Genomic DNA, 130,350 nt, shown 5'->3' on the forward strand with positions numbered 1-130,350 from the left:
AGCACATCGATGCAGAGCGCAAGGCCAACGCGAAGCGTTCGATCCTGCCGCTGCACAGCCACGAGCGGGCCAACTATGTGGATGTGGCACACGTCTGCAGTCGCACAGCGGAGGAGTCCCGCACGGTGATATATCATCTGTTGCAGCTGTCGCTGGAGGTGATCACCGCGGCACTGTTTCTGCTGCTCGATCACATGGTCGTCGGTCTGCTGCAGATCATTCGCCAGCGATCGCTGGTCACGTACCAACAGGAGGGCGAGCACGAGATTCGGTTTCATGTGAGCTTCGATTTAGTTATCTGATCTCTAATATATGATCCATATTTCTGCAGATAAATGGCACTGGCTTGATGGCTCGTCTGCTGCGCACCACCATGCGAAATTTCAACATGCACGAGCGCGTCTCCACGTCGCTGAGCAACGAGGAGTGTCTGCCCAATGCCCACATCCTGCCGGAGAGGTTCTACTACAGATTGATGCTCCTTTATTTGGCCATTGTGCTGCTGATCTACCAGAGCACCACCTTCCTGCGGCTGCGTCGCGTGATCTGCAGCTACTTCTACCACAAGCGCGAGAAGCAGCGCGTCCTCTTCCTCTACAACTCCCTGCTGCGCAATCGCCTCTCCGTCTTTGAGCTCCTGCGCCACAACGCCGAGCAGAACCTGGCCGCGCGTCATGTGCAGGACAATCTCAACCTCTTCCTGCGTTTGCGTCTCCTTTGTCCGAGTGTCTTTGGCTGCCTGCAGCACCTGAGCTGCGGCAAGCGGAATTGCATCATTTGCGATGCTCTCGAAGATCCGGACTTTGTCCTCTGCGCCGGCTGTGGCCTGCCCTACTGCCACGAGTGCAGTGTGATGCTGAAGAACGTTTGCATAAAGTGTGGCCTGGCCATAAGCTTCCAGCCATTCACCAAGGTCGATGAGGCCTGGTCCGATGGCAGCAGCGTGGTGTTGTATGACTTTCGAAAGGACAAATAGATGACTCGAGGCATGCAGGGAGTGTGTGTAAATGCCATTAACAAGTTTCGTTCTTATCCAGAAAGTTTCTTCTCTGACCCTTAATCCCAGTTGCTATTCGCAGGAAGGAGATTGAAGGGGTTGTCGATCCAATGAGTAACTCTAATGACATTTGGAAACTTTCTTATAAATTTACTAAAAGGAATCCCATTTGGGGAGTAATCATTTCCGTAGAACTTTCACCCCCAAATCCCCCAGAACTGGCGAGCATTTATGAGGAGTTCTTCTGTATGATAATCATATCTACAACATAATTGCCATTTTTCCAGTCTGTCAAACTTAATTCCCACAATTTCCCCAAACCCCTTTGACGACTACTTCCTTGGCCAGTGGCACTGTCTGTCTACCAGTTGTCTGCTGTAAGTTGGAAAACATTTCTTTGCAACAACAAACATCGCTCAATTAGTGTCCACCCTTTTGTCTGTGCCAGCACGCCCCACCCTCTGCCCCTCCTTGGGGGCCCAACATAATTATGCACATGTCTGGTATCGCTCCCCGGACTGGGACCCGGACACCCCCCGGAAGGAGGGAAAAGTTTTTTGTCTTTGGACAAACTTTACTCAAGCGGGTCTGATTCGATTATGCGATGGGCGGTGGGCGGTGGGCGGTGGCATTGGGGCGGCATTGGGGCTCGGGGATTGGCAAAAATTTCAGCACTACCCGTGGCGCCGTATGCGCCACACTATGCGGCAAGGATTAAGTTACAAAATTTTTAATTAAAAATAATAAAAACGCTAATTGAAGAAATGCCTACAGTGATGCTGCTGCGCTCCTCTTTTCAGAGAGAGAACAAAAGTTTTTCGGTTGGAAATTGTCTAGGCGGGTGGGGGGGGATTGAATGCTGCACGGGAGCTTTAGATGGAAATGCTTTGGGGCACTTGGGCTCTGTCTGGCTCTGGCTCTGGCCTGGCTCTGTCTCTGTGTCTCTGGCATGTTGAAACAGTTGCAACAATGACGACGACAAAGTCTTAGCCTGGCTTGGCTTGGCTTTTCTTTGCTCTTGTTTTAATATTCATAAGACATTTGGCCCCTTTGCACGAGTGTGTGTGGGCGTGGTCTTGCAATAAAATAATTATGCAAACGTACAATGGAGCGGGGTGTTGCGTGTTCCATTGAAAACTCACACTTTTCCATGAAATCGAAAGAAAATGAGAAACCAAAGGAAACGCGCAAAATTTTCCAACGAAAAACCAACAAAACCAACGAGAAGATGGGGAGTTCCATCCCCCATCCCCTCTAGGTCTAGGCTGGTCGGCATGCCGTGTGCAAAGGTGATTATTTGAGGTTCACACCTTGTTGCAGCGACTTGCAGCCCCCTTCCATCGCAAATCCCATTCAACGACGTGAATGGGATGGGCGAGGTCGTCGACGCTCGTCGGCGGTTGTTGTGATCAGGCCACAAAAGTGACAGGTGTGACACTCTCCCCGACAGCAGTGGGGGCCACGGGCGAGGCACCGAGAGCAGCAACTCCATCCTTGCGGCATGGTCGGGGACGGACTATGAAGACGCAACTAGACGAGACGAGACAGCGCTTTGAACAAAAAAACGAGCTGAAAAAAACAGAGAGAGAGAAACGGAGAGAATTATTTCCTAGAAAACTGCAGACGATGGATGAACGAGCAGTGTAAAGACCTGCAAGACAAAACATAAAAATGAGCGAAAACTGGAGCTAAAGCAGAAGCCACGACTAAGCAATACCCTTTGAAATAAAAGCACTTAAAGCGAATGAACAAACTAAAGGGATGAAGGAAATAGTGATATAATTAACTGCAGCCTAAGCCGCAAAAAGAGAGCATAATTCTCATAATTGCTGCTCTCCAACGGTTACCTGAAACACCTACAAAAAGAGTGCAGAAAATACTTAGCTGAAGAAAAAAGAATAGAAAGATGCTAAAGTGTTGAGAAATAATCGGTTTGTGTCGCTCAACTGCTTTTATCATCATGAGCTTCACTTGGCGACGATAACGATGGGATGGGATGGGATGGGACGGAGGAATGCTCGTTGTGGCTGGTCAGTTTTTTATATTCCGCTGTCCAGCGAGCACCCATTGCCCATTGCCCATGCCCATTGCCCATTTCCCAGTCTCCCTGTTCCAGAGTGAACTATTTAGCAAAAGGGGGTGAGATGGCGGGGATTAACTCCGCTGAGGAGCCAGGCAGGTAGCCAGCAGGTGGTAAAGCGTAGAGAAATATGGTGCGGAACATTTCAATTAGAAAAAGCGGCGGCGAAACGGCACTCTGAAGAAGAAACCGCGAAACGACGACGATGTCGACGACAGCCTGTCGTCGCCCCCAATCAGTTGCCCCTCTCGCTCTCTCTCCCTTCCGTTGTCTTCCGCCAAATGGTTGCTCTTTCTGTTCCGCCTTTGATGTTCGTTCGCCTCTCGCCTGACACTGACGAACCGCGCGAATCTCGTCTGGCTGCTGCCTCTCTCTACATCCCATTCACCCCCCTCGCTCTGTCACTGGTTCTGGGACTGCCACTACCTGCATAGCTTGCTATTATTTCAATAAAAATTCTTTAATATTATTTCAAGTTTGTTATGGCAGGTTAGTGTATTCTCGCTCTCTCTCTCCCTCTCAATATATTCTCGCGCTCTCCTCTTTCTGTCCGTGTTTAATCTTTATAATTAAAATTTTAGCAAAAACTGGAAGGGAAAAAATCTGTGGAGAGCTTGGGACAGAGGCGCCTTGGGTGTGAAGAAGCGCAAACGTGTTAAAAATTGATTAAAGTAATTGATTTGTATTACACCCAAAGAAAAATCATGTTTTATATTATCAATATACATATGTATGTACATATGGAAATATTAATAAATTTATTTTCTCCGAGATTGGAAATATATGTATTTACTAATTTACCATAAATATACTTTTATTTTGTTAAAATTCTTTGTTGGGTGTGTTTCTTTTTTTAATCTGACATTTTTCCTTGGGTGTATAAATATATTTTTGCGGATTATGCCTTTCCCCCTTTTGGGTTTTGCGACCGATTATAACTTGATTGATACAGTCAGACATGTTTAGCCAAGGAATTTAAATGAATTATTTTTAGAATGTGGATAAAGAATCATTCGAGGAGAGATCTGTAACCGCAGTGCAAATACCTAATTGGGGGCTCTGGCATGTGAATATTTCTCGCTTTCAAATACGTGTGCAAATCCCATAGAAACCGCTCTGAAATCTCAGCTTTGTCAAGTCAAACTTCAAACACCAGACCCAATTTTCTCACACAAAGAGACAGAGAAAGAGAACCGACCCCAAACCCACTGCACCACAAATCTTTCACTCGCTTTTTTCACCCACTTTTTGCCAGAAACAAAACCAAACACGAAACTCCAAAGAGGGGGCGGGCTACCACTCCGCCGCTCCCACTGTACCACTGTATCCCACTGTGCGTGCTGAACTCTCGGACTTTTCTGCCAAAGCATTTGTTGGTGCAGTGCGGGGAAGTCGGTGTCGGAGTCGGTTGTTAGCTGAATGCAATGCAAGCGACGGACGACGCCTTTTTGGTCTTTCACAGCCAAAGCGCGAAAGAGTTAAAAAGCGAAGCAGCCCAGAAAGCAGCAGAAAGCTGCATTTTCACCCTATTATTTCGAGCAATTTCATCAAAACTAGACTCTGGCCCGGCCCCGGCCTCTGCTCCAAATTGTAACCGCAAATCTTCTCAGTCCACTGCTGCCACATCCACGCTAGAGATGGTTCAGTGAGTCACGAAATGGAGTTTTTGTTTCAAATATATTTGAGGATATGTATTGGTCAGAAATATTAGGTGGAACTTTTGGGGAGCATTAAAGTTTTACGTCATGTAACTATCGTTACATTTCGTGAGTGCCGACTGCCATCGATGCACTTGCTCCCATTCCTAATGCGCTGTGGTTCTCTAGCTTCGTTTCGCCTCGTTTTTGTCCAGTTCTTCTTCCACTCACCTCCTGTTGTTGCTCTCAATAGGCGGCAAGGCAGGTAGGCAGGTAGGCAAGCAGACAGCAGCACCAGCAGCAGGTTTTTCGTTTTTCCCTCTTTTCAAATGGGCAACAAACGGACTGTGCTGCGGCTGTGTTTCTCCTATTTGGTTTCCACTTTTATGTAGATTGGTATTTATTTTCCACGCGAAAACTAGCGAAAAACGAACAGCAAGAGCAAAAGCAAAATAAGGCAAAGAATAAAAAACACGGAGAAGCAGCCGCAGCAGCAGTTCTCACACTATGGGGCTGGGGTTCCTTAACGCTCCTCATCGCTCTTATTATCGCGTCAGGCGGTATACACTCACCCAACAGTGCAACTATTTTGCGGTCTGCTGCCTGACAAATGGCAGCCAACGCCAGCGGAGCATTTAGCCAAAGTCCAAGCCAAGCCGCGCCACAGTCGTCTTGGCTGCTGTCGGAAGTGGCACAAAACAGCCAGCCTCTGGGGTGTAGGCTCAGGCTCGGTGTCGGTCTTAAGCTCATTCAGGAGGGAACTTTGCATGTTGCCTTTCTTCAAGAGGTATGTACATATGTTAATTTCGCCGATAACTTTCTAGAGCATGCAGCGAAAATTATGAATATAAAGTCTATATTTCACGCAGAGTAAAACGATGGAAAATTTAAGTTGCACTAAAATATTTATATTTATATCCAATAGATAAAAGATAGTGTTAAAGGATCTGGTTAAGTTCTTTGGCTGCGAGTTTACAAAAAACAAATTCTCTAATTAATAAGATTAAACACTCGAAGATACAAAACATTGCTAACAGCCGCGCAGAAAAATAGATTTCCAGACCAAACACAGATGTACCTATGTACTTATTTACTTACACATACATTTGTGGCAGAGAAAAAAGTGATTCTGAAGGAGAGCAACTAACCCTCAAATTCAAATTTGCGCCGCTCTCAAACTTTCAATTTTTCGTCGGGAAGAGAGCGGGGTAGAAGGCTTGGTTTCGCGAGCATTCATTTCTGTCCTCTGTTAGGTTCAATGTTCTCCTATGGTATGCTCAGCCTCTTCTCCCCCGTCCACCGTCCGCAAATGACAAGCCTGGAGCACAGAACTGTACCTCTCTCCCCCTTACGACAATGGATTACCAAGAGCTCATGCACTCATGCACTTTCGTTCTCTTCGTATAGGAGCCACTCTCTTTGCGTATGAGAGGGAATACAATAACGTCAAAGTCTAATGAGAGAGCAATTAGGACGCGCTTAAGAAGGAGAGCAGGAAATGTTCTAGAAACTAAGTCACCTACGCATTCAAATCTGCGCCGCTCTTACGTTTTCACTCTCAATTTTTCGGACGGGACAAGCGCGCGGTTTTAAGTCAGCTCCGCAATTTTGGTCGTGAACTTTGGGAAAGGCAGTATAGTGGAGCTAGAAGTGTATTATTAATTTAAAGTGTATTTATAAAACTATTATTTGCAAAAACTGAACAATTCGGAAGATTTGTCCCTATCCCACTCCATCATATAATTCGCCTGGTGACAAAGACGAGCAAAGCAAAAAGGAAGGAGCGCGATCTCAGCGCGTCGAGGCTACCATTGTAAGGTGAGTCATTCAAAATCTCGACAATCTGACTCTCTCTCTTTAGTGTGTTTGCTTGAAATTTAGGCCTGTTAAGAGTATCCTATTATTTTGATTTGTCTCTTATACTTATGTATGCATATTAAGCCTGGCCATCAAATAACGTCATGGTCAAATGTTAGACTTTTACAAGACTAGAGTTGCATTCTGCGCATTTGTACTTTTCATTATTATTATACTTTTCCTTGACCATAATTGTTTGGTAATAGGACGGTTTAGCGCCCCTGATTTTGACTCGTTAATTGTGAATAGCGCAAGTACTACTTACACAAACATAATTGAGTTTAAGTTTCCCATGCCTCTGTTGTGTCAGAGTCAGAGCAGGTTATGAAGTTGGTCTTGGCATTCCGCTTTAGTTTTGCTAAATTAGCGAGACCCACTCGGGTGATTCCCTCCCTGTGGCTGTGACTTTGACTCTGGCTCTGCTCTCCATTCTGGCGTGAAGAAGACAAATGCCTGGCATTCTTTTCTCAAGCCTTTTGGCTACGCTTTGGATATGCGACTTGCAGTTGGAGCCAGCAATTAATGTGGAAACAATTGTTGCGACTGCGATTCCCACGTCGAAACCATAGCACTTCTACGGTGACTAATAGCAGGAGGAATTTCGCCCAAATTATAATCATTAAAAGCTAATCGAAACGTAATTGAGGATCTTAATTCATTGCGAATACGCATCTCTGATGCCTGCCAACATAATGATCCCCATTATCCTTTTGTGGTAGTCATATCACTCTCTCTCTCTTCATCCGTTCTATGTTCATTCTGCATTTTACCTTCGTTCTACATATAATAAGGGCAAATTATTCGGTTCCCTTTTTGAGCCGGGAGTCGCTGCCGAATATTTAAAAGATGATGAAAACCTGTTGGGCCAAATCGCATTATGTCTGGTCCGCAAAATTTTTGTCAGAGGGTTGATTCATAAGCTTGCCTCAAGAAAGCCTCTGTTTTTATTAAAAATTCCATAATTAAAATAGTAATAAAAACTTTTTTCATTCGAAATTTTCCTCTCATTTGATTTATTTATTTGTATTTAGTCTTTGATGTTCTCTTTTAAAAAACTCCTTAGCCATACCTCGCTGTGATGACAAATCGTTTGAACAGAACCCAGAAAGTCTTTTGAAAATAAAACGAAATTCCCATTTGAAAATCAGCCGAAAGATACGATGCACTTTTGACCAACTTAATGGGGAATTCGATGGTAAAGGAAAAGAATAACCAGTTCCAGGAACTCTCAAATTATGCGATTTTCGATTTTATTAAAGTATCCTCCACTTGCTCTCTGGCCCAGCGATTTCATTTCCCCGGAATACAATAACAAAAAATTATCATTGTCTCCTACATCATCCGCTTAATGTGGGGATCCATCAATCTGTGTTCGTTCTCTTGTCCACTGTCCGTTGTCTGTTGTGTCCATCGGCGGCTGTCAAACACCGCCGAGAAGCTCTGAAACTCTGAGACTCTGAAGCCCAGACGAGACGATGGACCATCAATCGCATTAAGACCATAAAAGGATTGCTCATACGACTGACGATTCTGAACTGAACCATCGATGTCGTTGCCTGTTTCGGACCTCTTTTCCTCTTTGCATGCTTAGCCCTGTGAGGGGCGGAAAAAGGGGGACATGGCGATGGAGAGTGTTGAAAGAGAATTTTTAAGTCCATTGTATGGGTATCGTATCCGCCAAAAGTGCCCGAAAAAAGCAAAAGTCTTGAGTGCAGACCGGAGCAGACTGGAGCAGAGCGGAGCGGAGGAGCAAAAAGAGGACAAAATGTCACAAAAGCGTGACGATGTGTCGTAAAGTACTCAGACAACACTAACCTTAAAAAGGGGTCTCGTATGATAGGGAAAATGTCGCCTGGGTCTGATGGGAGGAGGCAGCCCCGAACCCTGAACTTGTCTTTGTGTTTGCTTGGCAGCTTTAGTTAGGTTTTAAATACCCTACAGAAGAGTCGCTATGTTCATAAATATTGGGGCATATGGCACATCCTTTACTTTGGAAATCGAACCACTGAATTCTTTAGAGTATTCTAAGCTTCGTTGTGGGGTTTCACACTCATTCAGCAGCTGTCAACAGTCAGTCAACCTTGGTTCAGAAATCTCTTCTCAAACAAGAGAAATATTTATATATAAGCAGAAACAGCGCGTTCCAATGCGGCTTAATCAGTTCAGTTCAAAAAGGTTGGCGGCTGAAAGCTTTGTTGCAAATGCTCCAGTACCAGGAGGAGCAGCTACAGACGAGTCAAAAGAAGAGTCCAGATACAGACACTGACACAGACACAGAAACAGATGCAGGGGCACTCATCTGCGACATTCCGAGGGAGCCGTCCGTTCGGTTTACCTTATGCACACAGCAGATACAAGATACACTCGTATATCTTTACAGTCGCTGCTGAAGCGTCTGTTGTTTGTAGCTCTTTGACTTTTTCATCTGTCCAATTAGTCATTTTCATTTCGAATTTTTAATGCAATTTTAACTGCTCCGCTGCTGCGCTGCCATAAAAATCATAAAGACTCGCGGTGGATATGGATATCGTTTCAGTTTAATGGCTGCCATATAGGCATAAATAGTTTCTTATAGGGGCAGGACTCTGATCTGATCCAGCTCAAGTCTAGACTTTGCTCCGGTCATATTATATTTTTGCTACATTTTTTAATTGCATGTCTTGTGCTCTTTACCAGAGGCCATTGTGGGTGCTGTCTTAAACCGTTTACTTTCGTGATTTGTTGGCTTTTAATTTACAGATTTAAGAGGCTCTTGGCCAACTAGTTGCAGCTCTTGGGAGCTATTTTGTCTGATTTTAAGGTATCCTTCCAACATACTACTTATTGGCATTTCAGCCAAAAACGTTTACCACGACAAACAAACTAAAAGTTACTTTAAAATACACATTTCCACATAATAGTCCAGAGACTTAAACAATTTGTTTATAATTATCATATAAATCGGAAAACTTCGTTTTTGCCAACATGAATATTCATATATGTATGTATGTGTCCCCACTTTAAACTATCTTTGTCTTCATCTGCACGTTAAATTCGCAGAGAAATTAACACAATTAACAGCTTAATTGCAAACTTCCGTTTGCGCCACTTTTACTCTCTTAGTTCTCTCCAAAGTTCCGGCGAACCAAGCGGCGCCGCGCCGCCTTATTTTTTCACTCCTCAACGGAATTGCATCTTGCTCGGGGATCTTTTTTTGTACCATATCACTTGGTTAGGGGAACGGAACGAGTGTGTGTCGGGGAGGAAACATACACAGCCTCTGCCCTCTGCTCTTCCTCGAATGGAAGCAATTAACACTTTAATGACACTTTGAAGAGTGTGAGAGACACAAAGTTTGTGTCTTTGGCTCCAGCTCCAGCCTGGACTCTGCAATTGAAAGCATGGAGCGAGGGTTGAATTTCCTCCTGCGGGTGAGCTCTACACTTGGCAAAAATATGGAACCAGTTTGGGAAGTTTTGTTGTTCAAATAAACCCACAAAAAGGTATTGCAGTGTCTTGCAGCTGCGAGCTCTGGTCTGCTGCTGCCTGGGACTGATTATGACATTTGCTCATTGGCAGAGAAAAACACACGCAAAATTGACCTGGCTCTGGCCACTCTGTGTCCTCATTGTTGCTGTTGCTGTCTGCTACCATTGGAATTGGCCAAACGGCAAATTGAGTCTGTCTTCTGGTTTGGATGCGCTCTAGGTTGCCTCTGGGCCTCCTGACTGGGAGTTATTATACGCTTTTCCTAATTAGAAATACAAATGAGAGAGTAGGGAAAAGTAGCAGGAAAATTGTGCACAATTTGTGCAGGAAATTGGCAAACGTTTCTGGGTTCTTTAAATCTGGTTTTCTTCCCTCTCCTCCTGCTCAAGAGTTGACACCTTTTCCAGCAGCGAAAGGCGAGCGAGGAAATTGTTGCCTGAGGTGGCAGACCAGAGCAGGTCTTTGATAGTTGCGGACGCTGATTGAGATTCGTTTCAATGAGTTGCAAGTCGCAGGAAGTGGCAAGAATTTTAAAGCCGAACAAGAGTGGGAATACAGTGGGTAAAGTGGGTTCCATAAAAGCTTTCTTTAAAAGTACTTGGAGTGTAGAATCATTCTCTGAACATTTCAGGACCCGTACACAGTTCGAAATTGGTTAAATTTTCTGATCCATGTGGAATCCACAGAAAACAAATAACAAAAAAAAGAATGAAGAAGCTCTGCCGAAAGTGCTTCAACTTGAATGGTGGTGAAAAGCCTTCCTTTCGTCTCCTTGTGCTAGGATAAACATCAAAAGGCGAACTCGGGACTCTTGTTTCCTTTCAGCAGGAAACTCGCCTGGCCCAACACGGCCCGACCCAGCCCGGTCCGCCCGCATTTTGTGTGAATGTGCTGTAGAAAAAACATCTTTCATTTAAAAGGCGGACAGGGCAGCCTTTGTTGCTACTACTCCGGGTGCTCCTGCTGCGGCTCCAGCTTCAGCTCCGGAGTGCTGCTGCATCTGCAACTCCTGCCTCGGCCTGGCTCGTCCTGTCAATGCAATAAGCGAGGCAGCCAAAGGAGCAATGGGCTCCAACCTCACTCCTTTCTCGTGTTTATGGCAAGTATTTCCAGTTCGAGGGAACCAGCAGACCCGCTGGCTGGACACGGTAAAAAATGTGGCTCGTCTTTTTCTATTTTTTTTTGTGTGTGTGTGTGTGCTGTTAGCTCCTCTTTTGCATACACTTTATATTCCCCAGGAGTTGGGTCATATGGTGGACTCTATATACATATATATTTTTATTTTCTGGTTCGTTTGGGCGGTGTGCAGGGGTTGGGGGGACACGCCCACTAGACGACCCGCCGTGCTGTAAGTAATTTGTGGTTTCAGGCAAATACTCTCGGAGATGATGTTTTTCTTAAATGTTTTTCTCGCTTTTCTCTCTCTCTCTCGGCACTCGGCACTCGGCTGCTGCTGCTGCTGCTGCTTGCCTCCTTCTGTATCGTTAAAAAATGCCCTTAAGGCATTTAATTTCTTTTGTTTATTGGTCTCTTCCCTTTTGCCTTTTACGGTTCAGACCCACAGGAACCCCCACCCGCAGACCAACAACCAAACAAATCGCTCTTCCATTTGGTCCTTAGTTCCTTCTTTTAACAATTTTCAATAGAAAATTAAAACGCTGCCGCAGTTTTGGCAAGAAAAATTGTTCTTTCGAATGTGTTGTCGGTGTGTGTGTGCCTAGGCTTGCTGGCTTGGGGGCTTGGCCATGTAAATAGGCGTTCCAATGGGGTGCCGAATGGATGAAGAGGGGAATACAAATTGCATGATGTTGTTTGCAATTCCGAAAGAGAAAAATTTGCTCTCTTCTGTAAGCTCATTGTTTGGGCAATGGAGTTTGTTGAACCTCTGGATATGGGAAATGAAGGAAAAAAGTAGCTTTTTTTCTGGTAAATGTTGGAAAACAGTGCGGTGGGGTGTCAGTAATACTCCAGTCTAAAACTGCTTAAAATTTGTAACTTTCTGTCATTTATGAAGGGATTTTCCATGGATTTTAAACATCTCAGTGAGCAAAATAGGTTCAGGTATTTCGTGTCGAATTTATTCCTAGATATTTCTGCACACCTAAGGTACACTTTTCTGTACCATTTTCTTCCCTTATTTACTTGCTGACTTTGTCAGAGTTTAAGTTCATTCAGTTTGAGCTGCTCTTGTCAATGGTTATTAATATTTGACTTGTACCCACCCCGCCACTCGAAACAGTTGCCAATCTTTGTCCAGCGACACCCCAGAGCGAATCTGGAAGCCGCACTATTAAAATCCCGCGCTGAGACGCAGCAGGAGGGGGTCTCAATATTCAGTTATTTGACTGAGTGGAGGACAATTTACGGGTTCAGCTTTGAGGGGAGCCATGGGGGGTCACGGAGGACACGCAGCGAAAAGCGCGAGAGACATTTTTGCACAATGTGCAAAACAGGAAGCGGGAAATGAGAGCCCGAAACTGAGTCCTGGGCCAGGGGCAAGCATTTTAATCGGCTATAAATTGCAACCCTTTTGTGAAGGAGGTTTTCGCACATACAAAAAGGATGGCAGAGGGGAGACGAAGCTGCAGGGGCGGGGACAGTGGAAGGTAGAAAATTACAGTTATTAATGCATGGGGTGTCAAATACGGTTGGAAAACCAACATCCCCCTCCAGCTAGATTTTTGCGCCATTTATTTCCTTTCTTTACTCTCCGGGCTACCCGTTTTTTATTGTGCAATGCGACAATATAATTTACTTTTGCCCGCTCTCCCCACACTCCACTGTTACTCCTTTTTCCGCAAAATATATGGCACCATTACGATTGCTGTTGCCATTGGTGTTGCCATGTCAAAATAATCCGACAGCTTAATTATACACGCGGACATCCATACCATGCCGCAGGAGCGGAGCGGCGTGCTCCCTCGAGCCATTCCTACGAGTAGACCATTTCGCATCGTTTAGCGATTCGTGGTTAAATCAATTTCGCACACTTGGTTCTTTTATAGATACCCTCCACCTCCTTCATCCTCCATTCCCCTCCCCTTCCCTTCCCCCATTCTTTCCTCTTTCTCTTCGCTCTGTTTGACAGTTTTGGGTCAGGCCTCGACTTGCTGCCTGCAATTCTGGTTCTGGTGAAAGGTGTTCGCCGTTTTTGGGCAAAGTCATTTCAGCCTTTTCTTATGGTTTTTCTTCTCTTTTTTTATTGTTTGTCCAGGGGGGTCACGATTTAATTTTCTGCTGGTTTCGGTCGTGGGGTGGGGTTTGGGTTTGAGTTCAGGGGCAGAAAGCAATTGATCTGAAAGGGAAAAGCTCTGCACATTGGACACTGGGATCGTTGGGATACTTATTCTATGATACCTTTTTTTGATGTAGTTAAGCAGCATTAAAATACAAATTTCAAAAATTATTTCTTTAGATAAAAGTGCCAAAAATGCATGCGAATATTTATTCTCAATTCAATTTGTGGGAAATATTTGTAATAAAAATATTCATTCTATGTGTGAAATAAATTTAAATTAAAACCTATTTCTTTCCACTCTGGGGTTAAACCCATTTGACATAATTCCTGTAAATTCTTGACTGGTCGATTGGAACCCCAGTGATTCTCTCTCTCTTCCTCGAAGCACTCTTTCAAATCTTCATTCGCTGCCTTCTGCTACTTCCGCTAACATTCAATCAAAATGGAGCAACGTCATCCACTTAAGAGGTCACCATTCAATGGCACCCATCATCGCAATCTGTCTGCCAGCAAAGACGACTCTCAATCCAATCCATCCTGTCAGTTTGAACCCCCCCAGAGGCATGTCTAATCTACATGGGGCCCCATATGGCCATTTAAAAGCTTTACGCTGTTGTTTCAGCACATCCTCCGCTCTGTAGTGCAGCACTCGCTTCCGCTTCCATTTGCAGCTCTAAAATTCGATACATCATTCATCAAAACGCGTGCCAGTGGATGGACGTACGGACCGGACCCACTCACCCATTATGTTTTGGATGGGATGGGATCGGACCGTACTCATAAGTTTTGAAGTTCCCTTGGACCATAATCCCTTTCTAATCGAATTACGCTGAAGTCCCCAGAGCTCTCTACTTTGTGTGGAGTGTGTGTGTGCGTTAAGGAAAATTCAAGCGTAAGAAACTAATTTCTGCACCAGTCCCAAAATCCGCGAGGTATCGTCAGGCTGCGGACTCTCGTGCATATGCGCTCATTCCCTAATTTAATAGAAATCTGTCTCATAAAAATGTTGCTGTGGCCATCAGATAGTTAGCAATTGATAAAAAGGAACAACCAACCAGCCAAAAATGCCAGCGAATCAGTGGAAAACCCATGAGAGGCAGATTAGCCACAAAGCAAAAAACTACCAGTAAAAAATGCACTGAGAGAAATTAATGCTGGGGGTATAAATGATGCTTTGAGCAGTTGTTTCCATTCATCCCAGTGTAGATCTCAGGTTGTGATGGCGCAGAAAACTTACCCCTAAGTGTGTGTGTCGTTGGCGGTGGGCTTTCGCTTTCCCACAGGACCAACAGAGCAACCACCGAAAATACCCAAAAACCGAACCAATCCACAGCCCGCCGTAGTCCCGGCCACCCTCTTTGATCACATTGTTTTCCCAAATCGGATTTTAGTTTTACACTAATTTCTTTGGTTTAAGACTCGTTCGTCTGGTGGTCCTGGAACTCGTCCTGCTGCTGCTGCTGCTGCCGTAGCTGGTGCCGGGGCTGGTCCTCATCGTTGTCTGGTATTATAAACGCTTCGCTGGACATTGCCAGCCCCTGGTTCTGCCCGTTCCCGCACTGATGAATCCCCTTTGATTGCACTAAACTGCAATCGAGACGAATGCTCAAAACGTGCAATGTCATGCGGCAGGCAGCTAGTGGGGGAGTGGGTGGGTGGCGGTTATCTTCTGCCCCTCGCTGCTCTGCCCTGCTGCTGTGTGTGATAAAAATTCATTCACTTGGCGGGCTGCGTCCCAGGCTTTTTATCGCTCGCCTCGGATCATGCCGCCCTCGCCCTTCGTCTTTGGTTTTAGTTTTACTCCGAAGAAGTCGCCTCAAACTCATCCTTATCCTTGGCAGGATTTGCCCAAGTCTTCCTCGCCGGATTGCTGCACAATTTTTATGGCGAAAACAATTTAATTGGCTTGCGACACACATTTTCCCTTCTGCAGGGGTAACTCCGACTTGGTTCCTTGGGTTCCTCGCTTACATTGTCTCTGAAAATGCTGGAAAAATGCTCTGATAACATTTGAATTCCGGATGAGTCATCCTTGGGATTGATTCCGTGGTGTAGGCGGAGCAATAAAATTGCTTCAAGTAACTAAAAAGTTGCAGCAACTATCCGGAAAAACGGAAATCGAAAAAGTTTCAAAGTAATCTCGATTGGATAATGAACAAAATAGTTGAACACAAATGGATAGATGAAGCTGCAATGAGATGAAGAATATTCTAAGAAACCTTCAAAAGCTTTCAACAAAATCTAAGAAATATTAAAATTATTAACCAATAAACAAGGCCGGCTAAAATAATAGTTTTAATCCTTTAAATTGTTTGAATGCTCAAAATGTACTTGTGTGTGGGGAAAATGATTTACTTTAATTTTGTTGAAACTTTGTTTCCATCTCCGTTGCAATTTCTGCATTAATCTGCTCTTTGTCCTCAACCCACTAGATGACTCAGTTGTCCATCGTTCTCCCCTTCTGTGGCTGGTTCCGAGGCGAACATCTTGACGTTGTCTCCGGCGTCGCTCCAATGGCACTTAAAATGCCAGAACTTATTTCCATTTGGTTGGGCAATTATAATATTTTGTGTGTCTCCTGCCAGCGAGGCAGGGTGCGGAGGGGAGGAGAAATGCGTTTACCTTTTTACTGCTGATTTGTGTGTTTTGCTTCATGAATTTTTTGCAACGGGTTGAAGCAGCGCCTCCAAGTTGGGGAGGACCAAGAGCCGAGACCCAACATTGCGACGTCTTAAATATAATATTGACATTTCTTTTGCAACGTTTTTTCGTTTGCGGGCAACGCTTCGTGTGGCTCTGTGGAGTGGGTGCTGGGTCGCTGGGTCCCAGCGGTCTGCAAACTTTGACTTTTACACAGTGCAAATAATTATAGACATTTTTTGGTCTCACTGGGGGAGTGCGCAAAAAAAAAAGGGTTAAGTGCTTACCCAAACGTTTTTTGGCCTGCACATTTCCACATTTCATCTTCTACTGGTTTGTACTTTGGTGTTTTCGTTTTTTTGCCGGCTCTTTGTGGGAACTGTCGCATAATTTGCTTTGAATTATTTAAGAGCTTCTCCTTGGTCCAGCCGGGCATGCCTAATTAAAAATTCCATGCGGCAAGGGCACTTTGGCCATGGGTTGAACTGGTTCCCATTCCCATTCAGCTGCTCTCTGTTACTCATTCAGTTCTGGGCAATCAATCAATTAGCAGATCTGGCCCACAGAAATGCGAAACCACAGAAAGGTAAGCCACACACACAGGATGACGCATCATCGGCGAACACTTTCTGTCAATAAGTCTGTCTCGGGGAACAGCTCTTCCTCCTCCTTTGTTATACTTTATTCAATCGACAATTAGCTGGACGCGAGCTCTTCAAATTTATGCGCAAGATTCAAAATGATTTTACTGCTTCCCCAGAAACTTGTCCCCAGCATCCAGCCGCAGGCCTCCACCGACTGCACTCAGGAGAGGTTTCTCTTCTCGCGCGATCTTGAATTATTGTTATGATAATTGTGCGACACTCGCCGGAGCTGCGTGAGTGTTAATTTAATAAGCACATTCATTTGGTTTATTTATTTCATATTTTCTGTGCAACGGAAATGCCTCGAAGTAGGTGGAATCTGAACCAAGGGTGATTCATAAAGGGAAAATGCAATCGGGCAAAGAATTAATCCAGAGAAAACTCTGGCTACACTCAACTGTAACTCTTTCTGTGTTTCATCAATTAAATTGAGTGAGTTTCAGGACTATCCAAGCAATTGTCCAGCTGTCCACCCACCGATCCGATTCTAAGCCATCAGCAGTCCACCAGCCCCTGGTGGGCCGTAGCTCCATTTCGATGCCAGCCTGCTTAGGTTGTTATCCCTGTCGTCTGCGACTTGTGTTGTGATTTTGACAAGCCTTCTCTGTCTCTTCTCTCTCTGAACTCGTTTGTCCATGGCTGCTCCTGTCAATGGTAGGATGGTAGGAGAGATACAGATACAGGCAGAGCCCAGCTAGAGCCCAGCCAAAGCCAAAGCCAATTGTCAGGATGACAGACATGTTTCTGCTGTTTGTTGGTTTGTTTGTTTCCTTGTTGGTTTGTTTGTTTGCTGGCTGTTGCTAATCCCTAAATGCAATATCCCTGCCCCAGCTCCCGCTCCCGATCCTTTGTTCAGGGGTGTCGTCATGTAGCAGATTGTGTTGGCCAGAAATTATTTACAAATATTTGTAAAAATTCTTTGATAAATTATGCGAATGTCCCCCAAACGAAGCATGAATGGGGAAAAATGATTGATTTATGGGGGTTTAGATGGGGGCACTGCGGGTTCCCCAGTTGATGTTCTCTAATGTCAGGCCAGAGAAGTCCAGTTTGGGTCCAGCACAGTGCCAGCTCCCGGTCCAGTCCAGATCAGACGCGCCTGAATGGATCCGGTTCCCAGTTTTGGTTCGATTCCAGGAGCTGCAGAGACCAGTTTGCTGTGCGAGTCCAGAACGACACTGACACTCTGTTGACAGCAATCGTATGTTTAAAAAGCATAATCCCAGACGAATGATGATGAATGGACCCGGTCTGGGTCCAGCTCCGGGCCGAACCTCCCAACCCACATTCAGCTCGGGGGAAAAGCAAACGCTCGACGTCGTTTAACTAAATCCTTGATGAATGATGTTGCCTCCATCCTACCCAGTTCCAATGCCAGTCCCAGAACTTCTATTCCCTTAACATCCTCTCTCTCCCCATCAGCCAGTTGTTTTCGCTTGCTGCGTTTTCATATTTGCACGGAAAACACCCAAAATGCCAGCGACATTATCCAGTGGGAGGTGCAGGGGAGGAAGCGTAAAGCTGGGAACGCAATTTTCATTTACGCTTCATTTTAATGATGTTAAGTGATTGTGCAGAAAACGACGAGCCTGAGACCAGAGCACCAGAACCAGAGCCAGAGCCAGATGCAGACCTATATGCTGGGGGTGGAGTTTCTGCTTTTGCATTTGCCAACCGAAAGTTTTGCGTAAATAGATTTCTGTCCCAGCTCCCAGCTCCCAGCTCCTGGCTGATGATGCTGATGGCTGACGAGCTGGCGTTGGCCACGATGAAAGCAGCTTGTAATCCATTTCAAATCATTTTTCACTTTTGTATTTGTGTCTGCACAGGGGGGGGACTGTTTCGGGTTCTCTGTTTAGCTATGGTTTTAGTTTTCCGTTCTGCGCGGCAGCGTTTTGATTTGTTTGGTTTGTTGATAAATGATGTCTGCACCGCAGCCTAGACAGGTCTGCAGTTGAACCCAGGGCACCCGGGGGCCTTGGCATAATTGCTTGGCGTTTGGCATCACAGGGTGTTGATGTCTCCAGAGGGGAGGGAGAACTTTAAAGCTCAAACGAGAGATGTGTAGAGATTTCTGGAAGAAATTTGTGATTTGAAAACCCTCCACTCCAAGGTAATGCCATGAATCACTCTCCGGAATCTTACAACCCATTCATTCCGAGTTTATCTCGGAAGGGAAAAGCCTCCTTAGATATCCCCCGGGGAACTCTGGAAATATTTCAATTTCCTGGCTTAGATTTTTGGTTGAGTTGACACCGTTTTGTTGTGCGAAATTACTTATCGAGTTAATGGGATTCTGTGCCGTAATGAATTTGCTGGAAATTAATTTCGAAGACACACACAGAACCCAAGCAGTGATCTGAGATCGTTCGGCTGCGATTGGAAACCGAAAGCAGTTATCGTGTTTTGGGTGCTATCAGACGTACGAGGAGTGTGGCTGCACAGTGGCCGATAAAAGTAATATCCTGTAAACGGCACGTGACCGGCAGCTACCCCCGCGCGAGCTGGCGTAGACAAGCTCAAACCCCTGGACAGACCCTGGACAGAAGCGCGATCCCAGAGTGAGAAATCATGATGGGCCTGTTCCTAGATCTAATTGCAGTTTGCATGTGTGAACTGCATCAGGGATAAGCGTTTCAGGTTCCGAAAAGAGCAGTCCTGTGGGGGTTGCTCTAATGGCAGCTACGTGAATTTATGAGCCATGGCTAAAAGTGCATTGCTTGATGGGTTGTCGCCCTCTCCCCTTATCCTCCTTTTTTTCATCAGTTTTTCCTTTACTTTTTGTGTTTGTTGGTTTCCACTTGTCACTGGACTGGTGCCCGGGTTTAGTCTATTGTCGCTAATTGTCTGATATATTGCCTTGTTTGTTGTGCATCGCTTCTGTTGTTATGGCGAGTAATTTGTTGTACAAACTTTGTCAGGGTGGTGCACTTGTCCTCTGCCTAGTAGGCCCTACAATCGCTTGGAGTCTTGCGAGTTTTCTGTTTATAACTCACTTGCCTAATGGGGCAGAGAGGCAGCAGACAGCAGGCAGCAGGTGTTGGAGCGAGCGGAGGGGGACGGTAAATTTATGATATGATTCAGGGCTAAACTTCGGGGGAGGCTCGAAAGGTTTCCTGGGTTAAAGTTATTTATCTTTTCTTAGCAGGAAATGGAAAACAATTGGAATTTTCTCTGGGTTTATTTGAATTTTCTTGGAATAATAATTATTAATTATAATTAATAATGATGAACAAAATCTTTATCTATCTATCTTCATTTTCCTTATTTTTCGCTTTTATCAAAATTATAAAAACAAATTTAATAATTATAGAAAATTAATTTCATAATCTTTCATTTTTTAATTTGAAGCCTCACGAGCCCAAGGACTTTATATTAAAAAACCAAAAGGAGAAGCACCTAGAAAATGTAAAATTAACTCAAGAAGCCCTCCGGTCATCTGCTTAGGAGGATCTTTCCTAGACTTCATCCATACACAGTTACCTAAACATTATTACCAAAGTTTTTGTGCCTCTCCACAGCCCAGCCCAGCCCAGCCCGGCCATTAGGGGGCCTCAAACTTTGCCTTTGACTTACATGACAAGTGCATGGCAGCAGCTCCTCAGGACCAGCCACTCAACCAATCAAATTAACTACTTATAAAGTAATTTCGTACAAGTTTGAGTGACTCCTCCACACAATGCCGATGCCTGCTCAGAGCTCATGAAAAATTCTATTAACACAGCCAGAGCGAGAGCCCCCTCCGGCTGCGGCCTGAGGTGCTCAGTCCCTGGCATACGAGGTGTACGGCTTGGTGTATGCATTTTTAAGCCAATCAAGCTCTGGCTCCGTGTTTGCTTACCAAACCCAAACCCAAACCCAAAGCCAATCCCAAAGCCAAAAGCCGAAAGCAAACCTTCTTCTCATCCTGCTGGTGCCTTGAGCTGGTGGCGTTGCTGCTGCTGCCTCCTGTCAAGTTTACATTTGACACACCTGCTTTCATTTGAAACTTGCCACGGGGCTATAATTGCAACGTCGGACTTGCCTCACACACACCCGCAACATCAGCCGCAGCAACAACAATAAACAAATGAACGGCGGCAAGTTGAAAACTTTCCCAGTTTTGGAAAAGGGAAGAGAAGGAATGGGAAGGGAGTCCAGGCCGAGTCCCAGTGCCAGTGCCAGTGCCAGGACCAGTCATAGGCGCAGTCCTAGTGCAGTTCATTGTGCAGAAGAAGCCGTCGACTGGGCCCTGATTGAGCCCACAAGCTGTTTGTGCAACGTGGGGTTAGGCAGGGACCTCTGAAGGCTGGGGTGGACATAGAAGGGAAGAAGGTGGAAGGAGCGTGCGCCTTAAATAAACAATTCACATTTAATTACGTCTAAATTTGGTTGCGCGAACAAACAGCGACGACAGCAGCAGCAGCGGCGGCGGCGGCGGCGGCGGAGTCCGGAGTGTGCGAATGCCAAAATCAAGCGATGGATACGTACACCACGTCCTAACCCCCGCCGCACCAGGTCCTGTTCGTCAATGAATGAATGTCGACAAATTGGCAACACACGCGATGAGGCTGACAGGCGACTGGCCGAGTGACGTCTAGGAATAATAAGCATGAATCGAGCGTAGTCCTAGGGGTTGGGAATTATTGCTTCTTTAAATTAGTTTATGCTTAAGGGAACCTTAAACACAGCCACACTTCCCATTTTGATACGCCACGGCCAGGGTTCATGTTCGACATCTTCTATTCGCCGGACTGTTTTTCTAGCTCCTGTTCTGTTACAAGATGATATCTGGTTAAATCTGTACACAAATGCCATAGACACTAGACTATTCTTGAAAGAAAACCCACATAATATTACAAAGTGTTTTACTCTTCTTAAAAATATTCTACAGGAAGATCAATAGGCATTATGAAACTTATTAGAATATGTTTGCATAACTTTTGCACCTCGGAAGGAAGTACTGATGGAAACCATGCAGCACAGTCATCTTTCGACTGAGTCAATCGGTAGTTAAAGTTTGGTTTTCATCCAAAAGTTTGCGGCATAAAAACGGCCAAGCACTCATTTATTCCATGAGATTTAACGTGAAAATTGTATTATATGATATTTTATAATTCAAAATAATCTTTACACATGGAACTTCCGCCATTCCTGCCTGTTTTAGGGTATTTGTAGCTTCTGCCTCTTCTATGATTTCTCACATGTTTCTCACTCTTTCTCTGAGAGTTTCCCTATGGCTGGTTCTCGGCTGTTGGCTCTTGGAGGCGAGAGCCAGTGGCGGCTGATTGCATGCAATTGAATGAGGAAAGTTTTGTTCGCAAAAGTCTCTGGGTGGTCCGGTTGGGTTTCGCTCCGTTCCGATAGTTGGCAAATGCACCCTCAAATCGATAGTAATGGCGGTCTGTTTGGGGACCGGACCACATCCCCTCTCCGGAATGGTGCTGAGCTGTGCCAAAGCACTAAATAATTGCCCATATGTGCCCCAGGAGCAGGAGCAGCAGAAAAAGCAGGAAAAACTCATACAACAGAGTGGGAACAGGAGAGACAGGAGCAGCCGCCGCCGCCACCCTTTTCATCAGTTACTTACCCTAGGGGTTGGCATGGCGTGGTCCAACTCTCTCTCCCTCTCTCTCTCTCTTTCACTGTCCTCCCTTGGCTTGTTTCATCGATATTTCTTTTTTCAATTTATGCTCATTTATTCTATCAATTTAACGAAACATTCACACACATGGAGATGGCGAAATCTTTTGGGACAAAAAAAGATTGCAACTCGTGCGTAAAGCTGAAACCAAATGCGACGTGGGTGTGGGGGAATGGGGTGGGGTGGGGGGGGGTGGTGCTGCCCAGGGTGGTTCTGCTTCTGGTTGTGTGTTTGGAGAGCAAATATTTTCTGACAAGTGGAAGTCAGATGTCATATGCGGGGGGGACGCGCGCTGCTTGTGGCGCACCCGAAATGCCAAATGCTCGTCTCAATTGCTACTTGACATGCACACACACACACACACACCACACTGGCACACTGGCACACACCGCTGGCAGCCAGTAAAGTTGTCAAAAAAAATAAGGAAGGAAGGAAGGAACCCCAGGGAGAGGGGAGTGCAGGGAGAATCTTTGACATTAGAGCGGGAACACAACTGACAATTATTGCTTGACAGCTGACAAGGTTGTCGGCTGCAGCGGGGCGGGGTGTGGGATCGTTTGACAGTTCATCGTACGAAATGGAGCTGCCAACCTGCTAAATGAGTGCAAAATGCTTCGAAAATTAGGCTAGAAAATACTACTTAGAGTCTAGTAACTGAAAGCTTTTGGTTTTCTAGGTTAAAGATCGATGAAGAATTCTTTAGAGAATTTTTAGAGATTCTTAATTTAAATTTTAATGCCTGCACACTGCTCCTCGAAATATTGCTACCCTCTCAGTTAGGGTAGAAGGTAAATCAGCTTCATTAGCTTTTCGAGCGAATTTACAGAATGAGCAGAGAGAGAGAGAGAGGGAGGGAGGGCGACGTTCAGTGTCACTGAGGAGGAATGCCAAGGTTGAGACGACTTATTATAAGATGTTTAATAATTTATGTATTTCCGATTTATGTCCGCGCATTTTTACGTTACACCACCCACCCACTTCCTGTTTACCTTCTCCCCTGTCTGCTGCTGCTGCTGCTGCTTACCCTCTCCTATTCCCATTCTCTGTCCCAGTTCTTGTGCCCTACCTAAGTCGAGTATTATTCTTGGGTCTTGAGCTCATTTGTATGCGTGCAGCGTTGCGCAGCGCACTTATTGCGACCATCCGGGCGGGGAGGAGTGGGACGCAGGAGGACACTTGGGTATTAAAAAATGCCAGGCTACAACCCACCCGAAACCAAGACCCAGCGGCCCACCTATTGGCACCAGTCAACGAAGCATTACTACTTTGACTCTCCTCCAGTCCAAAATTGTATTATGCACAAGTTGTTTCTGGCTTCCTTTCGGGTTTTCTTTGCGGGGGGTGGGTGAGTATGCTTATGCTTCAGCCCCATAGAGCAGCTTTTTATTAAGAAATCATCGTTGATTGTGTGGAAGGAAATAATGTTGATTTTACATTTTAGAACTGCGGCATAGGTTGGGCTCGTCCCATGCTCCCCCCAGAAAGGGGGTTGCTACCTCCACTCGTTGTGTCTTGTTGCGGTGGCAAGTTTATTATAATAATAGCAGGCACACTTTCGAGTACTTTGGGGAATACCACAAGGGTCTGTGGGGCAGGGGGCAGGGGGCACAGCCAGCAAGTACAGTCTATTAAATGTATGACTAATACATGATGTTCTCTCAATTTTAATGGAGTTTCGAATGTGGATGGGTATGGCATGATCATAGAGACAATCTTTTGTTTTGTGATTTTATAGCTGTAATTTTAATGAAATTTAAGCTTTATTTTAAGAGCAAAACAATTGCAGTTTTCTCTCTGAGATTTTTCAATATAAAATTAACATTTTAGGGCCGCTGAAAATGTATTCCATGAACTCTTGTTAATGTATGAAATGGCAGAACCTTTGCCCTCGTCAAGACCACTCTCACTCCACCATTCATCCTCCCACAAGCCGTGTCGAATGACCCCAGTCTAGCCACAAAGGTTCGCTGAAAGAGCTCCTTGAAGGATGAATGACTCGTCGAAAATGTCTATAAATCTTGTCCCAGACATTAGCGCAAAAACACTGAGCATGAAAAGTATTTTCCTCGCCAGGCACAACATTTGCTTTTTCGCCAGCACACAGAGAAATTAACACAAATTGTGTGCGGGGCAAATTACTCTGCTGTTGGTGTTTTTGTTGCTATTGTTGTTGCTGCTCTTGATGTGGGATGTTGTGGTGGGTGGGTGGGGGGAGTGTTGTGCATAATCGTTAATGAATTATAGTGGTATGACTTCTGGCAGTATTGCCTCCCCTCGCTCCTGGCGTGTGGCACATGTTTGTGGCCATATGACTCTGGCCTAGTTCTGTGCCTGGCAGCGGCTCCCCCCTTGCGCCCCTTGCGCCCCTTGATTCACTCTAATGAAATTTTCACGCTGCCTTTTGTTTTAATGCATTCCACACACCCAAGCACACATGCCGTTGCCTTTTGGGAGCAGGATGGTATGGGAGGGGGTCTACCGTGTTTGTGCATTAAGTTTGTCGTTTTTCTAATGTCCAACCCTCGAGAATTTGGGTTTTTGCCTGCCACTGCCTCGTCCATTAGTCACGCGCTTTATCAAGGTGCTGCCATCTTGTGTTCCCAATTTCCAAGCAGTGACCACACCCCAAAATGGAAGATCCTTAACCCCCCACCACAGGATCCCACGGCATTAATTGCTTTTTCATAACAATAATTTTTCTGTGTTTTTCTGTTCTTTTTTTTCTCTTTATTTTTTCTTGTGCCGAACGGACAAGAGTCCTGACTTCTGTTTCAGTTCAGCTTCTTTTAAGCCTTCTTCTTCCTTTTGCTGACTTTCTCAGGCGCATCATTCACACTTTGTTTGCTGTCCCCCTGCCCCCCTCCGCACTCTCCTTCCACAGTCTCCCCTTCGACATGCATAAAACATTTTTGCCTTCGTTTTTCATTCATTTGAATTGAAAAGCTTTTCGCAGCGATTTGTTATGCAAGCTTAGAAAACAAACAAAAAGTGAAAAATAAAACCAAAAAAAATAAAGCGAACTCTAGTTGCCAGTTTGATGCCCTTACAAAGAGATTCGAGCAGTTGATTGACTTTAGAAACAAACAAAAATAAAAGGACTGTCAAAGGATTGTCCCTCGATCGATCGTTGCTTCGGTTCGGCTCTGCAGTTGCTTTTTTCCCTGCAAGACAAACATCACGGGGATTTCATGGGACCTCCACTCTTAGGGTATTCTCTGCAAAAAGGGTAAAGAAGAGCCGAGAGAGAGAAAGACCGGCCCTGCTGTTGGTCGAAATGAAACCTGACGCTGGAAATTTGCTGAATGCCTTGCATTCCCCTTCCACTCTATCTCTTTCTCCTTCCCCCACTCCATCTCCCTCCCGCTTGGTGCTCAACCATTTGTTGGTTATCAACTTTGTTGCTGCAAAATGTAATTGCATATGCAGCCACGCTCCAAAGCGCACACACACCAAAAAACAAAGAGCAAAAAAGCGAAAAGCAAAAAAACAACCAAAAAGCAAAAAGCGACTAGGGAAGCGATTCTAGGGGCTGGCAAACATTTTTTAGCACTGGATATCCACCATCCACGCCCCCCCCAGCCTGTGCATCCTTCCTGCCGCGCGCCCCACGCATTTTTTTCTATGGCTCTCATGGAGGGGTTATTAGTATTTTTGATGGTGTTTTCCGTTTGAACAATTTCTGGTGTGAATTTCCCGCCAATGCAACAAGCGAGAATTGCTGCAAATAGAAGCGAGTTAGAGGCAGGAATGAGTTTCCGAGAACTAAAGAAGGATCACAGTGACAGCTTCCATTGGGTCTTAGATTAATCAGATTTGAAGCCCATCGATTCTCCCTCTGTGCCATCAAAATAAAAACTCTGAAGCGCATCAACAAGTAATGGACAAAAATCTACACCCAAAGCTCCTCCTATCAGAAACAAACCAACACAAAAAACGATATAAAAACTTGCCCAATTTGTTGTCAGTTTTGCTTGTTATTGCCATTCAGTTGTTGGCAGCAACTCCTGAGCCAAAAACTATTTTGGGAATACGTACAACACACACATTTATCTCTTTTTTCAGCTTTTGTTTTAATCCTTTGAATGTTTTATTGCTAGTGAGGGGCGAGGGAAACTGCAGGGATATCATTGCAAGTTTAATTTTTTATGTCGTCGTCGACTCCAAAAATAAACTATTTACACGACAGATACGATGTAATGCCCTCGCGCATTGTTTCAACAATGGAAAACAGACACAGAATGGAAATGGAAATCTCTAAATAATAAATTTGTTACGAGCGAAACAAATGTTCCAATGCATCGTTTAAAAACTTGTTCATTGTCATGTTCCATTTTTGTCTGCCTGCCCCTTGCTCCCACTGCAAGGATAATGATGGAGAGTTTAGCTCCTTAAATAAATTTATAAAATTGTTAAAGGCTAAAACTAAGTAAGGAAACAGTTCAACAAGTAGCCTGGGTGGCGTGGCATCAATTATGCTCAATCTGGCCTTCCAATCAGATCTTATCCACTCGCATATGCATATGCATACACTGACAGACAGTAATCCCCCCCGCCCGTACAGCAATCAATGTTCCAACTGTTCCGTTCATAAATTCCACTCGCGAGCGATGGCATTACACGATGTTATCCGCGGCATTTCATTCACGGGGCTTCTGGGGGTTTTTTCCCTGTCGATAATTAAGCTTAAAATATACTTGTCTATGGGATTATGTTTTTCATATTTCATGATTTTTAATGGCACACTTGTTTCCCGCTCAGCGTCCATTGTTGAATATTTAAGAGTGTGGCAATGCAGCGCACACGAAAATAAATCCAAACTGATTCGGAGTTCGTGTCAAAATATGAAAATCGACAAAATATCACCGGCAGTGGCAGTGGCAGTGGCAGCGGAGAGCGTGGAGTATTTTGAAATGCATTTCATTAATGCCAGCGGATGCAACGCGGGAAAATCCTTACAGCTTAAGTTATTCTCTCGGACCCAGTGATGGGAGTTTTTTTGTTGCCCTAGAGTGGAATAAAGCCATCAGATGGTATCACATTTTGGTTGGTTCCAACCCAAGGACCTTCCGTCATCTGTGGCCTGTCGTCGGCATGTCTTTCAGCCCAAAACATTCAGCCCCTTGGTAACGGGGTTCGCTGCTCTGTCAGTCCTAACTCATAATTAAATTCCTTGATAATAATTCCCCCACTTCGGTCAATCTTCGGTACATCACAACTCACTCAATTCTCGAGACGTTGTGACACAATTTCTTTGCCATCTCTGCCCTCCCCACAGATATTTTCTGTAAATTTTGTGTTTGTATCTCTGTTGTGTATAAATATAAATATAAATATTTGAAAAATTTATTTTTAATTGCACAAAGTCAAAAAGTTTCGGTAAGCCTTTTTGGAATAATTACCAGAACACAGGGGTTGGCAGGGGGAACACGCTGCCAATAATGGAGAGCAGGCAGGCAGGTCCTTTTGCCTGGTTCTCCTTTCAGCTTCTGCCAATTTCTGCTCCTGTGTTCCTTGACTGTTTCCTGTTACTGACAGCAACTCCTTGTGGTGACTGTTGTTGCATATTCAGCAGGCACAGGACAGGCATGAAGGGCCAGCCGATCCTTGTAGCAAAAATATTACATAATTATACGAGAAAGGAGCTGGCCGAGTCCTCCACCCAAGCAGTGTTCTTGGCGTGGTCTCTGTGAGGTTTTCGGGTGTTTGATGACCCTGTTTATGAATACGTTAGCATTAATTAACTTTGATTTAATTAAACGTGGGCAGGCAGCAGCAGCGGGCAGGACAGAAGCGGGTACCAGACCTTGGTCACTTTCCATGTCAGCCTTCAGCCTTGCCTTCACTTCACTTCACTTGCCTCCGACTCCATCGTCCCAGCGTCCCGCGATGACTTGACGGTGGCTGCTCCTTGGCTCCTTGTTTGTTAATCTCTTAACCCGATGTCGTGCCGGCTCCTTTTGCGGCTTGGCGCCAACAAGTTCGCACCAGCCCCACTCCCGCCAAGGCAGCCAACTGGAAGAGCAGCCTCAAAAGACAGGCCCTTGCCGGTGACCCCTTGCTGCTGCTCTTTTTCTGGCTGCAGCTTGGCACTCCTCAAGTGGAAAATCCTTTCTCGCCTATTTACGTGGCCTTAACAAGTCAACAAACACACTCGCACTCTCCCACCCACACACACAGTGGCCAGAGGTGAAGGATGTGGATTTGTCTTTGACTTTGGCTCAAAAGTGAAATGACTTCAGCAGCTAAGATGGCACTTTAATCGCTATGACGCCGTGTTATCTAAGCTGTAATTGCTAATTAAGGGTATAATCGATCGTAGGACTAGTCTAGGAGGAACCTTAAAGCACCTTCATGACTCTGAAAACCCTGGGTAACCATTGCATCACCATATCCTGGATATATTTGAGCCTATTTCTGTCTCTCCTTTATTTATGCCTTCCCCCAGAACCTTTTCCCTTCTTTTTCTGTTGGGCCCAACTCATTTCAAATGCGCTTTGATTTTGCGTTCCTTGCTGCCCTTCTTCCCTTCTCTTTTCTGCTTTCTTGTACTTTTGTTTATTTGCTTTAATAAATTAATTAATTGGCCTGCGGCTAGTCGACAACAGGGGCAGGGACGCAACCATTCTAAGAACCGAAATAAATAAGCAAAATATTTGCTTTAATTTGCAAGTACAGTAGCAGCAGTGGAGGACAGAGAGAGGCTGAGAGTGAGAGGAGGCAACAGAGGGGAGACCCCTGTGCTGTGCAAGTGCCATCCTTTTGTGGCCCGTTTTCGTTTCCATTTACAAATTGCATTAGATTAAAGCGCGATAAAGCGCGGGGCGCGTTCACTTGGCATGATTTCGACTTATTTGCACTTACAAAAAGGCCAAGCAAAGTGGCTTTGGCTTTGGCTTTGGCTCTGTGGCCAGGCCTGGCTGTGCTGTGTCTGTGCCCCTGCCTGTCCCTCTACCTCTCGTGTTTGGTTATATCTTCCACGCCTTGCACATTTTATAAAACTGGGAACCGGCAACTGGCGGCCATGTAGAACATGGTTAATTAACAATTAATGAAGCGATAATGAAGCCAAGATAAACGACAAACGCAGACAACTACAACGACGACGGGGACGAGGATGATGATGATGACAACGAGAGGATGCATGTGGCGGGATGAGGAGATTTTTAGCTTGATGGAGACTCTGGAGACCCAGTAGAGGCCTTCACATCAGCTCTGCTTTTATCTCTTACTTACTTGCACTCACCTCCCCCTCTTTTTTGCTCTCTCTCTCTCTCTCTCTCTCTCTTTGTGTGTGTTTGCTTTGGAACGGCCTTGACGAGAATGGGGATTAAGGATGTGGTCCCTGCTCTGCCCTGCCCCGCCCTGACGCTGTGGATGCTGCTGCTATTTCTCCAGGATGCGGATAAGCATGAATTGCCACTTGGCTTGCTATCTAGAGATGGTGAAACGGACTAGGTCACCTCTTTTACTAATCGCGATTTAAGGGGGAAGAGATTTACTGTACTTAACACGGAAACTAATTTTATGTATACAGTTGCAAAACTTTTTTATTTTGTATGCCTCTCAATTTAAAAGCATATAAAAAATATTATTTAGTGAACTCGACTATGGAAAATATATTTCAGGGTTAATTTAAATAATATTTGTTAGTGTAAGTAGTTTATAAAAAAATTGAATAAAAATTTAAAAATAAAAGAATTGAAAATTTAATTCTAGTAAATTTCAAAATTAAAATATCTTAAGCCTAAAAACGAAATTAACTTACAAATAGAACTAGAAGTTTAACTTGAGCTAATGCCCATTGTATTTAAGTTATTTTTTAAACCTATTTTTTTTTTTTTTTATTTTTTTTTATTTTTTTTTTTTTTTTTCTTAAGTAATGCAGTTTTTAATCGCTTTATTTTGCTTTATTTTTCATATCTACTTTTTTTAAATATGGTAAACATTTAAAGAAGATGTCCAACAGATGTCAACATTGCAGATTCTTGCATATCCATAATTAAAAAATTCGCTCCTTCGTTCATATATTATTAATGTTCATTCTACTCTTCCTATCGCCATCAATTCTTTGTCGCAAAATTGAGTTTATTTTTCATCTATGTAAAGATTAAAGTTCGCCTCATCATTCCGATCTAATCGGCTGTGTTCCCCATCTCTAGCTCTTCTGCCGGACATACTCGTACGTTTGTTTCTTATTTTTTTCCTGTGGTTCTTTTTCCCTGCTATTCTCCTTTAAATTAAAATTTTGTTTTTTCAGTTGTGTGTTGTTTTCTGCTTCGCCCTTCCTACCCTTTCTACCTTCACCAAGCACCGCGTTCAGGCTGATTTTCAAGCGCGCGAAATTGTATCATTTCCTTGGAAAAAACATCTTTTTTTTATTTTGTGTGTTTTAATTTTTTTGGTTGGTTTTATTTTAAGGCTAATTAGTTTGCCGGTGCTGCCGCTTGGCATGGAAGTTTCCTGTCACTTGCAGTGGCAAAAGGCGTTGCCAATTAGGTCTCGCTACTTCTGTGTGGCGTGGCAGACCGGACAGGACAGGGAAATGGACTGGTTCTTGACCTTGATGCCTGGCAATTGGCTTGGGGAATTACCCGTAAGCACCTCTGCATCTGTGTGTGTGTGTGTGGAGGGAGGAAGGGAGACTCCCAAATGAGATAGAAATTAAAAGTGTGCCGAACGAGAGGCAAGAACTTGGATGTGTGTGGCAGTTTGAGGCTGGTTTTGTGGCTACAGAAATTCCGTTTGAAATGTAGATAATATTGTGGGACTTTTAAAGTTTGAGTCAAAGTTCGTAAAAAGCTGAAAATTCTTCCTGGTTTTGCAGCTATCATTGCCGATACCTCAAAACATTTGCCTACCTAATGGTATGCCATTGATCAGCCTTTTCTCTCCCCCTCTGTACAATCTTTTTTACAAGCGGCAAGAAAAATCTGCTGGCAGTTTGCTGTTTGCTGCCTCTTCCTTATGACAGCATTACAACGGCAACAGCGATCTAATTGTCATGTTGTTTGATAGAAAAGTCTTGTATTGCATTCGATTCATGCCAAGAATTTATCACACAGCATCCAAGCATACCAAGAAGTTGCATCCACAATCTGGACTCCCTCAACATGGGATGTTGCTGCCGCTGCTGCCTCCGACACTCTTGCGGCTGCTGTTGCTGCTGCTGCTGCTGCCGTCGCCTGTTTAAATATTATCAAAAATTGTGTATCTCGAGGCTTGGAAGCTTCCTGAATCAGAGTCTGAGTCTGCTGTTGCTGTTGCTGCTGGGTCTGTTGGATCTGTTGCCTCGACTGGGCATAGCAAACATGCTCATAGTTGTTACCGCAGGGATGCTTGACTGGCGATCGCAACAACAAGCAGGGAAGACAAACCGCGAGAGTTCTGCTTCGAGTCGAGGCAACAAATACCCTGCCAGAGGGAGAGATATTGCTGAGTTCGCTGGCTGAAATGCGAGGGAGTACACTCTGCGCAGTGGCAAGTGTGTTTAGTGTATCTGCAACATCCACAACTGTTGCTCCTTGATGTTGCTGCTCCGTTGTTTGGGGCTGCTGTTGCTGTTGTTTGCCGCGGCTGTGGCGCTGTACGAGATTAAACAATGATTGCATTTTCATTTGCATTTTAAGTCACGGTGCAACGGCAAAGCAAAGCAAACTCGTAAGAAGTCAGGAGGGGTCGAGATCTCACTTGGCAGCAAGTGTTGTTGTTGTTGCCCCGTCCAGTGTCCAGTGTCCGCTGTCCGCTGTTTGCCGTCCGTTGCAGTGGCAGCTGCTGCTGTTGCTGTTTGCAGCTTCTCCTCCTACTCCTCCTCATCCTCCTGCCAGCAAACAGGTTTAGCTTTTTTTTCTTGTGCCGAAACTAAACACATGCCGCCGCCGCCGCCGCAACCGACAAGATTGAAATGCAAATCAGTTAATGTTGCTCCGTAAATGAAGAGGATGCTGTGGCATATTGGCGCTCCCTTAAGGCACTCTCAAGGGACTCTACTGAGTATCCCCACAGTCTATGCCCAAAACCATTTCCAATTCCGAACTGATGATGTACGTGTTTTGTTTCGTTCCCCTCTCGAGTCTGCTCTTCTTTCTTGCTGTTATTATATAATTGGCTAAGCTCGCGGCGCCAGGAGGCTCCTTGGCATCCCACCCGTCCACGTCCCCCTATCCATGTCCATAACTCAAAGCCAAGCAAATGCTGGAGCCCTTAATGCCGGGGCTCTCGGCTAATAAAAATGAAAATTTGTGCGACAGATTTTCTGCAAAGGGACTAATCTTGGACAACAGCTGCTCTGGGTCGTTCTCCCTCGCTTTCTCTCTGTGTCAGTGGTGTGTGTGTTTGTGTGTGTGTGTCCTGTGTCCTGTGTGTCCACTCATCTCGATTACGAGGTGTAAATTTACTGACGCACATAAAGCCATTTGGCAGTCCCGCTGCTCCCCGATTCCCCTCCCTTTCAGCCCAAATTCCAATTCATATATTTACCGTTTACCAAGGACTCCCCCGCCACCCCATTGGCATTATGAGCGTTAAGCTTTTTGGCCATTTTATGCTCGGGCTATGGTCTGAAGATATGTGGCAGGGGCACGGTCGAGCATCTGGCTGTGGATGGCTGCTCATTTGTGTCGGGTTTCGGTTCCGTGGCTCAACGTGTTGCTGCTTAATGTCGGGGATTTGGCTGGACTTTGCATTTGATATGTGTATTTGGGTCCTTCAAGCTAACTGCATCCACTTGCTGTGCACAAGGAGTTGTACGAGGTGGTACAAGATAGAGCGGGGATCCTGCTGCTACTCAGCGTTATAGTTCACTTTCTCTGGCATCTGCAATCATCTGCGAATGCTGCCATAAGCCACCCAAAGAGCCACTCTCCCAGCCACTCTATGGCTTTAAAACTGATTGCAACATTAACACTTACTGCACAGGGCCCCCATCCTGCACTCTCCCTCTCTCTCTCACTCTCTCTCCCTCTCTCTGCCTGGCAACCTTTGCCCCCGAGTGATGTGTGCCACTGCATCATCTCCTCCATCATCATCATCATCATTATCATCAACGCCTGGCAACGTCCCAGTCCCAGTCTGTTGTGGCCTTTATCAGTTCACCTTTTCGTGCTCCTACTCCTTGGTTCCTTCTGCCTGCTGCTGCTCCTCCTGCTCTTCTGGCTGTTTACATAACCATGGCGGCATGCCACTTTAGTGGGCGTGTCCCAAAGCATAACACACACACAAAAGAGAGGAACAAAACTTGTGCTAAAATTAATGCACGACCAGGAGATGGTCCCAGTCCCAGTCTCAGTCGCTGAGTCTCTTCCCGCCGACTAAGTAAACTGGCCTTTCATCAGGTTTTGGCCATATATTTCATACCAGCCTGAGCCAGCCTGAGCCACCAATGTCGATCATCAAGAGCCTCCCGATGCTGGTGTAGATTTTTCGAACCCATAATTACCAGCTCCAGTGTGTGCATGAGAGTGTATATAGAAAAATGTTCAGGGGGAAGAGATCTAGCCACGTTTTTCTTGCAGATTCCGAGCGTGATTCAAAGGGCAGACTGCGGTCCCCCATCCTCCTGTCTGTCTGTCTGTGGGTATTGTGTTGCTGGAAAGTGATTGTACTTTATAGATTGTAAAGCATTGTTGACTTGCAGTCGTCTGTCTGTTGCTGTTGTTGTTCGCTCGGGTTGTGCAACGTGTAAGGCACGGTTTACCCAAGAAGTTGTTGCAACTTTGGTGGCCGGCGCAGAGTGGGAGATGACGTCTTGGGCTCAGAGTGCATGACTGGAATGCGAGCAGCAGCGAGATCTTTGGGGTGCGGAATTTAAAATAAATACTTTGGCAGAGAAGAATTTATTTCCACATCTAATTCAACTTCATCGATGTCCTACCCCCATCTTAATTCCCCTGATAAATCGCACAGTTCTGGGCCTGGCATTACGATATATAATTACGCCATCATCACTATGGCTACCAGCAGAGCAAATCCCCCAGTGACCTGAACCATTAACAACGCCACAGAGAGAGCTGTCACCTACAGGAAGATCCACCCCTTAGTAAATCCAGCGCGCAGTTTAGATGCCCAACCGATTCATTGAAGAGTAAAATTGCAACAGAGACAAAGGAATGGAAAGAAGCTTCTAATGAATTCAAATGAGCCACCAAAGTTCATTAGTGCCGGCCCCAAAGGCTTTTTTCCACTTATGAAGATTGAGGATTTCGTACAATATTAATTAGGGGAACACTTACAGCGTTCCTGATGGTTGTTCCCCCAGTTAGAAATCAAAACAGCTGTGACGTAACAAATGGCAACAGCAGGGGGTGCAAGAGCCCGGCTGAACCATAAAATCAACCACTTGAAACTCTCTTTTTATGCAAGCCAGAATTGAGACATAAAACATTTTCGTGCGGGTACGCCGCTGCTCCCTCCTGGCCAACCCCTAATGAAGCCATCAACTCACGTAACTTGCCACAGTTGCCTGCCACCGAAAAGTTTCCTCGTTGTGTGTGTGCTTGACCATACAAGTACGAGGATAGCTGGAAAGAGCCTTTTGATGTTGCCTAAGCATTTGATCAAATATTTGTGGAAGAGCACCAATCCAAGGGGTGATTCCGAATCCGAAATTGAAAAAAGTTTAAAGGGCAGCGAAAAGACGCAGATTGGATGCGGGTTAGGTTACCCTTGGCTGTATCCTGATTTGTGATAATAAAAAAGCAACAGCCTAAACCCGAGAAAAAAAGACCAATGCACTTTATTCGAAGAGACCACAACAAATAATGTTAACGAGCTCGCGGTCCCACTTCCCGGGATTACAATCAGTGACAGAAGGCAAACCCAAGCCAAACCCAACCCCGAATACGATCTAATCTTTGCGACAGGGAGATTTGCAATGTCCATTCGCAGATTTCTCAGGGGCTACAACCACCATATGGACTACCAATCAAGGGAAATATATTCTTGTATACTGCGGCATATGCTGGGTCAAGTGCAGAGCTGGGGAAGGGTTTCTAGGGGTGGGAGCAGAGCTATTAACAGCTAATTGAGGACATTTACATTAAGCCAAAAACCACTTAAACATGTGTGCAAATGAATGCTATCAAGAGATTACCAAACGATCAAAGATCCCCGCCAAACATTTGATTTGGTAAACGGGTTTACACAACACAAGCAAACAATAAATTTACATAATCCAAAGAAACTTACTTTCAATTTTCGTGGTTCAAAGTCGAATGCAGCGAGCGATCGGTGTTGATAAAGTCTGCAACGACAGCAGTTTACCAACTGGCTCGTTGGTCTAGGGGTATGATTTCCGCTTAGGGTGCGGGAGGTCCCGGGTTCAAATCCCGGACGAGCCCAAGTCAAGTGAATCTTTTTTTCGATTTTTTCTTTAATTTTCGCTGTGAGTGCAAAACAATTAAGCTGCTACGATATATGATCGTTTCAATTTTAACAATTATCTGCCCAGGGGAAAACAAGTATGGATTACAATTACGGAAGATGGGCAGACAATGCAGCAGACAGATGGGAGACAGGAGACAAGAGCATTCAAGAGACTCTTTTGGACTCTCTGGTCTCTGGCTTTGGCTTTGGCTCTGGCTCTGGCTCTCCATTGAAAACTGACGCCCCGCCAGGCATGGGCATGGGCATGGAGCCCGGACTGACTGACACTCAACTCGAGACGCAGTCTAGACCGGGCCAATGAATTTTATGCATTGAAAATTAACACAACAAACTTTTCGGCTTGGCTGACCAAGCAGAGACCAGAGACCAGAGCCCGACATGGGCACAGCTTATGGCTGTCATTACCGTTTAACATGCAGAGACCGAAATCCATTTGGCTGCCCCAGGGGCCAGGGCAGGGCAGGGCAGATCTCTTTCGCATTGTAATAATACGGCACTCAACTCTTGCCCTCCTCCTCTTCTAGCACTCTGAACATGTATCCGATTGCAGTCCATAACAGCTGGAAGCACGTAAATCTCATTGTTTCGATGCGTTTTGCATGCGTTTGAAGTGTCTGGTTGTCGATTTCGATTTCAATGCCAGCCACACACACACAGCCTCAGTCCCAGCATCATCACCAACGTCTGGCAATGCCAATGCCACTGCCACTGCCTGCTTCTTCCTCGTCCGCTTGTGAGTAGGCTGTATTTGATAGCCACCTCCTGCCCATGTGTGTTTGGGGAGATACTTTCTGTAATGTATATTTTGATACCCATTAAACAGAAGCGTGAATTTTTAGCTTCGTTACGTGGTAAAGCATTCAAAAAACCAACAGTGGCCATTAGAAGCGAAGATATTTATCAGTTATGGTAAGAAATAGGGAGACGTCCGTTGAAATAAATATTTTTTAGAGGACTTTAAATTTTAAATGGGAAAATCGATAATATCGCTCATGAACTTTTCTCTATTTTGAAATAATTTATTTTACAAATTTAATTTTTTCTTGCATGAAACGTATTAATTTTCGATTTGGATAAGAAATTTATAAAATAGTGCCCCAAGTTTGGCATTACACGTTGACGTCATACCTTCTAGTATATATTTATACATTTGATGAGTTTTGCTTTAGGCCTTTTCACTGAAAGGTATTCTTTAGACGTTTCTTGTTACTGCACAGCTTATTCCTTATTTGATTTTTTTCGAACCTGACAAATACATCACGGCAGCTGGCAGGGGGTTAAGGCTTGTGGTTTCGGCACCACCACATCGCCGCATCGGCAAGGGCCAGAGGAGGAACAAGGGACACGCGCTCTCGGCCGCCTGCGGGCTCTGCAATTGACTTGAACTCGTGGCGCATCATTTGTATGGGTGTGTGTGTGCGTGTGTATCCACGTTGTGTGTGTGTCTGTGGGGCTGCGGTTTGTGTGATTTTTATGATGAGGCCCCCGGGCAACAGCGAGACACCGAGACACCACCAGCTTCAATTCGGTTTTGATTGCCCTGGCGGAAACGGTGCTCAGGTTACGATTTAGCAACGATTTAGCCAAGCATGAAATGGCAACACTGCAGCACTTAACCACATGGCAACCAACACAGCAACAGCAACAGCAGCAGCAACAACAAACCAATGACACCATCTTTTATCAAGCTTTTATCACCTTCTGTTTGTGTATGTGGTGTTTGGTGTGATGTGCTTCCTCTTTCTCCACCCACTCATACGATAGAATTTATTTAAATGTTTTGCTTATCTAATGCCCGAGTTCTATAAATAGAACGCTACGAGAACACTGAACACCATTGGCCGCTCTCGTCGCATGTGTCAGGATGGCCGAGCGGTCTAAGGCGCCAGACTCAAGAGCTATTCAAACTCTTACCCTTCGCAGAAGGGTGTGTGCAATGAGCGTTCTGGTCCTCTCTGAGGGCGTGGGTTCGAATCCCACTTCTGACAAACTTTTTTGTTGAAAGATAGTTTTTCTATTTGTATGTAGAGATTTATCTTTTTCTAGTTTTTATTTAAGTAAATACTATAAACAACAACTCTCTATATTTTTCTTCATAATGCAGCATATTTATTCATTTTTTTTTCATTTGTTCTTGCCTTTTAAGTTTTACTTTATGGAACATTATTTATTATACAAATCCTAAGAATTATCTGCTTGTTAGGTTCTATCTATTTTCACTATTTTATCACCGGATTTACTTCAGCTGTTGTGGGATATTTCACATTGACCTTGAATCTTATTCCGCACCCCCTAAGCCGCAAAGTTTCATTACTTTTCTCTCTCTGTTGCCCAACTAATTAGGTTTAGTTTGGAGTTTTCTCCATTTATTTTTCTTATTTCTTCATGGGTATTCCAACACGTGCTCGGGCATACCCCCGCAGTCCCATCGGATGTGCCACTCGAATGCACTTGTCAAAGTTCTGAGAGATGTCGCCTACATTGGGGTCTGCCACAGACAATGCCAAACACGAGAGGAGGATAGATGGATGCAGACCACTAAGACACGCGTGCCACAATAGGCATGCAACATGCCCCCCTCCCCCTCTCCAGCTTGCTGGCCCGCTTCCTCCCACACGTTGACGGCCAACTGGAAACTCAATTTAAATCCGGTGCATATGCAAAGTGTCACGTAATTTCAATTACATAGCTCGAAGAATAGAGGGAAAAAGAGCGAGAGGAAGACAGAGAGAAATTTCTCTCTCAATCTCTCTCTCTCTCCCTTGGCTGGTGAACAAGTTTTATAAACTAAGCCAAGCGACAACGGTGCGTGGCATGTCCCGTACGTAGCGTACCGCACCGCACCGCCTGTCCAGGAAAGTGGGCGCCGAACGCGTGTTGCATGTCAATCAGAGAATGCACTTGTTGTCCCACTTCCTCCCACACACCAGCACTCGACCAAGGAGGAGAAAGAGAGGAGAGAGAGAGGGAGAGGGAGAGAGTGTGGGATAGAGAAAAGTGACAAAGCCAAGGTCTGACAATGGCCACTAGTCGGCTTAGTGACCCATAATGCGGCGTTTGCCAAGAGACCAATTGAGTTAGCGCACTTCCTCTTGTCACTCTCCTCTCACTCTCTTTCTCCACTTTCTTCTGTTTCTCCGCTTTATATGCTCTCTTCTAGCACTCCGTTCGCCCCCTGCCACACTTTTAACCTTGTAATCTACATCTGAAGCGTCGTCCCCCACGCAATCTGTCGTTTCTTCACTTGATTTTCCTGTTCTGGCCATTGGCCCTGACACTATTGATGCCCTAACAAGGGGTATGACCGTTTCTCATGCAAGATGCACAATTTGGGAAAAACGCTGAATAGCCGTTTTATTTTATTTATTTTATTTTACTTCAATCAAACAATCATACGAAAAAGGAACCCTTCCATAGTTGCAATTTGATTAAAAAAGAAATGCTATAAAATATGCAGGTATACGGGAAAATATTCTGGAATAAATCATTAAAGCTAATTTTCTGGCAGAGTATTTCCAACTTCGTTCTCGTGCCTTAGTGGACTTTTCCTGCAGCTGCAGTCGGCTTTTCTTTCTCCTACTTCTATGTATGTATTTTCTTGTTCTCTGGCGTAACTAATTTGATGGCGGGACCAATCCGTTTTAAACGTTGTTGCTGTTTGGTTTACTGAGCAGGGAAATTGATTTTGTCTCGTTGCTGTGTTAAGTCGCTTGACATATGGACATCCATTGGGGGGAGCAACAACAGGTAGCTTTGGGCCACACCGACCGACCACAGGCCTTTTGTTCCGCTTCCATCGTCACACGTGTCCTCGAGAGATCCCCCGACAAGCACCTGCCTGCCTCATACTTCACATTGAGCCGAGTGTTGGGTCAGCGGAGTGGCGGGTTGCATTTCCCTGTTGCATTTCGAGCGTATTTAGCGGTTTTCACTGCATCATTAATTTTGATGCGCTGCCGTTGATGGACGAGTAGTAGCCAGAGGACTAGAACCGGAACTCCACTTCACTCTGACGCTGCCTCTGTTGTGGTTTTTGTGTTGTAGGATAGACTTGGGGATCCCTTTCATCTCTCTCAACAGGGAATATCCCTTAGACTTTAAGCCTTCCTACAAAATACTACCCCCAAAATGCTTTACAATTCCAACAGCTTACCAGACATGAATCGAGCATTCCATTAGCCATCAAACCGAAGCCTGAGACCCCCACCAAATGTCTCCACTCAATACTGAATTTTTGCTTTATCAGCCAATACAAAAGGCGGTTCTCTAATTAGCCACTGACTGAATGACTCCCTGGCTGCCTGGCATCCAGGAATCCGCCTGACTGAAGGGAGAGGAGTGGAGATGGAGATGGAGTGGAGGTGGAGCGGAGGTAGTGGGAAATGGGCAATGGGAAAGGCATGCAATTGGCATGACATTGCCGTGTTTGGACCCTGGACAAAGCCCCAAAACCGAAGCCAAAAATGATGGAAAAACGCGGGGGAAAAACAAACGGAACGGGGGGACGTTGGACGTTGGGCTGTGGGGAACGGGGTATGGGTATGGTATAGTCTAAGCCACTTGGTGTGGCATGTCGATGCGATGTTGATGGCGGCACGTAATGAGCGCATTACGCACCACGAAATGGGAGGACATGGACGAGTACCAGCAGCACCAGCAGCAGCAGCAGCAGCAGCACCAGCAGGACAAGACAGGAGTCTGGTTGATAACAAGCCTCCTGCTGCTGCTCCCCTGTCGGCGGGGCACTCCACGGTCCGAATGCCTCGTTATCCTTGTCGCATTATCGCCTTAGCCAAATACCTGGCGCATCTTGAGTGTGCCACATTGTTACAATCAAGTCCAAGTCGCCGTGTCTCCGTGTCACCCTCTCTGTCTACGTGTCTCTCTGCTCTGCTCTGCTCTGCTCTGCTCTGTCTCTGTCTCTGTGGTTTCTCTAGTTGCCGGTGCTGTTGTGCACGCTCCGCTTTGTTGCCTGCGGTGAGGCTAAGGACAATGCCTCCTCATCCACCTTCTGTTCCCCCTCCTCACCAACTATGTGCAACTGCATCAGCAGCAGCACAGGCAGCCGCCCTCGTTCCACTTACGCGTGTGTGTGCTCAAGTAGCGAAAGGCCCCAAGCAAGAAAATCAAGCGGCGCAACATTTGTTTTTCTCTCATTTTTTCTATGTTCTCAACAGCCTCAGATCCCCCGACTTACCCCCTTTGGATGCACTGAAATAAAATGTAATACCGAAAATAAACTCGGAAAAAAATAGTTTCAGTTCGATTTTTTTTTTAAATTTATAAATGAAAAATAAAAAATAAGTCGATTAGATTTTTTTGCTTAAAGAATATTTAATAATTAAAAAATTAATTTATTGTGTAAATAAATAGTAATTAATTAGGTTAACTAATTTATTTATTTTTCTTTCTAAAAAAATATAATAATTGAAAAATGATTTCATTTTATTTATATATGCATCAAAATAAAAAATACATTTTTGTATTATTTTTAAGGCAAAGATTACAAATAAATGTATTATTATTTATGTTGCTTATTATATTTTAATTTAATTTATGTTTTAATTTTATTATAAATAATTGTATTATAAATGATTTTTTTGCACCATTTTATTGGAATTGCTGTTTGTTTCAGTGTAGCTCAAGTTTGCTAGTTTGGCGCTATGCCAGCATCTGTCTCAGGAGTCGTGAAGGGTAGGATAGGGGTGAGGCGGGTGTCCCCGCAGTCGAAGGAAGCCAATGTGTTGCACTCATTTTAAGGCCACGACGCGACGCACAGCTGAGCGGACAGCATTTTGCAACATGTTTCGGTGCACCGAAATGCAATGCAATGCCATGCCCCATGCTGCATGCTTCATGCCCCATGTTCCCCGGCGATCTGGTTTCGGTTTTGCGGTCCATTCTGTCCGTTCGTCTGTCCGTCTGTTTGTGTGTCCGTGCCGCTGTGTGCTTGACTCTTGCAGGTGTGCTTCACACGACTTGTCAGTGTCAGCGCGCGAATTTTGTTCGTGTGCTTCTCAGTTGAGCTACACTTTTTGTGGCATAGACAAAGAGTGGCTACATTTTTTTGTGGAAATACTTTTTGGGTTAAATATTGAAAGAGCTTGGCAGGAATTTGCATGCAGCCAATTGGAGTGCCTCCAGATGTGGTTTTTGGATTGAAAACGGGGCAGAAGGCATCAAGAAGTGAAATAAAAAAGGTTAAAGTTGCTGGAAGATCTTGAAGAAACACGAAGAGGACTTTGGAGACTATACAGATCCCCTCAACGATCTTGCACTGCTCTGAAGTTACTCAAGTACACGGAAAGTCAAGTACTTTGAACCCATGAGGCCAGCGAACCCACTCACTGCTACCCTCAAGAAGTGTTGTTCCACACACGACATGGGATCGCGACTCGTGATCTGCATATGGGTTGAAGAGGCAGTCAACCAATTAACTAAACTGCGGCTAATTAAGAACTTAATCGAGCTTGAAACTGCAGTCTGCAGCTGCCTTAATTAGCCGGACTCTCACAGTCGTCGCTCTCTTTTGACTCACTCATAAATTTTCATAATTTGACAACAAAAATTGCAAATAATTTCTAATGCTTGATCAAAATCTTTGACATCAAAAGGAAAGACGACGCGACGCGCTTCCTCTCTCCGGTCTGGAGAGTGGCCCAGAGAGTCTATTAATTCGAAACGGCTTGAGATAAATTACTAAATGACTGCCGCTTACGTGTGATCCATCCATCAATGCCATCATTAAGCCAAAACATTTGACAGAGCAGCAAAGGCATCAGATTCGTTGGGGTTGGGAATCGAATCAGATGGGAGCCGAGCCATGCCGAGCCGCTCTCGCTATCTCTTTTCCAATACCCATTCGAACTGCAAAAATTCGCAATCCCAGTTCCAGTCCCAGTCCCAGCCCAAGCAACAACTCACTTCTGGTTTGGTTTGGTTTGTGTTTGGGTCTCAAAGAAGACCAGAGACCCCACAGTAGTCTCCACTCTTCTCTCTCTGTGTGTGACATGGCGACGACGGCCTCGTCTATGTCTTGGCTGTTGTCATCTTTGGCCTGCCTCATGGGTCTGATCTGCTCTGCTCTGGGCCTGGGTTTGGGCTCCTCTAGAGTTTCGCTTTTTGCTGGGCTTAGAGAAGGGTATATCAGGGAGAGAAATCAGAATAGAAGGGGTTTCTTAAGAGGTACTACAGCAGTCTCTACTCCCTTTGTGGCAAACCCTCGCGTAGGGTGCTGTCAATAGGTTTCCCTCAGCAGTTCGCAGGCGGCACAAAGGCGGACCGCCACGGCCAGTGACTGCACTCAGGCGTGTCCAGGTATTTGCTGTTGATTACGTTGATAAGTGGCCGCCACATATTTTCCAACTGCACTTGTAATAATTTGTTTGCCATTCCGCCGCGCTGCCCCTGAAGTGGCTCTCTTGTAATCAATGCCCTGTTGGGGGAGGCAGAGGCGGGAGAGAGAGAAGACAGAGGGAGGAAGGCACATGGAGACCCACACGAGAAGCGGCATTCCTTGGGACAAAAATGTTGCCTCTGTGGGAGCAATTTTTTTTCTGCTGCTGCTGGAGCTGCTGTCACCCCGACTTCCAGGAACCCCCAACCTTCCGCCTACTTCTGGGATCTACTTCTGTCGTGCCGGGTTTATCTTTTTGATTTCGTTTCGTTACTTTTGGTATTTTAATGAGTTTCAGCTTTAAAAAAAAGGTCTCCGCACATCAAAAAAGTTTATGAAAAGGTTGCTATTAGCAGCAATTTCGGTTGGTCTTTGATGTGAACGTGGAGCCTCAGCTCAACGCACGTGTGCACTGAGATTTGCCAATACATATCGCCTCGATATCTGTAGGTCTCTATTCCCTCCATTCAAGTCAAGTGGAGCAGCCGAAACAATGGCAAAATATATTCAGATATTCAGGTACATATGATAATGAAGCATAAGCAGTGGAAACTATATCCATGGATGACTGGAAAAGCATAAATTAAATCATGGAATGCAGTAGTTGAAAAGGGGGAACAGGGATCCCCAGTAAGATGATCCTATCTTCATTGAAAACTTTACCGAAGGTAAAGGTAAACTCTTGATCGAAAAACCTTTTGACGGGCAGATTCCGATAGTTTCCATTAACCTTTGCGATTCAATTATAAACTTTTGCCTGATTTTTCACAGTTTCCCCAGCTAGTCCTTTCCCATTTGCCTGGCACCTTCTAAACTAAAGCTCCACATTTCAAATTTCCATTGGCATTGAATGGCATTAAAAATTCGCCAAACCATCGACGGGCTGACCCACCCAGCGAAATGGAGCCGAGCCAGCCCCAAACTTTCGCCAAGGCCTAGATCGGGCGACATTCACCCAGGGAAAGGGCGGCGGCGGCACACAGACTTTGATTGCAATTATTTCGTGTACTTTTTCGGTCTTTCACTTTCTATTTTTGACTGAGCAAAAACCAAAAGACCAAAAGACCGAAAAACCGAACAAAATAAAAAAGAATTTCGCATAATTTAGTCGCTTTTGCCATTTAAATGGAGCACAAGTGTAACTAATCTCCAAGCGACGACGGGCCTGCACTTTTTGCCGGTGCCTTTCACAAAAAGCAAAAAACTAACAGAAAAGAAACCTGAATGCAGTACATGGATAAAAAGGCCACCAAAAAAAAGACAGGGGACAGGGACAGCGCCTATGTGACGGGGCTTTGGGCCTCCTTTTCTAGGTTAGCCGCAGAGTTCGAGCGAATGAGAGAGAGAGGGAATGAGCCATGCACCTGCCAGTTAGAAATATGCCAAAAGCGTTGACATTTCGTGCGGCTCCATTTGCAATTAGAACCTGTTAAAGGCATCATCCCAAGGAACTCTGAACCGAGACTGCGACTGTTGGTATGTCTCTGTCTGGGTCTGGGTCTGCAGGTAATTGATTGGCCATGTACATAGGTACATACAGAGGCAAATAAAAGCAGACCAAAATTGAATTAAATATTGGCACAGGCCCAGACCAAAGCGGCTATCAGGCTAGGCGAACATTTAAATTTCTTATAAACAAATCTTTTCCATTATCTCGCTGCAGAGAGCGGACGAGGACACGTGCAAGCACGTGCCTGCAGCGGGTCAGCTGAGGTCGAAGCGAGCTATCCATAAGGTTTGCGTGGGATGGGATGCGATGGGAGAGTGCATGCCAAACTATTAAAAACTTTGACCCAAATATAATAAAACATAAAATTTACTTAAGAAGAGCTTTCGCTTTTCCAGGCAAAACTAAATTGCAAGTTACTCAAAGTCGAAAGAGTTTTGCTGGGCAGCCAGGCTGACATTCTGTGTGTGTGAGGGCTCTTCCCCATATCTGTTAACAGCCACAGCACCCAGTCCCCACCCCCAGTCCCAACTATTCCCAACACTGCCAAAGTAGAGCAGAAAAAAGTTATGATTTAGAAATTAAAGTTTGCATAGTAGCAGCATTTTCCACAGCACTTTTTTGTTTTATTTCTGATAGTTTCACATGAGAAACTTTCCTCTGCATGGCACAGAGGGAGAGAGACAGGGCGAGAGCGATATGTTAGATGGTAGTTAGGATCCGTGTAAAGCTTCCATAAAAAAGAAGCTTGCTAATGACAAAAGTATAAAGATTGTCAGGTTGTTCCAGCTAATCCATATGGAATGCACACTCTCCACACCCAGAACGCACAAAAGTTTTCGGTGTACAAGTTTCTGGCATGGAGAACTTTTTTTTGGACAGCAGGTGGCAGGTTCCACTGCGGATGGAGCTGAAGCCATTGGAACAAAGCGAGTGGTGGGTTGCGTACGTACAGATGAATGTTGCTCCACAATTTAGGATACAAATTTAATAGTGTTGCAAAGAGATGGACGAAATTTAGATACGCTCAGAGAAAAATAAAACATGAACATATTTGAAATAAATATTTGGGGTTTTAAATGGTAAAAGAAATTAAATAGAATTTACATTGATTAGAGCATAAAAGGAATAGACAAGTCTCTTTCAATGCAGCAAATATTTCTATAGATAAAAGAGTGTAAAATATAGATGGCAAAAATATTTACACGAGTCTAAATATAAGTAATATTCATTTAAAATATGAATTATTTATAGTTAACCTAAATATATTTTCGTGTAAAAGTATTTTCTTTCTTTTCACACTTTCCACTCAAGTAAAAATGTACTGGATTCGATTTTTAAACCTAAGACTCATTGCTACTGTCTCAGGCCTTTATTACACCTTTATTTTGTACTATTTTTGCATTGAAATAAATTGTGAGGAAGTCGAGCTTTATTTAGAAATAAGCTTCCATCTGCTCTACTAATAAACATCCCAACTATTTATATATGTACTTTAGTTTTCCCCAACCTATTAATAATTGAAAAATCCCATTCGAGTGCCAGTGTTGGTCAAGCCCTCAACGTAATGGCACCGAAAGCCACTCGACATTAAAACAATTGCGAATGCATTTGGACTCCATTTCAATGCCAAAATTAATACGCTCCATAAACTACATACAGCGGTGGATGGGTCTGGAGAAGGGGCTGCTGTGGGGAGTAGTGTCCGCCCACACACGCCCAAAAGCCAGGCAGGGCAGGATCCATTCCAGCAGCAGCAGCAACCACAACTACGGGCATGTGCACGGCCAGGACGGAGAGAGAATATTCCCCAGGTGAAAGTATGTGAAAGCATGCCATAAATCGTTTGCCTTGTTGTGGGGGGCGTGGTGGGTTGTGTGTGGAGTCTGGGGGGGAGTGAGATAGCTCTGGTGAGTGTTGGACCATCGCTTGGTGGGGTCGTGGTGGAGGGGTGGTGGGGTCGTGCTGGTGGCTTCAGGCGATTAGAATTGATGTGGGTTACTAAGCAAACATGAAAGGCTATTACGTTAAGCGTTGCGTTACGTTATGTTTCGTTATGTTATGTTCGGTTTTACGTTGAAAGGGAAATAGTTTTGGCCAGTGCGCACCTCTGTCAGGGTTTAATTAAATAGTTTACCAGTTGACAGTTGAAGTTAAGCTGAGAATTTTGACTCGGAACAGAAGGGATTCCATGGGATTGGATTGATGGATTACCACTCGAAGTTTTGATTTAAAAATTCGTTTTGCCTGAAGAAAATCTAACCCTGAATCTGTAATGTCCAGTAATCTTTCAAACAAAAACCTCTCCCCTTTGAGCATTTTATTCGTACTGAATTTCCTGACATCCACTAAAGGAGGAGTACACGCCGGTCATATACAAATACACATATAGAACCCACAATCCCTGCTCGAAGCCCAAAAATATTAATTACACATTATTAATTTGCCAGCTCGGGGATACAGCGACAGCAGCAGAGATGCACACGAAGGATATGAAAAATGATTTGTTTCCTCCTGTTGTTGGCCAGCAAAGTGGTACAGATATTATTTAAATGAATTGTTTTTAGCCAACCAACAACAGGAACAACAAATGTTGATAAAAACATTCTTTTTTTTCGCTGCCGCTGCTGCTGCTGTGGCTGCTGCGTGTTGCGGGAAAAAAGTTCCGTTTTCTGCGTGGGCGAACAACATTTCGATGGGTTACACGGCTCCTCCACCAGCTTCCAGCTCTCCCTGATCGAACCGGAGGCCTATCTCGATTATTGTTTAATACGCTGTCATTAATCAATTTGTTTGCCATTGTTTGGGAGCGCTGCTTGCTTGTTCGTTCGTTTGTTTGTTTGTTTGTGTGCAGCCTCGTCGTTGTGCTTGGCCAAATTAATTATGGCCCCAAACCGACGTTCTCGGCTCTCGTTCGGTTCTGGCCTGATAAGCAGAGCACAGCAAAACAACAACAAAAGCCGAACAAGTGCAGAATAGTGACAAATTTTTTTGTATAGCCCGAGCCAGGGCATAATAAATGACTTTGTTTTGGGCCTGTCCACTGGAAAATAATGGATTATGCTATGCAGAAAACTAGTTTGAGTTGCGCTGAGGTGAGATGTGGAGCAGAAGATTTGGTTAGGGATTAGAGGGAATAAGACTAGATCTTAGGAGGGGATTCAGAAAGAAAGAGGTCAAGAGAAGGTGTGTGGTGGGTGTCAAGGATTTTATATTGGATGAGAGTTGATGGACCATCACTTAGTCAAACAATTTTTGCAAAGTTTAAAGCAATTTCACAAATATTTTATTCATAAATATGAACTGGTTTGTCCAATGTGTAGTTTCATTTACATCAATCGTAAAGGATTTACTTGTCCAAGCTCTCACGCAAAAACTAACTCAATTAAATGCGCTCTCATGGCAGTACATCACTTGCCCGAGAGAGTCCTTGAAAGAGCTTTGAGCTCTATTTTTTTGCCAGCATTTCATTTCATTTCGTTTACCTCAATTGCACTTGATCAAATGCAAATCAGCCACAAAATAGAACAGACAGAGAGACGTGGCAAAGCGAATGGAAGTACATGTCCATCAGATACGAGTGTCTGTACATACGAGTGTGCACAAGTACTCGTATCTATGAGGTTTGGTTTGGTTTGGGTTTTGTTTCTTTTGGCCATTTACAAATTGCTCAATGTCTAAGAGTAATAAATTATTTATGTATTATGAGCATGGGGAATGGGGCGGTGTTGTCAATAAAGACATAAGTGCGCACAATCAAAAGCGAAAACCCCCACCAAACAGATTGACACCGAGACGGGGGGATCAAATGGCTACAGGCGGAGCTGAACACGCAATTACCACAGCCACAATGGAACTCGACTCTCGATGGTCTCTCGGCCATAAAAGCGCAGCCCAAGTGCAGGCCATAAAAATGGATATAACAAAACAAAAAAAAAAGACCTCAAAACTCATTTGACACCGAAATCAAATTAACATACAAACTTACATTCCACATTACATTCGGCCAACAACGAAGCTTTTTGTATCCAACAAATTTAACAAAAAAAGAGCCTAGAAAAAAAACCAAATCACAGTTGGATGTCTGACAGACAGAGAGGCCTGTCATATAACACTTGTTCGGTTCGGTTCAGGCATTTTCTTGTGCATAGCAAAATATATACAGCACATAGCAATTTGTTTTTCTTGTTTTTTTCCCCTCATTTCTATATTCAGTTTTTTTCTCTCTTGTTTTTGGCATTTACAAAATTCTTGTAGCTGTCGCGTGTAGCGACAAATTGGCAGCCAGTATTTGTTGGGTGGGGGCGGATCGCAGCGAGGGCTTTCAAAGTGCATTCCAACAGGTGGCAGCGACTTGGCCGTCATTTACCAACACTGCAGGGGCCAGGGGCAGTTTTGGGTGTCGCTTTGTGTTAAGTCCATTAAATGTAAACATGTTCATACATATGTATGTATGTACATACATACATATGTATGTACATATGTACATAATTTATAGCCAGGCCCTTACAATGCTCAGAAAACAGAATTTTAAGGAATATTTTAATGTTTTAAATTAGATTAAAGAGAGCATAAAAAGAACATTTATTAAAGTTCAGACTTTTGAGTTGTATATATTTTTATGTATAATAAATACATATACACTTAATAGTTAAACTTTTTATTTTCATTTTGTGCTTAAATTAACATATTTCCTTTAAAATGTATTATTATTTTTATTTTTAAGTATTTAATGTATTCAAAATACTTTTTTGTATACTTTTTCCTTGATTGAATTTGATTTAATTCCACTGTGTTTTTATTTAACACCCCGAATGCTTGATTATAATATGGAAGTTCTGTTTCTACTATGTTATCCAATTTGATAAAATTCTTGTAATATCTGAGATAGCAGTAAAATCTAAGAGACTCTCCACACAATTTTATATGGGGTTTTAAAGCCTTCTGAGCTGTTCCAGTGCCACTCAAACTGCAATTAAAGCCAAAGCCTTTCTAATAACTCCTGAAAAACCTGAAAACAATGGCCTGCTTAAATCTTGAGCCTTGAGGCATATACTTTTTTGTACCCGAACATGGATAATAAATATGTCCCCGACACTTGAGGCAGCGTTTATGCTGCAGCACATACTCTGAGTCACACACACATGGGGTGCAAGCAGCATCCCCCCAGTGGCAACTCCTGTTCCGTGGCCCGGGCTGCACTCGAAACGTGTACGAATCCTGCCCTGCACTCTCAATTATGTCTTAATTCGTATCTAATGGATATTTTCTGTGAGAATTTCCATGATTAATCGCAGCCCTGAGGGTAGGAAGTCGACCATTTTGGGGGTGGCTTGTCACCAGCCCCCACACCCGCATCTGCAGACTGCAGTTGTTCACACATGTTCACAAAAAAAGAGTGTGTGCCCTGAGTGGGGGTTTCTGGGGGGCACTCATGGAACAATGGTGGAACCAGGAACCACCCGAGCAATAACTCAACTCCACCAAAAGGTTTTCAAGTCTCCTTCTGCTTTGTAAAATACTCTTGCCGAAGGGATTCTGATTTATGTTGGATGTTTGCTGCTTTCGCATGCTCCGCTTCTCTTCCTCCTCTTTTTTTTAATTCAAAACTCTATAGAAATCAGACTTGGAATATTTATAACCTTCATAAGAAGCTTTTACAGTCCCCTACAACTGTACCAAATTCGTAAAATTATGCCATTGACGATGGTTTTCCAAGGGTATCCAAACCTTCGGCTTTCCAGCCTGCTTTCTTTTGCTTCTTTTCTTCTAAAATTTTGCAATGGGGAAGCGGGTGGATGGTTTTGGTTAGGCTGAAATTTGCAATTGTTTGGGTGTGGCTGGTTCGCTTATGGGCGGCATATGCGTAGACGTGTTGCAACTTCCGGAGACGTCGATGGCGGAGGCAGCGACTGCGACTGCGAATCGACTGCGAATCGACTGCGGCTGCCGACTGCCGACGACATGGCACAAAAAGTGATTACGCGGCATTTGTGGCAGCAACCGGCAAACCGGCGACGCTTTTTGCAAACAACATTTCCAAGAATGCAGTCCGCAGTTGGAATACCCTCCCTCCCCACGGCACACAATCTTTCCCCTCCCCCAGAAAACCATCAGCCTCGACTACGACTCCGATGCATTTATTTTGTTCACGTCACAGCAGCGCCATCTGGCCGCATTTAGTGGAACTAGCTAAGCAAGAGAGAGAGAGAGAGAGAGAGAGCGAGAGCGCGGAGTTCTAGTTTGAATTTTTATCTGAGTGGAAAAACAGTGCCGGCAAAGTTTGCTCTGTCAGCTCGCTCTCTTGTTTTGCCATGTCTCTCTCCTCTCTCTCTCTGGCACTCTCTCACGTCTTGTGTTTTTCCTCTCTGTTTATCTTTTTCTATTGCATTTTCGTGCATTTTCGGCGTTTCTTCTGGGACCGCTCCCCAAAATATACCGATTTACTTTTGTGCGTTTTCTTTTTTTGTCTTTGTTTTACTTTGCAACCCATTCTGATTAGAAGTTTTGAACCTGATACATGAAATTGAGCTCTTATTGACAGTCCACCCAATTAAAATCAAGTAGTTATGGGAACAGCTAAAAGGAAATGTTATATTTTTATATTCAACAAAACATCAAACAATTCTCTAAATTTTCCGTCGATTACAACACAGTTTTTGAGTGATTGTGTGGTCCATAGTGGCATATTATTTGGCACAAAGAAGGTAAAAAAATGTGGCAAAATGATGTTCAAATATTTATCTACTGATCTTTTAAGGAATCCCAACAATCAGCACTCCTGTGTCCCAGTGCAGTGCCAATTCTTTGACCACTTAGTCGAGTTTCAAACCACCCAGTGCAATGCCTATCAGAAAAATCCGACTCAATGAGAGTCCAATTTGAGCAGTAAACAGCGCTGCCTTCGTAGCTTATTTATCTGACGCTCTCGCAGTTACTCTCCCTCTTTCGATTGCGCTCACAGTTGTGCATGTTTTAGCATGTTTGCTCTCTCTCCCCACTCACACAGCGAGAGCACGAGCACACAAACACAACAGCCGACAGCTGGCCGCTGCCTTCGTCGGATCCGTTATTATCCGCATTCGTGTTTCAAATTTTGCCGTGAGTGGTGTCGGAACGGAACAGTGTGTACCAAAAAACAGAAGACAGAGCAGTGCAGAGCATAGCCAAAACCACAATTCGCGCGCGTGCAAATTCTGTGCCTCTCACCCTTCCATCTCCTAGCCCGTTGGTGTAACATTGCTGTGGTGCGGCGAGAGAGGAACTTGTTTTCGGGGCGGGGCGCCACCACAGTCGTCCACAATAGTCAGCGGTCTGGTCCGGTCAGCGGTCTCCCGCGTGCGTGTGTGCAAAAAATTAATGAAATGTTTTCGCCCGCTTTATGAATGATTTGCACCCGCGAGCATTTCCCATAGAAAACATACCACAAAAATTATTATTACTGTGTGTCGTCTATTTTTGTTTGATTACTGTGCGTGCCAGCAGGTAGTACTAATACTATAGCTCCCCCTCGATCCGGCCAGATATTGCCAATACTTTCAGAGACGTAAGTTTTGACTAGCTTTAAGATCCCTCAAGTTTAAAGTCACGGAAAAACCGTGACACTAGCGTTTTTCGTTTGTTGGGGTTTCCTCTTTGCTTTGCAGATCAATCAATGAGCTGTATGAGTTTTCGTTGTGAAATATTTGTGGAATCATTAATTATGTGTGCTCTGGGTCCGGGGTCCATTTGGGTTCCATTCCCGAGAACAGGTTTCGTTGGAGCGAAATACTCCTCGTTGCTTAAGAAGTTTTCGACCGAGAGACGTTTGTGCTGTGCTGTGCGGAGCTGTGCCATTCCAAGAACTTGTCGTGTTTCGCCCCCCATCCACACTGCTCCTCCGATGGAGATGTGAATCTTTATGAATGAAAGAGGTGAGGCCTCGCGCCTGAGGCGGCTGGGCGGTCCGTCCTGCCCGTGTTGTAGGCTTTTCTCGTTGACACTTTTGAGGAATGTTCGGATGAGAAGCTGCCAACGGGAACGGGAATGGCCACGACGTGAGCTGGCATCAGTCCGAAGTCGGATTCGTGGCGGAGTTCTGAGGCTAAGTTCTAAGAATGCACGTAGTAGATGGAAGTTTGGAATGAAATTTCAGTAGAACCCCTTAATAAGCAGAAATTTTTGTAAATGCTAAAGGGTTATAAATATTACTATGGGGAAATCCGAGATTATATTTGTCCTAAAATTGTTTAGAATTAAATTCAGAATTCCCCTTTTTCCATGCTCTCCATTTTACAGCAGTGTTCTTAGTGTGTATGGGGATTTATTTCCATGGTGACTTATCACCCAATGACCATCTTCATTTCCGTTTGTAACTTCTGTTCTTTATCGCGCTGTGACCTTCATTATCTCATCCGAAAACAGTAACCTCGAAACGAAATCTTAAAGTAAACCCTAGAGGGGGTATATCTCTCTCTCCCACTCATTGCAGCAGTAACAGCTTAAAGCTTTTTCTGGTACTGCTGTTATCATACTCCCCAGGTGCCTCTTCAGCACCCATCCCCCTTCCAACCAACGCCACCCACTAGGCAAGGCCACATTTGAGAATTTTCCACCTGCATTAGCTAATCTAAGCCAGCAGACAGACAGGCCAGAGAGGGCTGAGTGAAGGGTAGGGGGAGCTGAAACAGAAAACTTTTTAATTACCAACAGGAAAAAAACATTTAAGATAGCAGAGGCTGTTGGGCAGGTGGGTGGGGGGAGGGGTTGGCCCTAAGAGGTTTCTCTCTCTCTCTCTCTCTCTCTGTGTCTGTCTCTTTTACATAAATTGAAAATATAGCAACTTTTTTATGTTTCGGATGTGTCTCTAACTGAACCTTTTTTCTCTCTCTCTTTGGTTTTTCCTTGGACCATGGGCAGGGGCTCTAAAAAGTATTTATGACTTTTCCAAATAACGAAAAACCCAGAGAAGACTCGAGTCTGAAGAGGCAACAGCAACAGCAGCAGCATCAGCAGCTTTTAGCCATCTTATGGCTACACATTTTACAGCTTAAATATTTTTTAGCCATTAGATAAACAAACAACAAAGAAGAGAGAGCCAAAACAGAGTTAGAAAGAGACACGAGGGGGAGGGACGGAGAGTGAGAGGTGAGCCGCAGAAAGATACCAAAATATCTTTCAAGTACAATGTTAGGTAAATATAAACAAAAGTTTACTTCTACTCCACGCACTCTCTCTCTCTCCCTTCCTCTCTATCTATTTCCACCTTCTCACACCTCCTACTCCTTTTACTTTTTACGAGCATGCTTTGGTTGTGGATGCTGCACTTTGCTGCTGGTTTTTTGTTGCTCTTGTACCCTGGATTTGTAAATGGGAGGGTATATGCTGTCTCTATCCATGAGAGTTATCCATGAAATATGAACAAAAATAGACAATTCCTGTGAGGCAAATTTGTAATTTGACTTTTTACTGACAGAAAAGAGTAACACGAGGTATCCTCTAGTCGATATATGGTCCATGTTATTGCTACCTTCAGCTACTCAGGGCTTTTAGAGGTAGCACCAGCATAAGATGCCTGAAGATGTAATATAAATTACATTAGCTAAGTGCCAGGCGGCAATTAAAAAAAAAAATGCCCAAGAAGTTTTCTGTTGTTGCTGCCTTTGTTGATAATGTTGTTAATGATGTTGCGGCTGCCACTGCCACTGGGGGCAGCATCAGCATCTACATCATCATCGGCATCATTAAGAACATCATTGCCACCATTAGCAGATTCATTAGAACGTCAACTTAATCAAGGTTAAAAAGCATGTGGCGTGCCCCTGTCTAAGTCAACGGGGGAGAGTTTTTCCACACATCACTCGCTCTCTCTTTGCTTTGTTTATTCCTGTATATATCTTCGATTCTGATTCTTTTGATGCTGTAATTATTGATGCCGCCTTGTCTGATATACATAAACAAACAAACATTCGTATGACGAAATTTTAGAGATTTCTTTCGGTTTAATGCGATTAGAAAATGTTGTGCAAGGATTGGGCAAAATGTTGTGGGGTTGTGTAATGGGTATGGGCAGATGGGGAAACTAAAATCAGAGCATGGAAAATTTAATTAAAATCAAATGGAGTGGAATTAAAAGTCTTGCGGAATGTTGTGGTAGAGTAAAAATCCATGAGCAGCAAATAAAACAAAAGGGAGAACCTTTGGACATCAGTCTCGTGTGGAAACTGAATTCGTGCGGGCACACTTGACCTATGTGGAAATACATCCAAAAATGTGCAGATTACATGGTAACTTCCCCAAACCTATCATCATCATCACAATCATCATATCTGCCAGCTCGCAGCATTCAATTTCAGTTCAAAATGTTTGCTGCCTTGACATTTATGCGAAATACCTCTAATAGGAATACGTAGTACCCAAATTATAATTCCAAAAGCAACCCCTCGATTACCACCATTAAGCTTGAATCGAATCATTTTATACAGCAACAACAGCAACAATTATGCTACAATTTGCTGTGTGGGCCAACAGAAATACATAGAAACAAAGCCAAAGTCAAAGTAATTTCTATTTTAATAACCGGGCCTCGGCCAGGGCGCAAGTCCATTAAAAAATAAATATCTCTACATATTTTGCAATTAAATCAGCAACAAACTGCAAATGAACTGAGCCAGAGGGGGGAGAGAGGTCCATTATATAGGCATTATCTGCTTGCCTCGGCCATAACTATCTGCTCAATCATAAATTTAATTAACATAATTTCCATTGGGGCGGATGTTCTTTTTTCGATTTCTCATTTTGAGAATTTCGCTCACGTTTCGGCAATTAAAAATCGGCAAAGAGTTTCCAAGAGAGAGAATTGAATGCTGTTGCGCGGCATATGTTTGCCCTGGGAGGGAGTACTATTGAGGGAGTAATAGATAAATCCCATTAAAGGATGGAGGAAATGAGAAATAGGTCTGTCCATTTAATTAGCCAAAAATCTCCAAATTATTTCCCAGTCATTTTGACCCAGTTTCCATTTTATTTTCCTATCTGTCTGTCAATGTTTATGTGTGTTTTAGTTTACCCCATTTGATGAGGCCCATAAAATGGAATTTTCATTTCCATTTTCCATTTCCTATTGCTCTATAATCTTTTTTCTTCCACCATATAGAGAGGTGGAATCATATGCGTCATTTGGCAAATGAGTTCTCTGTGTTTCCGTGTTCTCCGGGTCTGCTGTGCTTATCTTTTGTTTACCTTAGCGCGATAAGGCGCCAGCGATAAGATAGAGTTTCTGTTCTATGACTCGATAGGGCAGCCACAAACGGACGGAAGGTGTGACTGGTTCTGTGACTGTGCTTTGGCTTCCATTTCTCGATAGCTGACTGCTGCATTCTGGTGTTGTGCAAGCGGCTGCCAGATGGAACTGGAGCTCTGAAGCTAATGAACTGTTTGCTTATTTATGGGCCGCCCTGAATGTTGGTCAATATTTGTGGGGAGCCACAAAGACCCCCCCCGAGCTGGCTTACTGTTCTGCAGCGATCGGTAGAGGGGCACATAATGTAGAAATAAGTTATAGATTGGATAAGACTCGAGAAAGAATGAACTTTCGTTGTTCACAGTTGTGTGATTGACTCTTAAAATGATTTAAACCCTTGGAAAAATGCCAAAGACTCAGCTTCTAAAATTGATAAATGAGCTCATTGTTTACCAACTCATTTTTGACTGATTTTGCATGTTTCCCATAATTTTCACGGACAGCAAATGTAAACACTTTGGCCAGTAATACATCCACAAACTGCCACGACACGACCGGCAATAAAAATTCATTAAAATAATGTTGGACCGTTTAATGGCTTCAAAAACTGGCAACAAAACAGAGCATGATCCATATAATCGGCATCAAGGCTGCCGCACAGAAGCGTACAATTTATGTCAAAATATGCAAAAATTAGTTACAAGAAAAAACACACAGATACACAGTCAGATACACAGACACATGCTCGTGCAATAGATGAACGAATAGATAGACAGATAGATGATGTTGTGGGACGCCCACAAAATACGAAAAAAAGTCGGAACGAACATAAATAAAGGCTGACAACAACAAATTTATTTGAACTTATATTCCACATTTATTTTTTTTTAAGAGCAAGGGAGATAGAGCTTGAGAGAGAGAGAGAGAGAGAGAGAGAATATACATATTTTGTGGCGTGCTGTTTTAAATTTATGGGTTTATTGATACTTGCCCCAAAGTGGGGAGAGAGGGAGAGCCTTAAAATTTGTTTTATCAGCAAGTCTCAGAGAACAACAGGCCAGCAAGACGAGAAGAGAGACCCCAAACAAACCGCAATCTGTAAAAGTATTCTCTACGAAATGATTTAGCTTCTGTCGAGTGCCCCCAAGTCTGCCCTCTGTCTGAAAGTCTTTTCTTTTTCTCTCTCTCTTTTATTTGTAGTTTCTTGGTGTTTCGAGCAATTCTGCCTAGTCGAGCAAAAATATGTCAAAACAAATTGTTGGAAATGGGGAAAATAAATTTGTATTTGAATATGTGATAATGAAAACGAATTTGCTGTCACTTTTTGTATGGCTACTGGGAAGTGAAGGGAGCCAGAAAATTCTGGGAACCCTTGGGGAATTCTTTGAGGAAACTAATTGAAGATCATTTAATGGATTCTTAGCAAATTTAAAATATTTCTATTACTTTTAGGGTTATGGTTTTGCATGGCAAGGCGGCAATGTTCATCGATTAACATTAAAGTTGAAATATTTTCATTAATATTCTATTGCAAAATGCACTGTTTTTCCTTGGAAAACTCTCCCTTCACCTTGTGACCCACCCATTTCTCTGCCAAGTTCAACGTCCGGACAAAACCTTCGCTTGGTGTCTGCAGCAGTTTTGGCTAATTCTTTGGTTCGCACCACACTGTTTAGTGGCCATTTGATTTTGCATATCAATTAACGAGATTGGGATTGAGCTGCCTCGAAGGCAGGTCTCCGAGTATTTTTTGGCCACTCGGTTAATCAGAGTTGATGGCTCGATGGCGATACAACGATTAATTAGACTCTTCGAATGGCTCGTTTAAGTTTTGCGACCTTGGCAGTCAGTCAGTCTTGCCCGTCCGTACGGTCCAAAAGTTTCACACAAAAAGATCATTAGTTGGAGCATCAAATAAAACGCTTTGATTACCCATAATTATGGCCTGGGCCAAGAGGGGGAGCAAAGTGCTCGGGAAAACGTCGCCTGTGTTGCCTTCAGTTTTTGATGCCTTCATTAGGGCGGTGTGCGGTGTTGGCACTGCTTACGCTAGTGTCTGACAGTGTACCAGACGGCGTATGCATAATCATATAATTAATTGCCATAAATGTTAATTGCGCATACGGCGTGTGGCCGCGTCTCTGGCCTAAAAGGGTTCCCATACCAACCCCCAGCCAAGAATATGCTCCTTGCGCCTTCTTTGTCCTGGAAACTTTTTGCCAGTTAATTAAGCAAATATTCTGTTGTGTTTTGTTGTGTTCTGTTCTGTTTACCCAGTTAATTCTGGTTCCCTTTGACATGTTCCCAAGCTACGAGTAGTTCCTGGCTGGGAAATTAACTTGTTTCGTGTTCAAGTTTAGGTCTTGGCCCAAAAGTTTTGCCCTCCCAGAGTGTAACAGGAACTTATTGGATTAGTCAGGTGTTTGAGGGAGTATTTTATGAGCTTATAAGTGTTCACACAAGCTTAATAAGTTCTCGTGGAGAGGGGCCTCAGAAAATGTAAAAGAATTGAGAAGTTTTTGGGCTAATTTTTGGGAGATTAAAGGAAATGGAAGGAGCCACTATGTGGATCTATCTATCCCCCTGAATGCAATTTCATTATATTCCGTAAATGCTGACAATCTCTAAGTCTCAGTTTCGGTGCCAGTTTAGAGGGCTACCCTCGGAACATCTTTGTTTTGTTGCTTGTTGGCTTAACCCAAATAATATTTTCGATGCGAGCAAACAGAAAATCAACAAACAAATAACCAAAAGAACCAAACAAACAAATGAACAACAAATCAGCGAAGCACCAATATCAAATTATTAGATAGAGATCCGATCCGATCCGATCCCCTCGACTCCGTATCTTTTTTTTTTTTGGGGTGTCTGTGATTGAACCCTCTTTGGGGAGACAGAGAAAAGTATTTGCTTTTCATTAGGCTTTCTGTAACGTTTATCTATTAAATGTTTACTGGACTTGGAGCTAATTAATGGGTTAGGGCGGATAGTAGTTCATTTGAATATTTAATGATTGTCTCCCTGAAGGGCGGAGCAGGGCTGAGCGCCACCTGCAAACAAAATTATTAATCAATTATGCAAAGAGTTCTCTTTCGGAGGAGTACGGAGAGCCTCGTCTAACGACTACCATTCAGATAGAAAACACTCGCATTTGTTAGGCATTTGAGTCACCTTGACTGGCCAGAAGCAGACAGCAGACAGCAGACAGCAGCTACAGCTAAGGCAGTGGAAGAAGCAGCAGAATGAAGTCATTAACAGACGCTTTTGAATGTCATTTTGCAAAACAAGTTTCGCTGTTTCCAACACGTAAATGTGAAGCGTAACCAAATGCTTTAAATAAATAAATAAATACAGCTGAAAGTTGGAATGCAAATTTGTAGCTGCCACGGGAAGGCTGTGAGAGAATTCGAGTGATGTAATACGCCGCAACCTGGGGCCTTTTCGGTTAGTCTAAACAATTAAAGCTGAACCCGCGACAAAGGCTTTAAGTGGAGTCAGGCATAAATGTGCTAAAAGGTTACACGAGAAACCAGAATGAACATGAGACATTCTCGGAGACACATAAAGAGCGTTGCTTGAGACATTGCGCCATGTGAAATAAAATGCTGAAATTATTCATTTTGCAAATAAGCAGAATAAATATTTAATTAACAACTCAGCAGTCGAGTCAGGGGAGCGAGCGAGAAGAGAGTGAGATATGGAAGGCAGAATGCGACTTGGGTCTAAGGTTTCCTTTGCTTTCCTTTGCTCCCCCCTTGCAGCCAGCGTGAGGGTAATATAATATTTATTTATATGCCGCACAGTCGCAAAGTCACCTACAAGACGAGACGGGCACGGACTGTACGACGCCCTGGAAATTGTCGCAAATTTTATGTCTCTCTTTCTCTTACACTCGCTCTAGTTCTCTCTCTCTCTAGCAGCATGTGTGAGTCAATGACATGTACGAAAACAAAATGAAACTTTTGCCACTTCCTCATGGGGCAGCCCCTAAGGCGGAAGGTCTGCGACATAAGCAAAGGTGCTAGAAAAGGGACTTGCTAAGGCAAAGGGAGTGACAAGAATATTCCTAATATTTATGCTTAAAGGAACTTCTCAAAGATGGAACACGTTTTGTTTGTCTACACACATTTCTGGCACCTTTTGTGCGTGCGTGTGTGTGTGTGTGTGTGTTTGGCATTCTTAAACATTGTCCCGCTTCAAGTCTGATTTCATTTGGCGCGTCTAACTAACCAAAGGCGAACCCTCCCCCAGACCCAGACCCAGAAACAGAAACAGAAACAGAGAGGAATGTTTGACTCACTCTCTCGTCTCCCCTGGCATGGCTGGCACCTTTCCCTGCCTTGCCCCCACAACTAATTAAATTACTTTAGTCTGTAGTCGGTTGTAGGCAAACGGTTTTCTCAGTGGCTCTGCTTGGAACTTAATTGGTTTCCTACAGAACGGATCCTTAAAGCTGCGAACTCTGAACTAGTTCGATAACAGCGAAGGTTCCGCAATGGAGCAATTATTAATGGTGAGTGGCAGAAGGAGTGTTGCACCTTTGCTCAATGTTTCAAATGTATTTTTTATGATTGCTCGTTAAAGCAGAGAAAATATTCTTATTGCTTTTGCGGCACTCTCCTTTCTTTTCCTGTTCTGTTTCTGCTTGGGATTGAGGCTTAGCCATTAAAATGTCATCATGCAGGGAGGTGGTGGGGTTGCATGCCACATGAACTGTGAGAAACGATAAGTCAAAACACGCAATTTAGGAGCCCCATGAGCCGCCCGCTTTTATCGACAGAGAGCCAGCGATGCCGGCGATTCCTTGACGTATTTATTATTTAACACCTAGAGAAACCTAAGCGGCAAAATGGCTATAAAATTGTTGACCTTTTTCCATTTGGCACACGCACAGATACAGCCCACGCAGAAAGTTGCTTTCCCAGGGTTTCCCGCTTTTCCCAACGCGTCTTGGGTGGTCTTGGGTCTTCTGCTTTTACGACTCTGGCGGTACTCCAGTTCTTTTTACGATGCCGCCGCATAGGTTAAAATATTTAAAAAGTGTGCTTAATTATGCCCTGGCAAAAAATAAAACAACAAAACAACGAAGAAACGAACGCAATAAACTTTGAATTAATGCCAGAATTGCCTCGGAAAACTCCCAACGGGCACGGGCACAGGGCACACGGCACACGGCATTGGGCTATAAAGCAACTTCTGCCACTGCCCCACCGTCTGCAACACCTGTGTGGTGGGGCAATCAACAGAATCATCAACGGATTGGCATCCACTGAAACGTGTTTGAAAACTTCACTTGGGTGGGACCCTTAGGGAGAGCAGCGCAATCGCAGCGATTTAGATTTGGATTCAGTTCTTAGCAGATTCAGCGAGGAAACCAATTGGAAATAGCTCAGAGAATTTCCTGGATTTATTCAGGATACAAAATATATTTCCAGAACACTTGTCTAACGCGTCTTCTCCCTGTCTTTGCTTTAATCTCTTTACAGTTTTGCCATAAATCGACTGCATCTCTGCCTGCAAATAGTCTTCTATCTGCTGCTTATAGAAGGGTAAGTAAGAATTTTCAGACCGAAACTTATGCCAATCCAATTGGCAGACATCTAATGGGATCTCAGCTGTCCGCAAACGGTTGTTGCAACATGTTTGCAGCCCGATCTTAGAGGCAGAGAGAAAAAAGTGAGGACATGACAGCGCCTGAATGCCGGAGATCACCTCAAAAATGCATACAAAATGTTGCAAGTGCAATAGCAGCAGCAGCGGCAGCAAGAGGGGAGGCAGGGTGGTTGCCTCTCAGGTGATATATCTCACGACTCACGAAACTAGTTTACGCAACATGTGGCAATTTTGCATGCCACAAGCAGAGGACGTGCCACACAGACGAAAAAAAGAGAGAACCGAAACAAAAATTGACATTTTGACATGCGGCTTGTAGCCGGGCGGTACTTCAAGATTTGCCTCCGATAAACTACAAATGGTTGCACACACACACACACACACACATGCAGACAGGCTGTGGCATGACTCGAACCGGTTCGGCGTTGCATTCAAAAGCAATCCGTAAAGTGTCTTTTAAATACAAATGTTATCTGTGCGCTCTCTGCCAAGAGCAAGACCCCGGCGAGACCCCAGAGAGAGAGCGTCCAGAGTCGAGGAATCGGTTGAAATAAAACCGTACGTGCCACATTTGTTGTTGGTACAATTTTTAATGGATTGACGGCAGACAACGAATGCACATTAGAAATCCAATCCTTGGGCACTGGTCCCTGGGTCCAGCTCCAGTTGCATCTGCCAGTCCCGTCCCGTTCCCATTCGCGCGGCTCTTGCTCTTGGTCTTGGTCTGGGTCTGGGTCTCCCAAGTCATGCACACACATGGGTCCAAGCCATGTTCCTGTCTCGCTGTCTCTTCAGCTCGTTGCATGCCACGGAGGCAAAACTTACCAACTTCCTTCTGCCCTCCTTCGGCTACTGCAATTTTCCGTTGTGGCTTTTGCATTTCAATAACTGGATGGGTCAGTGGATGGATGATGGCTGCGGCACCTCCTCCTGCTGCATCTCGTTTGAGTTTTGTTTGGCACGTACTCGTACACCATAAAGTATCTGTCTCTGGGATATCGCTTACTTCCCAGACTCCACAGGAGCAGCCGTGTGGCTCTGTCTGCATATATTTTGTGTAAATTGCATCGAGTGTTTGAAGGTGCTACCCTGTCTCTCTCTCTATAAACAAACTTTGAAGTGGGTTCCGGCCTCAGAACAGACTCAGAATATACCGAAACCCCACCCCAAATCGTAATGCGGAAGGTCAGCTCGTGTCCGTATCCAATTTCCGTGATTTTGTAGACCCTCTCGGCTAATAGAAACGACCTTCGTCAGAGATCGAATCAAGCGGCGACAAAATGTTTCATTGACAAAATGCAAGTCAAATATGTCAGGGAGCGGACAATCAACGCCTCAAATCAAAGCGAATCCGAACTGTCATAAAGTTGTGGAAAATGCTGAATATGTTTCGGAATGAATAAATAAACACTCGCAAAGGGCTGTCGCTCGATTCGTTTTCAAATTCAAATTAGCAGCAAATCAGAAATGTGTCATCGCCAATGAAGATGGAGTGGAGTGGCGCGGAGTGTCGGAACAGGAAGCCAGAGAACAGACACCGAGAGACTGGCGGGGGTGCCATAAAAGCTAAACAAAAGCTTTATACAACCGACTACCAAACAGCAGAGACTCGGATCCCAATCACAGACCATAAAATGTGTTGAAAAAATATTTGCATACTGTCATAAAAACAAAGGAACAACAAGAAAACATCAAGTTGCAGGAGCTGCTGCCACTGCCACTGCTGCTGCTGCTGCAGCGGTCCAGGAGGAGCCATTAACAACCTTCCAACGACTATCAAAAACTAACTTTCCACGACTATTCGATAAACACGTGGCCAGAGCTGTGGGGAATGATGGCAGCCATGAAATGTTGTTAGATATTTGAGCTGAAACACTTAAATTTGTGAAAAGTAAACCCTTATTAGGTTGTTATCCACAGGGTATACCCAATTCGAGGGCTTTACTGCTGCCCACAGCCTTTCCTACTTGTCTTTTTTTCTCGCTTTTCTTTTTTTGTGTCGCTGTGTCGTTTGGCTTGTAATTAAAACTTGTTGGCAGACTGTCAGGCAGCGAGTTAACAAGTCGGCGGCTTCACAGATAAACAGACACAGAGAGAGAGAATGGAAGAGTGGAAGAGAAAGAGTCGCAAAGAAAGAGGCAGAGAGAGAGAGAGAGAGAGCAGCAGAGTGAGAGCTGTGAGTTGGCGAAAAAATATTATTTAATTGTCAGGCCAGGCGCTAATTAAAGTCCAAGCCTCCTGCAGCCGCTCGCTTCTCTTTGCCCATTTTGGCCATAAAGCCAAACACTTAACGAGCCAGCGAGGGTCGCTCTACGAGCATCTTCTGTTGGATATTTATGATTATCGACTGCTGTCCGCTGCCTTGCCGGCTGACATCATCATCAGGCCACAGATACAGCAGGCTAAATCCACAGCTTCCAGCTTAGATATAGCCTCATCCCGAGACTCAAGTTAGTCATAACACTTTGGCACACCACACCACACCACACCACACCGCCCCTGCCCCAGCCCCTGCCCGGTACAGATGTCAGCTCAACTTATGGTAATTGTTGCAAATTATTTATTTATGCATGCTGGCAGAGCCAGCAGCCAGCAGCCAACAGCCCCAAATCCGGTGGAAAATCCAACGCGTTTGTCGCCTGATTATGTGCTTATTTATAAGAGCCCCAGGTACATATAAGGATAAATGCGAGAGATGCCAGCCACTCTGCCTGCCTGCCCCTAATGAGATGCATGCAAACGGCATTCAGGGGCAGAGCTGGCTGCATATGAATATCAATGCCAGGGGATAGGCGGTAGCCAGATCAAACACGTAATCCTGCCAGGCGTTGGAGTGGCTTCCTCCCGTTCATGGCAGACGTCTAGACGCTTTTTGCTTATTTTCGTGGTCATAACAGAAGCTCTTAAGCCAAAATGTTTGTCCATTTGCATAATAGAAAAAGAGTGCCAATAGTGTGCGACACTTTCTAATGATTTTTGCCACTGAAATATGAAGAACTTGGAGATGTTTTGATAAATTAATTAAGTTCGAAGAGAGGAGTCTTAGATCTGTTGTAATTTATTCAGCTATGAGACCCTCGAAATTGTGTGCATTGTCTGTAAGCTGCTGTCATTTCCATTTCCATTTCCATTTCCACTTGAAGGCACACTCTCAGCTCGGCAGAGGGCTATCAGCTGCAAAATGGCAAACCTTTTGGGTCAGTCCGACACTTGATGACAACGCCCAAGTATCCCTTTGACCTGCCACACCCACACTGGGTGGGGCACTGGCCCTTGATGGCGGGCGTCCTGCTTATTTACAACTTGACATTTCACTTGCGAGTCGCGGGGCACTTTAATGCGCTCCAATTGCATTTTATGACAGACCAAACTGACCTACTTAAGGCACTTTCCAACACTCAAACACACACAGACACTGATGCCACTTTTCCTCCTTGGCTTGCCTGGCCTTGCCTTTCCCTTCCATTTCCATTTCCATTTTCAATCGCATTATAAATTTAATGTGTTTGACCTTTTTTCCGCATTTCGACGTTCGACCGCAATTCCGATAGCTGAGGCAAGCGAAATCGACATAAAATTTAACTAAAATGTCCCATAAGTAGCTCTGATGTTAAGGGGGAGGGGGCGTGGCTGTGTGGGATGCCGATCCACAAGTGGAAGAAGTAAATTTAAAACTTTTCCATGGCTTAAGATGCGCTTTAAATGACCAAAGCAAAGTCTCCATCTCTCCTCCTGTGTGTCTGCTGGGTGCTGCCAGGGTTGTCGCATTACACGCTGGATGCACAGCAGCAGCTAGCCAGGGTTACGCCCCCACCCGACCGCCCGTCCACGCCTGCCATTGTCAATATCCTGGCAGCCATTTCCTGCTTTGTTTTGTGTGTGTCCTCGTCGCGCCTTTGCCTTTGTTATTGCTGCCAAGAAAGGTCGAACACTTTTTTGCCACTGTCCAGTCATGGGTGAACATTTTTGTGACTAAAGAAAAGTCTCTCAAGTAAGTTTGTGCCTGAACCCCGAACCCCCTCCTCACCGCATTTGGCATTGAATAAAGCTTCCTCAACTGAAAGCAAAACGAGAAGGGACGTGTGAGACGCTTCTTACGCGTCACAACTTTTATACCCGGCACTCAGTACTACATCTGCAACTTAGCGGTTATTTGTTAAATTTTACGTTTTTTCTTCATCTGTCATCTACATCAACAACACTACTCACGCCAACACGCTCCTTTTGCTCGCCACCCTCCCCTAGAGCAACGCACTGCAGAGTCAGGGCAGAAACGCGGCAGAGTGGCGGCAGAGGCCACAAACTGCGCGAAGCAGAGTATGAATGAGAGAATGTGTAAAAAACAAATATAAGCTGCGGAACGGAGTGGGTTTGGCCACTGCAAATTAATTTCTTTATTGTGGCTATAATACTGATCCAATCGGATCCCAATTTGGTGATCTAATAGATATGGTCATTCCCCACGGAATGGCGATTTTAGATTGTAGATTTGGGAGGTTTTCGCCCTTTTGCGGAGGCGGAAGGGGGCGTGGCTCATTTTTGAAATACACTTGTAACAGTGTGAGCATACAGAAGTATGGATGCAAAATTTGGTGGCTCTAGCTCTTATAGTCTCTGAGAACTAGCCGACAAACAAGACGGACGGACGGACGGACGGACAGACAGACATGGCTCAATCGACTCGGCTATTGATGCTGACCAAGAATACATATACTTTATGGGGTCGGAAACGTTTCCTTCTGTGCGTTACATACAACCGTTATTCGCACAAATACAATATACCCTATTTACTCTTCGAGTACCGGGTATAAAAACATTGAAAATTGTTTTCCTTTTTTTTCCCCTGCGCGTGTGCGTGTGCGTGTGTGTCTGTGTGTGTGGAAGGACCTGTGGAGGGATCTCGGTAACCCATCTATTGGGATTTATTTTCGCTAAATTTTCTTTGCCTGTCATCTTTCTGCTGCCGCTGCTGCTGCTTGGTGCACTTGAGCAGCGCTTTTTTGTGCCTTGCCAAATGTTGACTCAATGCCTGGGCCACTTTTTTGTTGCTGAGTGCGAGTATCCCGCAACCCGCTGTTCATCCTTTCTGAGAGGATATCTATGCGTTGTATTGAAATAAAAAGTACCGGGCTGCGCTTGAATGATTTTTTGGTTCGTGCAAATATTTTATTGACTATTATTCTGGCTGCTCTTCAGCTCGGCTCTCTGTCCTTGTACCTATTGTCTGTGGAGAGGAGGTGGTGCAGGAGAGGAGGATGGTCCTTCAGGGTCTCTGTGCTTATACATATTTATTTTCAAGGGTTTATTTTGGCTCTGTTTTTCCTCGATACACACTTATTTTTGTTGCGCAATTTTCCTTCGCTTTGCCCAGATAAATATAGAGAGAGAAATAACCCAGACTGGAGTTTATTTTCGTAGACAGGAATGGGAACAGCAGGAGGAGGAAATTGCCAAATTATGAGGAAATTTATGGACACATTTCAATCATTTTTATGGCATAATTTTTTGTTAACTTTAAATCAAAATTTGTGGTGGCTTTCCACCTTTTATTTTGCCATCAAATATCAAGAAATGGTTTAACCTTTTAAATTATCCGAAATTGCCACTAATTCGAGGCGTTTCGAAATGCTTTCGCATGGGAATAGAAACTTCCATTGGATCGGCCGCAATTATAGCATTTAGCACGCATTTCGGTTTGGCTCTCTCATTTATCATCGTGACTGGCAGGCCGTCTGTCTGTCTGTAGTTCATCTGTATCCCCCATAAAATATATCTACTATATTTCCAATATTTGGTTCTTAATTGACTTTGTCCGAGGGCAGCCTCAAACGGCGCGAAACTAATGAAAAAATCATCATCAAAGAACAGCAGAAAGAAATGGAAAAATAAGGCAATGTCTGGGATGGACAGGAGAGTGGAGGCTGTCGGGGAGGGGTCTACAAAACAGGGCATTTTAAAGCCATTGCTACTAATTTTATGATGCTTTCCTTTTGGCACTTTTCCTTTTGCTTCTTCGTTTTCTTCGGTTCCGTTTGCTTCCGTTTCCTTCCTTGGCTCAAACGATTATTGCCCCGCCATAAAAGGAAAATGAAAATGAAACAGAAACCGTAACAGAAATGGACGCAGCTGAAATGAAACCATCCTTGAAATCTATTGTCTGTCTGCACCGTCCAGACAATTGCGGAATAAACAAACGACAAACAAAAAAACAGCTAAAAATATATATAAAAATAAAAAAAAAACCAAATGCTCCGGCTGGAACCAATGGAGGAAATTCCTAAAAACGGGCGACCCTTAACATAATTGAAAAACATCAAGGAACCCAATGAAAAACCAAATATATTTGCTACAAAAATAAGCAACAAACAAACAATGCACCGGGGAAAAAATATTTGCATTTTAGTCAATTTTAAAACATTAATTCAATAAAAAAAAATTTAGATTCCTAGGAATAATTTAATTTATTTGTATCTAAGTGTAGCTTTGCCATATTAAATTAATGATAAATGATTTCAATCATTTTTTGTTTTAAATATAAAATTACATTTTATTTTCCTTGTTTGAACTGCAAACTGCAATGAAATTTTCTCTCAATGTATTGGAAGAAGGACAATCAATGAACGTATCGAAGTATTTAAGTACTTTGTACTATAGCATCTTCAATTTTTATAATCAGAGTAACAGAGTTCACATAACAATTTCAATGGCTATTTGTTTTGATGTTGTTTTTGGTTTAATGATGGTCTCTGGCTCCCCCATCTCGTTGTCTCCCTCTTGGCCATTGCAAATGAAATGAAAACATGCAAAACAATTAAAAACAAACAACAAAATGACCAAAACACCAACAACAACAACAACAATTACTGCAATAACAACGCAGGAGCCAAAGGCAGCTTAAAACGGGAGAGGTAGAGGGTGAATGGTGGGTGGAAAGGATTAAAATAACAAGACCATGTCGAACACCTAGCCAAAGGTATACCCCGTCGAAGCAGCCCCATCAACACTGAACAATACCTTCAACAAAAACAATAACAACAACAACAACAGACACACAAGCAAGAAGGTAAATGAAAATGACAGCCAGACACATGCAGCTGATACTCTTACAGAATCAGAGATCACTTAACAGATTAATGGGATACCATTCATCATATTTATTTGGATATTCAACAAATGTTTCCATAATTCCAAGCTAATGAATGAGTTTTTATCAAAATAAAATCTAATTATATTCCAAGGATATTTATTGTCATTCCAAAATGTAAAATATACATTTATTTTGTATACAATTAGTTTTTTAATTTATCTATCCCATTCTCGTGGTGTTTCTCTGTTTCTCGGCATAGTTCTGTTGAGGCTATAATTAAAATTTCTCGAAGACATTTTTCATATACAAATATATGGATGAATGTTTGTTTCTCTCTCCATTATTGAAGGCCGTATTTACTGTCTGATAGAGTATACGAGAAGCAACAACTTCCGTGCATTGCATTGCAATGGTAAAATAAATAAATATTCATGTTGAAAATGTACTTGTAAACATGCAAATTGTAAAGCAGCCACCAATAATGGTTTAGTGGGGGTTGTGGCACCATGGAAACAAAGGGTGCGGAGGGACTATGCTATTAGAGGGTGAGTAGAGGTAGGGACTGGCACTGGCACGGGGTACGGCAGGGAGTTGATTCTTTTGTTTTGGCAGTTTCAAGTGCAGGTCAAAATCGGGGGCTCTGTGCCACAGGAGAACCCTCAAATGTGGCAATAATAAGAGGGCGAGAAAGAGAGAGAAAGAAAGAAAGACTGCAGAGAACGAAAGTGAGAATTATCGATCAAATTAGCAATGGATTTGTGAAACTTTAATATATTTTAAGGGATTTAAGGAACAACTGTTTGTACTTTGCGCAGCTAATTAGTAAAATCCGCTGGGTAATTAGGAGGCTAAATTATCGATTTAAAAGGCCATCACAACAAGCTCTGCTTAAGCTAAGATTTTAACATATTAAAGCGTTTTTTGGTGTAAAGAGAATTTTAAAATATGTTTTCTTGGAGTAAATATTTATTTATTATTCTTCAGACCTGCAAAAAGTGTCAGCACTTCACAGTGTCACAGGGCTCAATTCTGGTTATTCATGGCCATTGAAGCCCTGGGGGGATGGAGCGCCAAAACTCGCTCAAACTGAAAATGAAACTGGACCCAAGCACAGACCCAGAAGCAAAAGCAGAGGGCGAGGCAGAGCAAGGGAGTGGCAAGACCGTGTACCGTCGCACAGCAAGTGGATGCTACGTGGGGCTGTATACGTATATATTTAAACAAGGACACGTACGCAATTAATTGCAGAATTATTACAAATTTCATTACATGCTAAAATATGCAAATTGTGGACCATTCCCTACCGCTCAGCGTGGTGTCCCTGCGCCCTTGCAGCCTGTCCCTGCAATTAAATGCATTTGCATACATAATAAATAAATAATGCAGATGCAACAGCGGCAACATTTTGCCGCATTAACTTTGCCGCTGATGTGCGAAAAATGAAAAGAGGGAATTTTCTTTTAATTATCATTTTAATGTGTTTATGAAACATTTGGAATTGTACGCGAAAATTGCTCCCTAAATTGCAGCGCAGCAACTAGGGAGGGACAACGTGTGTGTGGGGGGAGAGAGAGATTCCCATAGAATGAAATTACAGGGTGTGCAGTGGTGGAGGGGGGACAGATGCATTAACTGAAATGCCATAAAATTGCAACAAAATGTTCACAGGCAGCTGTCGCCGAGGGGCGTTCGAGTGGTTCGCCATTCCACGGGGTTGGAACTCGCCCCCCGCTCTCTATCTCTTGCTCGGCAAATTGTTTGCTGCCTGTCTACATAAATATTGCATGTCCACAAAATATTTGGGTTAAAAACATTTGCACAGAGAGAGCCGAAAGAGAGAAAAATGTATTTATTTTATTTGCATGATTGCACAGGGCGATGTGGATGTGGATGTGGATGTAAATGCGGAGTCAAGTGAAGTGGCGGGCTGGACGGAAGGCTAGACGGCAGCTCGAGTGACGGGCCGAGTGGCGTGTGGCATGGACAAGTTTTGAGTACACGTTGAGGAGTGTGTACCTCCTCCTCCTATGATTCCTTCTCGCTTCCCTTGTCAGTCTCTGAGGATTTAAAACATAGCCACCCAGGTCTTCGGGGCTTCGTGGGTTTCTCCTTCTGTTCGGGCTGCTTTTTCGAACTCTTTTCATTCTTCACACGCACTCGCGGCTCGGGCTGCGCTTGCGGCTCAACCGTAAGAACAACCTCCTCCCCCGGTGGAATTTCATCGGGCAGCGAATCCTTGGTAGTGAGATGTTCGGGTCGTCGCGGCAGCCTCGGATCCCGTGAGCGCCTATAGGGGCTGGTACCCTGATCCCTGAGAAGGTCACAATCCGGTGGGCCTCGACCGCTGGCACAGCAGGCCAGTCGGACAGTGTCGTCCTCGTCCAGGCGGCCGAACTCGCAGTAAAGTTCGTCCACCTTCCGCTGGAGAGCGGTGTGCAGGTTGTTCTGCTTGCAGAGCATCGACTCCAGCTCCTTGATGCGCTGCTTCTGTGTCTTGATGACCTTGCCCAGCACACGGCGCACCTGCTGCTCGCATTCGCAGCCGCAGGGCGGCTGCTCGTAGTGCTCCTGGGTGTCGGGGCAGCAGGGCGGGTTGCAGCAGTCCTCGTCCGTCTCCTTGAGGCCCGCCGTCGGCTGCTTGGTGCACTGCTCGCACTTGCATGGACACGCGTCGGTGGGGTGGGCGCCACGGCCGAGGACCAGCACGTCCGTGCAGCCAGGCATGCATACGGCGCAGTCCCCCTTTCGCTTCCTTCCCTCGGCATCCGTCGAGCTTCGCTGCCTGATCTTCTCGATCTTTTCGTCCTCCTGCACGGGCGTGCGCAGGACCGTGACCTCCGTCTCGTCGATGTCCGGGAAGCTGGCGCCAATGTCCTCAAACACGGACTCTTGCACAAATATTTCCGTGTCCGAGTCATCGGGATTGTAGAGCTTCGGGGCGGATCGCCTCGGGACGGGCCCCGCAACGCCTCCGTCGCTCTCCCCCGGCTCCTCCTTGATCTCAACACAGGACTGCCCCTTGCCGCAGTACGACGGCAGCGAGGCTCCGTTGATCAGCAGCACGTTAACCGCAGGACACTGCGGCGGATCCTGATCCGGGCACTCGCAGCCATCGGTTTCCGCCTCCCCCTTCTTTCGGCGTCGTGCATCCTCTGCCCTTTCCGATGCGCGCTGCTTTCTGCTGATCCTCTTGGAGCGTCGCACAAAGTCCGGGATGTGCTCGACGCAGACGCAGCAGTGGTGCTGGATGCTCTCCACGCACACATCCTTGGCCCCCATGCTCTGCTGCCAGATGCGCGCCTCCTGCGGCGTCTTCGGGTAGGTGTACTTCTCGTTGCCCTTCGCATCCACCTCATGCTGTGGCTCCATGCCACAAATCACGCAACGACGAGCCATGGGCATACACAATTTTCAATCAATTCAAAGGGTTCAAAAATAAAGGAGAATTTTGTACAAGAATTTTATGGAATTATTTTGACATCTTCGGAAAGGAAAGGCAAAGGCAAAGGCTTGATATTCTGATTTGTTGTTAAAGAGCTCTGGATCCAGCTCTAGCTGCCGCGGCAGCGAGTGTGGCAATCTCGTGTAATTGTTGCTCTCTTTTTTCTGGTATGCACGCTTTGAATGCCTTTGGAGGCACCACTAGTCGCAGTATAACGACGCACCTTGCGGTTTTTGCGGCAAGTGAATTGGGCTGTGAAAGCCAAACGCAGTCGTTGCATGTGGCGTGGACTGGCGTGGAATGGAGCGAACGAGTGAACGGAGCAGAGCAGAGCGGAGCGGAGCGGCTTTTTCTGATGACTGTTATGAGGTGGGAATGATTTCGAAATCGCTGTGGGACTGCACTGCATCTCTGGGGAGGCGGGGCTTTGACGACTGCGCTCCGCAATGCCTTTGGTATGCCGCATAAAGTGGAACAGAGGAGATTGTTATGTGGAAAGCAAAAACTGCATCAAAAGCAAGTGATTGTGGTTGAATGCATAAAAAAGAAAATCAAACCAAAGAAAACCGGAAAACTGTGAAAAATTGGTCCAAGAATTTAAAGCAAAAAAAAAAGAGAAAAAGAAAAACACGAAAAAGTGTAAATGGATAGTTATCCCAAGTGGGCTTTGAACCTCGGAATAATTCTTGCAATTACGAAATTTCTGAAGAGAGATCACAGTTATCATTGACTCTCTTTCACACGTCCAAAGATCAAGCTTGTCACGCGGGAGATTGAGGTTCAATTCCTCGTCGGGGTGGAGTTGCAACAGAATGTTGCAGTTTGCTTCTTTTTTTCAATTTTTATTGTTGAATCGAAATTCAATAAACCTCAACGCAGAAATTCATAAATATCCTGAGCTATTGCGATATTCCAAAGCCTCGAGGCTGCCGCTGGAAAGTCACGCCCACACCCAGAAGTGCCCACAATACACACGAGAAATAAAATAACAAGTGCGTTTCGATTCGGTCAAGCCTAAAAATCTGCGCAAACCGCAAAACAATAGATGGAATAGTTTTTATGGGTCACAGGGGGGCGACAATCTACGACCAGTGGACCACAAAAATCACGTTATTTCAATCAGAAATGGGTCTCTATCTATGTATCTCTGTGTGTGGTGTGTGTGTGTGTGCGTATCTGTATCTGGCCTGGTTTGGCATTCTTCAAATGCCTTTTTGTGGGTTAACGCCCACAGGCGCACGAAAAATTTGAATAATCTGCTGCCGTAATATCGCCAATTTATCACTGGGCGTTAGTCCCATTCCAATTCCGATTCCAGTCTCCAGTCGCTGTCCCAACCAACCAGCCAACACTCTGACTGGACACATAAAACGAAAGCAAATGTGGGAAGTTCACATTTCACTTTCAGTTTGGATTCGGTTTTTGGGGAAGACAAGAGACCGCTCGACCGCCTCTGCTCCACTGAGTTTTCCCAATTTATCAATGGCAACACGGAGGCGCGCTCTTAATGAAGAATTATGTTCATAATTTTCAAATTTATTGTCGCACATCTTCCCGGTTGTTCCCGCTTGCTCATGCTCCCACTGAAGATCAACATGATGATGATGATGATGGTGGTAGTGATGATGATCAGCGCTGATGATGGGGGCTGTCCAACACTTAAGTGTGTCAAAATGTTGTTGCCGCCACGCCATGTGGCACAGCTATGCTGGCTATGCTGCTGCCTCTCCATGCTCCTCTGCCTTTGGCGGAGAACCATCATCGTGTCAGTTACAGAGACACTTTTCAAATATTTATGATGCGTCTAGTCGAACACACAATCCAATCCACACACACTACACACAACACACTCCACTCCACACTCAATCTGCTGCTCGCTGCCATAACTCCATGTTCGGTTCACAGTTCAAAAAGTCATTTCAAGTTTCTTGTTACCGATTCAAGTGAAAGTTTCCCCCAGTTTTCCCTTTCTCTCCAGCTCCAGCTCCAGCTATTCATTTTCACTTAGTCACAGCGTTCTGGTAGGGAAAAAGTATTCAATTTCCACTTTGTCTTTGCAATCCTTTAAATCGAAACAGATGCCAAAACATTTTCATTCTGCCATTGGCAACAGTTTTCAAGTGGATTTAATTTGTGATGGATTTTTATGTTGGATTTTCTTTCATTATATTTGTCGAATTATTTTTAGACTTTTCTCCTCTCTCACTAATTTAGTGTTCGTTCAAGTTGAATGCGCTTTGCGGGCTGTCTACTCGCGTAGTATATGGACTTAAGTGCTCATGAGAGAGTGGAAAATTTATGTGACAGCTTATTAAATTTATATGTTTGCTCTTTATTACAGATTATTCAGAGAGAGAACGAGAGAGAGCCAGAGCCAGAGAGTGATTGGAAACACATGTGTTCTTCGGGTAAGTGGTTGCCACTGGAATGGCCCTCAATATGTTGGACTAAAGAGCTTTTAAACGGGAGTTTAGGTTAAGCCGGATTGATCTGGAACACATGTATTTGGTTGGAGGGAACTTTGATCTGTCTGCTGTGGGGGAAAATCTCTCATGAAAGTGGGAAAAATAGATCCCAAATTGGAAGGGAGTTTATCCAGTCATTAGAAGATCTTTAGAGCTCTCACTGCCCCAGTAAACCACTCCTCTTAATCTGTATTTTCTTGGCCCAAAAACCCATTCGATGCAGAGTTAACCCAGTCACACCTTCGGCTAAATGGTTAGCTCCGGCATCAACTGGGGGCCCCTCCACTCATCCCCACTCGATGCAAAACTCTTTATGCAGACGCAAAACTGCACGAAAGTTGATGTGAAAATTCACACTATGCGCCGCTCACACATGGAAAGGCAGGCAGACGGAGCTTGGCAAAAAATAACTCGTACTCGTACGCCTGCCCCTGAGGCTGTGCCCAGAAAAAAATGGCACTCGGCTGTGGCACTTCATTAAATAGACGCCATGGCGGCGCTTTTCCCCCAACAAACGGAGGAAAAAAACCCAACAAAAATAAGAAGAAAAATCCGTTGACTGTGCCACACCCCCCACATTACGAGCAGCTCCAAAAGTTGCTTATTTTTCACACATGCGCGTCAACAGAGGGACACAAAAAAAAGAAGAAAAAAAATTACGAGAGGCAGAAATTTAAGCAACAAATTTGGTTTCTTTTTTTTTTGTAGCTGCCTCTGCCCCTGTCCCTGCCCCCCTTACACATTGTTTATGATGACAATTTTGCTGTTGTTGTCGACATGTGGCCGTAAAGTTGTCGGTAAATAACTAACAGGCCTCGGAGTCTGTCCTTTACACCCCGTAAAACTCCCTCCCTGCCGCCCTTGGCAACCACAAAATTTTCGCTAAAATACTGACATTTTTGATGGATCCCCAGGGAACAGAGCCCGAGCGGGGTGTGAATAGGTGAAACTTTAATCTACACTAGGAAATTGTTTATAATTATTTGCATATTTATCTGCGATCATAATTTAAACCCATAATTGACTAAGTACAAATTATTATAGAAGCGGAACGACCTTCAAGACCTTCAAGCCTCCACTTGAAGCTGAAAATACTCTACTCGTAATTTCATAATTTGCTATGCTGATTACTTCCACGCAAAAAGCTGACAACGCAATTTGTTTGTGCCTTTTCGAAATATTCCTATTCCCAACATGTAATTGTCATTTTGTCAGGCAAACAATGGACTCTGACAAAATACACAGCAAATAAAACGAAATACAGAGAAAAATCAACAAATCCAGAGCCAGAGCCAGGCCAGGCCAGGCCCCACCCATAAGCTGTCTATTGTATTGTTTTGGCTGTTGTTTCTTTGCCAGAGCCGTTTTGAGAGTCGCATAAATAACCAGAAAATTAGCAGGCAAATAAGTCAGGTCGAATGTAAACTCGTTTTTGGCATTGGAAACACCTGCAAACAGCTGCAGAACCCGAGCCGATTCTTGGCGTATTCCAAGTGCTAAATCACCTGCACAAACCACACTCCACCTCTGGGCACGGCGGGGCCAAAAGTTTATCCAACTAATTTAAATTTATAGACTAGAGATCTACGCTAAGATGTGGCTCGGGGTCTCTAGCCTGCTGATTTATGCCCCCAGATTGTCACTAGAGATATTGAAAATGATATACAGAGCGCAGATACCCTGCTCCCCAATGAGAATTCTATGTAAATTGGATCCGCTACAGATACAGATACTGATGCCAGTCATATGGAAAGCCCTTAGCACAGGTGCTGATCACAGCAAGCGGCACTTGTTGAAGGGATTTTGAGTTTGCTTTGTCGCTTCCTACCCTGACTGCGGCCTGATTGAAGGTCGATGACAAAAGCCGCTTACATTGGGGATTATTTTGTAGGACTGTTCTGCTCAGCTCTTTCGAATCAATCGCCATAACCAGAGCGTAATTGGAGCTACAGAAAGCAGCAGGGGGGTTCGAGCCACGTCTAAATCTCACATCAAAAAGAAATTCATCTTCATAAAAAGCGAGCGGGGAAAAGAGCAAAACAAAAACAAAGAGATATACTCGTAAAAACCGGCAGCGAGTGCCCCTCAAAGACCCAACAATCCAACCGACAATCCAACCATCCAACCATCCATCCATCCAGCTGCGAGAGATAGTTTACTTGCCGTAATCATTCCGCCGCCCCACCCTCTTGGAGCCGTCATAAACACTTGAAAAACTGTTTGGAAATTTCTGATGTACCACTTACAAGTGGAGCTCAGGAGCTCCATGGGCCATGGGCATGAGTGGGGAGGGGATGGGGCTGGGGATTTATTGGCGGCCTCTTTGGGCCTGGGCCTGGGCCTGGGCCATCCTTCAATTCCTCAAAATTATATATTTAATGTGTGTGTCTGAGATTTCGATAGAGGCGTGAACCTGTTGAAATTCGTATCCAGCAGATACCCCTGGTACTTTCCAAAGTATCTTGTGGTTGCTGGCATCCGTTCTGGGCATGGCTCCCCACCTCAGGCGGGCTCTGTGTCTGTGTGTGCCTCTGTCTGAGCTTTGATTGAAGATGAACTTGAATGGAATACCCAAAAGCAATGGCCGGGAGAAGCGCAGACAGAGCCCAAACGAGAACAACAGCACAGAATCATCATTTGTTAGAACCTGTCGATTTAGATTCAGTTGGCAGCTCATCGACCCTAATAGCATTTGAAAGTTATCGCGTCTACGAGTATGACGAGCATCTATGAGAGGTTCGTGGGTCTGTTTTTTTCTGTTGCTGTCTTGGCTTTCTTTCGGCAAAGTTGGCTAATTGCCATATTAACCTTTGGACCCCCTACAGGCACAGCAACAGCAACTGCGATGATAATGATGATAATAACAATAAACTAAAGTCCGACTGTGTCGGGGCACGCTTTGTGCGGCTTTGCCTTATTTGCAAGTTGGATTTGATGACGGCCCTGGACCAGTGAAAGTAATTAGTTGAGCTGCTCTGCTGCGCCGGCACTGCTCTGCCCCAGGGTGAAAGCTGAGCATTTAATTGCTGCCGCTGCCACTGCCGCAGCCTGTTGCTGCCACTGCGAGTTGTGCCACTGCATAATCAATCAGCGGGCCACATGTGTTGTAATTGTGAGGTTCGTTGGCTCGCTCGCTCCGCTGATAGCGAAAGTGATCGCTTAGAAACTTCTGTGCGTGTCGCGACCCGAGGGCCAGAGAGCTGAGAGATATCAATGAACGGTTAATTAAGATCTAGCGGATAGTGTTAGAGGAGGGAAATCTAAGGCACAAAAAATGATTAGCAATGATCTGCCATAGTTGAATCCAGGGGTGGAATTACCCAAAGAAGTAACAGTCTGTTTAAGGATCAATAAGTTCGGGATATTGATTCGATGAATAGTTTTAAAATATAGAAGAAAATAACCTTAGTGCGGAAATGGCAAAAATCAATATTTTTTTCATGTACATTTGACTTTAATGTGGAAATATTTGATATTAATATTCTCAATGTTTTTAAACAAATATTTGCATATTTATACCCGGTACTCGAAGAGTAAATAGGGTATATTGTATTTGTGCGAATAACGGTTGTATTTAACGCACAGAAGGAAACGTTTCCGACCCCATAAAGTATATAAGTATATTCTTGATCAGCATCAATAGCCGAGTCTATTGAGCCATGTCTGTCTGTCCGTCCGTCCGTCCGTCCGTCCGTCCGTCTGTCCGTCTTGTTTGTCGGCTAGTTCTCAGAGACTATAAGAGCTAGAGCCACCAAATTTTGGCACCAGACTGCTGTATGCTCACACTGAAACCAGTGTATTTCAAAAATGAGCCCCGCCCCCCGCAAAAGGGCAAAAACCTCCCAAATCTACAATTTTGAAGATAAAAGAAAACTAAAAACGCTTTCAGATCACCAAATACGATTGGATCTTTATTATAGCCACAATGAAGAAATTCATTTGCAGTGGCCAAACCCACCCCGTCCCGCAGCTTATAGCAGCACACTCTGCTTCGCGCAGTTTATGGCCTCTGCCCCTCACGTCTCTGCCGCTGCCTATTCCTCTGCCACGACTCTGCAGTGTGTGTCTATAGGGGAGGGTGGCGAGCTAAAGGAGCGTGTTGGCGTGAGTAGTGTTGTTGATGTAGATGACAGATGAAGAAAAAATGTAAAATTTGACAAATAACCGCTAAAGTGCAGATGTAGTACTGAGTGCCGGGTATAAAAGTTGTGACGCGTAAGAAGCGTCTCACACGTCCCTTCTCGTTTTAGCTATTTTCAATTTTACTATATTAATTTCACTATGTATTTTGTATTTTAAAAGAGATTTCGATAGAGGCGTGAACCTGTTGAAATTCGTATCCAGCAGATACCTCTGGTACTTTCCAAAGTATCTTGTGGTTGCTGGCATCCGTTCTGGACATGGCTCCCCACCTCAGGCGGGCTCTGTGTCTGTGTGTGCCTCTGTCTGAGCTTTGATTGAAGATGAACTTGAATGGAATACCCAAAAGGAATGGCCGGGAGAAGCGCAGACAGAGCCCAAACGAGAACAACAGCACAGAATCATCATTTGTTAGAACCTGTCGATTTAGATTCAGTTGGCAACTCATCGACCCTAATAGCATTTGAAAGTTATCGCGTCTGCGAGTATGACGAGCATCTATGAGAGGTTCGTGGGTCTGTTTTTTTCTGTTGCTGTCTTGGCTTTCTTTCGGCAAAGTTGGCTAATTGCCATATTAACCTTTGGGCCCCCTACAGGCACAGCAACAGCAACTGCGATGATGATGATGATAATAACAATAAACTAAAGTCCGACTGTGTCGGGGCACGCTTTGTGCGGCTTTGCCTTATTTGCAAGTTGGATTTGATGACGGCCCTGGACCAGTGAAAGTAATTAGTTGAGCTGCTCTGCTGCGCCGGCACTGCTCTGCCCCAGGGTGAAAGCTGAGCATTAATTGCTGCCGCTGCCACTGCCGCAGCCTGTTGCTGCCACTGCGAGTTGTGCCACTGCATAATCAATCAGCGGGCCACATGTGTTGTAATTGTGAGGTTCGTTGGCTCGCTCGCTCCGCTGATAGCGAAAGTGATCGCTTAGAAACTTCTGTGCGTGTCACGACCCGAGGGCCAGAGAGCTGAGAGATATCAATGAACGGTTAATTAAACGAGCGACAAAGATCTAGCGGATAGTGTTAGAGGAGGGAAATCTAAGGCACAAAAAATGATTAGCAATGCTCTGCCATAGTTGAATCCAGGGGTGGAATTACACAAAAAAGGGACAGAAAGTTGAAGGATCAAAAGGTATGGGATATTGATTCGATGAATAGTTTTAAAATATAGAAGAAAATAACCTTAGTGCGGAAATGGCAAAAATCAATATTTTTTCATGTAAAATTTGACTTTAATGTGGAAATATTTGATATTAATATTCTCAATGTTTTTAAACAAATATTTGCATATTTATACCCGGTACTCGAAGAGTAAATAGGGTATATTGTATTTGTGCGAATAACGGTTGTATGTAACGCACAGAAGTAAACGTTTCCGACCCCATAAAGTAAATATATTCTTGATCAGCATCAATAGCCGAGTCTATTGAGCCATGTCTGTCTGTCCGTCCGTCCGTCCGTCCGTCCGTCCGTCCGTCCGTCTTGTTTGTCGGCTAGTTCTCAGAGACTATAAGAGCTAGAGCCACCAAATTTTGGCACCAGACTGCTGTATGCTCACACTGAAACCAGTGTATTTAAAAAATTAGCCCCGCCCCCTTATGCCCCCGCAAAAGGGCGAAAACCTCCTAAAACTAAAAACGCCATTCCGTAGGGAATGACCATATCTATCAGATCACCAAATTATGATCCGATTGGATCATTATTATAGCCACAATGAAGAAATTAATTTGCAGAGGCCAAACCCACCCCGTCCCGCAGCTTATATTTGTTTTACACATTCTCTCATTCACAGTTTATGGAGCGTGTTGGCTTGAATAGTGTTGTTGATGTAGATGACAGATGAAGAAAAAATGTAAAATTTGACAAATAACCGCTAAAGTGCAGATGTAGTACTGAGTGCCGGGTATAAAAGTTGTGACGCGTAAGAAGCGTCTCACACGTCCCTTCTCGTTTTAGTTATTTTCAATTTTACTTTATTAATTTCACTATGTATTCTGTATTTCAAAATCGAATATTTAACTTAAACAACGTACATATGTACACTCCCAATCAGACGAATAGACTCACGAGTTTCCAAAGTGAAAAAAGGTTTAAAAAAATCCAGCAGCGAATGATAGTGGAGCAAATTTATTTTTCCATTAATCAAGATTCTTTTTCCTTGTTTGAAAAGTAAAAGAACTCGACTTCTAAAGTGAAAAGGGTTTTTTATGAATTATTTTTTGTAAACCCCAAAAAAGGCCCGTTTTAGCGATCACCGAATAGACTCAATAATGAATATTAGGCAAAATCTTTCAAAAGCTTTGTAATAAATATTTTTTTTATGATGTTTGGAGCTTAACTAATGATAATTGTGGAAAACTTTTTTTTTTTTTTTTTGTAATGTCCTTCAGGACATTAAAATTAAGGGGATTTCAAAGGGTTCAATTAAAGCTCGCTGCAGGCCTGTCTGATGCAATTATGTAATGGTTTAACTTCCTAAAATTGTTGACAGGACTCATATCCTTTACGTAAAAGCTATTCCCATGCGATCCCTGCAAAATTCTGATCAGGAGAGAAAAAAAACTTCCAAATTAGGTGAAAATTTGAGTCTTTCATCCACTTCTTTATCAATTTACCGTTATATTTCTTGCGAGTATCCTGGTGAAACTAGCAGGACCATGTGACAAAAATGTTGCAGAATCTCACCAAAGGATTTTAAGAGTAGCTTTCCTACTGATTTACTCAACATCCACGAAACAAATCGGGTGTCAAGTGCGCCATAAAAACAAATGGAACCCAACACCAGTATGGTCCTCTAAGGACTATTGTAACGAGTCAAAAAATGTTCTTCTTTTCTTAGATCATGAAAGAATAATTAAATGGACCTATTCTTTTCAAATTAAAACTTTTTTTAAAAAAAAAAAAAAACGGATACAAAAAATTAGGTTTCCGGTGTCATGACACGCGCGACAACAATGCAAGAATCCTTGCGAGACCCAGTAAGAGGATAACTTTTGTCTAATTTCAATAATACCACAATGCTAATCACATTTTTGTCACACGGACCGGCATGTTTCACCAGGATACTCGCAAGAAATATAACGGTAAATTGATAAAGAAGTGGATGAAAGACTCAAATTTTCACCTAATTTGGAAGTTTTTTTTCTCTCCTGATCAGAATTTTGCAGGGATCGCATGGGAATAGCTTTTACGTAAAGGATATGAGTCCTGTCAACAATTTTAGGAAGTTAAACCATTACATAATTGCATCAGACAGGCCTGCAGCGAGCTTTAATTGAACCCTTTGAAATCCCCTTAATTTTAATGTCCTGAAGGACATTACAAAGCAATTCCAAAAAAGTTTTCCACAATTATCATTAGTTAAGCTCCAAACATCATAAAAATAATATTTATTACAAAGCTTTTGAAAGATTTTGCCTAATATTCATTATTGAGTCTATTCGGTGATCGCTAAAACGGGCCTTTTTTTTGGGGTATTTACACAAAATAATTCATAAAAAAAACCCTTTTCACTTAGAAGTCGAGTTCTTTACTTTTCAAACAAGGAAAAGAATCTTGATTAATGGAAAAATAAATTTGCTCCACTATCATTCGCTGCTGGATTTTTATAAACCTTTTTTCACTTTGAAAACTCGTGAGTCTATTCGTCTGATTGGGAGTGTATGTACATTGAATGCCTAGATTGTTTATCATGATATATATCCGAACATACCCCACAAGTTTCATGATCCGAACCCCTACCCAGCTGTCCATATCAGGGATCCATCGAGTTCGGGGACCAGCGGCGATTTTATGCAAAGTTTCTGAAGATGGAATGGAAATATTTAAAGGTAAAAGCAAAAAGCAAAAATCTTTACATGGTTGAGTTTACTTGAATCTTTGTTCTTGAAATCTTTGTATGATTTATTGTCTGATCGCCCAAGAACCAAGATCTTTAGAGCGAAACTCTCACGGTCCGCACCTCCGAATGGGACGATGCGTTACCCCACTTAGATGCATGAGAACCGGACTCCTTTCCCTTCTTATTTATCGGAGTCCTCGTACTAAATCAACCCCCAGCCGAAGACATTCCAAAGTGTTTTTCGAAAAACTGTGCCAAAGATCTCTTTCAGCGATCTCTTCTCTCTCCCTGTCCCTGTCTCTCTGTGTTCCGTGGTGTCTCCCAAGCTGATTATATCGAGAAGTGACCCCATACCAACACACAAAAGAAGAAGTGAGCAGCAACCGATCTGGATCAGAGATCATCAGCAGGGGGAAAGAAACAAAAAGCGAGTCAAGAAATGAGCATCAAGCAGAGATGATTGTCATAATTAAGGATGTTGGATGTTGGCATCTGCCAGACGAAGACGAAGACGGAGACGCAGCAGAGATCCAAGATCTAAGGGGACGGGGGGAGCGCACACCACTCCACTCGAGGAAAAGCAAACAGATAACCGTAAGAACAAGTTTGTGCCTCTTGTGATGCTCTGCTTTTGATTCACAAAAGATCCACAAACGCACACAAGCAAAAGCTTCCGGTGGAGTTCAGGTTTGCTTTTTCTTCTTCCTCTGTGCACCTCCATCCTCTAGCTCCCTCCGTCTTGCTGCTCTTTTTGTTGTCGTTGTGGTTGAAGATCAGCCCCAGAACATCTCATAATTGCAGCTAAGCAAAATTATATAGCCCAAGACGAGATCCAGATCAGAGAGACAGAGAGAGAGAGGGAGAGAGAATGCGACTGGGTTCCCCTCTTGTCTGTGCAAATATTTCCAGGCGATTCTCCTCGGACTTCGGTCTGCAATCCACGGCAACAATTACGGCGCTGACTTGCGGCAATCTCTGTGGCCGAGCGAGCGCAAAGAGGGGACCGCAGAATGCAAGAGACACAGAAGGAGAGAGACAGAGACAGGCGGAGAGTGTGCCCGAGAGGGTTGCCGCTTGCCTCACACTCAAGTCTCTCGCACTCGAGACAAATGTATATCATTCATCAAATTAAAAGTTCAACTGCATTGCAGAGCGTTTTGCCAGCCGGCCTGACTGCTTTGCGGCCTGGCCAGGCCTGGCCTGACTGCCGTGAGCCGTCGTCTTAAATTGATAAATGGGTGGCTTGAGCACTTCGCACAGAAGAAACCACAACAACAGCCTACTCCACGGTCAACCCTCGCAGCCTGGTGGCAGCCAGCCTGTCATCTTCAGCGTGCAACATGACAGCAGCAGCAGCAGCAGCAGCAGCAGCTCAGAGGCAGCAACTGTTGCTGCCGCCGACTGTTGCTCTATTTTACAGGCAGTTCTCTTCCCTCTCTTGTGTCTCCTCTCTGCTGACGAATGCCAATCATTGGCCTGCCTGAGCCTGAGCCTCGGTCTCGGTCTCTGTCTCTCGGCTGCTCCTCATCTTTCGAATTCATTCACTCAAACATCAGCTGAAGTGGTTTCTCCTTAACCCAGCCACACTCTGGCATGCCCCTGCCCCGCTGCCGCAGCACGCTCCCCGTGCCTCTCGCTGCCACTCTGCCACTTGTTGCCAGCCAGAATGCAAGTTTTTATTTTCATTTTCCTTCAACTCTGGCCAAAATGCTTATTAAAAGGGCTTTTCAACTTGAATGGTTTCCTTTTGGGTCGGGGCGGAGGCCACTTCTCTCTGCCACACACACACAAACACACTCTGGGATTATTTTCATGGCTTCATCTAACCCATCCCCCCTCTATGTCGGACAGTTATTTCTGTATTTGAAAATAACATTTATGAGCTTAAGATGGCTTAAGAATTTTTATTGGTTATTAGTTTGTAGCCATTGCGGGTTTGCCATTCCCATTGCCATTGCCAGGGCCATTCGCCATTTGCCATTTCCTCCCATTCATGTCTGTGTTTATAGTCCCAGGATTTATGTCTTGATTTTGGACACAAAGAGTTGCAGGAGGAGCAAGAGGTGGCTGATGTTGCTTTTCGCTCTATGAGAAATCAAGGCTTCTAATAAGCTTAGCACGTGTGGGTCATCCATTGCCAAGGGACAGACGGACCATGTCTGAGCGGAAGGAGTATCAGAATTTAATCTTTAATTGCTTTTATACACATACATACATGGAGACGGTGCTCTGGGTGCTCTCCAATGTACATAAATGCATGAAAAGGAGCGAAAGTTTGTTTAGGTTTAATTTATGTTTGCTGAAACGATTTATGTTCAAAGGGAAACAGTATCAAAATGTATAGCAAATGGAGTGGTAGAAGTAGAGGTTAAGGATTGGGAATTGATTTAGCTAAAGGAGAGCGAAGAACGTATTATAGAAGAGTTTATATTAGAAGAGAGCAGAGTAGTTCTTTTATTTTAAACTTTAAGCAAAAGAGTGGCACATTTATACAGATAAGAAATATCCCGGAAACTATCCCTTCTATTCCAGCTGAATAGTCTGTTCGCTTATGGTACATTTTCAGCGTCTTTGAGTGAATATTCCTTACCCCAACAGGGCCTTAGTCTTACTCTCAACTAACCCACAATTTATTCCACCCTGCTCCACTCCTAATAGCCACGTTCTAAGAGTCTCACCAAACTTGTTTCGCCCTGAATGTGGAGTGAGCTGTACGTTTGTATATAATGAAATCGCATATAGCAATTACCCAAAAATACATACAAATAAATGGTTGCCTCCCCCCACTTTTGAGTGGAGGAACGATTAATCCGCCAGGCAGTTTCAGCTCGGCGAAGCATGCGGATCTTTGGATGAATCATCGGAGCAGCAATTATCCGCAGCATGGCAATTATGCAATTTTGCACAGGCCCCCAAGCCCCGAACACTTGTCGCACTTTAATGGGCAATGGGCAATGGGCAATGGGCAGAGAGTCATGGAGTCCGAGCTCGGAGTTGGAGCCGTATCGGATGATTCACACGCCCCTCAGGTATTTGGATATGTAGCAAATTCCAGCGGCACAGATGCAGATACCCGACAGATACCAGATGCGGTTACAGATACATCTATCTAAGTTTACACTCGGAACAATAAAAATCTGAAAGTCTCGACTTGTATCAGATAGCGACATGAAGACCACCGGCACATGACTAAGACAAAAACGGAGATGGAGATGGAGAGAGAACCTGCGGCACTGGTGGAGACATCAAACACAAGTGCCGCCGATCAAGACTCGATGCTGTATAGTTACAGTACACACACTCGACTACATATCTGCGCGGCTAACTGTAATTGTATCTAACAGCTACGTTTGACAACAAGCCAGAGACAGAGCCAGAGACAGAGACAGAGCCAGGGCCAGAGAAGCAGAACACCAACCGACCAAGAAGCGCAGGAAAGAAAAAACCAAACCGAAGCTTGGAGCCAGGCCAGGCGGTTGGGACAGCTTTGGCAACGCGTCGCTCTGGAACTTGTCTTACTTTTTATGGCCAGAAGCAGCAGCAGCAACAAACAGCATCAACGCGTGCTTGGGGTCTGCTCCTCGTGCTCCTCCTGCGCCTTGAATGTTGCTCTGGCCATCAGCCGAAGAGGCGTTGCTGTCCATGTTGGTTGGGGGCCACGGCCACCCAAAAATGGTCAACAAAGCGCCACTAAATTGACTGTGGATACCGAGAAAAGTCAGCCCCCTCCGCCCCCTTAGTCACTCAGTTGTACCTTAGATACAACAACTTTGTAGCTGCAGATACTTCCACGACTCGATTGCTGCCTTTTGCCATTGAATTATAGTTCGAAATCAAAAAGTAACCATTATTTATCCCGAAAAGAACGAGAGAGGGAAGGAGTGCCCTGGAAAAACAAAGGAAAACACAGAGAAAATCCAGGAAAATCGAATGCAAATGCAAGGCACTGCCAGACAGGGGATCGGGGAGCAGTGCAGCTGTGAAATAGTTGGTTTAAAGTTTGGCTCCACAAATTATAAACCAAAAAGAACACGAACCCGCCCTCTGGCACAAAAACACGGAGGCAGGGACAAGAGCAGGGTAAGGGGAACCAGGATAGAGTCATGGCTAGAATAGAGTCAGAGTCAGAGCCAAGTCAACGACAACGTCCAACACGACAAATACTTGGCAGGCTGGCCGACAACAGGCCCGAGGGTGCAGCGAGAGGCACGGAGCCCAAGTCCATAGTCAATTGAGTGGCAAACTGGGGCTGGAGCTGGAAGAGTGGAGTATCCTGAAACCCTGAGACCCCTCCACTGCTATTGTCAGAGCAAATAATAACTTATGTGTGGTGTCGAGACCGAAACAGAAACGGAAATACTTTCTGTGTGTATGCTTTTCCGGAACATCAATGGAGGGGATTCCAAATACAAAAACACAAAAAGAAAACCCAAGCAAAACCAGGGGAAAGGTCTGCCCCACAGTTGGTGGATAGTTTTCCATCCATCAGGAGGAGAACCCAAAAAAAAAAACAACTTTGGCTTTATGAAAGGGAATTTCGTATGAAAGTAACCCAAGCCAGAAGCGAGAGGGAGGAGAGTGGAACTCCTGGCAGTTAAGTGCAAATTATTGGTTCGAAATTAGTAGAGCGGGAGCTGGAAGAGCTGATAGATACATTTACAGCCAGAAAGCGAAAGAGAGATAAACAGATAGAGAGAGAGAGAGAGAGAGACAGAGCAGAGCTTTTGTGGTTGCATTTGCTAATGGAAACTGTTGGGCTCGCACTCGCTGCTGTTTGGCCCTTTTTTGTTTGTTGGTTGGCCAAAGCTTTCATTGCGAGTTAACTAAAAGTGGGAAATAAAACTGGAAAACTGCATGCCTCTGCAGATACACAGATTTGTACAGAACTTTTTCGTGCGATTCCAAGAAATCAGAAATAAACATTCCCACAGCAAATTTCTTCCAGCTGAAATTTGATTATAAAATGGAATGCTTGCTCGTAAAGTGCAGCCCTCAGCGAAAACCGAAAGTAAACATTATGAAAAGAGGAGCACAACTTCTGGACTGGATGTGGAACTTCATCTTCAAAACTGAAACTGAAATCGAAACTTGGAGTGGAGCACAGCAGGAAATGGCTTCGACGCTTGTTAAGCGCCTTAAGAGTTGTAAATAAAATCAATTGATTTCTTATTTATAAAGCACATTTCGTATTAGTGAGCAGAGTCCACTGCCACCTTCTAAGCTCTGGGCAAACATGACAAAGGAACCCCAGATTCAAAGCCAAAGCCATCGCCAGAGCCAGGAACAAGTAAACAAGCACATAAATAAATTATTTACTTAGGAGCTAGAGGCCTCCTCCTCCCTCAAAAGAAACCAAGGGAGATTGTACGAATATATATAAATATATACTTGTGTTTTTTTTTTTGCTGTGTGTTTCCGCTTAGTAAACAAAACTGAAATGACAAAAAGGCAGCCCGGCTCAGCTGACAATGTCTTGACCAACTTGAGGACCACTCTTCATCTGTGTGTCTGCTCGCCTGCCACCCCTCCTGGAAACATTATCAAGGCAAACAGAGGCATAATGGAGGAGGCCTGCAAGGGAAAAAAAGACCAGTCAAGAACTAATAGTGGTAGCCCTCTCTGTGTGTGGTCCAAGGAGTGCGAGTGGAGATGGCCTTCATGGGAGCTTGGTGCTGGGAATAGGGCTGGGTCATTGTGATAAATAAGTAAGCAGCCGGAGACAGGCTCAGACCTCAGATCGATTTATGCAAAGCTTCCCCCTCGCTGTCTCCCCAACGCTTTTAGTGACATTAAGGGGCCTGGCCCTAAATGTTTAATGGCCTGCAAATAAAAGTTATGCACGCCCTGGCCAAGCGGGGGGGCAGGCACATTAGCGACGCAGAAGATTATATCGCTGCTTGGAAAAAAGTGAGCAGAGGAAATGAAGGAAATCCGCTGATAAGCCAGCAGCATCAACAGTTTGTGGGGCGTAGGGGGAAGGGAAATAATTAGCATAAATCATATGTGGAAACCAAAGGAAATTATACCCTTTTCTCCCAATGAATGACAGAAATTATGCAATTTATTTGTCACTTGAGTTAATAGGAAAATATTCATCAAGTCAAGCGGAAGGCAACGGTTAAAGATTTCTTAGAAAATCCTCAGAATTCTTTGCCAAATCTTTACTGTATAAATATATATATATTTATAAAGATTAAAATTATGTCATTGTTATTCTCATCTCCGGTTGAATGCACAGACAACACAAACATATCAGCAGCCAATTAACCTTTGCAGTAGATTTATAGCAGCAACAAAAATTCACTTTTAAAGCTTATCAAGGGAAACACTCCCCTCTACATCCATATGCATCTGTATATTTTATATATATTGTTGTTATTTATATAGATTCATTTTGGTGGGTTCGTAATTACGCTAAACGTTATGCGCATTTATTTCCCATTGATTTTGCATTTTTAAACTATTTTGTTAGTGATTTTGTTTCCTCGGAAATTTATATAGTTCAAAGTTGATTATTCTCCGCTGTTTAAATATGCAAATCACGTGTTTGGGGAACAACTTAAATATGCAGCTTACAAAAGAGTCACACAACTAGTTTGCGGTCAACATTTTTTTTTTTTTTGGGGGGCTGCACAATGCCCTCAAAATTGCCGACATAATGACTCTTTCTCGTTTCCCCCATAGAGACATAATAAATGAGAGCAAAGTGAAGGTAGAGTGGGTGGGTCACATCCTAATGAGGCCATATATTTTGGCTTGCTTTGGTCACTCTGATATGTTTTTTGCATACAATCTCTGGGCTCAGAGAGCTTTGCATTGACCTAATTCATTTATTTATTGAAATTGCTTTTATCAAGAGTCAGGCACTATGTCTGCCCCACCACACACACACACACACACACGCACACACACTATTTGCAATCGTTTCTCTGAGGCCTTCAATTATTATTTATCGATTCCAAGTCAATTTGTCAAATTTATTTTCCTGATTCTGTGCGTGTGTGGAATCCTGGCTAAAATGCAGGTTAAGGCTTTTGCGACTGTCTGTCTGTCATTCTCTGATTTTGGATACATTTCCAGAGAAATTAAATTATAAATTTACAGAGCACATACTCGTACTCGTACTCGTACTCCCCCTGCGGGTTCCGCCTCGTTCTCCCCCACCCAACAATCGGTATAAATTACTTGACTGCCTCGAGCGTTGGGTGTTCTCATTTGATCAATTTATGCGCTTGCTTTTTGTTGAGCTGGAAAACGTGCCTGGGCGAGGGGCTCTCCATTGTCACCTCAGGTCTGTCTGTCTGTCCATTTGTGTTTGGACTAATTTATGCGAGGCGGACACACAACGCAAAGTCAATGTCGTCTACAAAATGGAACAAAAAACAGACCGCAACAGAGTGGAAAATGGAGGCCTATACAAGTACATGGAAAAGCGTTTATCTAAGCGAAAATGTTACCAAATGCCGTAATTACAATTTATTGTGGGTAATTATGTAATTTTCGTGACGGTTTTACGTTGGGCAGACGACAAACAAAGTGCGTGCCTAGGTCAACATGCGTCTCATCTCCCTCACATTTTTAATGAGTTTCGGCTGAAAACTTGCTGTGCACCACAGCCGTAGTTATAGCCATAGCATGTGGCATGCCACAAGCACAGCTTTTGAGAGATAGAGAGAGAGAGAGGGCGGAAGAAGAGCCTCTCCAGCAAGTTGTTTGATTTTTCTTGTTTGCTCTGGCAACTTCTCTTGTCATTTCCTGTCAATGGAAAATGACTGGAGGACTGTAGGATTTATTTTCTTGCCTTATTGAGAGAGAGAGAGAGAGAGATGTTCTCGTTTTGGTTGGACGAGACACGCATTTCCTGCCCAGATCGATTAATCGATGTGGGAAACAGCAAAAGAAAAGGCACCTCAAGGCAGTAGGAGATCACAGATCAATGATATTTGAGCTCCAGTCTTCAGCTTTATTCTGCTGCAAATCAAGCTCCGCTCCGCTCTATAAAATGTTCATTAAACCCAAACTGCCAGCCAGACAAAAAAGTGTTTCCCCCCATTCAAATCACATTAGCAAAAAGGAAAGAAAACCTTGTTCAAATGCTTGTACTCGTATTTCCGCTGAAAATTGAAATTGAAATTTAATTTGCGGAGTCCGGGAGAGTTCGGGACAGTCATCGTCAGCGGCCAGACATTAGTTTGCACATATTCAAATCAACTTTTTATTTATTCAATTCCACAAGGGAAAAAACGGGGGAATCATTAAAATAAAAACAGTTGAAGAGGTGTTGGGTAAGCGGCAGAGGATAGAGGATGGAGAGACAGGAAATACGTTTTGGCCAACTAAGCAGAGGGAAAATGAAGAGGCAAAAAAAAGACAAACAAACTGGAAATCATTGTGTGTATGTGTGTGTGTGTGTGTGTGTGTGTGTGCCGTCCCCTCCTCGGGCATCATTAACATATATTTGAAAACGCAGTAGAATTCCTCGAGTGAGGTTTTCCCTCTTGCCAGCCATTCCCGCAGCGGGTTTCGTGGGTCCCCATGAAAATTTGTAAGTATGTTAGACTTGTCACTTGCACACTTCATGACCATATTTGTCACATTTGCGCCATGTTCGCCCTGGCCAAGGAGCCCGCGGGGCAACCACCAGCATCTATCCACTCGTACTCGTGGCATCCAGCTTCCAGCATCCAGCGCCAAGGATGGGGTCGGGTCCGGCATGGGGTTCGCTTCCCGTACCGCCACCCGGCCACCCCCCTCCTCGGTGGGCAAATCAGATGCGCAACTAACGAGCAACAACCACGACAACGGCAACGACAACGACAACGGCAACGACGACATGGAAATTCGTTCGTTCTGCGTTTTGCCATAAAGAGTGACCAGAGGGTAGCAATGGTCATGATGGAAGCTACAGCAATAGCTGAGATATCAGAAATTGTGCACTTTGCGGAAATATATTAAATATAAGCTACAGAAATCTCCCATCGAAAAATAAGTTCAGCTTCGAATGAATATTAATAATTTAAGCAGATAAATCTGCAATCTTCGAGCAAGATATTCATGGGTCCGAAGTTAGTCGGAACCCTTTTGTGCCACAAGCATTCGCAACTTGCTTTTATTGTTTTGCCGGCTGCCGCTGCTGCTGCTCCTCCAACTGCTGTTCCTCCAGCTGCTGTTGATGCTGCTGATGCTTTCTGCGGTTGCCGCAGACGCCTTCTGGCCATATTTGTATGAATAAATGCGTATTTAAGCACATACTTACAACACTTGCCATGTATGGTAGCCCAGCAGCAGCCCAAAGACAAGGGACACAAACAGGCGACAGGAACAAGGGACTGGTGGGACTGTGGCTGTGACTGTGACTGGGATTCAGACAAGGGACAGTTCCCAGTAGCAGGCAGCAGGCAAGGGGCCTGCCTCCTCAACATTTTGCATTTTCCCTTTTATGCTTTTCCACATTTTCACATATTTTTCTGTTGCGGTTCACATTTGCTTTTTGCTCTAAAGCCCCTCCATTCCCCCCTTTCTGCACCATATTAAATTGCGGAAATATTTCAGTTTCGAACGAAAAAATGAGGATAAAACATTTTATGAATTATGCTCAAACAATTTGTTAAGCACTTTTTTGCAACATTATTTAAATACGAAATTGCCTTTTGAGTAATTGAATATTAAACAATTATCCAGAGTTTATCAATGCCAAATAGCTGGACGGCAACACGAATCAAAAGTCAAAAAAAAAAGTAATTAATATAGAAAATTAAAATGGAATCAAGGGGTGTTTGAGGGTTCGAGAGTTTTGTTATTTATGTGTTGGAAATAGTTACAAGTGCCATTGATAGATTATATCCACACAACTCGTACAATATATCGTAATATCTGATCTCTGGACATCCCTTTGATGCATAGATTGGAACCATTAAGGCATTAACATAAATAAATAATTAAAATTCAAAATTAAAAAATAAAGTTCCCTGTAAAAGTGGAAGGGAAATAAATTGAAAATCATGAAAAAGAACGTGCAAAAAAGAGCCAAAAAGAATGCATAATAAAAAAAAAAAAAGGAATAATTTGTATGAATATTTTAAGCGAATCATAAATTGCCGATATGCAAACCTCTTTGAATTATTATAACCATTTACCCCAATGGGTTGTCTTAAATAATTTATGCATTTTTTACACATTATATTCTCGTTGCAGGTATATTCCAGCAACAATATGTTTGACAACAAAGTTCCGGCATTCAAATTGAAATTGAATTTAATATAATAAATACAAAAAGAGAGAGAGACAAATACACTGTTTGAATTGTTAATGAGCCACAACAACAACAACAACAGCAAAACAATAAAAAGTGTTAAATGCTGATGACGTCGGTGCTGCCACTGTCACTGCCATCTGCCACCAGAAATTGCCGCTGCCGCTGCCGCTGCCACTCCTGCCACCTATTCACCAGTGCTGAAAAGTCAATTAAAGGTAATCAAATCGAAACTGATTGCGTTACAGCACCAGGCGACAATAATTTTAATTCGCATTGATGTTGTCACTTATTTCATTTCATTTTCTGCTAAATACAACAATTAATTGGGGCCACAGCGGCTACCCCCCCTTGGCTCTTTGCCCGCCTTTCAGGCCTGTCGCTTGCGGTTTTTGACGCTCCGCCTGACAAGTGCGCGCGGTTTTTGCCGCGACTGCGATTTTTTCGCTTACCCTGGCGATTTTATGTTTGTGCTGGAATTTGAGGAATCTGTTAGGGTTGCTGTGGTGCACTTTGTGGTTTATATGGGCTTAAGGGGATTACAAAAGAGAATCTGATTATCGAAATTTGATTTTGGGATTAAATTTGAATTGAATGCCCTTCGGAAGTGTTGAGTGTTACGAAAAAGGTTTAAATTATTAATTACCACTAAAAAGGAGTGAAGATTGTATAGAATTATTTTCCTTTACATTGCCAATTGAATTCCCTTTGCTCCCTGGGCTATTCTGATGGAACTTTCCATTCGGGTTTGACTTTTCCGACTACGTGACTTTTTTTTTTGGGGTTAACCATAACAAGGAAAAAGCAACAACTATTGAACACTAATTGCAAGTTGTTAATGTTGTGTTGGCAAAGCACAGCGAGGCGACTCAATTGAGACTTGTTTTGTTTTTCTTTTATTGTCGAAACTTTTGCAAAGTAATATAAATCACCCAAGGGTTGAGCGCAGTAACCCGAGGAGAACGGGGCTCTCTCTTTCCGCTGAATGGTCGCCCGTTTAATGACGCAAGTAATTGCAACTGCAACTGGCAACTGCCACTGGCAACTTGCAACATGGCATGGCAGAGGGATGGGTGGAGGCTAGACTTAATGAAAATCAAACAAAACGAAGCAGCAAAAGCAACTACAATAACTCAAAGTCGGTCAACTGTGCAGGGGAACACGCGGCCGTTGTCGCTGTCGCTCTTAGCTGCCGTTGAACCCCTCTTAGTGACAGAGATTCGAGCATTTCCTTTCCCAAAAAGCAATAATTGATAAACGAACATAAACGAACAGATGTACAAGTGTTCGGAATGAATGAATCAAGCTCAATCATGATGTTGATATCCAATTCAATGGATAGAAGGGTGGGGGCTGGTGTCCGTGTCCATGTGTGTGCATGGCAGCTAAATCAATTGATTTATGCAGCTGGAAACTGCATTTGATGAGTTTTCATTCGCGTTTAATTGAAAGCAGTAATTAAATTAATGGCAGCCAGGCCAGGGAAAACTCTACGTCTTTAATTAAGTTCAAGAATGACAGTTTTCCCAACTACTCCCAGACCAGACTCTTTGGCAGACTCTCTCTCTACGGCCATACCCTCAATTATTGTCACGCATGTCTTCCACTGAAACCCAACTGAATGCGGAAGCCAATTTCGCACATGAAACGCGAGCGCCTATACAAACAAGTGGAGCGATGCTCCAACGCGTTTAAAACAGCGCCAGAAACGCGTTCTGAAGCATTTTTAGCTGACAAAAGAATTTTGGAACGTGACTTTTGTGGAAAGTGCTAACCATGTTTAATGGGGATTAACCAAAGAGACATTCAGATACATGCAGTTTAACATTGTTTAGCAGACAGCTTTATTGGTTACACATTTCCCTTAAGTGGACAAATATTTGAATAATCACTCCGTTGAGGACTTAAGATCTTATCTGCTTGTACATTAATACCCTTTAAGATATGTACATAATAGGCCCTGCAAATGCTACGATTTTTCGGACTTGTTTGTTAATTTATTATTACGCTTTAATCAAATTTAAAATTTTATTGCACTCCCGGAATGGAACACCAACCCCAGGGCGAGAGAGAGAAGCCCTTTGTGTCTCAGCTCGCTTACCTCTCACATATATCATGTGTCTCGCCACTGCCCCACTCTCTCTCTGTTCCGCTGCTGTCTGCTTATGTATTCATAATTAAATTAATTAAATTCTTGCGCTTCAATTAAAATCTTATTAAGTTTCACTGTATGCCTAGCCACAGCCCCACAGTCGCTCGCGAAACAATGGATAATCGGGAGAAGAGAGACAGCGAGAGAGAGTGTCTGCAGAAGGGAGGGTATGAGAAATGAGAAATGAGCAGACGAAGAGTAAGAAGCACCGACTGCAGACTGAAAATGGACAAACTTCTTATAGAGCTTACTTATTCACACATTGCAGGTCCAACAGGGAGAATCAGAGTAATACACACAGAAACGAGGGTTTTCCCACTGGCAAATGCTTTTCCATCGCCTCATCGCACAGCCATGGCTACATCCCCCATTTGGGTGAACATTATTCAACAGAGGAAAAAAGAAAAAGGATAGAGAGTCCCGTGTTGGTCCTGTGCTGTTTTTTTTTTTGGGTGCACTGGCAACACCGAAACCCACAGAGAAGAAAAGAGGAATTCTGGCAGACCATGTGGTTCCGTTGCCGTTGCCGTTGCCGTTGCTGGCTGCTGGTTGCTGTTCTTGTTGCACTCGTAGTACTTCGTACATATTGCCGTGCTGCATTCTTCGCATAAATTTCGCCATCGCACTTAACTCATGTCTCGGGGTCGGGCTCTCTTTAAATGAGTCTGGTTAGCTCTCTCTTTACCCGTTCCCCCCTCTCTGGGCACAAACAATGGCGCTGTTTAAGGCAAAAAACCACCGTTCCAGTGGCGCTCTTCTTTGCTCTGTCCCTATGCACACTCTCTTTCCACCCGCTCTTTGCTGGCACACCTCCAGCCACACGTATAACTCTTGCACACACATGTGACGTCCCTCCGTTTGCCGCTGCAGAGATGGTTAGGTGGTTGTGGAGCAGGGGAAGGTGAAGTAGGCAAAAGTTTCTTCTTGTTTCGCTCTTTTTTTCTGTCTCTTTTTTGTGTACTTTGTTGAGCGTGGAAATTTAAAAGCAAATGCAAACAATATGGAACATTTTAAATGCACAGTGGGATGCAATCAAGTCGCAAATGGAAGTGGAGAAAGATAAGTTGGAAAAGAAGAATAAAGGAAGATGAATAACTGTACTTTGTTTTTAATATTACAACAATTATTGGAGACAAATTATGGATTGTTCATGGTGTTTCAATCCATGGTTTGTTGAAAAGGTAACAACCGAACGCTTGGGAGGGAGTATTAGAAAACCGAACAGTTTCTGTGTATTTATTTAATTCTTTTTAAATTACTATTTTCATTTAATTTTTAAAATTTTATTTTTGTGGGCAATGCTCTGAAACGCTCATAAATATTAAAATTCTGTATTTTAATACGTATTATTCAACGTGCGAATAATCTTTGAGTTAGTTGTGACACTATTTAGTTATTTTAAATTTATTAAGGAGTCAAAATTATTGCTGCTCCCCCTTCGTTACACTTTTTGTTGGCCCTTGTCCCACTGTGCCTGGACTTTGGCTAGGTGAGAACGGGCCATGGCCAAGTAAATCAGCGCAACTGTGAAACTAAATTTCAAGCGCACTAAATTTACGCACACCCATTTAAGCACGGGCTGCCAGTCCCCACCGAAACCAGCTTCTACACCGGATCCACCCACCCGCAGCACCACACCTAACCCTAGACTAGAGAAATGTAAGCTGCCCGCTTAGATGCTTTCTCTCTCTCTCGCTCTCGCTCTCTCTCTCTGAGTCTCTGTCTCGGGTATCCCTTTTGTTACATCCTTGCCGTGCAATTTTCACCATTTTGTGGTGCACTTTGCGCCTGGCCGCGATTTTACGAAAGATTTATGGGCCACGACGCTGTCCTGGCCACTAAGTCCAGGTTCAGGCATACCCCCGCTCACCAATAGAGCCTTCCTCCACCTGCCACGGCTTGTCGCAGGTGAGGCGTGTTGAGTCAGCAACAAAGAGGAGGCCGCAGGGCGGAGGGCGAAGGACATCCGGTTGGTAGTGTCGCGACTGCTCCACTTATAATGCCTGTCAGCAAATGCCGCTGTAAGGCCCCAAAAGCCGCCTCATCCTTTCTGCCGGACATACAGGAAAATCCCATTGCCCAGCCCCCCCGTCAAGACCGTTTTCATTTAGCGTTCTTTACCTTTTTACTATTTAATGCTTAATTTAAATACAAATCCGATCTGTTTGCTGACTTTTGCCGATAAGAGCTCGTGGCCCGCACCCGCACCCGCACCCGCACCCGTATCCTCACAAGAAATAATGGCCAAAGTTGGCAAACTTTTTCCAACCCGGAAACACAAACTGCTCGAGCCGAAGGCAGAAAAAATCATTTGTGCCTGGGCCAATGGCAATTTAATTTGCTTTGGCTTAGAGCTGAGCAAACTTTTGCCGCACTTCAAACGGAGGATTGGCTTCAAGGATCTCTGCTCCAGAGTTCACTTAAAGATTTAAGTCCAAGGTACACAGGGAGTCGGGGAATTACAAGGGTTGACGGATTGATCTGCTAGTGTTCTTAAAGTTCTCTCTTTCCCACTTACTCTTTAATCCTTGTTTAACTTCGTAAGATATGCGCTTCCTTTTCCACTTAGGTTCATCATCCTGCCAGACTCCACCATTCACATTCTCTTTTTGCATACATTTTATGTCTCAACTTCCTAAGCCGTGTTTGTAGTAAAATTTCCACTATCGCGCCTTAATTTTAAAGCCCTCGACACTAAATGCTCCTCCACACAAAATCCCTGCCTGCCTCCTGGGGCCGGCTCCTTGCAATCTGCAGTTATCCGAGGAAAGTTTATGTTCGACATGCTGTTACGGGCGCCATATGCGCGTCTATCAAAAAAGAAAAGCCCCACTGGCAGACCCACCTCCCCTGGAATAAGTCCAGTGTATATATGGGTTAGTTTTCCGTTTGCCATATAAATTTGTGTAAGACATATAGCAAGGATCAATAGCTCGGGATTTATTGTCTGCCACATATAACTTTGCCTTGGCTTTAAACTCCCAGACACACGGAAGTGCGCCGAGTGGGGAATGGGGAATGTAAATGTGGATGGGATGCGAAATGGAGATGGCTGCTAGATGGCAAGGTCGATGGGCGAAACTGTTTTACCTACTTTTGGCTGTCGCCGCTGCCATGGGTATGGGCATGGAGCCAAGCCGAAATGCGCTGAAAAAAAAAGAAAATTATGGCTAAAATGGCGACGTCGTCTGGGGCCTCCACTACGACATCGGCTTGCGGTCGTTTATATGTAAAATATTTGGTTTACTTTATGACTGCTCTGGGTATTACTCTTTACTTTCTTGCCATGCCAATTCTCGCTCTATCGTGCTCTATCTCCATCTCTCTCTTGCGCTCTCTTTTTCTGAGGCAAAGTTTTTGGCAAGGCAGTAAAACCAAAAAAAAAGAGCACGAGCAAGAGGAGTGCCGAGTACGGTGCTAGGAATTATGCCATAAAAGCCATGGTCGTAGCTCCAACTTTTGCCAAAATTCTTGGCTTGTCGTCGACATCATCCACCTTCTCCGTTTCCTCATATTTCTCCATCTCCATCTCCAGCCACAAGCCTCCTCCTCCTTAAGAGAAGCTCATGGCCGTCATCGTCGTTGTCGCCGTCTCCTAGTAGTCTCAATGTTCAAGGGACCCATAAAATACTTTTTGAATCCAAAGCCGCGCACCATTGTTGTTGGTTTTTGTGGGCACTCTCCAGCGGGGGTGGAGCGAGAGATTACCGCTGTGGGAGCTCTCCTCGTTGAACCAGAACAGGACCAACAAATGAGCCAGCTCACTGGGAGGCCTCTTTAAGTGCTCATTTTGGAGTTGTTGAACTCTGCAAGAGGAGAAAGTCCTGCCAGCTAAATGTTTGCCTAAATTCAGAGATCGGATTTCAGTTTTAGCTTATGGAATGCTGTGAGCTTTAATTAATTAGAGTTATTATTTTCAATGAGATTTTTCCTTTGTCGGGGTCAACAAATATCTTCAAAACTTTCCACTTAAAAGCAGCCTTGAAATCTCATTAGAAGTAGCAAACTCTACTGCTTGGATTCCCCCGAAATTAGCCAGCTTTCTATGATTACAATCAACAGTCCCCCCTCCGGTCTGTCTTTTTGCCAGCGTGGCTCTTGTGTGGTTCATAAACACAAATCAGCTGCTGCTACTGGCAGAACCAAATGGAAACCCCGTTCAATTGGTGCTCCGCAATCCAGATCCCCAGCTCAATTCAATTGGAGGGAAACTTTTTGCCAGCGATTACCATTACTGCAAAATTGAAGTAACATGTGTGGCGACGCGCAGTTGCCAAGCGGCCCCCGGCGGCCACTCTGCAGCACACCACTCGACGCGACGCGACTCGACTCGACTCGACTCCATTCCATTCCATTCTAATGTGCCCCACCTAACCGCCACCAATTCCACCCATTCCCTGTGCCACCCATGCCATTCCATACACAATCCATTGTTTCGTTTTCTATTTCACAGACGAGTGGATGTTGCCACAGCGACTTTCACTCTGGCACACAGCCTTCAGCCTTCAGCCTCACGTCGCGAATGGTTGGTGGGTGGTTGGGTTGGGTGGGTGCTGCTGCTGATGCTGCTGCTGCCCCAAATACCGCTTCCAATTTGGCAGAGTCTGTGCGTGAGCTTGCATTTCTTTGTTTTGGTCTCTTTCGGATGGCAAATATTTGGTCTGCTCGAGTTGAGCACGAATAAAAAGTATCTCCCAGATGCACAGACTCTAACTCAAAGTCGCAGCTAAAAACTGAAACTGTAAACTGTGCAAATAGTGCAAATACAGCGGGGGGGTACGATACGATACGATATCAGCGGAAGCGGAGGCACGAGCTTCGTCGTGGTACATGTCTCGAGCGGAAACTGTGCCAAAAGACGTATGGCACAAAGCAGGATAAATTTGCCAAGTTTATCATAGCATATACCCGCTGTAAGCGGGGGAGTGCCAGAGCTCTCTCTCTCTCTCTGCCTGGCTGTTGGCAAAACATGAGCCAAGGCATTGAGCATAAAATATTGTCGGCGATATTTTAACGCGCGCTCAAGCGAAATTGTCATATAAATAACATCAGGGGGAAGGGGTTCAGTTCGGCAGGGAGTGTGGAACCTTCCTCTCGGGGGTTGGGTTGCGTTTCGGGCTTAGTGGGAATATTGGCTCTACTGTCCGGGGACTGGCTGTGCTGCTGGCAAGCATTACTTTGAAATATTAAACATTTTTGGGGCAGAAAGGCAAACACAAGGCACAAGTTGAAGTTTATTGCTGACATTTGATGGCTGGCTGGCTGGCAGCAAAAGTTGCTGGAAATTGGAGCACAGGCAGCAGCAGCAGCAGCCGTGGAAACTGGGAAACCTGGAAACCATTTCGGACCAGTCAATTTTTTATGTACATTTTCCTAATGCTATTTTTAAAAGCGCCAAACTTTTTGGCCCACAAACAGATGAAAGGAAGACGCCAAACACGTTGGCATCCCTGCCGCTTTTGGGCACAACTGTACCAGCTCTCTCCCTTTCTCTCTCTCGCTCAAAATGGGCCATAAAACCCATTAAATCAAAAGAAACTTGCATTTATTTAGCAATTTCCACCAAACTGCAACTGAAAAAGTTTCCGCAAAAATTCTTTTTTTTCCCCTTTCCATAAAAAGGCAACAATAGGGAGAAGGGGTGGTGTGAAAAGGGGTGTGGCATAGGGGGAGGATGGAAAGAGAAACGGAAGTCATAGCGCTAGACCAAAGCAAAAGCAAAACCAGAGGGAAGCCCCAAATCCAAAACAAGAAGGAACCGGACTGCGCCCAGACAGAAAAATATAATAAAAAGAGGTTCCCAACGCCCCAACCCACCACACCACACCACCCACCCCTTCCACACACCACTTTGCCACTGTCCGTTGCGTCTCACCCTCTTGGTGTGGCCAATTTTTGGGGACATGGCCGCAAAGGCTGCACAGTTCTAGTCACAGTTCGAGTTCAACTGACAGCCAAACATTTATAACAATGGCTGAAAATAGTGGCTAAAAGGGGATGGGCGGGTGTGGACCCGTAGACGGACACGGACGGAACTAATAAATGAGTTTCGGCAACAGCAGCAAAACCAAATAAAAATGTCCCCTAAAAAAAAGAAAGCGAAAATAAAATCTCGTCGGCAGACTATAAAATATTTAGAGCATACTCTCAGGGGGTGGACAGACAATATCCTGGCTGCAGCGAGCGGCTAAAAGGTACCACATTTGAGTGTGGGTGACAATTTAAATAGCTGCAACCAAAAGGAAACGAGGAGGAACGTTGTGAGACGCGTCTTAAGCCGCGTCACAACTCTTATACCCGGTACTCAGTACTACATCTGCACCTTAGCGGTTATTTGTCAAATTTTACATTTTCTCTTCATCTGTCATCTACATCAACAACACTACTCACGCCAACACGCTCCTTTAGCTCGCCACCCTCCCCTAGAGACACACACTGCAGAGTCAGGGCAGAGGCAGCGGCAGAGTCGTGGCCGAGGATGAGTCAGAGACGTGTCAGGGGAAGAGGCCTCTGCCACTGCGCGAAGCAGAGTGTGAATGAGAGAATGTGTAAAAGCAACAAAAGCTGCTGGACAGGGTGGGTTTAGCCACTGCAACTTAATTTCTTCATTGTGGCCATAATAATGATCCAATCGGATCCCAATTTGGTGATCAGATAGATATGGTCATTCCCTACGGAATGGCGTTTTTAGTTTTCTTTTATCTTTAAAATTGTAGATTTGGGAGGTTTTCGCCCTTTTGCGGGGGCGGAAGAGGGCGTGGCTGATTTTTGAAATACACTTGTAACAGTGTGAGCATACAGAAGTCTGGATGCAAAATTTGGTGGCTCTAGCTTTTATGGTCTCTGAGATCCAGGCGCTCAACAAGACGGACGGACAGACGGACAGACGGACAGACGGACGGACAGACAGACATGGCTCAATCGACTCGGCTATTGATGCTGATCAAGAATATATATACTTTATGGGGTCGGAGACGTTTCCTTCTGTGCGTTACATACAACCGTTATGTGCACAAATACAATATACCCTATTTACTCTTCGAGTACCGGGTATAATAACCCAAATACCATGGCATAGTGCAATGGCAAGAGTTAAAAGGAAGGAGAGTAGCGAGTGTCAAGAGGAACGAGTGAACTATAGGAGAAAGAACAGCGAGTTATGGCGAAGAAAGAAGCGAGTAATTGCGTTAATGTAAAGCAAGTGGAATTGATTAATGATGGATCCTTGGCCTTTTTGTTAGAGCAGCAAAAGCGAGAAAGTATAAGCATGTGGGAGCAAAGAAATTGAAAGAGTTTCCTATATGTAGTGTAAAGCATACACAAATCCTCTGTCGTACCTTTCACAACGCAATCTCCTCTGGCATATAAACACTCAGCACCGCAGCCTCACCCAACCGATAACTTCTGAACCACTTGAGAGGCAACAAACAGCCACAGGTCTTGGGGTCTCACCGAGCTCATCGAGATCGAGCAGCGGGCCTCGGGCACTGTGTTGGCCATTTAACAGGATTTTAGCAATTTAAATTTGATTTTTTCCCCATTTTCCCCGCCATCTATCCGTTTAGTCAGCCCCTCCCCTCCATATGCATTCCAAGCAGCTGTGCTCCGGAAAAACTTCACAATTTCTGTTTTTATTTCCCTGAAATTGTTGTCAGTTGTTTGTTCTTCGGGGAAGTCAGTCGCCTGGCGCCCCGCTCTGTTCCTTTCCCTCAACAAGTTGCTTTATGGCATATGCATGATAATGATGAGGAGTCCTGGTCCTGGTCCTGTTCCTGGTTCTGGGACTGTTCCAGGACCCTCCTCGAATGCCATTTTTTTGTGTTGTGTGCGTGTGGCGCAGCTTCATATGATGCTCCCGGGTGTTTATGTGTTATTTACATAATAAAAAGCGAGAGTTAAGAGAGATGAGAGGCATCCTTTGCAAGACAGCCGCTGCTCCTCTGCCACTCTGCTCCTCTGCCACTCTTCTCCTCTCTGCATTGCTCTGAAGTATGACCCACATCTATGATTATTTTCATAGCGCCTTTGGGGCCGGCCACGCCTACGCTGCGTAAAGTTTTGAAAAATACAAAAAGGGGGAAGCTTCCTTTGTGCTCTTTCCCGCACCCATTCCAAAGAGACAAAACAACAAACAGAGGAAAAAAGGAGAATTTTGCCTTTTGTTTTATTTATTTTATGGCCCCCCGTTCGGGGACCCTGTGCCGATAGATATCCTTTCTCGTACGTAGCATCATCCTTGAACTTCCCGCAGTTGCTGCTGCCGCGCTAAATTAAGTTTTGTTTGCCCGTAGTCCCCAGATCCCATCCCAGAACCCCAGAGCTCGCAGCTGATAAATGTCCCCAAAGCAAACAGAATGCAAGTTTCTTTTTTAAGTTTTGGCCCAAACTATGCGGCATGTCTCTTTGGCCTGTTCGGGGCGGGGTGTGTTCCCTCTGGGCCATGGACTCTATATAGAGGGTTGGGACTTGGCTTTGGGTTTGGGTTCGTGCTTGGGGTTGGGGTTGAGGGCAGGAGGTTTGACTTTGGGGACTTGTCAGTTGACACAAAGGGTTGGACCCCGGTTGGGTCCATTGTCTGACACGTGTACGAGGAGTGTGTGTTTTGGGGGTGCGGTTGACTTTGAAGAACTTCCTAGGGGTAAGTGTGAGGGGCAGACATCCACACATTAAAGCCTCTGCAAAGCCTCAGTTAAAGCCAACTTCTGGCTGGCCAAATGGCTGTCCTAATGCCATTCCTAATGTCAGTGCCGTGGCCATTTAAATTGTCTTCATTTGCTTACTGTCAGACAGGGCACACAGCAACAACAACGAAAAAAGGAAAAAACGAAGCAAAAAAGCGGAAAATAATCCACAAAACTACCGATTAACTCCCGACGGGGTTGGAGGGGGACAAACGGCAGCTCCAGCGACTGCAGCAGCTGCCAAATCCAATGAAAATCCAAAAGCCAAGCCAAACCATTTTCGAACTCTAATGGAAAATCAATTTAAAGCGCTCTAACCAACCTCTAACCCCACTCTCTTCTCTCTTCTCTCTTTGTCGTTGCAGGCGAATGTCGGAGTCGAAATACGAAAGCCATTGGCAAACTTGGCCAAAGCGTATTTAGCCCGATATAAAAGCGGACACAGCAGACGAGGAACAGCAGACGAGGAACCAGCAAAAGACAGTCCACACACAGCAAGACCACCATTCACCAGAGAGACAATCACACAGGCAGACAGACATCCAGAGAGGAGACCAGACGGTCAGGCAGGAAGGGCAGAGCCCAGTGCCCAGTGTCCAGAGTCCAGGGGGGAGACGTGAGAGACGTGTAATGAGCAGACGACGGTCGTCGTCGTCGTCGTCGTCGTTGGCCAGGGCAATTACCATGTCGTCGTCCTCGCCGACCTCATCGCTGTTGTCGCTGCTAGTCCTGGTGCTGGTGGTGCTTGTGGGCTTACTGCAGCCAACAAATGGCCTGGCAAATTGTCCAAACGGCTGTGAATGCGATGACGACACCCTGATGGTCAACTGCGGCGAGGGGCGGCTGGATGTCCTCCCCATAGCCCTCAATCCGGCCATCCAGCGGCTGGTCATCAAGAACAACAAACTGAAGACCATCGACTCGTCGATGCAGTTCTATGCGCAGCTGACATTCCTCGATTTGTCCTTCAACGACATGGTGACCATACCAGAGCGCTCCTTCGCCTACCACGCCAAGCTGCAGGAGCTCCATCTCAACCACAACAAGATTGGCCAGGTCTCCAACAAGACCTTCACGGGCCTCTCCACCATCAGTGTGCTCAATCTGCGTGGCAATCTCATTGCGGAGCTCGAGTTTCGCACCTTCTCGCCCATGGTGCGGCTGGAGGAGCTGAACCTGGGCCAGAACCGCATCAGCCACATCGATCCGCATGCCCTCGACGGTTTGGTCAATCTGCGGGTGCTCTATCTGGACGATAACACCCTGACGACCGTGCCCTCGCAGCTGACATTCCAAAGTCTGCCCAGTCTGGCGGAACTCTACTTGGGCACCAACTCCTTCATGACCATTCCCGGCGGTGCCTTCCAGGACCTCAAGGGCCTCACCCGGTTGGATCTGCGCGGTGCCGGACTGCACAACATCTCGGCAGAGGCCCTCAAGGGGCTGGAGTCGCTGCGCTACATGGATCTGTCGGACAATCGGCTAACGGCCATACCCACGGCTGCCCTGCAGCGTCTGGGCCGCCTGGAGGAGCTGAGTATTGGCCAGAACGACTTTGAGGTGGTTGCCTCGGGCGCCTTTGCCGGACTGCGGGAGCTGCGGCGGCTCGAGCTGACGGGAGCCCAGCGGCTGAGACGCGTCGAGAGCGGCGCCTTCACGGCCAACACCAATCTGGAGCAACTGAATCTGTCCAGCAATAAGCAGCTCAACGAGCTGCATGGCAACGCTCTGGGCGGTCTGCCGCATCTCAGCTCGGTGATCCTCAAGGAGAATCAGCTGAGCACCCTGGCCGAGGGCCTCATCCCGTGGGCCGACCTGCAGACCCTCGACCTCTCCGAGAACCCCTTCGTCTGCGACTGCCAGCTGATGTGGCTGCGCAACCTGCTAATCAGCAAGAACGCCAGCAACCAGTACGCTCCGGTGGTGTGCGCCTACCCGGCCACGCTGCGGGATCTGCCGCTCGCCCAGCTGTCGGAGCCGCTGCTCGGCTGCACCCACGGAGCGGCCAACAAGCAGGCCATCATCGGGATCCTGGTGGTGGCCTGCGCGGCACTCATCACCACGCTGGCTCTGGTGCTGTACACCTGCCGGCGGCGCATTCGGGAGATGCTGAAGGGACACTCGGCGCTGGGCAGGAAGGAGCGCGAGTACCAGAAGACATTCTCCGACGAGGAGTACATGACGCGACCGCCGCCCGGCTGCGGGGGAGTGCATCCCGCGGGTGCGTATCCCTGCAGCCAGTCGCAGTACATGGGCAGCCGGCCGATTCCAGTGACCGAGCTATAGCTAGAAGCTCCACCCCCACCTCAGATGCGGGGTAGGGGTGGCATCGCCTCCACCACCACCACCACCGGTAGCAGCACAGCGGCACCGCTGCAGCAGCTGCAAGTGCCCAGCCCCGTCGATCATGCCGCCGCCGCCTCCTCCTTTGCCCAGCTCAGCCACATCCACTACATGACCAACAACCAGACCCAGATTCCGAGCCCCAGCCAGACGCAGATGCACCACTCGCAGCAGGACATGCGCCTGCTGGCCAACGGCGGCGGCAAGACTCTGAATGCCGCCTCCCTGCCACGCCACAGGATGCAGGAGAGCACCCTCTCGCACTACAGCCAGCCCCTTGCCCTTGCCAATGGCATTCGCCTCACCCAGGACCACTTCAACCACAACCACAGCCACAGTCCACACAGCCATGGCCACAGCCACAATGGGGGCGTCTATGCCAAGCCCTGCGATGCGATGGCCGAGCCGGGCTATATCCACAACAATTCGCACTACTCCCTGCCCCTGGATCACGATTTGCCGCCCAGCCCCACGCCCACACCTCCCCCACCGGCCCTGCCCCTGCGCAATGGCGTTGGCATGGCCCTGATCCATGGCAACACAACCGGACGGCGATCCTTCAACAGCAACAACAACAACAATGTGGCTACTCTATCGAACAACAATCATGGTGTAGGTGGAGGAGTGATCCTGGCCAGCGGCAGCAACAACAACGGCAGCCTGCGTCGCTATCACTGATATACGGGGAAGACGTGCGGGACCCTGGGCCGCACCTTTAAGCCGAAACCCAATGCGGACATTGAGCTGTACCATTTCTACAAGGGTTGAGATTGAGGGGATGAGCAGGAGCAGGAGCTGGAGCAGGATAAGGCCTCCTGCGGATGACGATTTATGTGTTATTCTACCTACGATCTGTGGATCCATTCTATGATCTAATTTATCTAATTGTATATTCTTATGTTACGTGTATTCAGGCGAAAGCATTTTGTATAAATTAGCATTTAGTTGAGTGATTATGAGAAGGGGGAAAAGCGCAGCGCAGCAGCAGGGAAAACTGTGGAAAGTCCAGGTGTAAATACAAGAGCGCGCACGGTTTGGCATTCACTGGAAGGTGGCAGGGAAGGCAGCAGCAGCAAGAAAAATGTCACAAAAACAGCGGCGGGCCCCCTGCCAACTCTCCTGAAATGTCATTTCATTTGCATCCAGTGATCTTAACTATTAAGTTCTGCTTAAATTACAAACAAACAAAGAAAAACACTTTAATTCGTGTAAATAATTAGAAGCTTTTTCGAGGAAAATATGCGAGAACAAAATTTACGGAAATTTCACTAACGAAAAATGCAATTTCATAAAAATACTTACATTTAATTTACGCGCTTAAGCACCAGTCACTAAAACTATGTATGTATCTAGACTAAATTATCACCGTAAAATAATCAAAAGGTCAACAACAAAAACCAAGAGAAAGGCATAAAAAGAAATACAAAATAAAACAGCAAAATATACAAAAACCGAAAATAAAACCATCTCGATTTTTATAGTTAATAAATTCCGTAAAAGCTATAAAGGTATCCCCTAAAGTAAACTACAGATCGGATCGAAAAGCAAAAGCAAAAAGATATAGAAAACACACCATACAAATCTGGGAAATATTTACGTACTCGAACGTATTGTATGTAGATCCCTTGAAGAGTTCAGAAAAAATACGAATATAAATACATAAGCAATTTATGCAAGATAGACAAATACGAAATAAATATAAAAAGTAAATTTACAATATATATTAAATATGTGTGTAAATAAACAAAAAAATACATACATAGCCATGCAAAAGAAAAGAAAAAAACAACTTAAAATTTTGTGTTGATTTATTTTTGTGTTTTTTATTATTTTATTGATTGTGATTTAGGTTTGTGTTTTCACTTGCCATTGCAACGAGTTTTCAGCACTATTGAACCATTGTACATACATAAATGCATACATACATTAATACATACATATGTATGTACATACAAGTATGTATGTATTTAACAATTTAATGGAACAAATTGCAAAACCAATACAAGGGAGTTTAAAAGTAACCTACAAGCAAAACAAAAACAAATGGAAAATGAAAAGAAAACTTACTTATTCAAACGTAAATTTCATATTCATATTTCATAGCAAATCAGTAGCTCGCTCTTTCATCTAGTTATTACAGAGAGAAGCAAAAAGGAAGGCAAACTACGTCTATGAATAAATTAAATCAATTTGAGAATACAATTTAAGCAAATTACAAGGGACAACCATAGTTAAACAAGCAAGGCCAGGCAGGCAACCAGAAAATGGTGCGAGTACTCGTATGAGCATATAAACGAGTAAATACAAGTAAAAGACACAATACACATAGAATGTAGCCGAAACTGCGAAACAAACCAAATATGTGGATCATCATCTAATCGTATCACTAAAAGGACAAACACAACACATACAAGGAATTCTCTCTCTAGATATTGTAAGGTAAAATCGCAAACGAGCGAATGAAGAATATTTCAACCATGTTCAACAACTAGAAGATAAAATCAAATAAAGAACAAATTTAACAATATCATGCACGAGTTTTTCCTAAAAATGTTTTTCTTTCCGTTTGGGAAAACTTGTTAATTTTGTGTAGGGGTTTTATTTTAGATTTTGCCATTCAACCAACCACTTTATGGGGTAGCGTGGCCGAGCGGTCTAAGGCGCTGGTTTAAGGCACCAGTCTCCTCGGAGGCGTGGGTTCGAATCCCACCGCTGCCAGATGGAACCATCTATTTTTGTTTCCTTTCTTTTGGATGAAAGTTTCGAGCGTGTTCGCCAATCTGTTAACGATTCCGAGGGGGTGCACTTGCCTCTCAACTGTTTTGCTGCTGGTGTCAAATGCAAATACCTAAAAACACTTTTCTATGGCAGTTTAGTTAATGCGTCGCAGAGAGGGTTGGGGTGATCCGAGAGAGCAACATCGTTGGCACTCATCTGCATAATTTAATTACGTTTAACAATAACAAAAACACGTGCACAAACACACACACATGGCTCACATGTACGTGCAGCGTTTTGCGCTAATAAGCGACAGGGTCGCCCTGTCCCCCCAAACTCCCTTCAGCCTTGTATGTAAGTTGTCAAGCGATGCGCGATGCAATGCTACTCCTCGTATGAACAAAAATCTCAAGCGAGCCACTAGAGCAGATCGCGTGACACGCGTGAGCACGAGCCAACACCGCAACGATTGAGGACGTAAGATTTTAATAATAATTACACACACAAAGAGGTAGATTGGCCCTCTCACGCTCCCACCGCTAGACGAAACAGATTGTGAGAGAGGAGTGCCAGATGGAGAGGGCAAGCGCAAGTGCTCGCTCTGGCATAAACAGTTACACATTTGCATGCTCCTCCCCGTCTCTTTCTCTCTTGGGATGCCTTTAGCTGCTGCTGCTGCTGCTGCCGCCTGCTGCTCTTGTTGTTGCATACTCGTATGCGACATTAGCGCACGCAAACAACGCTCACACAATTAGAAGAATTAACAGCAGTTAAGGCAGCAACAACAGCAAGAGCCCCAACTTGCGGCAAGATGTGCAGTTCAGAAGAGTGCTCTTTCCTCTCTCTCTCTCCAACTCTCTCATTGCTGACGGCTGTTGTTGCTGCTGCCGCTGTACTTGTAATTTAGTTTCGAAACGAGTTGCCGCTGCTGCACCCTCTCCCTGTCCGCTCTTTTGGCCAATCTTGGGTTGTTGTTGCCACAACTTATTGGCCACAACATGCCAACTTATTAGGCAAAAGCGCAAAAGTTATAAATTGTTTTACAAGGCGCACATTGTGTTGGCCATAAATATGAGAGGGTGGTGGTGGTAGGCGACAGGAAGCCAATAAGTTGGTGCAACAAAATTTGGACTTAAGGTACAATTGCAACAGGATTTAGCGATAAGAGATAATAGCGGGAAAGCTACTATGACCTCTAGGAGGCAATTGGGTTCCCTTGGGAATTCGGTAGGTGCCTGAGATTTCTGTAATATCGCTGAATAATGCATATTTATGGAATTACTTCCACTTGAGACTGCAATTTTAATGGAAAAACTACTGCAGACCAGACTTTCAAGGCAAATGAGATTTTAATTTCCTATTTAATTGGATTTATTGGTTTCTTCCTTCTGTTTCCTATATGTTAAAGGTACACAAAGTGAATCAAAAATAGTTTTTATTTATCGATCTATTTATCTATCAATATAATCATATTTTAACTTATTTTAATCTAATTTAATTTCATGCAATATGATTTTTGCAACATTTCATAAATGTCTTAATTTTCCCGACACATCCCACTCTCCCGCATTCGAGATACATTAAAAATGTTTTTAATTGCCAGCCGTATATTTATGCTACCAAAATTGTTTTCAAAACAAAAGGAGACCGAGCGAGACCTCTTCTGCTCCTTTCCGAAACGCTCCACAACATTTTGTCTGCTGTGCTAATTTATATGTTAATTTTTTTCATATTTTCCCACACAAACCGAATATTATTTTTGTGCTGCGAGTATTTCATATTTCGTTGATGCGGTCGCTTTATTTTGAATAAAAAAACAGGAAAGGATGCCAAAAGTAACAGCAACAGCAACAGCAACATAATGCCATCGTCTATTCAAAAAGGCGTTTTGGTTTTTTCTGGGGTTTTATTTTCCATGAAATTTTCGCTGAACTCGCACAAAAACAAGCCAACGAGTGGGGGTAGGGAGGGTAGGGCTGGTCATAGGCAGCTTTTTAATTTTCGGCATGAATTAGAATAATAGTCAACGGATATTACACAATGGCAGACTTCACCTCCCTCTGTTCCTTCTCCTACTTCTGTGTCCTTTTGCGTCCAGGGACGTGTCCAGAAAGGAGGGCGAATGCTAGAGGGACTTTAGGGGGAGATGCTGTTAGGGATTTCCGGTCAGCTCGGTTAGGCTTGTGGGGCTGGGAACGTTGGCCATTAAGGGAATAGTTGATAGAGGAATCTTTAATGAGAGGCTAGCAAAATTCTGTTTCAACTGGGGATTAAGCTGGGAGCTAGAAAAAGGGATTTTATAGAATTTTTGAGCTGCCATTTTCAGAGTTTTTCGATCAGATAATTGCATATTTAATACGGAATTCATTAACCAGCGCTCTCTTCCCTAGAATCATATTCCTATAGAACTTCTGATATCTTGACAGAAGCCCCTAGCATTATCCTACTACATATATGTACATCTCCTCCTGTGTGGCAGCTTCTCGTCTTTATTTTTTGCTGTGACACATACAAATTTGGCAAAGTATTTAAAACGAGTCGCACGCTTCGTGGAGATGCGGAAAGAGCACAAAAATAACACAAACGAAGAACAAGGACATAAAAAGTGCTGACACCTTTGAAAAATTTTCACGCTAATAAAACACAAAACATGCCAGAGAGCAATGTGAAAAGCGTGAAAAGCGTGGAAGAGTCCCACAGCTTGCAGTCTCGCAGTGCCGGAGATGGCGCTGGAGATGGATGGCGATAAAGTCAGAGGAGGTCCAAGTGTTGGGTGGGGGGTGGCGAGAAACCCAACAAAAGTAGCAGCCCCCGGGCAACCGCAAAGGGAACGGTGCCAGGACTTGTTTTGTATTTGTCCCTTTCCTTTCCGAAATAAAAACCCACAGAAAAAAGCGAGCAAAAATTTGTTTTAATGCCGCACTCTTTTATGCTTTTCTTTACAACTTCTTTTCAGCTTTTTTTCTCCTTTCTTTTTGTCATGTTACAATTCTGCAGCGACAGCAGTACAAAATAATACCTCAAACCCAGCCAGAGTCCCATCCCACTCCCGCAGGCAACCGCAACTTGTGCAACATCATAAACCCATTTGCGTTTTTAATTAGTAACATCGCAACTTTGCCAGTAGTAGGAGACTGCTCGAAGGGATTGTCACAGAGGGAGAGTGAGTGAGAGAGGGAGAGGCGGACAGTGCGAGGGAAAAGTAAATGACCATGCACAAAATGTTGCACTCCAGCAACAACAGAAAGAACAGAGAAACAGATAGCAGCAGGAAAAAAACTGGAGCAAATAAGGTAACAATTTTTAATTGCCGCAGAAGCAAAATTATTAAGTTGCGGTTTGTGCGGGTGCAGATGCTCTCGCAGAGAGAGAGCACCAGGGGTCGGGTTAGCCAGTCAAGTACCCACAGAGAAGGGAGAAGAAGACACAGAAGCGGAACTGGGATCAGCGTGGGGTGGGGTCAGGGGTCAGAGACCATCATAAAAGAGTCGGCAGGCGAGCAAAGTTGAAAAAGCGCAACTCAAGTGGAGCAGCCGCCTCCAGTCAGGAAGGGATTCCGTTTCGGTTTCGGTCTCGTTGAGGGGATTCTTTTTTTTTCGGGTCCTATCCATGTATTTGGGGCAATGACCGAGGGCTACCACTGCTGACCAGTGAAGAGGACAGCAAAGGGAGGTGCTGACAAGAGCCTTTGAGAGAGTTCTGAAAACGGAGAAACTCGGTTTAAATTTTATGATAATCGGAGTCCACACAGAAACTGCCCCAAAAAACGTTGCGACATTTGACAATAAATAAGCATCCTATGGCCAAGTTCCTTTTCGCCTGATTCGCTGTTCCCCTTTGGCCAGGCGGGCAGGCTGAGTCCACAAGTTTATGGAGCATCGAGCACTAAATGCTCTTCCGACAAGGGGCGCCAGCTAGTTTATGTATCCGCTGTCCCATGTGCTCGCCCCAGTCATATTTTATTTTGCCGAGTTTCCTTTTGCAGCTCTTTTTTGCGCTCGAGCCACGTACGAAATAGTCCAAGGTCCTTTGGTCTCTCTCCGTGTATTTCCACCAACAATTGACAGAAGTCACAGTCACAGGGCAGTTGCCACAATTAACACTACGGGAGGAGGAGGTTGCAAAAGTCCTGAAATAAGTCAGTCCGGCAGTACGTGAGTGCGCAACAAAATCCGTGAAGCACGTTGCACGTGTCCTCAAAACAGCAGCGCCCTCTGGCGTCTCTTTAATCTGACCCTCCTCTATTCGGTTGTGTTCTGTTCTGTTCTGCTCTTGTCCCTGTGCTGTGCTATTCCGTTTCTTTGTGTTCCGTTTATTACGGATTTTTGACGGATTTTTAATCGTTTTGCCATTTTATCATCCCCAGACTGACAATAATAAATTGTGCTTTGAGTTTTACAAGCAACCCTCTCTCCCTTTCATTTCCCTTTGCCTTTTGGCTTTTGCCTTTCGTTTCCAGAAACATTCACCTCGCTGCTCGTAAAATGCGTAACGCTTTTGGCCTCCGACAGCGGCTATTAAAAATTACATAATTGCTTAACTGCAGCGCAGTACCCCGAAAGTCGTTTCTCTCCCCATCTACACGTATCTCCCTTCTCCGTAGCAAATTGCATTATTTACTTTTCAATACATTGCCAAAAAGAATCAAGAGTCGGAGTGTGATGGAGAGGGGATGGTACTACTAGCAAAGAACTCGAACAAATTTGCTTATGAAAATTTAAGTATGAAATCGACCATGACTAATCGATTATTTAAGCGGACAAGCGGGAAACGACTACACGAGAGTAAAATGCCAAAATATTATTGCAAAATTTGTGTAGGGGATAAATGGGAGAGAGGGTTGCTAAAGAATTAAAAGCAATTCTTTGTACTCAAAACGGTTGTTGCGCAATGAACAGTGATTAAATATGGCTGAAATCGGAGATGCTATTGTTACATCTTCAGCTGCGGAATGTGTTCATAAAAGAATACCTCCAAGATTTATTGCTGTAAAGTGGATGTTTCTACTAAAAGCATTCTCTGCCTCTAAAAATGTGTATAAAATTCAACTGAAAATGTTCTCAGCAAACAACAGCGTCGCTACATTTTAAAACTAATATTATTCTTTGTAACCGAGCAATTCTTTATATTCCCGTTCAACATTAACTATTTTCTTTGTTAAATATATTTTGTTTTTTTTTTCCAAAAATCACAGTTCCCCCACTGTGTTTACATTTATTTAAGCTGCAAACAAGATGAGCAGCGTAGGAAAACCCGCTGAGAGCGCAGAGATTTTTGAAATTGCTTGTAAAAAATATTAACAGTCGAACCTGCAACATTGATCATAATTACATGGGCCATAACTGGGGGTATTATAATTTCCATCAAAGGTTTGTGACGCATAAAAGAAGGTTTTTAGTAGCCATATGTGACACAGTCATATGTATTCCTTTAGCTATAGTCGGTATAGAACTTGCACTCGCCATAATAGTGTATTTTATCTTGAAGCAAAACTAGGAGAGATTCATATTTTAGAGTATCTACAGCTTCGGTGTTTGGCGCTGGCATTTCCATCTTGTTTTTGTATTGTAGTGTTTTTGCTGCTCAATAAACTTGTAACTGTATGGAGTGTTTTTTTTTACAATCTGGTTTGTGTTGCGGGAGGTTGGAGGAGAAGTAACATTTACACAGCAATTGAACTCTAAAGTGCCAAAGGGTTAAGACCCCCCAGAGGCGGCGGGTGAATGGAGTCAGGGCAAGGCAGTGTTGGAGGAGAAGGCGTCACCATTGCAAAATTGCATTTTATAATACGTTCGATTGATTCCACTGTGGCCAGATGGGGTTAGGTCAGGGCAGGGCAGGGCATGGCATGGCATGGCAAGTGGCAGGGGCAGCGTCAGGGCACTCGACTTTATTAAGTGGAGAGTTTATGTTTATATTACAACAGCCAGGGGCAGGCTGTGGGGGCAGACATGTGTGAACTATGTGTACGAGTGTGGCTGCCCCCGGGGATCTCTGTGCTCGCTTCAAATTGAAATTGTCGATTTAACATTTTGAATTATCGTTTAGCAAATGGTCAATATTTTCCATTCGTTGTTCCCCATTCACCCTCCCCCCTTGAAAATGTGGCACACATAAATTGTATGACCATAAACAATCAATTACTTTGTGTTCTCTCAGTCTCTCCTCGGGACACTCCTCGCCCTCTGCCCTCTGCATCTGCCCGCGTCTGTGTTTGTGTCTGTGTTTGCAATTCTCTTTCTGTTTACCAAATAAAATCGAGTTCTTGTTGTTCTTTATAGTTGATATGTGCTTCATGCCATACGGATTACAGCTATGAGGCAGTCAACACATATCACGGCACTGAACTTTAAATGACAGAGAACCATCAGGGATATAAAGTCAAGGACAGTCGTAGGAAACTTTGGTGATACCCCAACAAAAGGAGAATGAGAGAAAGTCTCACAGTAAATATTACAACGCATGAAGGGAAATATTTGTTCTACATTATAAAACCCTAAAAACATTCCTTCTTAGCAGTGAATGTTAATATTTAAGCTACCAGCGGCACGGCGAAGGCTGTTCATATTATTGTAGAATGCTAGGAGGCAAATCATTTATATTTATAATTTATTTTAATTAACTATTTTTATTTTTATTCACATTATAGTTATATTTTCTGCAAAACTAAATGGAAAACGAGTTTCGAAAATAATTTCCTAAGCAATTCCAAGCTTGGATCGTTTCAGAACGTTCATATGAGAATCTAGGCTCCCAGCAGACCAACTAATTATTATCTAAGACATCTTAATTGTTTTCTCTATGTGGGTTAGCTTCATTCATGGCCCACAAGTGGTTAATGGTGTTCACACGCTGCGGCTGCTGGCAAAAAACTTAAAGTGATATGCAAAAAGTGCCAAAAATAGAAAAAACCATCCACACAAAAAGAGTGTTTCCACGCTTAATTAGGCATAATTAAAGCTCAATTAAAACCGCACACAAAACTAGACTTTGATAGCCTTCGACTTCGACGCACCCACCGAAGGGTCGGGAACAGCAAAAAAAAAAAACACCTGAAAAAATACATATCTCTCTTTCTTGGGACTTTGATTTCTGGCAAATAATTATGGTTTAATTTTGATTAATGATTTTTGTGCAATAGACGGGGGGGCGGGCAGTCTGTTAAAACGTGACTTTTGCCTGAGCAAAAATGCGCCAAGGCGAAGCTGGACCCGAGGCAGCAGCAGAAATTGTTCGACTGTGACTGCCCCTGCCACTATAGAGAATTCTGGGGAATAATCGTACGTAGGGGAGAAGCTTGAATCAATATGTTTCCCCTGTTTCGGTTTTCGTTTGCCATGGACTCACTCGTTCGTCTATATAAAGTCTATAAAACGCTTTCTGATTGTAAACAATACAGACGATTTAATATTGTGCGCTCGTTGACTCTGCAACTCCGCTCCCCTGCCCACCCCACCAATCTCTGGGGCCTCTCCGCCGATCCAGCACTCGTCTGAACGGTGCACGGGGAGGGGTGAGGAACCGAATCCAGCTCCCAGCCACCAGCTCTCAGCTCCCTGCGGAAACTTCAAATAAGCAAACAACACGCTGAGCACGCGGCATACCAGGAATCAGACCCACCAGCGGATACAACGGAAAAAAAGAAGTGGAATTGAAACGCATGTGCGCAGCGGAGTCGCTTGAAGCGGGAACGGGTGGAATGGGGTCGGCGAGGGTTTTTTCTATGTGTGTGCTGAATGGAAATGAAAAAAGTTTAAGTTTAATTTGAAAACGCAAAAAAGAGAAGAGGGAGAGAGCGCAGAAACTCCCCAGCAGCCGAAAGAGAGAGTGGAGTAAGTGGGGTAGGATACGGGAAAGGTTAAGTGGTGGCAGCGGAACCGGGATCGGGAGCGGCAACGGGTGTCATGTGTGCTGACAGAGTAAAGACTTATTGACAGTTGGCAGCAGCACCAACAACAATGAGTCGGGGAATAAAAAATAAAATAAAAAATACATATAAATGGCCACAAGAATCCTTTAAAGTCGAGCAACGGCAAATAAACAGAAGGATTTCGGATTTCGAGGAAAGGAAAACAAAGAGGCGAACGAATTGATGCAAGGAAATGGAATGGAATCGCGGAAAAATCAAAATGAATGGGTGAGAAAATGTGTGGAAAATTCTGGGGAAGAGAGAAATTGCTTTAAAGATTTTTCAAATCACTTTGGCCACCAAAGGTACGCAAAGTCGATCAAATAGCTCAACTTTTTTACCACTTTAAACTTTATACTCGAATTTTATATCCATCATAATATCATTAATGTTATAGCTAGTTTGAAATCTAGCTTAAAATGTCTAATAAATCACTAAAAAATCATATGATTACTTTATTCAACCATAAACTACAAATCTATTTCCAAATGAGTTTACATTCCAGCTTTAATCTCTTATTCAACTGCTTTGGTGTACGAGAGTACTCCCCATAAATGGATCAGCCGCTCAGCGGAAAAGTCGTAAACACACGAAAAAAACACTGTTTGATTTACGTCCTTCTAATGATGGCTCGCAACAATCAGCCGCAATTGAGACCTAGAACAGAAATGCCAACCAATAAAACAGAGGGGAATCAAAGCCAGCAAATCAACCAAGAACATGGAGCCTCGAACCTGAAGCTGGGAGTTGGATTTGTGGCTGGAGCGGCAGACGCGACGCGACTCGACTCGACTCAGTTTGATTGCAGCAAAAGGTGCAACAAAAGAGCCAGGGAGAAGCGGTATTCAATACTCTCTTGGCACTATAAATTATATGGCCAGGGCAAGAAATCGAAATCATGACTGAAGCTCTTTTTTTGCCCCGACTCGACTCGACTCGACTCGTCTCTGATTATGAGACTTAAATTGACCGAGCGAGCTGTGGGGAGGGAGAGCGATCGCATTTCGAGTCATAAATAATCATAGTTGTGCCATTTATTATGACAAAATATCATTTGGACATTTGTTTGCAGCTTCCACTGGCTGTGGGTCTGCACTCTGTTCCATGGGTCTGGCTCTGGCTCTGGCTCTGAGCCTGAGTCCTGCCTTTGCTCCTGCTCCTGCTGCTGCTGCTGCTGGCTCTCCCCTCCTACTTTATCGCGATCGCTGGATCTTTCTCTCTCCGCTCCCTCGGACTCCCTCGAATTGTTTGCACAATTTTCATTGCAATGTCTTTTTGTGCTGCGTTTTAATATAAATTATTTTTAACAATTTGCTGTGGCCCCTAACCCCCTCCACCGGCTGCTCTTTAGATTCCCCTTTGGCATGGGTTCTCTCTTTTCTTGGGCTCTTATTGCGCAATCTGAGACTGGAACTGAGACGGCGACTAAGGTCGGACAATAAGGCACAAAAAAGAGCAAGAAATGAGGACGCGCTCGTATAGCATAGCGAACCTTAAATACTCTTTCTCTTACACCAATTGGAACTTATCTCTTCTTAATGGGGAACAGGGAAGTTAAGTTTCCCAGCAAGACATTTGTTGTAGCTCCCAAATTCTCTATCAATTAGCTACAATAAATGTTTATAAATACCCCTGCTGTCTCTTGTTCTCGTGGAAGCCCTTGAACTCTACTTTGTTTAGTGTACAAAGAAGAACTTTTTGCGGCCCCCAGACGCTGCCGCGGGCCCTTGACCTGCCCTGCCCCTGCCCCTGCCCCAGCCCCAGCCCTTTGCATCGGCGGCTGCAACCAAAAGGCGCATTAATCTCAGCCAACGAATGTCAGGAATTGTGGCTATGCCGACAACTCTCAGTGCGGTGCGGAGGAGCGGTGTGGAGCAGTGTGGACTGGAACCACTGAAAAGTGTAAGTTTCATTTTGTTTCGTTTATTGCTGAGGCGCAGCCAAACAATCTTCCTACCTAGCATTCCCGGACGGGACGGGCGGGCTATGCTGGGCAATGCAATTTTTGATAAGCAGCCGGCCAAAAGGGAAGCCACAGAGACAGTCTGAGCGCAGGAGGAGGAGGAGGAGTAGGAAATAGAGCTTGAGGTGGTGCTGAACGGAGTGCTCGGTCTCCCCCCATCGACCCAGCCAATGTCAACAGCATTCCCTGCAGTCGCCGCAGAAAGCGGCAAACACGAAACAAAAGAAGCCTCAAGAGTCGCGATTCATTTCGACTTGCCGGGCATCAAATCGCGCTGAGCCGAGGCTAGACTCCACTCCAGACTCGAGTCTTTTGTGCGAAAAGTTCACATTGCCTGGGGCTAAATATTGTCATGATTATTATTTATGGCTCAGTTTGCCTGAGAGCCGGTAATGGAACTGCTGCTGCTGCTGCTGCTGCTGCTGAAGCGTCCAAAATTGATACCAGGAAGTTGGTCTAATGTTTGCGGCTTCGATTTGTATCTTTGGCTGTCGATTTAACTATCTAAATGGCGATAAAACGATGGATACATGCAGAGACAATTATAATTCATTTTCTATTTATATTTCTAGTCACCTTTGAGTGATAATTAGTATTATTATTCAGCCTGATCTCATTATTTAAATACTAAGTAGAGGAATCTTTCAGTGCATTCCCGGTCTTTGTTCCATTACGTGTACGAGCATCGCTTCTAATTAAAATTTACAGCATTTTAAATGGTCGCTGGGGCAGATGCAGCCGGCAGTCGGCCCCTGCTGGGCCTCTCCTGCCTCTCCACCAGCCGTTATCCTCGCTCGTGTTTGATCTCTTAATGCTGCCAAGGCAGGGATGCATTGCGCTCTTAATTTATGCTGCAGACGTCCGCTACTCGCTCCCACTCCCGCTCCCTCTCTCTCTCTCTCTCTCTCTCCTGCCTTGCCCCATCTCTCCGTAATGATTATTTTTAATTTTGTTTGCATTGCTGCACGCTGCACGCGCAACATTTCAATGTCAGGGCGAGACCTTCCCCTTGCTCTTGCCCCTGCATCTGCTTCTGCAGCATCTGCCTTATGTAATAGTCGAGTTGAGGAGTTTTTCCAGTGCTCCGGAGCTCTCCATCTTTTGTGTGTGCGCTTCGTCACCTTCACGATTGTGTGGCGCTATTTTCGTGGCACTTGAAATGCGTTTAATTGGTTCGTTCGACTCGGCTGGAAATAGCTGTCCCTCAACGGAGCAGCAGCCCCTCTGTGGCAGGGTGGAGTGGCGCTTCACCCCTTTTTGGATATTAATATTTACAACCTGGCCAAGTAATTTACAACAGTTATGAGGCTGCTGCCAGGGGAGGGCGTTAATAAATATTTGAGATTCCTTTTGAAGTGCCCCCGAAGTGGGAACGAGAGCTGTGGATGGGGTTGGCATTGGGGCTAGAGGATTGTATTGATATAAAGCTATTTTTGGGGGCGGGCCTTCATCTGCATCAATTGATTGGAGCTGGTCATGGCAATGAAAATCAGCAACCAAGTGGAAAGAATGAAATTATTCAGCCACATATTTGTCATTGAAACAAACAATTCGACGAGAATTGAGAAACATTTCAGAAGCAAAGAAATAAATTATTTAAAATTAGAATTCTTTAATCAATTGAGCAAAAAAGAAACTGCAAACACACACTGTAGATTCAGGAAGATTCTGATAGATTTTGGTTGTATTTAGAAAGCAAAACGAAAGCACATTCCCATGGCTGGACAAGAGGGTCGGCAGGGCCCACAAGGAAGTGGAAGCGGCCCAAGCGAGAGAGCCAGAGAGCCAGAGAGCGAGGCCAAAGTTAAATTTATAATATCACGTCGGTCAGTTCTGTTTGGCAAAACTCTTTCCCAGTCGCAGAGCCTCTCCACAGTGCATGGAAAATTCTAAAGAAAAAAAGAAGCTGAGGAAAAACTTTTTGCATGCCATGCCGATTGCAATAAGGGAACAACCAACTGCAGGAAGGCAACTGGAACACTGGAGGATGCGGGTGGGGCATAGATTTGGAAACTGCAAACTGCACGACTTTAGCGTTTTTTGATGAATGCGACGACGACGACGACGGCGACGACGACAACGGAGCTGTGGGAGGGAGCTGGGAACTGGGCAGAGGTTTGGTCTCGGACTGGGCCTGATTGCTGAAATTCACGCGACTCGATTGTCCAACAGACTAGACGCTGTTCCAGTCTCGAGTCCCCCTACTTGTGGCGAGGGGGAGAGTAGTTAATTCATGGACAGAGTTATGAGCTTTAGTTTTAGTTAAAAGGCCCTGTTCTGGCTGGCCCTCATAAACAAATTTTGAGTGTGCCTCGGTCTGTGGCAGAGCCAATGGGAAAGTAATTTAAATGCAGTGCCGAGCAGGCAAATTGTGGCCATTTAATGAGCGATTAGAGAGCCAAGAGCCGAGAGCCTCTCGCAGCCCCACCGAGATGATGGCGTTGCGGCACGACACAGCCGTAAAGGAAGAGCCCAGAGATGCAAAAGTTATCCAATGCGACTCCAGTCACCGTTATGATTGGGAGTAGATGAACATTTAAATATGCCAGCCAAATGCGTGAATATCCAGGAAATGGATAAGCCGATCAGCTCTTGCGGGGAGGAGAACCCTTTCGAGTGCACATGCCTCTGAGTCTGGCTCTCATTAATGCTAATCACGAGAGCAAACTTAATTGCGCTTAAATGGAAACTCTTAAATTGCACTCCAGCTCCGGCACTTGCCTCCGTTAGATCGAGTTGTGTTTACATGAAAGGCTCATTGAAGCTGCCACTTCACAAGCTGCCACGCCACGACAGGCGAAGCGGCGGCACTAAGCCCACGCGATTAGTCAAAGACCAGGGGCAAGAGCAGAAGCAGAACCAGAACTGTAGCTGTAGCTGGAGCTGGAGACAGAGCCAGACCTCGGTTGGAGTGTCAATTAAATTAATATCAATTAAAAGCCATGGCAACTTGTTGCATCAACTGCATCTGGCGCTGCTACTTTTTTTAGAGGAGAGAGAAAATTATGCACACGCCATCGATGCTAAGCCGCCTACGCGCCGAGGGAGTGGAGCTGGAAGCTGGACGGGACGACTGCCACTTAATAAAGGGTTGACTAGAGAGTGCTGCGATGCGCTTTGCTGGAACTTTAATCAGCAATTTCCTGTGGCATCTTCAAGATACAAAGTAGCTGAAAAATGCTTGCAGCTCTTTCTCCGTCAGCCATCAGGCATCAGCCAGCCACTCCCTGCTTTCACGTCTCCTTCTGCCCGGTTTTGCCACAGTTTGTCAGCGTCAGCAAGGATTAATAGAGAGGGAGACGCCAAGACGCCGCCCCACCCGAAGGAAGCTCTCGGTCTCAGAGCTGCCACAGCAAAAACGCTCCCGTGGGTGAAGTGTCACAAAATTTGCACGCGAACGCGGAAAGCCACATGGCAGCAGATACTCGTACGACACACGACGGCGGCTATGTGGATGTGGATGGATACACAGATACTCCGTATAGAGATGCCAGAGATACGTATGTGCAGAAGCCAAAGCCAAACTCGAAGCTCTGCCTGTGGCTGTGGCTGAAACTGAGGTGAACGCGTTGATTTTTCGCGCGAGATGGAGCGCTGAGCAAATAACGGGACGCAAGTCACAGATGACGAATGGATTTGTACTGGGAAAAGTAGTTGGATGCCCTTAGGATAATTCGCAATAGAATCTAATTTCGAGAGATATTTGAAATACCAGAGATCATAGAGATACCAAATACTGAGTGCAAAATAATCAAAGTAGCAGCAAATACTAGTTCCATATGACATAAAATTATAATTTGAGAAAAGAAGTTCCAAATTTTGAATTTAAAATAATGAAAGTAGTAAAAAAAACCTGTTTAAGTTGTACCCTGGATAATGGATAAGCTTTTGCTAATATTTTATTTCAATTAAAAGTTTTCGTAAGTTGTTCCTTAATTATTATAAGATTATTACTTGCAATCTGCGAACCTATAATTCTCAACCAGCTCTAGCCGAAATATAATAACTTTGTATACAAAAAATGGGTAATAAATCATTTTAATTAGACAATCTTTTATTAAATTATAAAGTTACATCTGTTTAATTATTAAAATTAACCTAATCAATTTTGTTTTGCAATTTAAATTATAAATGGAATCCAAGGGATACTTTTTTGATATTAATTGAATATTTTATATTTTTAGCTTTTAAACTGTCCTCAAAATACTTCAAGGGATATTCAGTTCTCTTTGATTGTATTTCTTGAAATGAATTCTGTATAGTTACTAAAAGTGACTCTAGTACATTAACTATCGGTAATCACTGTGATCACAGTTCAGAATCTGAGTCTGCTTCTGGCCCTGTCGCTTCCCTGTCGCTTCTGAGCCATCTCCCAGGCCATGGCACACATGTCAGCATGTATTGAATGTCGTCTTCGGCTTCTGCTGCTGCCGGAGCTGCTGCTGTTGCTTGGCTGCCAAGGTTGTCGTTAGGAAGGAAGCAGTAGCTGGGGCTGCTCCCAGTTTCCATCTGAGAGGGCTCTCAGAGCATCTTACGCACGCACACGCATCCTGGCATCCCCGGCGTCCCTGCACCCCAGCATCCGTGGCAGAGTCTAGGAAATGTGCAAAACTTGTGCACTGGCAAATTTATAGCGACAAATGTTGACTTGAGATACGACAGCGAGCAGTGAGGCAGAGAGACAGGAGAGACAAGAGAGACAAGAGAGACAGACGCCTGGGAAGATGACTTTGGGACGCAGTTAGTCTTCGAGCTGCCTGCCTCAAATTGAATGTCAATCGATTTTAGTTTTTAATTTAAAAAACTGCACCACGTCCTCCTCGGCGTATCTCTCCCCTTGGATCGCATCGCATCGTACTGGATCGAGTCCCTTGTAATTTGGCCTGGCGTGTGCACTTGAAGAGTGCCACATTGAGCTATGCACCGTCTGATTGCATTGCGTGTGTAGTGATTGTGTGTGTTTGTATGTGTGTGGGCGTGGCAATCAGCGGCTCAAGAGATTCGTTCCCGCACACTCAGACAACGGTGGATGGGGAATTGCAAACCAGGAAGCACCAACCAGCACCATCCAGCGGGGTGTGAGATGTTTATTTGGCAAACAGTTGTCATCGGGGGGAACTGGGGGGAACGAGGGCCTTCTCCTTCTTCGAGCCTATGCAAATAATGGCTCTGTAATTGTTTAATTGATAACCAGCCGACGCCCAACACCACCACAAACTTGACTCGCTTTTGAGTCCGATGCGGTGTATCCGCAATTTGTGCAAATTGCACGCCCATTGAAACGATTCCCATTCCCACTGCTGGGTCGCAGGTCCCAGGTCTCCTCCACCCACCATTAGACAGTCTATAAACATATCAACACCTGTTATGGTGGCATGTGGAGAGTGCTCCTGCAGCAAATATTGAAAATCACTGACGACAACACACGACACCTACGCCGACTGCCGCCTGCCGACTGCCGCCTGCCTGTCTCTCGCCTTTTAACCTAAATATCTTTTATTTGCTTGTTTTTCTCCCAGTTTTGTACAAAAATGTTCGCAATTGATGGGTGTGTGTGGGTGCATTTCTGCCGCTGTCAATCAATGGGACAAAGGGACAGGCGACTGGACATTTGCATGGAGTGAAAACGGGCAGCAACGGCTTGCTGTCCATAGACCCTGTCGACCGGGCAGGTGTGCCGCGGCTCTTAATCCCGCATGCTGGTCGTTTGTCGCGTGCAAAAATATTTCCCATACACTGACAGAAAATTGAGAGATAATTGTACGGAATGGCAGCACATTGAATGCTACAAAAATGTAGACAATGCGTGATGGCTGCCTAATTGAAGTTCTCTTTTTGCAGTGTCTCTGTTGGCTCCACTCTTTCTCTCTCTCTCCTTCCTCCACTCTTTCGCAGCTGCATTGTCAATTTCACACGCCAGTTGGTCTGCTTCTCGCTGTTCCTGTCTCACTCCCACTCCCACCACCACTTGCAGTTGCACTCCACTCCCATTCCCATTCCCATTCCCAGTTCCGTGGCTCTCTAGTCTGTGTGTCCTTGTTGCTGTTCCTGTGTCTGTGTCCTCTTCAGCGGGTATTTTGTTATTGCTAACCATTCGTGGCACGTTCAATTGATTGAATTGAAGTCGCATCGCAGCGGAATGGAACGAAACGGACTGGAATGACGGGGAGAAACGTGGAGAAGCGGCCTGTCAAGGACTCCACTCCACTCCTCGTTGTCTCGCTCTGTGTTATTGTTATTGTTGCACGGGCTTGTTAGGCGGCATTTCTATCATATGTCCCAGGCAGCTGTCCATCACCGGCCCTAGTCCTCGTCCATGTAACAATTATTCAATTTGATTTACTCTTCAACATCCCCTATCCACCGATACACCGATACCTATGCCAACACCAAATACCAATACATTTATGCCCCTATATCTTTGTTATCCCTGCTGTGTGTCTGTGTTTCCATTGGGTTTTGGCACATTGTTGTTATCACACCTGAATAGCTGCCAAATGTGTCGCCCGTTGGCGGCGTCATGGCTTACACCTGTTTTCACCCTCTTTCCCCTCTCCCATCCAATCTCTTTGCACTCTCCACATCCCTGCCACAAGCCCATTGTGCGTCCGCAGCGGAAGTGCTTGCCTCTTGGAAGCGGAAGTGCATTTAATGCGACTGCAATTTGGATAACCGCTTTAGCAAGCCCATTAACAGCCTTAGGCAGGACATGCAGCTCCATACATATGAACATATATTTAATGTAAAATGTACATTGTACATACATATGTACATACGTATGTAGTATGAATGTACATATATGTATGTATAATCCTGCTGCAGTTCAATCCAACTTATTTTAAATTTATTTACTTGATAAAAACTAGTAGGTAAATTTTGCAATTTTTTGTCTTATTAACAATTACTCAATCTTTGTTGGAAAGTTAGTTGAGAAGATGTAGAGATTTTACTTTTAAACCTAAACCTATTTAAACCAAGGGTTCTATTTATTTATTATTTTTATTTCAAAATAATGTTTTGTATTTTTTGAAGAAGTTTGGCCCACATCTAATATTTTGATATAAAATATTTACTTATTCTTGTTTTTAACTACAATTATCCATTAAATAGCCTGTCAAAACCAATTTTCCATGCTCTAATTGACATTCCTGTCAAGATTAAAAATATGACCTAAGTATAACTTTCTTCCTGTCACTCTTCTTGTCAGTTGTATCTTCTACACTATACTTGTAGCTTCTCCAAATCAATCTTTATCCTGGAGTTAGTACATATTTTACTTGGACTCGGACCCCCCCAACCGTCTCGTACGAGGCCTTGCCTTGGGTACGAGCGTTCCTGCTGCAACCTCGTTTGAACCTTAACAAATAGCGACGAAAATTGCAACAAATGTGTTACGAATGGTTCGTGATCGTGGCATGACAGAATGTCGCCTGCAACAACAACAAAAACAACAACAAGAGCCTCAGCTACAGCTACAGCCACAAGTACTCGTCGTACAGCAAACTGAACCAGAGAATTGTAGACCAATGAGGAAATCGTTACCTTGGCTTAAACCACTTAAACATCACGAGTTGAACTCTTAACAGCCTGGGACTGCGACTGCGGCTGGGAGAAGACTTTCGGGGCTGCAGTGCTGGCTGCTGGCTGCTGGCTGATGATGTTGATGAGGAGGAGACGAAGACAACATAGAAGTTGACAACGGCAGCAGCAGACCCAGCAGCAACAGCAGCAGCAGAAACAACAACGAGATTAGCCGCGTTGATGAGAGAAGAGTAACAGAGAGAGAACTAGAGAGAGAGAGGGATGGCGATGGAGAGTTCGGAGAGTGGTAGCCATGGGCTCCTGAGGTTGCTTGTTTCTCCATTGGTATCTCTCTGGCCTGGTCTGGACCCGATTACAACCAAGTAACCAAGTGTTTTTGCTGTTGCTGCTTGCTGTCGTTGCAGCTGATGCAATAAATCGCCGACATTGCTGAAAGTTGTTGCTGAGATTGTGATAAAAGTAAATCGTTGCAGCAGCAGCAACACTGAGACACTGAGACACGAGACACGATCAGGCAGGCAGGCAGGCAGGCCCTCGAGGAAGGACCAGACCCAGATCATCGATATCAAATTACTTCCCATTCAAATGCACAGGCGGTCCTTGTTCCACATACAAGGAACTTCTTTCGCTGTGCTCCTTCTTATCAATTTCATGTGGCCAACTCCACGTCAGAGCACGTAGAAAAAGTTAACACACACAAGGAGCAAGGGGAAGTGGAATGGGAAGGGGAGGGAAAACTTGTGCCAAGCACTTGGAATTTTTGGGGTAAAAGCATCCCCATAAGCGTTACGCTGGCGTATTCTAAACTTTGAGCGCTACTTTTTGCCCATGAAGCTAAAGTCATTATCATTAAAGCCATGCCATACTCTTCTGGCAAAAAACTTTCACTCCGTTGTGACTGTTTCGGAGTGTGCGTGTGTGTGTGTATGTGTGTGTGTGTGCAGGAACGAGGACGAAAGAGCTGAGCGGAAAATATTGTAAATTGTATCTAACAGATACTTTATCGAGCCGAAATAGAAACTTTTGCCATTGTCCGCGAGCAACAGAACTGCCACACACATGAAAGGAGAGAAGTTGAAGGAGGGTGAGCCATAGCTGGGAGGGGAGTTACTTGGGAATTACATGCCAAGAAGATAATGAGAGTATAACTGGGCGTGGCATCGACTTGCGAGCATTCTCCGACTGCAAGGGAAAACTTTCTCGTGTGTCGCAATGGAAAAGTTTTTGCGCTCTGCTGCATGGAAAATGCTCATTCAAAAAGCGGCCACAGGAACGAGGATATACATTTTCTTGCACTAATTTCAGAATCATTATTTTCCGCTCTCTGCTTGGAAACAGTGACAGTGAAGAATGGCTTAAGAAACATCTATTAAGGTTCAGAAATTAAGGGAACAGACAGACAATTATCAATCATAAATGTGGGATCAGCACTATTACGAAAGAAAATTGAAATAAACTCAAGATTTTGCAATAGAATTTCGAGCGTAATTTGTAGAAATAAGACAGAATCTTGGCAGCTTGTCCATCCATTGTATCTATGAACTTATTAAGCCAAGATTCGGGATGGCATGGTAGATGACCTTTGTGGATTTTAGCATCCTCTGCCACCCCAAGCCGGCCCAAAGTTGAGTCTACACCATTTCTGAACTGTTGGGACGAAGGAGAGAGAAGAACGATTGAAGACCGATAGTCGACATGGTCGATATATATGTACGTACTATCTCTGGGGCCCCAGGTAGATGAGGTTGTGGTTCTCCTCGTAATACGCCAGTGCACGCCACAGGCCACGCCCAAGAGCAGGAGGAAAAGCATCAGTGATATTGGGACCCTCATTTCTCGATTTGTGCTGTGCAACCGTGGCTGTGGCTATTTATAAGCGCAAATTCGATATCGATTCGATATGCATATGATATGGTGGGTTACTGTCTCGGATTAGCTACGATTATTAGTGGTCCCGGAAGTGATTCCGATCTTTTGAAGGACACATTCCCCTTAGCTGTGGAGGTAGGAATTGCCTCTGGCAACAGTTAAAAGTCAGCCAGTGCCGGAGGGACGGGTTAAAATCCCCCAATTTGATGGCCATAATAAGTCTTCATTGCTCAGACACTGACATGAGCATAATTCTGCGGTAATCATTGCCCCTTGGGCTATGTATGTATTTATTAAGCCAAGATTCGGAATCGTTTGGTACGACTAAGCTGCATGGTAGATAGATTTTTTGTGTTTTAGCATGCTCTGCCACCCCAGGCCGGTCCAAAGTTGAGTCTACACCATTTCTGAACTGTTTGGACGAAGGAGAGAGTTCGATTAAAGAGCGGTAGTCGACATGGTCGATATATATGAACGTACTATCTCTGGGGCCCCAGGTTGACGATTTTCTCGCCGGCATAGGATTGGGCATGCCTAAGGCCACGCCCACGAGCAGGAGGAGTAGCATCAGTGATATTGGGACCATCATTTCTGGATTTGAGTAGCGCATCTCGTGGCTGTGGCTATTTATAAGCGGAAATTCGGTATCCGTTCGATTTGTCTCGGATTAGATACGATTATTAGTTGTCCCGGAAGTGGATTCGATCTTTTGAAGGACACATTCCCATTAGCTGCGGTGGTGGGCATTTCCCATGATGGAAGTAGCCGAGATTCGGGTAGGTCTGCTCTGGCAAGAGGTAAAAGTAAGCCAGTGCCGGAGGGACGGGTTAAAATCCCCCAATTTGATGGCCATAATATGTCTTCATTGCTCAGACACTGACATGAGCATGATTCTGCGGTAATCATTGCCCCTTGGGCTATGGAAATCAGCGATGCATTGTGGCCCATTGCCAGTCGCTGGCTGCCATTAAATTGCAGCCAAGAAATCGGCGGTCCGGCAAATCTGGAGCTGGAAAGAGTGAAAGGCAAGCGGGAGGAGATGGAGATGGAGAAGAGAACTTGCAGCTGGTTCGGTTTCGGTCCTCCGATCTGCCTGGGTAACCTGATTCAATGAGCTTGAAAATCTATCACCGCATGCGGGGCCTTTCTTTTTGCCACACATTTCTGCCTCTAAAAAGGCCAAGACTTGATTGACCAGCAGCAGCAGCGGCAGCGGCAGCTCCCATTCTGTTTATGAGCCTTTTTTCGGAATACTTTCTAAAGCATTGCCGTTGCCATGCCGTTTGCCTTTTGCCGTTTGCCATGGTTGTGCCCGCAGTTGTTTTATTACAAATTGGAAATTTGTCTCAAAAGCGCCCAAGGAGACAGCATTTGCATACGCCAAAGTTCGACAAATTTCCAAACGCATTTATCTCCACACTCAGATCTGCAGCGAGCTCAGTCAGTCAGACACGACACAAGTCGCGGTCTGCTCTTTTTCCCATTGGTTTGTCTTTGATTTTACTTTCGAAAGGCAATTAATTAGTGGGGGAGAAAACACAGTCGAGTGCTCTGTAAAACTCTTGCACGCTGACTGACTGAAAGACACAGCCCAAAACTGGACATATGAGGCTATAAGGCTGCAAATTTCACTCTTTCGGGCCCTACAATATGCACTGGAAAATGGAGGTCAAAGTTGAGTGGCAGAATGCAGTTTTTCTTACTCATTAGCCTGGTTTGAATTGTGAGCGAAAAGTGCAAACTGAAGTACAGAAATATTTTCCTTCCTTTGATACGTTGATATGCGACACACTGCAAGCGTTTCTTTCGCTTTTGGGAAGACTAAAGAATATCTCAAATTTATGGCAAAAACTATGAATTGGGCAAAACAATTTAAACGCCCATGCAAATAGCTCTCACATCGTTCGGTTCTTGTTTTAAGTGCAACATTGTTCTACCCTCCACGAAAAGAATTCCTTCCCAAAGGGAATTCTGAATGTATTCTTTGACGGTTTGATTTCGGGTAGAAGCTCTCATTTCTGTGGCATACTTTTGGGGCTCGGCCAAAAAACTTTATTTATATTTTGGTGTAGAAAGAATGTATGTAAAATAATTCAAGCAAAATAGAAAAAAAAACAAAAAAAGAAAAGAACAAACTTAGATTTATGCATATTGAACTCGTTTTTATTATACTAATTTTAAAATAAATATAGCCGTGAGGATTTCCTAAATTATATTCTCTCTTTTGCCGACTTATCATACTTTTCCATAAAATCTATTCCTAGTTGGATGCATAATTGTATCGCAAATATTTGCATATCATAATAATATTTTATCAATTGAATATTGTGTGTGCAATGTGGAAACGCATTCGATTGATTAAACAGCGTGTGAAAGGAGCAAGGACCTCCGGCTTTGTGCCTGTCCCACACAATTAAACCGAATATTAATTATGCAGAATCGCATGGCATATCGATTTGCCATAACTGACACATTTTGCAGCCATTGTTCCTTCTTCTGCGGTGGCTCCTGCAGCAGCTGTTGCGGACTTGTGGGGGCCGATCCCCCACAAAGCAGATGGAGATGACAGAGACACTGCGCCTATTCCTGCCACAAGGGAATCCTCTACTCTGTCTCTGTCTCTGTCTCCGTCTCGGTGTCTCTGTGTTTGCAATTAGTAGCGCTTTATTTGCTAGTGTTGGTGCAGGCTGCTGACAAATGC

The 130,350-nt window shown here is 44.5% G+C and overlaps 3 protein-coding genes, 1 long non-coding RNA gene and 3 other non-coding genes across 7 annotated transcripts in view; 5 read left to right on the top strand and 2 right to left on the bottom strand.

The window, feature by feature from the left end:
• Positions 1-1,022, top strand: part of LOC117894917 (protein sneaky) — a 2,258-nt gene extending 1,236 nt beyond the window's left edge. The window contains 2 exon segments of the mRNA XM_034802216.1: positions 1-278; positions 332-1,022. The exon segment at positions 1-278 is cut by the window's left edge and continues 642 nt beyond it. Coding sequence (XP_034658107.1) covers positions 1-278; positions 332-976 — 923 coding nt within the window. The 3' untranslated portion in view covers positions 977-1,022.
• A 34,424-nt stretch (positions 1,023-35,446) lies between these two features.
• Positions 35,447-35,518, top strand: Trnap-agg. Its single transcript has one exon. It is a non-coding gene; the product is annotated as a tRNA-Pro (tRNA).
• Positions 35,519-37,422: 1,904 nt separating this feature from the next.
• Trnal-caa lies at positions 37,423-37,552 on the top strand. The gene is made up of 2 exons: positions 37,423-37,460; positions 37,508-37,552. It is a non-coding gene; the product is annotated as a tRNA-Leu (tRNA).
• A 13,930-nt stretch (positions 37,553-51,482) lies between these two features.
• Positions 51,483-107,030, top strand: LOC117893012 (carboxypeptidase N subunit 2). Its single transcript, XM_034799367.1, is given in 5 exon segments — positions 51,483-51,953; positions 61,115-61,177; positions 74,112-74,178; positions 92,415-92,690; positions 103,671-107,030. A coding segment is annotated over 1 exon segment (2,391 nt). The 5' UTR covers positions 51,483-51,953; positions 61,115-61,177; positions 74,112-74,178; positions 92,415-92,690; positions 103,671-103,935; the 3' UTR covers positions 106,327-107,030.
• Positions 53,660-71,785, bottom strand: LOC117893013. The gene is made up of 2 exons (XM_034799368.1): positions 70,345-71,785; positions 53,660-53,670 (listed from the first exon to the last, which is right to left on the bottom strand). The coding sequence occupies exon 1, from the start codon at positions 71,728-71,730 to the stop codon at positions 70,354-70,356; it is 1,377 nt and encodes a 458-aa protein (XP_034655259.1). The 5' UTR covers positions 71,731-71,785; the 3' UTR covers positions 53,660-53,670; positions 70,345-70,353.
• A 1,254-nt stretch (positions 107,031-108,284) lies between the features above and the next one.
• On the top strand, positions 108,285-108,366 carry Trnal-aag. The gene has a single exon. It is a non-coding gene; the product is annotated as a tRNA-Leu (tRNA).
• An 18,768-nt stretch (positions 108,367-127,134) lies between these two features.
• Positions 127,135-127,620, bottom strand: LOC117894150. The gene is made up of 2 exons (XR_004648849.1): positions 127,499-127,620; positions 127,135-127,427 (listed from the first exon to the last, which is right to left on the bottom strand). It is a non-coding gene; the product is annotated as an uncharacterized LOC117894150 (long non-coding RNA).
• Positions 127,621-130,350: the final 2,730 nt, after the last annotated feature.

This window comes from Drosophila subobscura, chromosome J, assembly GCF_008121235.1.
Source record: "Drosophila subobscura isolate 14011-0131.10 chromosome J, UCBerk_Dsub_1.0, whole genome shotgun sequence".
Taxonomy (NCBI): domain Eukaryota; kingdom Metazoa; phylum Arthropoda; class Insecta; order Diptera; family Drosophilidae; genus Drosophila; species Drosophila subobscura.

What these genes read in the sequence shown, in the direction of transcription:
- LOC117893013 (XM_034799368.1), bottom strand. Translation starts at nt 71,730, where the DNA reads ATGCCCATGGCTCGTCGTTGCGTGATTTGTGGCATGGAGCCACAGCAT.